The sequence below is a fragment of the Saccopteryx leptura genome, chromosome 1 (assembly GCF_036850995.1).
Source record: "Saccopteryx leptura isolate mSacLep1 chromosome 1, mSacLep1_pri_phased_curated, whole genome shotgun sequence".
NCBI classification, from domain to species: Eukaryota; Metazoa; Chordata; class Mammalia; order Chiroptera; family Emballonuridae; genus Saccopteryx; species Saccopteryx leptura.
In genome coordinates, this window is record NC_089503.1 from 372612689 (window position 1) to 372756867 (window position 144179).

A 144179-nucleotide genomic window follows, 5' to 3' on the forward strand; every position below is an offset into this window, starting at 1 on the left:
CAAGAGTATTTAAGGGCATACAAAATGCACGATATTGGAAATTTTAGGATAAACACTGGTCAGAACCAAATATAATCATGTTATATGCATGCCTGAGTATGTGTGTTTCGGTTTTATGTGTGTGTGTATCAGAAGGCACACATAAATATTGTGTAAATCGTGAATCATTAATAACAAAAAGATAAGGAAAGAAAATACTAAAAATTTCAAGGAGAAATAGGGGTCGTAGGAGATAGGCAGTTATAAAGAAAGTTAAGTAGCCCTGGTCTTGACCATGGAGGAAAAGACAGGGCCTAGAGAAATCCTACCATACTACACTTAAGAGCCTATTGCATTCTCAAGTCCCTGAGAGAAAACCACTTTTTTTTTGTCTGTGTCAGAGATTCCTATCACTTTTTAATTGCCTGTGACTCTCATCGCTTTCCCAAATAGCCAAGTAATACTGTCACATCTTCCTGAATGCTGACCTCTCCTGGCCATTTCTGGAATTACAACTCTTCTCACTAGCACACATATAACACTGAGGCAGTTGTCAACCTGTTCTTTTCACTATTACAAGATGAACTGAAATGACCAGAGGTGCTTGAGAGGCTAACACTGATTGGGAACCACTACCAACAATCTTAAATCCTCTTGATATCAGTGTTGCCAGTATCCAAATCCAAGTTCACAATGGGTGGGCACTCTTTTTTTGAGTGAGAGAGAAAGACAGGAAGGGAAAGAGATGAGAAGCATCAACTCACAGTTGCAACACTTAGTTGTTTATTGATTGCTTTTCGTAGATGCCTTGACCAGGGGACTCCAACAGAGCCAGTGACCCCTTGCTTAAGCCAGCAATCTTGGGCTCAAGCCAGCGACCTTTGAGCTTAAGCCAGCAACCACAGGGTCACATCTATGATCCCACACTCGAGCCAGAGAGCTCAGGTTTTGAACCTGGGTCCTCAGTGTCCCAGGTCAACACTCTATCCACTGTGCCATCACCAGTCAGGCATGGGTGGGCACTCTTTTTTTTTTTTTTTAAGAGATGGAGTTTTGTTTTTTTTTTAATTTTTGTTTTTATTTTATTTATTAATTTTAGAAAGGAGAGAGAGAGAGAGAAGAGAGAGAGACAGAGAGAGAGAGAAGGGGGGAGGAGCAGGAAGCATCAACTCCTTATGTGCCTTGACCAGGCAAGCCCAGGGTTTCGAACCGGCAACTTCAGCATTTCCAGGTCAACGCTTTATCCACTGCGCCACCACAGGTCAGGCATGGGTGGGCACTCTTAAGAGCTCTCTCCCCACCCAACCCTAGACACTGCGGATTTCTCAGTTGTGGACACTTTTCTGATTCAGGCAGTTCTTGCAGACTGGGTTTCCATCACAAATTTGAATTTTATCATCTCTGTTCCCTGTTTTCACACCTTTCTAATCACACCTGTGTCCTCCCTCTGCCTAACTGAACAGCATGACTCACCTTAATAATTATGAGTCTCCACATGAGACGGTAAAACTACTGAATTTGGCAGCAATATTAATGATAAGAGAAGGAAAACGGGGCCCTTGGATGTCTGAAATTCCATCCGTTGCTTTGGGGAACTTTCATTGTTAGAGACTCTGTTCTCACTTCTGGAAGGAAGCTCCAGAGGTCTCCTGCTATGGTTGAAAACAGAGCCTTCATTTGGGGCAGTTCCTGTGGCCAGTCACTACATTACTAAGCAATTCCATGGTCATACATTATTGGAGCCACTGGTGACCAGCTTAGGTCCCCTGCTAGCAATGCAACCAGCCTAGTACCATCATGGGATAAGGACATCTGTCAGTCATTGAAGCAAAATTTTCTCTTCATGCTAAGAGTTGATTGCTGGTTAGGATAGAGAAACCAAAGCTATAACAATGAAGATTATTCAACTGGTAAAATGTATTTGATGTAATTTATATTATGGTTGTAGCCTGATAAAAAAAAATTTTTTAGATGGATTACTTTATAGGTGATACTGGTTTTTGATAATAGCCATAGGATTTTCTAAAAGCAATCCCCTTAGAAAACACACACTCTATTTTGAGTCTTTCTGAGCATATGCGTAGCAAGTCTTTCTGAATTTAAACTATCATGTAGCCCATTAAATTACATAACTTTGATCCAGAAATGAGAAAGAGGAGGAGAAAGAAGTAGAGAAGAACTGAGCAGTTTCCACAATGAAGCGGGGGCCATTCCAGCAAAAGCCTGTGAAGCGGAGCACTTCAGTCTGCAGGCCCCGGTCCGAAGCCCTGTCCCAGGCCGTGGTTCCCATTCTCACTGAATCTTTGTGTCTTATCTACAGCATGTCTGCTCTCAATTAAGTCTACTTTGTCTTTGTTTTTCCTTGAGCACATTTTCTTCGCTTTTGCAAGGAGTCTGAGAACGTTGAGGACCCATTTCACAAAAATATGCGATGAAGATAAGTGTAATTCTAATCAAACAGAATGTATTTAGGGACCTAAACTTGGTCTTGACTCTGCGAAAGATACAATAGAAGAAGTATATAGCATTAGTTAGAATTCATTGGATGCAAAGGACATGTTCTATGCAGCTAAAACTGATGCAATTGGTAAGAACAGTTCTGTTCCCCCCACCCCCGTAACAAAAGTTCTGGAGGCGAGGCTGTTCCCGGGTTGATGCAGTCACTCAATAGAATCAGAGATCCGTGCTCCTTAGCTTTCCACTCTGCCACCCTGAGATTACCGGCTTTCATCCTCGGCTTTTCTTCTTTGGGCGGCAAGATAGATATCAAAGTTCCCAGCAAGCACAGCGAGATGGAAAACGGGGGAATTTATTTTCATACACTTTTTTTTTTAATCAGGGAGCTAAATATCTCCCAGAAACAAGCCTGCTTCCATTCCAGTCTCACTGGCCAGAGTTGGGCTCACTCCCCATGTCCTGGCTGCCAGAGACGTGGCCAAGACAGGGTTTAGGTATTTTCAGCCAAGAAAGCACAGAGGAGCTTGCATGGTGCAGGTAGCTGGGACATGAGCAATCAACACAAGCTGTCACATAGTAATAGGCACATTCCACAAAGAGCTTATAATTAACTATTAATACCATCATTTGGTATGGCGATTGACAGTTCACAAAGCACCTTCTCATGAATTACTTCACTTGATCTTCACATTACCTTGCAAAATAGATGAAATCACTCCATATTTTTAATGAGGAAAGTGAACCTCAGTAGGGAAAAGACTGGTGAGACCGTACAAATTAAGCTTCCTTCAACATTATGAGTCTCGTAGTATACAAACTTAAAAAATCACGGCCATCAGTTAGAATTGGAATGGAAACTTCAAAACCAGAAACTGAGTCAGGGAAACTAAAGCACAACATAGATCACTAGCGAAACTTAACTCACAGTCTAGGAAGACAGGAAATCAGCAAATAAGGAAAAATTAGCAGCAATAAATGGATAGATTCTAAGACAGGGGCCATGAATGCAAAATTAACTGAGAATTTTAATTCTCCAGTGTTAATTGAGCACCTACTTACACTCTCTTTAGAGTCAGACTATGGAGAAAATCGATGTGAGTAGACTACCTTCTAAGAGCAGATTCAGGTAACACCAACTACCAAACGCTCTAGCAGAGCAGAAGCTCAATGTCCTGTGAACACTTGGGGAAAGATCCAGCGATAGACAGATTTTAGGGAGGAGGCAGCGTCTTCCCTTACTCTGGGAGAAAAGGGATCCATCAAGGAAACGTGTCGCCTGACCAGGCGGTGGCGCAGTGGATAGAGCATCGGATTGGGATGCAGAGGACCCGGGTTCGAGACTCCAAGCTCGCCAGCTTGAGGGCGGACTCATCTGGTTTGAGCAAAGCTCACCAGCTTGGACCCAAGGTCACTGGCTTGAGCAAGGGGGGACCCAAGGTCACTGGCTTGAGCAAGGGGTTACTCGGTCTGCTGTAGCCCCACGGTCAAGGTACATATGAGAAAGCAATCAATGAACAACTAAGATGTTGCAGCAAAAAACTAATGATTGATGCTTCTCATCTCTCTCCCTTCCTGTCTGTCTGTCCCTATCTGTCCCTCTTTCTGACTCTCTCTCTGTCCCTGTAAAAAAAAAAAAAAAAAAAAAGGAAACGTGTCAGAGGTGGAGGCACCGTGTTAGCAGAGATAATAGGGACGGGCGTATGGAAGAATGGAGCGGATAAGCTGACAGACTGTTTGGCGAGGTAGGAACGGAAGGAAGATAGAGGAGGGAGAATGACGTCGTGTGTGTGTGTGTGTGTGTGTGTGTGTGTGTGTGTGTGTGTGTGTGTGTGAAAGAGAGAGAGAGAGATCATAAACATCCATTAATAATTTCCTTGAAATTAAGTGACCTTTGGTCAATGGGAGCAACGCCACGAAACAAAAACACACAAAAGAGGCAGCCAAACAGGAATGGGGCGTTTAAATACCCTTGAGGCGACCCCACCCCCCTCCTGAGAGCAGACTCCGTGGAGTTGGACCCGCTGGGCTGCGGCCCGCTCCGCCCTGCAGGCCTCCGTCCATCTGCTTAAACCGTGAGCCCTTCCCTTGCATCCCCTGTCTGAACGGTGCCTCTTAGGAAATACAAGTCCAGAACAGGCTCCAAGTGTCACGCGCCAGTCGTCTTGGCGTATTGGGAAGTGTCTGGCCAAACCCCAGACTCGCTCAGTTCTGTCGGTCTTGCTGCTTCGCTGGTTTGCCCAGGAAGGCAGGAGGTGAAGGAGGCAGAACCCCCAAAGACAGAGAGCTAGCCAACGCGCTTTTCCAAAACAATCCCTTTTGGTTTCCAACTCCAGGTAACAGTAAGGAATAATCATGTTTTACCTGCCCTAGTGTTGAGGGGCCTACGACCAGGAGGTTTCTCTTGCACTTGGAAGTTCTGGGCAGTAGAACTTCTAACCTTTCTCAGGGGAGGTGGGCACAGAAAAAGCCGTCAGAGGGGAAGCTTCAAGGACATCCCCTGGGCCCCGCCCACCCGACCGAGGCCCCTCACTCCCTCCGTTATGACCGAGATGAATGGCCCGGCTGGCACACCATGACAGCTCTCCCCTTCCAATTTTGAGCACTGAGGAGAGGCTTCCCTTAGTTAACAGAACGATAAGTATTATTGCTAAAAGGCACCGGACCAGCAATCCTGGGAGCCAATTCGAAGTTAACATGAAGATAGGTACACAGGTGGAAGCAACCCAAACGTTTGTCAGTAGAGGGGGTGTTCTATAATCATAGTTTTGAAATGCCATGGAGAATTTTTCTAATGGGGTAACCTGGCCTGTGGTGGCGCAATGGACCTGGACTACTGAGGTCGCCGGTTTGAAACCCCGGGCTTGCCCGGTGAAGGTACATACAATAAGCAATCAGTGAACAAGTAAGGTAAAGCAACTGAGTTAATACTTCCCATTCCTTCCCACCCACTCCTCTCTCTGTAAAATCCATTAAAAATAAAGAAATAAATAAAAATGGGGTAGATCCATGCATACTGACCCAACACACAGTAAATTTTTATAAAAGGCTATTTATTCAAAGAACCACACATACAGAATGGTCTGTTTATATAAAAAACAATATAAAAACATATAAATCATATACATATAATGTTTTATATTGAATATATCTGGAGACAGGGATGAAGAAGGATTTTTCAACTTTTTAATAAACATTTCTATATTCTTTGCATTTTATATAGTGTGTCCATCACCTGTGTGACTTGAGAGAAAGGTTTTGCTCCTGTACGTAAGTGGTGACCCAGCAGGACTGGCCCAGAGAGCCAGGTCTGGGAGTTGCTTATCTGACAATAGGTAGAACAGCCTGAAGTGGAGGACGAGGGAGAGATGGAAGAGAAGCCGCAGAGAATTTCCCAGGGTAACTATGAGACGGGGTGAGTTCTGGCCCCAGGGCAGTGCAGACACTGTCGACATTTTGTCCTGCTCTACACGGTCAGCTTATTACAGGCCGCTGAGGGCTCAGTGATTGCTTCACAGCAATTAGCCTGTGGAACTTTCAGGAAGTTACCTCTAAGTGTCGGTTTTCTCATCTGTTAGAAAAGGCCTAGAGGGGCCTGACCAGGCGGTGGCGCAGTGGATAGAGCATCGGACTGGGATGTGGAGGACCCAGGTTCAAGACTCCAAGGTCTCCAGCTTGAGCGTGGGCTCATCTGGTTTGAGCAAAAAAAAAGCTCACCAGCTTGGACCCAAGGTCACTGGCTCGAACAAGGGGTTACTCGGTCTGCTGTAGCCCCACGGTCAAGGCATATATGAGAAAACAGTCAATGAACAACTAAGGTGTCGCAACAAAAAACTGATGATTGATGCTTCTCATCATCTCCATTCCTGCCTGTCTGTCCCTATCTATCCCTTTCTCTGATTCTCTCTCTGTCCCTGTTAAAAAAAAAAAAAAAAGGTGTTATGTATAGAAATAGATCATAGTACACAAACTACCAAAACTGACTCAAGAAGAAATAGAAAAAAAAAAAAAAGAAAGAAAAGGAGAGGGGAGAGGACCAACCGCGGGAAGATGTCACATACCCGGTATGGTGGAACGTGAGGGAGCAGTGCTCCTCTGTTTCAGCTCCTTGGCGCCCCCTGTTGTTCTTGTCCCCAATCCACAGCTCCCTGCATAAGCAACTAGATCTTGCTGTATTCTAAGGCTGGTCCGAGTATCCTAGGCCTTCTTCACTGTTTCAGTCAGTTCCCTGTATCTTCTGGACTATCCTTCTGCTAGAGGACGTGACCCCAGTTGACCCTCGAACCGGACCCAGGCAATGGAGGCCCTCCGCCCTCTCCCGTGTCCTTGAAACGGATGTCCTGCCCACTGTCCCCACAGCTGAAGCTGCTTCAAGGGCTCAGCCTTCAGAGAGTCTGATGTCACTGAGACCATCAAACAGTCCACGTGACTGAACCCGGTGAAGGCCTCTCTAAAATTCTAGTGGGCAGGTGTGCAGAACTAACTTGTCTTGTGGCTGCCCAGGAAAAGCCTCGTGGCACAGTTCCCTGGCTTAGTAAATCGGCTACCTTCCCATCGGAAGTGGTCTGCCTCTTCCTTCCATCTCTGCCTGCCCTCCCTCTACGGGGGCCAATTCCAGGTCTCACCTGCGAAGCTCCCGATCTCTAACCAACACTGTGTAACCTTCAGGCAAATAGAGCAGATCCAGATCTGTGGTCCCGTGAACTATGCTGTGCACGTGGCATTTCAGCAAATATATATTTCAAGGCACACAGTCCTCCGAGTCTCGTTGAGTATCTCACGCAACACTGATGGGCGATTGCCTATCAAGGTGAAATGGTTGTTGCCATGTGTGCGGCTGATGGAGAATAACAGCAGCCTCCTCGGGAGCTAATAAAAGGCCATCTGGAGGCACCCTTCAACACCGACGTTACATTTCATTGTTTTAATGCACTAGAGATGGCATGGGAAATTAGGTTTTGTGAATGCTCGCAAAGTGGCATGTCTGTTGCCTTTCCTTGGGACTTTGTCATTTATATTTATGATATTGTTTTTAAACTGACAAGGTGACTCAAATCAAATCCATTTGCAGAGCCTGCTTTGGGTATGTGCTTCTGTAAATTTCTATATATCACAAATCCACACCTTGGCAACGGACTAAATAAATATCATACCTTATGTGCTAGCGTCCTCAGGTCGCTTTAGTTATCAAGGTAAAAGAGACAATCATTTTTGGGGTTTTTTTACTTGTCTTAACTGAGTGAAAAATCTTGTTCACTGTCTCATTGGATAACCCACATATTTTTCCCATCTCCCTAAGGGAAGTGAAACTAATAGTCTTCAGTGTTTACTCTGACACACACATTCAAATAAAAACATTCAAGGTTATTAAAGTATTAAGACATCTGAGCCTCCGCAGAACAAATAGATAAGCCGCCCAGAATCCAACATCTGGTAAGAGACCGAAACTGAACTTGATCCTCGATCAGTCTCATGCTCAAGTCCTTGCTCTTCCCACCGTTGAGCATGGTTCTCTGAGATGGAAAAGAGAGGCTACGTCCTGGGTACACAACCACAAAAGCCCGGAGCAGAAGCTTGATCAAGTGGACAGGAAGCAGGAAAGGGAAATATATTTCCAAATTGGAGTCAGCGTCTTAGAAACAGAAAGCCTTATACCCATCAACACCCATAATCAGGTTACTTCTGTACCATGTGCACCTCTGCTCTACCATTTAGTGGACGCCTCGTGAAGATTTAAAGTAAAAAAACACACATGCGTCCACACACAAATACACATCTGTTAAAAAATACTCAAATTATTGAATGCAGATAAAGAACTGCCCAGCAGGCCCGGCCGGTTGGCTCAGTGGTAGAGCGTCAGCCTGGCGTGCAGAAGTCCTGGGTTCGATTCCCGGCCAGGGCACACAGGAGAAGTGCCCATCTGCTTCTCCGCCCCCCCCCCTTCCTATCTGTCTCTCTCTTCCCCTCCCGCAGCCAAGGTTCCATTGGAGCAAAGATGGCCCGGGCGCTGGGGATGGCTCCTTGGCCTCTGCCCCAGGTGCTGGAGTGGCTCTGGTCGCGGCAGAGCGACACCCCGGAGGGGCAGAGCATCACCCCCTGGTGGGAAGAGCGTCGCCCCCTGGTGGGCGTGCCGGGTGGATCCTGGTCGGGCGCATGCGGGAGTTTGTCTGTCTCTCCCCGTTTCTAGCTTCAGAAAAATACAAAAAAAAAAAAAAAAAAAAAAAGAACTGCCCAGTGTCTTCTGGTTCCTTGTGGAGAGCACAGTCCCGGTTGACGTTCTCTTTGGGAAGTGTCCTCTGGTACCTATGTTGGGCTCTCGTTCCTGAACCAGATTTGGGCTCAGTAAAGCCCTAATGGGGCAAATGAAAGCATAAGCTGCACACCGGTGATTTAAATAACTTTGCTGCCAATTTCACACTGTTCAGAAAAAAAAAAAAACACTTCTTTCTCTGCGCCTTAATTTTCCCTTGTTCTCTGTCCCCTTCCCCTGGTTCTATTATCCACATGTATCCATTTCACACCCTTAGCTCTTTTATAATCTCTCTCAGGGCAAAATGTATGTGTGTAAAAAAAACCTAGTAAGAATTGTCAACACCTCTCCAAGAGTTATTTGCAGTCTACTCTCAGTTCTAACTGGGATTGAGGGTGCTGTCTACTGTTAAAGGAATTTCCAGCAGAAATGTATATTTTAAGACAGCATTTTTGAAATCATACTAAGTGGGTCATTTCTCCTCTCAGTCTGTAAATTTATTGTCCAACTGAATATAGACTTTGATGAGTCAGAAAATTTGACTGAATAAAAAACTTTTTTATCAAGTAAATCGTGGTCGTCCAATTAGCCACATTCTCATAATAATGATGGAGGAAAGACATTTCACAAAACCATTTTCACTCCTCTGAAGAATGAGTCACACCCACCAACTGGCTAACACCTGGATATTCAAAGAACCCGTGGCTGGATTCTTAGCAAATGGAAATCTAGAATAATCTCCAATGTCTTCTATAGTAAGGGCTGGCATTTTAGAGAACAGAAAGGTCACTTAGAATTTTGAAACCAACAGCAAAACAACAAAAAGTCTCTTTCTCTCCTGGTTCTTTGCTAGATGATCATAATAAATCCTCCCATCTGTCATATTTTGGGGGGAGGCATGTCTCTTTGTTTGGGTGAGCCAGTAAAGCAAGTGCTTGAACTCTCTCACCTAAAAAGGCAGTGAACACAGCTTGCCTTAATTATTTGGCCTATTGCAGACACCTTCTCTGAATCATTTTATATGAATGATCTGCCAATTCAAGTACAGCAGGTCTTCAAATAACATCCTTTCATTCAATGTTATTTCGTTATAACACTGATGAGAAAAGCAAACCAATTCCTGGCCACGGCTACTGTCCGTGTGAAGTTTGCACGCTGTCCTGTGTCTTTTCTCCAGAGAGTCTGATTTCCTCCTACATCCCAGAGATGCGTGCGTTTGGTGAAGTGGCGTGTCCGAATTGTCCCATCTGACTGCGTGTGAGGGTGTGGGTGGGTGGCCCTGCGATGGAAGGGTGTCCTGTTCAGGATGCCCAGCCTGGTGCCCTGAGCTGCCAAGTTAGGGTCTGCCACCCAGGCCCTGAACTGCAAAAGCAGGTGGGAAAGTATTTTGTTTTATATTAATCTTTCTTAAATGTATGTATAGCTCATATTTATTTCAATGTTTAATATTAGAAGTGTTTTGGGTCTGACCTGTGGTGGCACAGTGGATAAAGTGTTGACCTGGAACACTGAGGTCGCCAGTTCGAAACCCCATGCTTGCCTGCTCAAGGCACATAGGGGAGTTGATGCTTCCTACCCGCCCTCCTCTAAAAAATGAATAAGTAAAATCTTTGTAGAAAATCTTTGTTTTGGGTCTCTATTGAGAAGTTTGGCGTTAAGTTAGTGACCAGAAATATACCACAATAACTTATTCTTTATATCAATTAGCCTGTGGCAAAATTGGTTTCATTATACATTGTTTCACTTAAAGTTACAGTTTTCAAGATTTTTTCTGCTGATGTTAAGTGAGGTCTTACTGTGTACATAAGGCTCATATCTAAAAAGTTTGTTTCTCCCCCAAACTATGGAATGGTTTTCCAGTGATCCAGTTAAGAGATTCCTCTGTAACCAGTAACACACTTAGTAGAACAACCCTGGTTTTGAGCGTGGGGTTTACAAAATGAATTGAAAGTAAGAGGCCTACTCTGAACTAAACTGCATCTTTGGTAAGCAATGTGAGAGTGGGCCGTCAGCCACAGTCTGAGAAATACCTCCCTAATTGCGGAAGCCGTGGCCAGCCTTAGGCAAAAAGGAAATGGCAAAACTTCTCCGTGTCCCCTACTTCACTGGCCTCTAAGAAAGCTATTATCCATCACAAAGGCCTTCGTTATAGGAACCACGTGAGAGAAAAAAAATCTTACAGCTCAGACTTTTCAAAAAGGAGATAATATAATTTCTACTTTAATCACATACAAAAATATCTTCTACCTGAAATCAGCAAGCTCCCTGGAGGAAATCAATTTTTTAAAAAGGATTCACAAGGAGATGTTCATAAATGATAACATCCAGTATCCTAGAGTTCAACCTTCTCGTGAATTTCATGCTTCAACCTCATCAGCTGCTCCCGTTTCCCTGATGCTGTCTCCTCACAGCTCTGTTAGGTACCCTCAGCCCTCTCCCTGTTTAAGCTCCCTCACTGCTTCGGGCTCCACATGCTGTCTCCTCTTTGTGGCTTTCATTCCTCCCATAGGAAAAACTTAGCAACTTCATGTGCTCTCACAGCACTATGCAGAGACCTCCTTTACAAAACGCTACAGTCTCCTTACAAGTTCATCTTCTGCAAAATGGCTACCAGCTTCTTGAGAAGAACCATGTCATAGGCATATATTACTTTTATTTCCAAGGGCTCTCAGTGAGGTTAGCATAACTACTATAGAAAACATTTATTGGTGTCCTCATGTATGCACACAGTTCAAAGCAAGTTATATGCAATTTGGTTTGTTGTTGTTTTTTTCAGTGAGAGGAGGGGAGATAGTGAGGCAGATTCCTGCATGTGCCTGGACTGGGATCCACCTAGCAATCCCATCTGGAGCCAACGCTCAAGTACCAAGCTATTTTTAGTGCCTGAAGCTGATGATGCACTCCAACAGAGCTATCCTCAGCACCCAGGGTCAACACTGAACAAGTTGAGCCACTGGCTGCAGGAGAGGATGGAGAGAAGGGGAACAGAGGAGAAGAAGATGGTCACTTCCCCTGTGTTCCCTGACTGGGGATCAAACCCAGGATGTCCATACGCTGGGCCAACGCTCTATCCACTGAGCCACAGACCAGGGCCTGCATTATTTCATTTAATCTTTAAAATTAGCATTTTATGCAGACTCTGTCCTCGCCCTCTTTTAAGATAGAAAGCTGCAGCATACAGCAAGCAGAGCTGTGGCAGTGCCCGCCTGGCATGGCAACGGCTCTCCGGGAGTGGGCAGCACACATCGGCACAAGCAGCAATGCACCTCTCTGTAGTGCCTTTAGAGTAACTTTAAATGTTCGACTTAACATTAGGCTTTTAGCAGATATGTTTACACCTTTAAAGAATATTTTTACAGGTCTTGGTGCCTCACACCAAAAACATGTTAGGAGCAAAGGGGGCCATCTGTCTAGTGTCCTTCAAATATTACTGTCTAGATAAGCACCCACTCTGGCAGAAAATTGTCATCAACATTGGTCTGATGACCGCATGGTCTAATGAGAATGACAAAACTAAGGAAGACTATAGTTCTGGCTGACGTGTAGTAGGGACAGTCTAGAAAAGTGTACGATGTCATCACTGTTACTCTTCTACCCCCTGAGAAGCTTCAGTCTAAGCCTCCCGACCCCTGGAAGAACGGAACAGGGAACTGTCCTTTTGCTATAGACATCTGTAACACTGACTGGCTAGGGCAGGCCCTGCGAAAACAATAAAATCTTGCATGTTTTTCCAAAAGTAATAGCATATTAGAATTTAACAAATGACATCCAACCCACAAAAATTCTATATTACATCATTTCATAGCATTTATCTAAATTAATATTTTGTCCATGATCTCAGAATCAAATGATTAGAATAATCCTGGAAGAAGTCAGAGTCTGCCTTTCTCTTTTAAAGGCCTCCCGGGGACCATGTGCATCCTGTTGTGTGTAAATTACTTTTATCATGCTGAACTTCGTGGTCAGTGGTAAGAGAAGGTCACTATAACAATAAGAGGTTTGAGTGCAGAGGGAGGAAATAGGCCATGAAGAATTAGTAACTTACCATGAGTCAGTGTGAATTACAGCTGGGCTTCCTGAATAAAATTCAATAATAATCTCGTATCCAAGGTCATATTCTAGATTCATTGCTAATGAACTAACCATTTTAACACAAATGCAGCACGGTTTGTGAACAACGATCACCATTGGATTTTACTGGCTATAGATCACAATCACAAAGGACATTAGGGGCGTCTAAGCAGATTATTAAAGAGAGGCACTTCTCCTGAGCGTGTTTATAGCACCTATGGTCTCTAGGGTGGGCATCGGTTCAATGTTTCAAGCATATAGAATAATCCTGGACTTAGAGAGACACCTACAGGTACAACAGAAAAAACGAAAATGAGAATCTGAGAACTAGAAAATCATACATTATAACAATATTTAATCAGGAAAATCAAATAATTTTTCTTTAAAAGTATTTTTAAATGCTGAGCATTTTCCATCATGATAAGCATAAATTAGACAATACCTTAGTAACAAATACATATAGAACTATGTAGATTTCTAAAAATTTTATCTCCCACCTTTAGGCTACTTACAAAATCAACTTTGCCTAATGGCCTTAACAATGATCCATAATTCTTTAAAAATGAGGCAGAATTTACCTATTAGTAGAAATAATATTAGCTGTTATCATTGTTAAGCCTAATCCGGAGGGACCCGAAACATCGAAGACACGAACAAAGTCCGTTGATTACACACCAAAGCTTTATTGTCTAGCTTGGCCAAGCGGCAGCAACTCCTACAGAAATCTGAAGGAGAGCGCGCCGGCCCTTTGTTCTACCTAGTTTTGTAAGTGGGAAGTACAGAAGCAAAAATTGTAATTAGGAGCCCCTTACCACTACTGGTTATAGTCATATGTCCTTTAACATGATAGGACCATGTTCAATTTGCAAGCCATACATCCTTTTGAAGAAAACAAAATTTACAAGTCAACAACACAATGGCAGAAAGATATCTTTTTACATATTAAAAGGCATTCCCGTATTATCTAGTGTTCATCTGCTATCTCTCCGTCCTGAGTCACACGTGTTAACTACACGCATTTATATAGTTTCTGTGGGGACAAATGTCCGCAAATGGTTCATTGCTATAAGAAAAGGTTTATTTTAGCTTTTCTCTTCCTGCACCTGGCTAGCCATTCACACCTTTCCCCACAGGTGTGGTGGAATGTCTGGGGATCCATGTTTTCCTCCCCTTTGCATTTACAATACAATCACACAGTACAGAGACTATTCTCACAATTTCTCTGCACACCTTAACCCAAATTAATAAAATGTTCTCCAAGCCTCTTAAAATATTAATATTAATTCTGTAGCTTTTGGTACTTTACAACACCTGCGGGTGAAGTGGCTCAGTGGCTCCTCAATCATCATCATTATTTTTTTTTTTTACTGAGTAGCTACCAAATTGTAACTAGTATATTTAATTATTCATTATTTCAATAAGTTTTTTTCTTCACTTAAAATATAATATTCCTGCCTGACCAGGAGGTGGCACAGTTAATGGAGCATCAGACTGGGATGCAGAGGACCCAGGTTCGAGACCCCGAGGTCACCAGCTTGAGCGCGGGCTCATCTGGTTTGAGCAAAGCTCACCAGCTTGCACCCAAGGTCGCTGGCTCGAGCAAGGGGTCACTCAGTCTGCTGAAGCCCCCCGGTCAAGGCACATATGAGAAAGCAGTCAATGAACAACTAAGGTGCCGCAACGAAAAACTGATGATTGATGCTTCTGATCTCTCTCCCTTCCTGTCTGTCTGTCCCTCTCTATCCCTCTCTCTGACTCTCGCTCTGTCTCTGTAAAAATAATAATAATAAAACAAAATATATATATTAATATTCCTGGTAAAATGAACAGTCTACATCAGCAGACATTTATGCCTTAACCTAAGCGGTTTTATTAGGCCCCTTTCTCATTTGTTACTGCTTGACAAAGGTGTTTGAGTATGAAGCAGACAGAAGTGTAAGTACAAGTGGAGGGTGATGCTGGCAGATGGCATAATTTTGTGTGGACAGATCTAGAGTTCTTTAGTCCGCCCTCATCTCTCCTCTCCCCTCCCTGACCTGGAGACCAGAGGAAGGACTCGTGTGTCTCCTTTGGCTTGGTCACTGTCTCTCCCCCAGCCCTGTAGGATCTGCTCAGAGAGTCCCTCCGCAAGCCCCTCCTCCACTTCCTACACTGCTATTACAATCTTTGCTTAGCACGTAAATTTCCAGTAAGGTGCAGGGAAAGGACTCGAATGCCTTCAGAGAACCTTAAAGATGTTATTCCAGGGTACTTGCAAAGCCAGTAAAGCTTCCAAAGCCCTAGTACGGACAAAAAGATCATTAGGAAACAAATCCCGTAATTTTGCCTTTTCCTGCTTTTGACATTATTCCTGTGTATCCAGTCATAAAATCACTGCACATCAAATGAGGTCCACTAACCGTCACCACCACCAAGACCAGGGCGGCTGGGAGACTCTCGCCTTCCTCAAGCATGTCTGGGTCGAGGAGAGGGTGTTGCTGCGCCCTTCCCCATCGGGGGCCTCGCTTTCATTCCACCCACCTTAGGTCCCCACACTGAGTACACCGCCATGATCGCCCAGGTCACGCCCTACAACTACCCAGTGCCCGGCCAAGATGAGGGAACACGTGGGTCATGCCCAGCCGCCCCCAGGGCCAAAGCTTGGAGCGGCTGGAAAAACTGTGAACACCTCCACTGATGGGGAGGACGTCCCCGCTCCTGTGGCCCCCAATAAAAATGTAAAAACAGGCCCTGGCCGGTTGGCTCAGCAGTAGAGCGTCGGCCTGGCGTGCGGGGGACCCGGGTTCGATTTCCCAGCCAGGGCACATGGGAGAAGCGCCCATTTGCTTCTCCACCCCCCACCCCCTCCTTCCTCTCTGTCTCTCTCTTCCCCTCCCGCAGCCGAGGCTCCATTGGAGCAAAGATGGCCCAGGCGCTGGGGATGGCTCCTTGGCCTCTGCCCCAGGCGCTAGAGTGGCTCTGGTCGCGACAGAGCGACGCCCCGGAGGGGCAGAGCATTGCCCCCTGGTGGGCAGAGCGTCGCCCCTGGCATGCCGGGTGGATCCCGGTCGGGTGCATGCGGGAGTCTGTCTGACTGTCTCTCCCCGTTTCCAGCTTCAGAAAAATACAAAAAATAAATAAATAAATAAAAATTAAAAAAAAAATGTAAAAACAAAAAAAGTCCACAGAACAACCAAAATAGGTGAGAGAGCATAGCAGATTCCACAGAGCAAATATTGTACCTAAAAATCAAAAGCCTGTTTTTTTTAAGATAAAGCCAGATTCTGTCATTTCCATCCCCCAAAATAAGATCGCATCCTCCCCATCTTTGCCATCGCTGAGCAGCACCTGAGCAGGTAAGCGGAACACATAGAATTTCTGTTACATTACTATAACAGTCTCTTAACTTTTATCCCCAGTCTTGCCTCCATTCAAAGGCATCTTCCACACAGCGCCTGTGCTAACAACACAAATCTCATCAGATTATTTCTGTGGTAAAATCCTTATATGGGGCCCTGGCCGGTTGGCTCAGTGGTAGAGCATCGGCCTGGTGTGCGGGAGTCCCGAGTTCAATTCCCGGCCAGGGCACACAGGAGAAGCACCCATCTGCTTCTCCACCCCCCCTCTCCTTCCTCTCTGTCTCTCTCTTCCCCTCCCACAGCCAAGGCTCCATTGGAGCAAAGATGGCCCGGGCACTGAGGATGGCTCCACGGCCTCTGCCTCAAGTGCTAGAATGGCTCTGGTCGCAACAGAGCGACGCCCTGGATGGGCAGAGCATCGCCCCCTGGTGGGCGTGCCAGATGGATCCTGGTTGGGCTCATGCAGGAGTCTGACTGCCTCCCCGTTTCCAGCTTCAGAAAAATACAAAATACAAACAAACAAACAAAAATCTTTATATGGTTCTCTGGCTTCATCTACAGGATCAAGTCCAAATCTCTTCACTGCACAAGGCTCTATAGTGATCTGGCCCATCTACCTTCCCAGTTTTATGCCTTACCATTCATTCTTTTTAAGTAATAATAGTAGTAATATAATAACAATAATATAAACAATTAACATTCATAAAAGATGTACGTGTCGACTGTCCTAAATACTCTTTATTGTGGTAAAATGTAGGTAACATGAAATTTACCTCACGAACCATCTTTAATGTTCTGTAGTTTGAGCACAGTCACATTGCTGTGCACCCGTCACCACCGTCCATCATCTCTGGGACTTCCTCATCTTCCCTGAAACTCTACAACCCATTCAACACCGAGTCCTCAGTCCCTCCTCGCCCCAGGCTCTGGCCACCACCTTTCTACTTGTCTCTACAAAGTTAACTATTCTAGGTACCTCGTAAAATTGAAACCACATATTTGTCCTTTGTAACTGAAATCACATCTGTCCCTTTGTGACTGGCGTATTCCACTGCAATGTCTGTAAGGCCGTGCATGTGTTGGAATGTCCTTCCATTTTAAGGCTAAATAGTATTCTTATTTTAAGTATACACCACCTTTTATTTGTCCATTCATCTGTCAATGGAGAGGGAGTATTCATAAATCCCCACTCTCCCAGGTCCTGAGCCCCGCCCAGCAATAAGGTCACGTGTCCTGCCCAGGAAGAGAGCAGTCAGACGGGAAGTAACTCTGCCGCCTCCCTCCTGCTCCAACCCTGGGTCTGACTTAACACTCTGACCGCTAAGCCCAACAGAACTTGGCTGAGAACCATAACCACAATATATGTCCCTACATAAATAAGCTCCCAGTATCTTTTCCAAGATAGATGTAACTATTTTATTCATATACAGATTTTATTTTCTGGTGCACAAGTCAGTATAACACTAAACTAAAAAAAGAACTAGTCAGATTTTTTAAGGTAAAATTTAATTCTTAAAATAGAAAGTAAATAGATTTATAAGGAAGAGTTCAAAAAATCATAATTTTATTATTTTTCTTTCTTCTTCTCCAAGTGAGAGGAGGGGAGAGAGACAGACTCTCGCATGCACCCCAACTGGGATCCACCCAGTGACCCCCATCTGGGGCCAATGCTCTGCCCATCTGGGGCCATGCTCGCAAAGGAGCCATCCTCAGCGCCCAGAGCCAATGTGCTGGAACCAATCCAGCCATGGCTGTGAGATGGGGTGGGGGCGGGGGGAGAGAAGGAGGGAGGGGTGGAGAAGCAGATGGGCACCTCTCCTGTGTGCCCTGGCCAGGAATTTAACCCGGGACTTCCACACGCTGGGCCGACGCTCTACAGCTGAGCCAATCAGCCAGGGCCATGGTTTTTTAACAAGCGAACTTGACTTGAAGGAACTGCTGAGCTAAAGCCAGCCCGAGGGTCATGATTTTTTAAACGAATACCTTTCTCTAGAGTTTCTGGTAAAGTAATGAGCATGTGTTATTGAGAGCTTTTGAGGACAATTTTTTTAAAGTGAAACTATACATACACACTATAGCATGACAACATTCTTATAAGTCAGGTATTTTAAAGTAAAGCCTTCAGGAAAGCATACACCAGGTGCTGAATTTACTGGGAAATATCTTCCTTGATCATCACTGAGAGACTATTTTAGAAAAAAGCTCAAACAAAAACAAGATGTTACATAGACTGTTGCTTCCTTTCCAAGCACTTCTCAATATCATCAAGCACTTGAACAGCAGCCTTTGGAATTCGAGTCCCAGGTCCAAAGACATTGGAAACACCAACTTCAAACAGAAATTCATAATCCTGTTGGAAAAAAAATGTTTAATTAATACAAACAATATTTTTAATTTCAAGGAAACAAAACAAAAGACCAATATTTGCCTTTTTTTCCTTCTTTGTCCCCAATGCCCCAAACTTTCTTATCTGGTCCACAACTGGCATTTGGGGATGAAAAACTCGTCCCTGACTGGGACCAACAGCCACCAGCACCACCTTTCCACTCCGTCACTGAAAGAACAGAACACATTCGGCCACTTTCCAAACTCCCCGAGGCGGCGTCTGTGGTGAGAGCTACCGGGCCACTGCTTGGGAACACTGGAGCCCCAAATCACAATCTCCTCCCACCTAAGCTCCCACTACTTGTCATTATTTGTGTTAAATTTAGTGTCACAGTATAGCTTTGAGTTTACAAGGCTATTTATTTTCTCCAAGGCATTTGTCTGCAGCTAGTGAATGGTGGTACTTTGAATTGGGCTTCATGATGGAATTATCGCTAGTTTTCATGCTATAAAATGCTCCTGGCCATAAGACACACCTGGGGTTTTAAGGAGGAAAATAAGAAAAAAGATATTCTGAAACAAATGGTGTGTTAAAATATTTAATAAAATACCATATTTTTTTGCTCCAATAAGATGCACAAGCATTTTCACCTCCACTTTTGAGAGGAAAAAAGTGTGTCTTGAGCGAAAAATGTAGGTTTTTATAAATGAAGATTAGCTCACTTTTGAAAAATTCTCTTATTATAGATGGACCTTGAGAATATTATGTTAAACAAAGTAAGTAAACCAGAAAAAGCTAAGAACTATATAATCTCACGTCATGTGGGATATAAAACTGAGACTCAGGGACACAGACAAAAGTGAAGTGGTTATCAACAGGGGGAGGCAGGGAGGACTACCGGGGGCCAAATACATGGGGGGCAAGCGGTTTAACTCGGGGTGCTGGGTACACACACAATAGATTGTTCATGTGCCATGGAAATGTACACCTGAAGCCTGTGTTTCCTCTGGACCAATCTCACCCCATTAATTTTAATTTCTAAATTAAAAAAAAAAATTCTATTGTTGATGCTGCTGTTCATTAGTTTATTTTTAACAAAGTCAAAATTTGAGTAAAAACATTCCCAGGACATAAATACTCGTCCAAGCTTTAGGCTGGTTCAATGTTGGAATGTTTAGAGCTAGAATATCAAGATTAGGGCACACTCTAGAGCCCTGACCCTCAATTGCTGAGCAATTGTTATTCCAGGGCATTCTGGCTTGCCTGCGTCAGCTGCAGCACCCTTTTCTATTCTCATGAGCCATTTTCTTGTTGAGTCAGGTATAACTGACATATAACATTAGTTTCAGGTGCATAACATAATGATTTGACATTTATAAATACTATAAAATGATTACCGTGATAGTTCCAGCTAACACCCATCACCACACAGAATTACTCAATTGTGTGTGTGTCTTGAGAACTTCACTTTCAAATATGCAGACAGTACTATTTACAGTCACCCTGCCATATGTCACATCACCATGACCTACTTATTTTAGAACTGGAAGTTTGTACCTTTTGACTCCCTTCACCTATTTATTTCAGCACCCTCAACTGTGGCAATCACCAATCTGTCCTTCCACATAGAAGTGAGATCATAAGGTACTTGGCTTTCTCTGTCTGACGTATTTCAGTTAGCATAACATCCTCAAGAGTTGTCGCAATTCTTTGTGACTGAGTAATATTCCACTGTGTATTTATACCACATTGTCATGGAGGTGCATGTTTGCGTTTTCTTCAGATTAATGCCCAGAAGTGGACTTAATGAATCATATGGTAGTTCTATGTTTAATTTTTTGAGGAACCTCCATACTGTTTTCTATAGTGCCTGCACCAATTTATAGTCCCGCCAACAGTGCACAAAGATTCCCTGTTCTCTACATCTTGCCAACATTTGTCATTTCTTGTCTTTTTGATGGCAGTCATTCTAACGGGTGTGAGGTGACACATCCTTCTAGTTTTGAATTGCACTTCATTGATGATTAGTGATGGTGAGCATCTTTTCATATGCCTGTTGGCCACCTGTATATTTGCTTTGGAAACATGTCTGTTCAGATAATGGACCCATTTTTAAATCAGACTCTCTGGTTTTTGCAGAATCCTTTTTAATGGCAACAATTTTCATTCTCAAAAGTCATTATATCTGGATGATAAATTACACGGTCATGCTTATTATCCCCTATTTCTTTTCTGTCTCTATTATTTCCTTATAATATTCTTGTAATACTATAATTCTGCGATGGCACTTAACACATCTTTCTGAACTTTTCTCCATCTACTCTGTGAACTACTAAAGACAGAGATCATGTCTAATCATCTCTGTGTCTTTAGCATGTGGTACGTAAAGTCACTCAAAATGTCATTATTCTCGGGCAATGCTATAGATTTAAAAGTTCACAAGAAAACTTGATAAAACATGTAATTAACAATTATCTTCAAAGTGGGGATGGTCAAATCGATACGTTATCTTCTTCTATCCTTCCTAATAATGCTGGGTACCATTGTTCTGGCGTCTGAGTTATGGATTTAGAATGGAGGACTCTACTAAGAGAAGACTGTGAAACTGCAACTGGAGAAAGGGTCCTTGACTTATCCTAAACCTTTCGTGAGCCTGTAAAATGTATTTTAATGACAGGATAAAATGTCAGAAACAAGTGAATCTGAGGAAAGGGTATACCGGTGTTCTTTGTACTATTTTCATTTTGTACTTTATCTATTAGTTTGTAACTATTTCTAAATAAAAAGTTATTATTGGCCCTGGCCAGATGGCTCGGTTGGTTAGAGCATCTTCCCAAAGCAGAGGTTGCCAGTCTGATCCCGGTCAGGACACATACAGGAACAGCTCGATATTCCTGTCTCTCTCTCCCTTCTTTCCTCTCTCTAAAATTAATAGAATAAGCATTTAAAAAAATTTTTAAGTTATTGTAAAATGCCCTCCACTGAGCTCAGCCAGGCATATCCCATTGCCTGTGTCAGATGAAAGTAAGCACCATGAGGCTGTTAATGTTGCCTAGAATTCTTGGAAGCCACTGTTGTTAAAGGGTTAGAACAGGCGTCCCCAAACTACGGCCCGCAGGCCGCAATGCGGCCCCCTGAGGCCATTTATCCAGCCCCCACTGCACTTCTGGAAGGGGCACTTCTTTCATTGGTGGTCAGTGAGAGGACCACTGTATTTGGCAGCCCTCCAATGGTCTGAGGGACAGTGAACTGGCCCCCTGTGTAAAAAGTTTGGAGACCCCTGGGTTAGAAGATCCTGATGGTGGTTACACATTAACTTAACTAGGCTGCAAAAACTAAGCTCCACAATGGCCGTGGCTAAATGTTTGATTAACCACCATATTAGCAGAGCTATCTAATTTAAAATCTAAGCATCTTTCAATCAAGTAATAACATTTTATATATTTACTGCAAACAAATAAGAAAAATGCATGGGAGCCGACTGCTGTATCATAAAGGATACACATATTAACACTCAGGTGTGTCATGTCTGAAAATGATCCTTAGTCTTTAAACTCATGGGGAATAAAATACAGCAACACCTATAGATATTCCAAAGAATTGCAGTACCCAGAGAGCTAATACTACTGGTGTAAAATATATTTCTTGAAAATGTCAGCTTACTCGTGTTAACAGGCCTGTGTTTTTTCTCAACTCATAATTCAATTTCATACTTTCTGCTAGCTAATTATTTTGGTTCTAGAATTTTAACATCATGCCCAAGAGCTTAAATATTATAGTCTCTAAAACGGCAATGTGGATAGAATTATTCCATTGATAGATAGCAATAAAGAATAAAAGCTCTTTATATTCCCAAACAGTAAACTATATTTATGAAAAAATAGGTAAGTATGTTAACAAAAAGTTTTAAGTTTACTATCTCACCTTTAAGTGATGTTGTTAGAAAGAATAAATAATATATAGTTTGTTTGCTATTACCAATCTCATAACCTCATACATATGTATTTTCTCGTTTCATTATTAGTATGTAAAGTCACTATATTATACTCCTAGTTGTAATAGTGATAAAAAACTGTAGACCTGGACACAGATCACATTTCAATGAGAGATTCCTGCTATATTGGTGAGGACTCTGTAGCGTCTATAAATCATTTACTTAGAGCAATCTCATTCACAGTTCTTCTACCTCAATATTTTTTCCATTCTCAGTAAAAAACTTTACATAATTAAAAATTAGATTAGAAATAGACCCAATTTATGTCTTAACTAATTATTTTAAGTGATAGGTAAGGTAATATGTGGAAGGTATCCCCATTAGTAAATTAACTGTCATCACTAATTGTTACCCAGCATCCATTTCTCCTTTGCTAAGACGGTCCCATTTTTGTTCAAGAATCTACCTCTTCCCCAGTCAATAATTTTCAAGACAGGCTGATTCCATTCACATCTGAAATATGATATTTTTGGTTCGAAGAAAACTGTACCCCCATCAAATTATCTTTAGTAAAAAGGGGTTAATCAGACCATGTAACTGATACAGCCCTGAGTGAGGGCAGCATTTAGGGATGGGAACACGGAAGAAATAGACAAGGTAGCTACACTAAAACCAACGACAGGACTCACTTTACTCTGGTTGCACGGAGTGCGCACTACGTCTCTGGTGACAGATCAGCGTGTTTACCACTCTCCTCCGTTCCAGCTGTGAGATTTTATTACTTTACTCTGCTCCTCCATCACTGTTTACTGACTATAAAGTAAGTGGATCTCTATTTGGGTTACTAGTCTGCAAGGAGATAATTCTCTCATAGAAGCTCTATAAGTTATTAAATTAAATTACACATAATGAGTTAATAATATATAGCTTGCATAGAGAACAACATTGCCGACTTTTGGACTTTTTAGAACTTAGCAAAATCACCAGAAAATAATTTGGCTCAAAATCTACAACAGATTTCCCTTCAGGAAAGGGGTAAAGAACGACATATGAGCGACTGTCACTAAGGGTTCCCCTCCCAGCACGAGAACACGTTGATGACGGTACCTGCGGGGGGATCACGCCCCCACACATGACGAGGATGTCTGGCCGTCCGAGCGACTGCAGCTGCTTGATGAGCTCAGGAACCAGGGTCTTATGGCCGGCAGCGAGTGTGCTCACGCCCACGGCGTGCACGTCTGCGTCCACAGCCTGCTGGGCCACCTCCAGGGGAGTCTGAACAATTAGGGAGAGAGACCATCACTTACTCCCAAAAGTGTCTTAACAGTTATCTTCTTAATTGACCTTCCAAGTTTTACTCATTAAAAGTCTTGAAGTAAACAGAGCTTCGTATTGCATCATTCTCAAACCATAAACACTAACTCATCCTACTGAGGCGAGAAACACCAGCGCTGTATTTGCCTCTAGCACTAGAATTGATTGGATTTAAGTTACACCAAAATATATTATCTCTTCATTATGATTTAAAAAAAAATGTATCTGTTGTCTTCCGTATCAACATTTATTGAGTTGTGCAATGCAAGGCAACCTGTTAAAGTATCTATGAAGAAGTAAAAGATTAAATATAAAATGTAGTTTTAAAAGTGAATCTTAGATTTTCAAATAGACGGGAAGAGTGATGTTAGCGAGAGGGCAGGCTATGAAGCTCCCAGTTCTCCCAGGGAGACACTAAATTAACAGCACTATGTGGACCAAAATGATGAAGGACTCAGGCCCTGGCCGGTTGGCTCAGTGGTAGAGCGTTGGCCTGGCGTGCAGAAGTCCCGGGTTTGATTTCCGGCCAGGGCACACAGGAGAAGCGCCCATCTGCTTCTCCACCCCTCCCCCTCTCCTTCCTCTCTGTCTCTCTCTTCCCCTCCCGCAGCGGAGGCTCCATTGGAGCAAAGATGGCCGGGGCGCTGGGGATGGCTCCTTGGCCTCTGCCCCAGGTGCTAGAGTGGCTCTGGTCGCAGCAGAGTGACCCCCCTCCCCCGAGGGGCAGAGCTCCGCCCCCTGGTGGGCGTGCCGGGTGGATCCCGGTAGGGCGCATGCGGGAGTCTGTCTGACTGTCTCTCCCTGTTTCTAGCTTCGGAAAAATACAAAAAAAAAGAAAAAAAAGAAACAAAATGATGAAGGATTCAGTGGTAACCAGATTAGGATACAGCAATCCTAAGGGACATTTTCAAGTACTCAGTTATGGACTGAGCTACCCCAGACCACATCTACTTTCCGTCACAGTTATCCCACAGTCAGGGAGCACGGCCGAGTCCCTGGCACAGACTAAGATGATGCAGGGCACGCTCTTACACCAAGCGCGCTGCACAGACAGGGTCCAAATGCGCCAAAAGCTGGTGAAAGGGACAGGGCCCTAGCAGCCAAAAGCCAGAAACATGACTAGACAGAACCCCAGTGACTCAAAAGCTAGTAAGGTATTTGGACAGGGACAATACCCTCCTTTCCCCATCCCTGTAACAACCGCGGGCTCGAGGTCCCGGCCGGCTGGCTCAGTGATGGAGCATCAGCTTGCCCTGTGGATGTCCGGGATCGATTCCCAGTCAGGGCACACAGGAGAAGCACCCATCTGCTTCTCTGCCCCTCTCCCTCCTTCTTCTTTCTCTCTCCCTCTCTCTCTTCCCCTCCTGCAGTCATGGCTCAGTTGATTTGAGCACATGGCCAGGCACTGAGGGTGGCTCCGTGAAGCCTCCGCCTCAGGTGTTAAAAATAGCTCTGTTGCGAGCATGGGCCCAGATGGGCAGAGCATCGGCCTCAGACAGGGGTTGCCAAGTGGATCCCAGTCGGGAGCATGAGAGAATCTATCTCTGCCTCCCCTCCTATCACTGATTTAAAAACAAACAAACAAACAAACAAAAAAGAAACATGAGCTATGACATATTTTTTGAAATTCCCAATTTTCAGTACCTGAAAAAGAGGACCAATGTCCACATCAAAACCAAGATCAGCAAACCCGGTAGCTATAACTTTTGCTCCTCTGTCGTGTCCATCTTGCCCCATTTTTGCAACAAGAAGACGAGGTCTGCGACCTTCACGTTCCATGAATTGATGAACCCTAAGCAACATTTTAAAATATAAGTTAAATATTAATTGTTCAAAGGTAGGATACAAAACCTGTAATTTATTCACAGTAAATCTTTCAAGTTTATTTTAAAACACCCAATCTGTTTACTTTGTTAACATCCCTATTTTACATTGAGAACTCCAGGAGAGCCTGGGTGTGTTCCCCATCTCTGCCTTGAAGGAGTCTGAAAGACGGCTAAGCCTGTAGCCCACCACACTGAGAGCATCACAGCGGAGCAGGGTGAGAAAATGACTACTTTCTACCTTCCTAAGCCCGTCTCCAGAGTACAGGATGTGGAAATATTTAGATATAAACTTAAAAAGTGCCTTTCAGAGTTATACATATATGTGACTCACCAGCTGTTTTGAACTGTCCAAATACCTTTCACAAGGGTCAACTCCCCGAAGCTGACTGTGATGTGGTGTCTTATAATAACATGTAATCAGAATACTTGTTCACTTAAATCAATAAATTTATACCCCACAAGAAATAGCACTATATTAGCCCTGGCCGGTTGGCTCAGCGGTAGAGCGTCGGCCTAGCGTGCGGAGGACCCAGGTTCGATTCCCGGCCAGGGCACATAGGAGAAGTGCCCATTTGCTTCTCCACCCCTCCGCCGCGCTTTCCTCTCTGTCTCTCTCTTCCCCTCCCGCAGCCAAGGCTCCATTGGAGCAAAGATGGCCCGGGCGCTGGGCATGGCTCTGGGCATGGCTCTGTGGCCTCTGCCTCAGGCACTAGAGTGGCTCTGGTCGCAATATGGCGACGCCCAGGATGGGCAGAGCATCGCCCCCTGGGGGGCAGAGCACCGCCCCTGGTGGGCGTGCCGGGTGGATCCCGGTCGGGCGCATGCGGGAGTCTGTCTGACTGTCTCTCCCTGTTTCCAGCTTCAGAAAAATGAAAAAAAAAAAAAAAGAAATAGCACTATATTTATTTCTGACAAAAGAAAAATAAGTATTCCATTTTAATGACTTTTACTTTAGCTGTTTTGGTATTTATCTCATTTATAAGTAGTGACATAAAAGAATTAATTTATCTATCACAAAGATTGAGAAAGCCAGTTATCAAGAAGCTATTTCTTTGTGTGTGTGTGTATGTGACAGAGATAGAGAGAAGGACAGATAAGGACAGACAGAAAGGAAGAGAGAGAGATAAAAAGCATCAATTCATCACTGAACTTTAGTTGCTCATTGATTGCTTTTTCATGTGTGCCTTGACTGGGGGGCTACAGCAAACCAAGTGACCCTTGCTCAAACCAGTAACCTTGGGCTCAAGCTGGTGAACCTTGCTCAAATCAGATGAGCCCGCGCTCAAGCTGGTGACCTCAGGGTTTCAAACCTGGGTCCTCTGCATCCCAATCTGACTCTCTATCCACTGTGCCATGGCCTGGTGAGGTAAGAAGCTATTTCTTATACTTGAGAAGTATGATCAATTTATATTTCTAAATCGTATTTGACAGTGTATCACTGTCAGTTCAGTGAGGACTGAGTTTAATAAATGCATAAAAGTGGCAACCAAATATTTACTTTCAAATAGAAAAATTAAGATTTTATAATTATCTGAGCAATTAGACAATGAAAATATAAAAGTGTACTTTAGTGAGGAGAATGAAATTCAACACCTGGAGGACATGAAGCAGTATCAGTGTTAGTTAAACAAACATTTGTTTGAAACGAGAAGCTACTAAAGCTGACTATGGTGAAAGTTCACGATGTTATTTTAGTAAAGTTAGGAACTCATACACTGCTCACTAAAATTAGGGGATCAGGGAACATGCAGATATTCCAGTGCGTTCAGCCATTTGTACAGTGCATTTTCACCAATGAAATAAAAGTTGGTTTTGTACCTCATTTGCATAATCAAACAACTTTCTTTGATTTGCTGTCTGCTTTTCTGATGTTCTGGTTTAATAAAAAAATAAATCTTGCAAAACTGACACAATTTGAGCTTGCTATTGTAACAAAGTCTAACCTATTTGGGTACTCTCTCTTCCATGAGACAAACTTTTATATAGACTTAGACCATGTAAAAAATAAAATTAAAATAAACCAACTGGCCCTGGCCGGTTGGCTCAGTGGTAGAGCTTCGGCCTGGTGTACAGGGGTCCCGGGTTCGATTCCTGGCCAGGGCACACAGGAGAGGCGCCCATCTGCTTCTCCACCCCTCCCCCTCTCCTTCCTCTCTGTCTCTCTCTTCCCCTCCTGCAGCCGAGGCTCCATTGGAGCAGAGATGGCCCAGGCGGGCGCTGGGGATGGCTCCTTGGCCTCTGCCCCAGGCGCTAGAGTGGCTCTGGTCACGACAGAGCGACACCCGGAGGGGCAGAGCATCGCCCCTGGTGGGCGTGCCGGGTGGATCCCGGTCGGGCGCATGCGGGAGTCTGTCTGACTGTCTCTCCCCGTTTCCAGCCTCAGAAAAATACAAAAAAAATTAAAAAATAAAAAATAAACCAACTGTTTTTTTTATCACTTCATATTCACTTTGAAATATTCCCTAATTTTTGTGAGCAGTATGTTTAGACTAACAGGAACCAATTTAAATAATATACAAGAGGTTTGTGAAAAATTAAGCCTGCAGTAGATTCACAGGGATTGCTTTAACGGAAAAGATGGTACGCTGGTTTCAGCAATCTCATATATTACCTCTTGACGGCAAACGCTATCTCTTTACTCTCTCCAAATTCCTGGCGGTAGGCTCCACTCACCATGCGATCATTGGCTTTATGTTCACCAAATACCTTTTTCATGGCATCTGTGATTTCCCCAACTGTACATCTAAAATATTACAAGGATGATTAGTTAATATCATTATTTGAGGTAAAAATATTTAGTTACCTTAATAGTCAATGTAAATAGACATAGTTTATTCCTAAGTAAAAACCAGATTGTCAAAAATCTAAAGAATTTTTTTACTGCATCATGAAAGTATCTTTCCTTAGAATGCTTAGAAAAAATGATCTTAGATGCCTTTATATATAGTAAACTCTTTTCAACATTAGTCAACCAAAAAAGTAACTGACCTAAAACTTATAAACAGATCATCTAAAGGCTACTGGATAATTTATCACAATAATATGAATGTGCAAAGAGCAAGATTCCCCATGACATTTTCTTTAAAAAGTCAATCTTGGCCCTGGCCCATTGGCTCAGTGGATAGAGCATCGGCCCAGTGTGTGGAGGTCCTGGGTTCAATTCCCAGTCAGCACACACAAGAGAAATGACCATCTGCTTCTCTCCCCCACCCTTTCCCCCTTCTCTTCCTCTCCCCCTCCTGCAGCCAGAGGCTTGACTGGTTTAAGCATCGGCCTGGGAGCTGAGGATGGCTTTGTTGATTCGAGCATCGGCCCCAGACAGGGCTTGTCAGGTGGATCCCGATTGGGACATATAAGAGAGTCTGTCTCACTGTCTACCTTCCTCCCACTTAAAAAAAACAATTCAATCTTTTAGCATATCCCATCCATTTGTTTATTAATTCATTCAATATGCACAAGTACCTAATATGAGCCAAGTACTAGTAAGGACTAGAAATACACTGATACAAAGACCGAAATAAAAATAAAAAAGTACCTGGTCATATGTGCTTATCATCTCATCAATACACAAGCAAATAAATAATAAGATAATTTCATATGGTAATAAGACACTACAATATTACAAAGACACTAAAATAGGCAAAATGGAATGGGGTGACTGGGAAAGCAATTTTAAAGCTACTGAGGATATGAGGACATAACTTTTGAAATAGGACCTAAATGATGAGGAAGAGGTCATAGGGGAAGTGTATTTGAAAAGGGAAATGCTACATGCAAGGGCTCTGAGAAGCAGAAAACACATTTTCTATTCTAAAAACAAAGAACACTGAGGATCCAGCAACGTGACGAAAGTAGGATAAGGTCATAGAGACAGGCAAGAGTCATACCCAGAATGACCTTGCAAACCTAGGAAAGATAGGTTTAATAATGGGAGACCATTGGCCCTGGCCGGTTGGCTCAGCGGGAGAGTATCGGCCCAGTGTGTGGAAGTCCCAGGTTCGATTCCCAGCCAGGGCACACAGGAGAAGTGCCCATCTGCTTCTCCACCCTCTCCTCTCTCCTTTCTCTCTGTCTCTCTCTCTCCCTCCTGTAGCCAAGGCTCCATTGGAGCAAAGTTGGCCCCGGTGCTGAGGATGGCTCCATGGCCTCCACCTCAGGCGCTAGAATGACTCCCACTGTAGCAGAGCAACATCCCAGAGGGGCCCAGCATCGCCCCCTGGTGGACAATGCCGGGTGGATCCCAGTTGGGCGCATGCGAGAGTCCGTCTGTCTGCCTCCTCCCCTAACCCACCCCCACTTCTCACTTCAGAAAAATACAATCAATCAATAAATGTAATAGGATTTTAAGCAGAGAAGTCATCTTACTTCTTTTAAGATATTAAAACTGGAAGAAGAAAAAAATACCAACCCACATACTCTTTACCTCTTGAACCAGTGACTTTCAACCAGTGTGCCACAAGAATTTTTAAAACATGCAATACCAGACTATTCAGTCAGGGGCAATGACCTCTCTTTCCTTAGATTATCAAATACAAAAATGACAACAGCCAACACAACAATAGCTATCTAGTGTAAATGAATCAAAATTATATCTATTTTTCATCAGATCAGCAAAAAATATATTTTTTGGTGTGTTGCAGAATTTTAGTAGTTTATGTGTGCCATGAGATGAAAAAATTGAAAACTGCTGCCTTAAGCACTTAAAACAACATGTTAAAAAAAAAAAAGTTAATTATCTTTTCTTTTTCATTATTAAGTGAGAGGTGGAGAGGCAGAGAGAGACAGACTCCCTCATGTGCCCTGACCAGGATCCACCCAGCAAGCTCCCTAAGGGGTGATGCTCTGCCTATCTGGGAGGTTGCTCCATTGCTCAGCAACCTAGCTCTTCTTAGCACCTGAGGCAAAAGCCATGGAGCCATCCCCAGCACCTGGGGTCAACTCGCTCCAATTGAGCTGTGGCTGCAGGAGGAGGAGAGAGAGAGAGAGGGAGAGAGAAGTGAGAAGGGGAAGGTGGAGAAGCAGATGGTCGCGTCTCCTGTGTGCCCTAACTGGAAACCGAACCCAGCATGTCCACACTCCAAGGCAATGCTCTATCACTGAGCCAACCCGCCAGAACCAGAAGTTCATTATCTTAAGCAATAAATTATAAAAGCAAAAGTGATCTATTTAATGACATGATCACATATTGAGAGAAAAGTTTCTGAGTCACTCGCTCTTCTCCATGTCCTGCGAGGCACAGCGCTGAGTGCCTTTTGTTTGGGTCCATCTTTTCAAAGATGTCTGAATGAACAGCCTGGAAGCAGACACATAGTCAGCCCCTGGATGAGCAGCAAGTTTTCTCACTGTCCAGCACATCCGTGTCTCCCTGCAAGTGAAAGTCCATCACACTTCCCCTTGCAAATCAGTGACATGCATTCATTCCAACAGTGTCCAATGTCCTGAGTCACAGGAAAAAAACACAAGTATTCATACTCTCTATTCAAAATTTATGAATGTTTTAAATACATAGATGTTTAAGAAAAACAAGAATTAATTTTGGTCTCCAACATTTTCTATTACGCTCACATGGTTTATGGGATCAATCTTTCACTTTAGTACACTGTGAAAAGCCGACTGGTCAACCTTACTCTTTGGGACTCTCAGCAGTTAATGTCCTCACCTGGCACGAGCGGCATCCACTGCCAGAGCCAGAATGTTCCCGTCTCCACTGGCAGCACATTCAGTCAGGGCGGCAAGACACCGCTCGGCCAAAGCAGGGTCCCTGCTAGACTTCACCTTGTGGGAAAGGTCAGGGAAAGGGAGGATTTCAGTGAGCAGAGAATAACAGAGATCAGGAGATTAGACCTGCTATACAGGTTAGGCAAAAATAGGCTTACAGTTGGGAGTATGCAAAACAATTCATTCTCGTATTATTATTTATTAATCCCTGTATTCTATTCCATATGAACTGTAAACCTACTTTTGCCCTACCCTATTTTTCCATAATCTTAACCTCAAAAAAAAAGATAATTATGCAATCAATCTTACTGGACAAAGTCTGATTCTAGAAGAAATTTGAACTGGGGTGGGGGGGAGTTATAACTTAACCAATCAGAGGGAAAAAGAACAGAGAAAAGCCATTAAGGAATTCCAAGTTATCTGTCTTAGACATAGCAGTAATTACAACAGCCAGAGATTAGAGACCACGGTAGCTTCCTACAATAGAAATATATAAATCACAACAGAAAAAATTAATGTTTTATCTAGTTTAGAATTTTGTATATTTTGGGTCTCAGTGAGAACGTAGAAATAAAAAGGAAAACAGTACTTTAGTTTCAATCAAAATAAATACAGTTCGTTATAAATTGTAGCTTACCAAAGCACTACCAAATATATTTTAATTAAAGAAAAAGAAGAAAAATAGTATCAGGAACCATGGTCTGGAAGAAATAAATTACAGTGAGAAGTCCAGAGTTCAGCTGAATCTGAACTTTATTTTATTTTTAATTTGAAGTTACATAATCATCTATGCCTTAGTTCTAATCTGTAAATAGCAGGCAGTACTATTATGATGTGGGTTTTAATACTAACATATAAGTTTCTCAGAGATAGATACCATGATATAAAATATGAGTTTTTGGTGTCAAAAGACTTAGATTTGAGTCTTGGCTGTTCACTTATCTATTCAAGTTTCTCAATATCCCTTATCTTTAAACTACTAGGAAACAATACCCACCTCCTGAGGTTATTGTTAGGATTAAGCAGGACAATGTAAGGGCTTAGCCAGTGCCCAGAACACAGAAAGCACTCAACACATTATAGGCATTCTTACCTTCTTAAGTTTCTCAATCTGCTTGTGACGCACCGACGTATTATCAATGGACATCACGTCCACAGGTTCTTCTTTTTCCAGCTGGTACTTATTTACTCCAACAATTACTTCGGAACCTGTGAATTTCCCAGAGATAAATAATATGTAGATTCTATTCACAAATAAATCCATAACAGGGATAATCTGATCATCATGCACTTCCCTTTAAGTTTTTATTTTTAAGTGGCCTTCTTAATTTTTTTTTAAGTGAGAGGAGGGGACACAGAGAGACAGACTCTCGCATGCGCCCCAACAGGGATCCACCCAGTAACCCCTGTCTGGGACTGGTGCTTGAATCAACTGAGCTATCCTCAGCACCAGAGGCCAACACTTGGGCCACCCGAACCACTGGCTGCAGGAGGGAGAGAAGGGGGAAAGGGAGGGAGAGTGAAGCAGACGGTTACTTCTCCTGTGTGCCCTGGCTGGGACTGAACCCAGGACATCCACATGCTGGGCTGACGCTCTATTCACTAAGCAAACCGGCCGGAGCCACCTTCTTAATTATTAATGAAAAACCTCAATATAGATGAGCAAGTCCCAATATGGGATCAGGTGGGAGGGGAAACAACAGGTATATATCAGGAATTCAGTAAAGGATTAATTTTATTATTATCCCAAACAATATACTTTCCCAGAGTTTCTAATAAACCCTCTTCTAACACTTTTACAAAATCAAACCAGTCATATCAGCTACCATCTAAGATTTATAAGGTAGAGAAATAACATCCAATACGTTTTCTAGTATTTTCTTGAATTCTCTTTTGGCAAATAGCATTAAAACAAAAAATATTTTTCAGTTTATAAATGATAAACCAGAATTACAAAGACAATTCCTTAACATGACAAAGAATGTATTTTGCCTCAAACTACCAGATTATTAGTCTATCAAAAGCCATCCTGTCACCCCTACTCCAGGTTGTAGCCCTTCTTATTTCCGTCAGAGAACTTGTATCACAAATTATAATTATTTTTTTACTTGTTTATCTGTTAATTTTCTCTTCCTTGCTAAAATGTAACCTCTGTCGGTACAGAGACCATGTCTGTCCTGTTTACAGTGTGTGCCCAGACACAGCAGTGTCTCAAATACTAAAACTGAAAAGTGCTCATTGACTGAAAGTGAATGGAAACTCCAAGGAGGAGCACAGTGACCAATAATGACGCCACTGCCCCATGCTGAGGGTACCTGCACGCAGTGGGCACACCCTCTCATACTGTGCACTCTGCACACATGCTTGTCCACGTGCATCCATGGATGCACAGATACAAACACAGGCACACAGACTGACGGACGAATTCATGAGAAACGTGTGACCCGAGTCCCCATCTTGACATTAGTTTTGTTTTATTAACTAGAGATGTTATCCTCAAACAGATGTTGCTATTTCCCTTTAAGCACTGGACTCCACATACAGACTGAGCTGCTCTCCCTCACCGGAGTCTATTCGGGCTTGTCTCCGGGCAGCGCACTCTTCGATCCGGAGTTTGGGTATTCCCTCTGCTACAGCTTTGGCCATTCCACCCATTTCTTCAATTTCATTAATGAGCTAATAAGAAAAAGAGATTAATAAAATGAGAAGAGAAGACAAAAATAGTTTTTAAAACTATTCAAATGTATGTTACATAATTACTGATATTCCATTGTTTTAGTGGTAAACTTAATGATTCATAAGGAAAGAATTAACATCGAGAGCAATTAGTTAGAAATTCTGCAGAGTATATTACTGTATTTATATTTGAAAGTTCTAAGAGAGTAGATCTTCAAAGATCTCTTCACAGAAAAATTTGGAACCAGGTGAGGTGATACATGTTAACTAAACTTATTCTGGTGATCATTTCACAATATATACATGTATCAAATCATTACGCTGTACACCTAGAATTAATGCAATGTTATATGGAAATTATATCTTAATTTAAAGAAAAAGAAATTCTGTATTTAAAATGGCTTCAACAACAAGACTATACGTTCAGGGATCATTTCTATAATTTGTTAAAGTGACTTCAACAAGTAAATTCTGGAAAATAAAACCTCTCTCTTAGGTCTTGGGAGAAAACTAAAGATAACATCAATTCTCAAATCTTTATTTTTAATTACATAAATAAAGTTTTCATAGTTACTTAAAGACTTTAAAGATATTTCAAGATGCAATTTTATTTTTGAATTGAGCAGCTGAGCAATGCTCTAACTCCATCTTTATTGACACTGGGAACCATCTAATCCTTAAATCACAGCCTAATATATAAATGAAATGAAACATGAGTGGTAGAAGAGTAGAGGACTTAGCAGAAAGGAGCAAGGTCAAACGTGCTCTCTTCTGAGGAATTCCGGAGGAATTTGTACTGGATCAGACAGAAGCCAAGGGGAAGACAGGAAGCTGAAAAGAGGGGGACTTGAGAATTGGCAGCTACCCCTCTCGCATTCTGTCAGGAGAAACAGTTCCCTGTCCGAATCTGAACTAGAGAGGCAATGCACTATCAGACACCAAGTACAGAAAGAGGCCAGGATAAGATGTCTTACTAAAATAAAAACCTTCATTCTGAATAATAAGAATAAAGACAAAAGGCAGGAAACAGACAATACAGGACATAAAAGAAAACTTAAAAAAAAGAAAGAGACTATGCATTAATAAAACAAAGTTGTATGACATACAAGAGGGGAAAACTAGAAAATAAAAAATGAGCTCTATGACCCTGGCCAGTTGGCTCAGTGGTAGAGCACTGGCCTGGCGTGTGGAAGTCCTGGGTTTGATTCCTAGCCAGGGCGCACAAAAGAAGCACCCATCTACTTCTCCCCCTCCCCTTTCTATTTCTCTCTTCCCATCCCTCAGCCAAGGCTCCATTGGAGCAAAGTTGGCCCCAGCACTGAGGATGGCTCCATGGCCTCCACTTCAGGTGCTAGAATGGCTCCAGTTGCAATGGAGCAACAGCCCAGATGGGCAGAGCATCACCCCCTAGTGGGCATGTCAGGTGGATCCAGGTCAGGTACATGTGGGAGTCTGTCTCTGCCTCCCTGCTTCTCACTTCAGAAAAATACAAAAAAAAAAAAGAGCTCTTGCAAATTAAAAATATGAGATATAAGTTTCAAAGTATTTAAGTAGAAACGTAAAGTTGACAACTCTCGAACAAAACAGAAGAAAAACTCAAAGATGCCCTGACCAGGCGGTGGCACAGTGGATGGAGGGTCGGACTGGGACGTGGAGGACTCATCTGTTTTAAGCAAAGTTCACCAGCTTGAGCCCAAGGTCACTGGCTTAAGCAAGGGGTCACTCACTCTGCTGTAGCCCCCCAGTCAAGGAACATATGAAAAAGCAATCAATGAACTAAGGTGCCGCAATGAAGAATTAATGCTTCTCATCTCTCTCCCTTTCTGTCTGTCTGTCCTTATCTGTCCCTCTCTCTGTCTCTGTCTCTATCACACACACAAAAAACCTCAAAGATCGATTACAGAACAGATAAGAGCATCAGAGTATCACCTAGGAAGGTATTTAACTGATAACAAGGATTTAAGAAAGAGAAACCACAGAAACATGGCAAGGAGGAAATTAAATAATACAAGACCACCTCCCAGAGCTATAAGGTCATGAACAAAAGGGCCAGATGAAAGAGGTCCACCAAAATCCCAGTCCAGTGGAGGAACTATGCAGACAGAAGACACATCAACACAAGCTTTCAGAAAGAAAGATCCTGAATGGGAATGGCATTCGATTTCTAAACGGAAATATTGAAAGCTAGAATAAAAAACTTAAAAGTGGAGATGACGTCAGAGTAATGGCGGGGTAGGAAGCGATACCGATAAATCTCCCCCAAAACTCAACAAGATCTTCAATCAGAAACAGAAAAACCTATACTTGGAGCTTCCAGATGCTTCGCAATACACCCAAAGGTATGATTGAGTGAAAAATTGGCTAAATATATAACCAAACCCCGAAGGAAATAGGGAGTAAGAAATGCTCCGCCTTCCTCACTAACCTAAACAGGGCGGCTTTCTCTGGTAACTGTGAATATAGAAACTGAGGCGGGCAAAGGGGGTGAATACATCCAGGCCGCGAAACAAACGGCCGAACCAGGCTGTGGCACGGAGATCCAAGCCGAGGAAAATCTGATCCTGTGGCAACCCGGGCAATACAAGCTAACACTCGCGCCAAACCCAAACAAAGAAAGACAAGCGGCGCGGCCATTTTACCCGGTCTCCTGGCTGGTGCGCAGTTAGTGGGCGAGAGATTTCTTCCTAGGCCCCGGGAGTCAGTGCCCGTGTTGCCTCACGGAGAGGCAGGGTCAGAGGCCTTTCTGTGGGCCGAGGGCAGAGTCTCTGGGCAGCCCCAGCGCCCTGGGAAAGCCACACATGGGAGGGAGTGAGAACTAATTCCAACGGTGGAGATTTTCCGTGCTGCTGGGGGTTTCACTCAGAGGGAAAGCGGCCGGCCTCATATCCGGGTTTGCGCGCGCAGATAAGGAGTGAGCGATTCCTCCGAGTGCCTCGGCAGTGCGCGCCCGTGTTATCGCACAGAGGAGCAGAGTCAGGGGCCTTTGTGTGGGCCAAAGCGGAAGCTCGGGCCGCCCCAGCGCCTTGCAAAAGCCGCGCACGGGGACGGAGCGAGACTCAATACCAACGCTGCAACTTTTCCCTGCGGTTGGGGGTTTCACTCAGAGCGTGAGACTGCTGGCCGGATATCCTGGTCTGCGCGCGCAGCCAGTGAGTGAGAGTTTCCTCCAAGCACCCCGGAAGTGGGCACCCGCTTGTGTTACCGGACAGAGTGGCAGAGCCAGAGGTCTTTGAATGGCCGGAAAGCCCGCCTGATTATGCTAGCAGCTCTGACTGACTGAGCCTTACCCAGAGCCCTGTGCTGAGTGGAAATAGAGTGGGGAGTTGCCAGCTCTTTGAGCCTCTTACTATCCAGGCAGAGGCAGCAGCAACCCCATAACTGGATTATCAGGCTACTAATTGAGGAAGGAAAGACTAGGAGAAAGGCTCTAGGAACACGGACTCTCTCACTGTCGGAGCCTATAAATGCTAATAGCCTAGACTGCCAACGAGACTAAAGCACAATACATGACATTGCCATAGAGACTTATCAACTGCAAACCTCCACCTGAGCGTGGCAAAGGGGCAAAACCCGGGGTACAGAGTCACCGACCAGGAAGAGGGAGAGAAAAGAAAAAGCAAGAAGATAACCTCTCAAAATCAAGAATAATCTGCAGACTTTATAACCTATCCCATTTTATTATATTTGTTCGTTTGTTTCTCTTATCTTCATTCTTGATACTTTTTTTTTCCTCCTCCAATTTGGCCGATTAACTCTCTACCGGTCTTACTCTCTCCTCTCCTTGAACTACACTACCCATAAGTGTTACATCTCCCATTATCTTTTCTCTTCTCTTCCTTTCTCTCTATGAGGGTTGCACTCCAAAACCCTTAACTCTCTCTCTCTCTCTCCTTTCTTTTTTCTTCTTTTAGTGGTTCCCTCTTTTTTTTTTTCTCTCTCTCTCTTTCTTTTCTCCCTCTATATTAGTTTCTTCCTTTCTCCTTTACATCTCCTCTCACTCAAACCTCAATAACAAACAAATTATCTTATCTGGGACTCAAACTTATGTTTGTGGCATTCTGGGGGGTTTTTACTTCACCTTTTTAACTTACTAGCAGTGCTCCCATCCCTGGCTCTCCATATTATCTAGTTCTTGTTCCACTAAATACAATAGTAATTTTTTAATTTGTCCACCCATTTTTCCGTTTTCCTCTTAATCCTCTCATCATAACTCTTAGACAACCAACACCTAAAAGCAAATCATTTTATTCTTGACCCAAATTTTTTCCTTATTTGCTTTTTGTGGGTCCATACGCTCTTTTTTTTTTCTTTCTTTCTTCTTTTTTCTTTTTTTTTTTTTTTTTTTGTTTGCCCCTTTATTACTTTTCCCCAATTCAGGCCCTCCATCACAGGCATTGTTTGTTATAATTCACAGTCCACCACAAGATTTTGTCAAGAAAGAGGGGAGAGGAGAGGAGAGGAAAAAAGGAGGGGGGGAATAATTTCCTTTTTTTTTTTTTTTTTTAATTTTTATTTTATTTTTCTTTATTTCATTATTAATTTTTTTTAAAAAAAACAACTTTTTTTGATTTTTTTTTTATTATTTTTTTAAACTTTTTATTCTTTATTAAATCTCATTAATACTATCAACAAAACCACCCTCAGATGCCATTAAGGAAGAGAAAATCGAATATCATGGATACAAAAGAAAGAGAGGTAACACAGCTAGATGAGGAAAAATCTATGGAGAAAAAATTTAATATATTGGAAACCTTGGAGCTAAATGACAGAGAATTCAAGATAGAAATCCTAAAAATCCTCCGAGATATACAAGAAAACACAGAAAGGCAATTTAGGGAGCTCAGAAAACAACTCAATGAACACAAAGAATATATGTCCAAGGAAATTGAAACTATAAAAACAAATCAAACAGAGATGAAAAACTCAATTCACGAGCTGAAAAACGAAGTAACAAGCTTAGCTAATAGAACAGGTCAGATAGAAGAGAGGATTAGTGAAATAGAAGACAAGCAACTTGAGGCACAACAGAGAGAAGAAGAAAGAGACTCAAAAATTAAAAAAAATGAGATAGCCCTACAAGAATTATCTGACTCCATCAAAAAGAATAACATAAGAATAATAGGTATATCAGAGGGAGAAGAGAGAGAAAATGGAATGGAGAACATACTCAAACAAATAATAGATGAGAACTTCCCAAGCCTGTGGAAAGAACTAAAGCCTCAAGTTCAAGAAGCAAACAGAACTCCAAGTTTTCTTAACCCCAACAAACCTACTCCAAGGCATATCATAATGAAATTGACACAAACCAACAGCAAAGAAAAAATTCTCAAGGCAGCCAGGGAAAAGAAGAATACAACATATAAAGGAAGGCCCATTAGATTATCATCAGATTTCTCAGCAGAAACTCTACAAGCTAGAAGAGAATGGACCCCAATATTTAAATTCCTGAAAGAGAGGAACTTTCAGCCACGAATACTATACCCATCAAAGCTATCCTTCAAATATGAAGGAGAAATAAAAACATTCACAGATACAGAAAAGATGAGGGAATTTATCATCAGAAAACCCCCACTCCAGGAATTACTAAAGGGGGTTCTCCAATCAGATACAAAGAACAAAAAAAAACAGAGCCACAAGTAAAAGCTCCAAGAAGAACACAATAAAACCAAATTTAAACTGTGACAACAACAAAAAGAAAGAGGGGGAGAAGATGGAGATTAACAGTAGCAAAGGACGATGGAGTGCAAAAGTACTCACAAAATAGTTTGCTACAATGAACAGGGTAGGGACCCTTTTCATTATTCAAAGGTAACCACCATTGAAAAAACCACCACAGAAGTACATGAGATAAAAAAGATAGCAACAGTGGAAAGATGTATGGAATACAACCAAATAAAAACAAAAGATAGAAAAACAAAAGAGAAGGATCAAACAAGACACAAAACTAACAGAAAGCAAGATATAAAATGGCAATAGGGAACCCACAAGTATCAATAATTACACTAAATGTAAACGGATTAAACTCACCAATAAAAAGGCACAGAGTAGCAGAATGGATTAAAAAAGAAAATCCAACTGTATGCTGCCTACAGGAAACTCATCTAAGTAACAAGGATAAAAACAAATTCAAAGTGAAAGGCTGGAAAACAATACTCCAAGCAAATAACATCCAAAAAAAAGCAGGTGTAGCAATACTCATATCGGATAATGCTGACTACAAGACAGGAAAAGTACTCAGAGACAAAAATGGCCATTTCATAATGGCTAAGGGGACACTGAATCAAGAAGACATAACAATTCTTAATATATATGCACCAAACCAAGGAGCACCAAAATATATAAGACAGCTACTTATTGATCTTAAAACAAAAACTGACAAAAACACAATCATACTTGGAGACCTCAATACACCGCTGACGGCTCTAGATCGGTCATCCAAACAGAGAATCAACAAAGACATAGTGGCCTTAAACAAAACACTAGAGCACCTGGATATGATAGACATCTACAGGACATTTCATCCCAAAGTGACTGAGTATACATTTTTCTCCAGTGTACATGGATCATTCTCAAGAATTGACCATATGTTGGGCCACAAAAACAACATCAGCAAATTCAGAAAAATTGAAGTTGTACCAAGCATATTTTCTGATCATAAAGCCTTGAAACTAGAATTCAACTGCAAAAAAGAGGAAAAAAATCCCACAAAAATGTGGAAACTAAACAACATACTTTTAAAAAATGAATGGGTCAAAGAAGAAATAAGTGCAGAGATCAAAAGATATATACAGACTAATGAAAATGACAATACGACATATCAGAATCTATGGGATGCAGCAAAAGCAGTGATAAGAGGGAAGTTCATATCACTTCAGGCATATATGAACAAACAAGAGAGAGCCCAAGTGAACCACTTAACTTCCCACCTTAAGGAACTAGAAAAAGAAGAACAAAGACAACCCAAAACCAGCCGAAGAAAGGAGATAATAAAAATCAGAGCAGAAATAAATGAATTAGAGAACAGAAAAACTATAGAAAAAATTAATAGAACAAGGACCTGGTTCTTTGAAAAGATCAACAAAATTGACAAACCCTTGGCAAGACTTACCAAGGAAAAAAGAGAAAGAACTCATATAAACAAAATCCAAAATGAAAGAGGAGAAATCACCACGGACACCGTAGATATACAAAGAATTATTGTAGAATACTATGAAAAACTTTATGCCACTAAATTCAACAACCTAGAAGAAATGGATAAATTCCTAGAAAAATACAACCTTCCTAGACTGAGTCAAGAAGAAGCAGAAAGCCTAAACAGACCTATCAGTAGAGAAGAAATAGAAAAAACCATTAAAAACCTCCCCAAAAATAAAAGTCCAGGCCCTGACGGCTATACCAGCGAATTTTATCAAACATTCAAAGAAGACTTGGTTCCTATTCTACTCAAAGTCTTCCAAAAAATTGAAGAAGAAGCAATACTTCCAAACACATTTTACGAAGCCAACATAACCCTCATACCAAAACCAGGCAAGGATGGCACAAAAAAAGAAAACTACAGACCAATATCTCTAATGAATACAGATGCTAAAATACTAAACAAAATACTAGCAAATCGAATACAACAACATATTAAAAAAATAATACATCATGATCAAGTGGGATTCATCCCAGAATCTCAAGGATGGTTCAACATACGTAAAACGGTTAATGTAATACACCATATCAACAAAACAAAGAACAAAAACCACATGATCTTATCAATAGACGCAGAAAAGGCTTTCGATAAAATACAACACAATTTTATGTTTAAGACTCTCAACAAAATGGGTATAGAAGGAAAATATCTCAACATGATAAAGGCCATATATGATAAACCATCAGCTAACATCATATTAAATGGCACTAAACTGAAGGCTTTCCCCCTTAAATCAGGAACAAGACAGGGTTGTCCACTCTCTCCACTCTTATTTAATGTGGTACTAGAGGTTCTAGCCAGAGCAATCAGACAAGACAAAGAAATAAAAGGCATCCATATCGGAAAAGAAGAAGTAAAGGTATCACTTTTTGCAGATGATATGATCCTATACATCGAAAACCCCAAAGAATCCACAAAAAGACTACTAGAAACAATAAGCCAATACAGTAAGGTCGCAGGATACAAAATTAACATACAGAAGTCAATAGCCTTTCTATATGCCAACAATGAAACAACTGAGAAGGAACTCAAAAGAACAATCCCCTTCACGATTGCAACAAAAAAAATAAAATACTTAGGAATAAACATAACAAAGAATGTAAAGGACTTATATAATGAAAACTATAAACCATTGTTAAGGGAAATCGAAAAAGATATAATGAGATGGAAGAATATACCTTGTTATTGGCTAGGAAGAATAAATATAATCAAGATGGCTATATTACCCAAAGCAATATACAAATTTAATGCAATTCCCATCAAACTTCCAATGACATTTTTTAAAGAAATAGAGCAAAAAATCATCAGATTTATATGGAACTATAAAAAACCCCGAATAGCCAAAGCAATCCTAAAGAAAAACAATGAAGCTGGGGGCATTACAATACCTGACTTCAAACTCTATTATAGGGCCACGACAATCAAAACAGCATGGTATTGGCAGAAAAATAGACACTCAGACCAATGGAACAGAATAGAAAGTCCAGAAATAAAACCACATATATATAGTCAAATAATTTTTGATAAAGGGGCCAACAACACACAATGGAGAAAAGAAAGCCTCTTCAATAAATGGTGCTGGGAAAACTGGAAAGCCACATGCAAAAGAATGAAACTGGACTACAGTCTCTCCCCCTGTACAAAAATTAACTCAAAATGGATCAAAGATCTAAACATAAGACCTGAAACAATTAAGTACATAGAAGAAGACATAGGTACTCAACTCATGGACCTGGGTTTTAAAGAGCATTTTATGAATTTGACTCCAATGGCAAGAGAAGTGAAGGCAAAAATTAATGAATGGGACTACATCAGACTAAGAAGTTTTTGCTCAGCAAGAGAAACTGATAACAAAATAAACAGAAAGCCAACTAAATGGGAAATGATTTTTTCAAACGACAGCTCAGATAAGGGCCTAATATCCAAAATATACAAAGAACTGATAAAACTCAACAACAAACAAACAAACAATCCAATAAAAAAATGGGAAGAGGATATGAATAGACACTTCTCCCAGGAAGAAATACAAATGGCCAACAGATATATGAAAAGATGCTCATCTTCTTTAGCTATTAGAGAAATGCAAATCAAAACGGCAATGAGATACCACCTCACACCTGTTCGATTAGCTGTTATTAGCAAGTCAGGTAACAGCAAATGTTGGAGAGGCTGTGGAGAAAAAGGAACCCTCATACACTGTTGGTGGGAATGTAAAGTAGTACAACCATTATGGAAGAAAGTATGGTGGTTCCTCAAAAAACTGAAAATAGAACTACCTTATGACCCAGCAATCCCTCTACTGGGTATATATCCCAAAAACTCAGAAACATTGATACATAAAGACACATGCAGTCCCATGTTTATTGCAGCATTGTTCACAGTGGCCAGGACATGGAAACAACCAAAAAGCCCATCAATAGATGACTGGATAAAGAAGATGTGGCACATATACACTATGGAATACTACTCAGCCATAAGAAATGATGACATCGGAACATTTACAGCAAAATGGTGGGATCTTGATAACATGATACGAAGCGAAATAAGTAAATCAGAAAAAAACAGGAACTGTATTATTCCATACGTAGGTGGGACATAATAGTGAAACTAAGAGACATTTACAAGAGTGTGGTGGTTACGGGGGGGGGAGGGGGGAATGGGAGAGGGATAGTGGGTGGGGAGGGGCACAAAGAAAACAAGATAGAAGGTGACAGAGGACAATCTGACTTTGGGTGGTGGGTATGCAACATAATTGAACGACAAGATAACCTGGACTTGTTATCTTTGAATATATGTATCCTGACTTATTGATGTCACCCCATTAAAAAAATAAAATTATATAAAAAAAATTAAAAAAAAAACAAACTTAAAAGTGGATCAATGCTTACAAATTTGCTTACAAACTCCCAAATGAAAATAATTTCAACCTAGTCAAACCATCAATCAAATATGAGAGTAGAATAAATGCTTTTTCAAACATCCAAACTTTCAGATAATTCACTTCTTGTGTACCATTTTTAGTTTACCATGAGATGTGATTTAATAACCAGGAATAAATCAGCAGAGACAGACACAGGATTTAGCACAGCAGAGGGGAGGGAACTGCCAGGACACTGGCAAGGGGACGTGAAGGACAGCAGCGGTCTGGAGAGAAACCAGTCTAAACCCAGTAACACCGAGGACGTCTGGAAAAACTGATATGGAGATATAATTACATTGGTAGTGTGGGACGAGGGAAAACGGTATGAATCAGCTAAAACACTAAACCACCAGACTAGCAAAGCAACAGATAATATCTAAAATTGATAGAATTAAAAGAAACAGTATAGACACATACAGTTGACACTTGAACAGCGTGGGGATTAGAGGGATGCCAACGCCAGCGCAGTTGAAAATCCACTGCGTGTAACTGATGACTTCCGCAAAACTTAACTATTGTCATCCCTCGGTATCCGCGGGGGGTGGGGAGAGTCATTCCAGGACCACGCACAGACACCAACATCCTCAGGTGTTTAAGTTCCTCATATAAAATGACACTGAACAATGCATACAGTTGACCCTCTGCATTCTCAGATTCCTAACTGGGGATGCAAACCCTGGGAGTATGGAAGGCCGACTGCATATTTACTTTAAAAAACCCACGTAAGAGTGGACCACTGTGGTTCAAGCCTGCGCTATTCAAGGGACAACTCTAATTCTAAAATACGGAGATAAAAACAGAAGATGTAGCTAACTCAATGAAGCAGGACAAAAGCAAGGGGAAGACAGGACTACTGGGTTTGTTTCGTCACCAGATTTTCAGTATCAGTTACCTTTTTTAACCCTTTGGATAAAATACTCTAATATAAATACATAGGTATTTTTAAATCAAGTTTGTTTCAAATACTAGAAAATTAAATCTAAGATTCCCCTTTTCCATCATTTCATTAATTGTGATATAAATCTGTAAATGATTTGATTTATAAATTAAAACATCTATAAATCTTTATAAACCTGTAATTCTTTTTTTTTTTTTTTTTTTTTTTTTGTATTTTTCTGAAGTTGAAAACGGAGAGGCAGTCAGACAGACTCCCACAGGCGCCCAACCGGGATCCACCCGGCATGCCCACCAGGGGGCGATGCTCTGCCCATCTGGGGTGTTGCTCTGTTGCAACCAGAGCCATTCTAGCGCCCGAGGCAGAGGTCATAGAGCCATCCTCAGCGCCCAGGCCAACTTTGCTCCAATGGAGTCCAGGCCAACTTTGCTGCGGGAGGGGAAGAGAGAGACAGAGAGGGAGGAGAGGGGGAGGAGTGGAAAAGCAGATGGGCGCTTCTCCTGTGTGCCCTGGCCAGGAATCGAACCTGGGACTCCTGCACACCAGGCCAACACTCTACCACTGAGCCAAATGGCCAGGGCTAAACCTGTAATTCTTGAAAGAAGTTTCAAAGGGAAGAGACTCACCTTCAAAGCAGCATCATAAACATCACTTGTGAGAGATTCCATCATATATGAACCTCCCCAAGGATCAGCCACTTTGGGAATCCCAGATTCTTCTTGAATGATGATTTGTGTGTTCCTGGCAATTCGAGCACTTTTCACAGTGGGCAAACCCAAGGCTTCATCGAAAGAGTTTGTGTGTAGAGACTGAGTCCCTCCGAAGACAGCTGCCATCGCTTCTACTGTGGTGCGAATGATGTTATTGTAAGGGTCCTAAGATATTTGATGGGGGAAACAAGACAACAGTTGACTATATATATATATAACAGCTATAAAAGGTGTTATGATTGAACAGTGCCTGCTGCATACTTTTCTGCCAATATCCACATTAGCTTCAGAATACCAAATAATATCCCTGAAATAGTATTTGTTTTTACTTCTGTTTTCCGTACTCTTCTGTAAATGTATCATAAATGTATATACCTTGTCTACTTAGTTTATAAGCAGGTATGTAATTCACTGTCTCCTAATTATTTTGTATACTTTGAAGTTTCTACCACAAGATGTACACAAAACAGGCACTCAGTAAATGAGTTATTGTGTTCCTAACTGTGATTTGGGAAAGTCATTGAACCTTTCTGAACTTCCATTTTCTTAGCTGTAAAAATGAGGAGGTTAAGACATAAAAAATGATTAAAGTTTCTTCCAATCCAGAAATCTGTATTTCCCAGTTTATAAGGACATAAAGTTATATTAATATGGTATATATTACTTTTATTCAGTTACAAATGTATAAAAGCAATCTAACTTTGAAGTTATCAATTATTTTTAAGTTAATTAAAAATTATTTAATATATAAAGAAAATACTTATAAAAAAATCATCATAAAATTTTAATAGAATGAAATGAAATTAAAATAAATTACCCAAGTGACAATAGGTTTTTAAATGGTCTGTTTGCATGAATGCTTATTTAAATATTTAACTATAATAAAATATATATATAACCAACTTAATTAAGCAGTCTTATATTATGAATTTTAACTATTAAAATTAGTTAAAATAATAGTTATTAAATTATGATTTGTACTTCTTCCTCACCACCTACATGGTGACGGAGACTTGACTTGGGGTGGTGAGAAGACAGTGCAGTGTATAGATGAAGTGTTGTAGAATTGTGCACCTGAAACCAGTATAATTTTGTTACCCAATGTCACCCGAATGAATTCAACTAAAAAAAACAAAAAAAGTAAAACATGTAAACTAGATTTAAATAATTTTATATTGTTAACCACTAGAGGGAGCCAATTTTACTTATTATAATATGTGTAAAAACGAACAAGTATAAATCATGCTTCAGAATAATTATGATTTTCAAATATTAGCATATAGGTTCTTTTCTTTTTTTAAGTGAGAGGAGGAGAGATAGACTCCCACATATGCCCCAACCAGGATCCACCTAGGAACCTCCATCTGAGACCGATGTCCGAATCAACCGAGCTATCCTCAGTGCCTGAGGCAAACACTTGGACCAACCTAGCTATCCTCAGTGCCCAGGCCAACGCTCAGACCAATCAACCCATCGGCTACAAGAGGGGAAGAGAGAGAGAAAGGGAAGAGAAGCAGAGTAGCTTCTCATGTGTGCCCTAACCAAAGATCGAACCCAGGATGTTCTCATGCCGGGCCAACGCTCTATCTACTGCACCAACCAGCCAGGAAATATATCTATTCCCTGAGCATATAATGTTGCTTACAAATTCGACATTGTGAATTATATACATACCTGCTCAGTAAGTGACCATCCTGATGTCTGACAATGTGCTCTTAGAAGAAGGGATTTCGAGTTTTTAGGCTGAAAGATTTTCTCTATTAAGTGAGCCCAGAGTCTTCTCCCCGCTCTCATTTTTGCTATTTCCATATAGAAGTTCATCCCAATTCCCCAGAAAAAAGACAACCTAAAATAGCAAAGTCCAGATTTTGATCATGTTTAACAATATAAAATGAAAAATAAAATTGTATTACACACTAAAAACAATGTCAGATTTTAACTTCAAATAAATTATAATCAAGCATATATACTTCAGTAATATTAAGCTAATACGTATATAGAAAGTTTTATGCATATAGATAAGCTGTGATTATTTGCTTCAAGTAAGAAATAATTCACCTTATAATTGTCTTTTGTTTTTAAGAAAAAAGGTTCCCAGTCTGACCAGGCTGTGGCGCAGTGGATAGAGCGTCGGACTGGGATGCGGAAGAACCCAGGTTCAAGACCCCAAGCTCACCAGCTTGAGCGCGGGCTCATCTGGTTTGAGCAAAGCTCACCAGCTTGGACCAAGGTCGCTGGCTTGAGCAAGGGATTACTCAATCTGCTGAAGGCCACGGTCAAGGCACATATGAGAAAGCAATCAATGAACAACTAAGGTATTGCAATGCGCAACGAAAAACTGATGATTGATGCTTCTCATCTCTCTTCGTTCCTGTCTGTCTGTCCCTGTCTATCCCTCTCTCTGTCTGAAAAAAAAAATGAAAAGAAAAAAGGTCCTCTGTGTCCTTAAAGAATTATTCACTACAGATATAGATATGTAGATATAAATATAGATATAGATGATACAGATGTAGATAGATATAGATAGATAGATACAGATATCCTTTTAAATAATACCCAAAGGTTGGAAACATTTTCTCAATCCATTGAGATTTTGTTTTCCAGAAATTGTTGTCAGTTTGGCTCAAATAAACTCATAAAAATTCTAAAACAAAAAAATACACAAAAGCAAGTGCCACATACTAAGGTAATAAAACTACAAACTTACTTTGTTTGAATAGCAATTAAGTTTTTGTAAGACAATGTATTTGGTCTAGGCATACGTTTCCCAACTGTATCTAACCCATTACCCTTCTTTATCTTACATCTTACACACATTTAGGTCACTTGCCCGACTTTAAAGGCACAAAGTTTGAGAATCCCCATATAAAACAAGGTAAACCTTAAGACACTAAAATATAATAAAAGTTCTTGACATGCACTTGGACGTTCTATTTTCTGGCTTTGGTTTTGTTTACATTTTTTTTTGTTTTGTTTACATTTTTATTTGTTGAGTTTACTGGGGTAACACGGGTTAATAAATTATTTAGGTGTCAGGTGTACAGACTACATCGTCTGTACACTGTATTGTGCTCCCCACCCCAAGTCAAGTCTCCTCCCATCGCCATTCATCCCCTTCACCCTCCTCTGCCTCCCTCCACCCCCTTCCCTCTGGTGGTCACCATGCTGTTGTTTGTGTCTATGAGGGTTTTTTTGTTTTGGCTTTTTTTTTTTTTAATTTTTTTTTAATTTTTTTATTTTATTTATTCATTTTAGAGAGGAGAGAGAGAGAGAGAGAGAGAAGAGAGAGACAGGGGGGAGGAGCTGGAAGCATCAACTCCCATTAGTGCCTTGACCAGGCAAGCCCAGGGTTTTGAACCAGCAACCTCAGCATTTCCAGGTCGACGCTTTATCCACTGCGCCACCACAGGTCAGGCCTGTTTTGTTTTTGTTTTTGGCTTAATCCTTTCACCTTTTTCACCCAGCTGCAAGTTCTTTTCTTTCTTTTTCCTTTTTTAAACTTATTGGGGTGACACTGGTTAACATTATACAGGTTTCAGGTGCCCAATTCTACAACACATCATCTGTTCACTGTACTGAGTGTTCACGGCCCCCAGTCAAACTCTGTCCCTCAGCATTTCTCCTCCTGTGCCCACCTCACCCTCCCAACTCCCCACCAGCAGTCACCGCCCGGCTGTCCATGTCTGAGCTTTTCCTTCTTTTCTCCTGTTTGCTCAATCCCTCCGCACACTCGCCCAGCCCGCCCCCGACAGCTGTCAGCCTGTTTTCTATCTCTGAGTCTGTCTCTATTTTGCGTGTTAGTTCATTTGTTCATTAGATTCCACATATGAGAGAAATTATATGGTACCTTTCTTTCTCTGGCTGGCTTATTTCACTTTAGCATAATGTTCTCTAGGTCCATCCATGCTGTTACAAAAGGAAAGATTTCCTTCTTTTTTATGGCTGAGTATATGCCATTGTGTAAATGTATAGTGGCTTTTTCTTTTCTTAATTGAATTTATTAGGATGACACTTGTTAACATAACATACAGGATTCAGGGGCCCAATTCTACAACCACGTTGTGCTACTTCTAAATCTTGGCTATTGTAACTAATGCTGCAATGAACACAAGGGTGCACATGTTCTTTCAAATTAGTGTTTCAGGTTTCTTTGGATATATTCCCAAAAGTGGAAGTGCTAGGTCATAGACAATTAGTTCCTTCCATTTTAAGTTTTTTTAAGATAGCTCCATACTGCTTTCCACAGTGGCTGCACCAATCTGCAATCCCACAACAGTGCATAAGGGTTCCCTTTCTCCACATCCTTGCCAACACCTGTTGATTTATTGATGACAGCTATTCTGACTGGTGTGAGGTGATATCTTATTGTGGTTTTAATTTGAATTTCTCTGATGATTAGTGATGTTGAGCACCTTTTCATGTCTACTGGCCACCTGTATGTCCTTGGAAAAGTGTCTATTCAGGTCCTTTGCCCATTTTTTAATTGGACTGTTTGTTTGTTTTTTGGTGTTGGGTTTTATAAGTTCTTTATAAATTTTGTATATTAATTCCTTAGCAAATGTATTCTCCCATTCAGTGAACTGTCCTTTCATTTTGTTGATGGTTTCCTTTGCTGCACATAAGCTTTTTGTTTGATGTAGTCCCATTTGTTTATATTTTTTCTTTCATTTCCCTTGCCCGAGGACATATATCAGAAAAAAATATTGCTACAAGAAATGTCTAAGATTTTAGTGCCTATGTTTTCTTCTAGGATTTTTATGATTTCAAGTATAATATTTAAGTCTTTAATCCAATTTGAGTTTATTCTTGTGTATGGTATAAGAAGGTGGTCCAGTGTCATTTTTTTTTTGCATGTATCTGTCCAATTTTCCCCATACCATTTATTGAAAAGACTATCTTTACCCCAATGTACATTTTTACCTACTTTGTCAAATATTAATTGACTATAAAGGCATGGGTTTATTTCTGGGCTCTCTGTTCTGTTTCATTGATCTATATGTCTGTTTCTTGCCAGTATCATGCTGTTTTGATTACTAAGGCTTTGTAGTATAGTTTGATATTAGGTAGTGTTATTCCTCTGGAAGTTCTTAACACAGCAGCTCTCAAATATTTTGGTCTTCAGGCTCTCTTTCACTCTTAAAAAATACTAAAGAAAAACTTTTTATTTGGGTATAATTGATTTAGAAATAACAAATCTATAATATGTTAACATAATTTATAAAATAATACTTTTCTAAAACTACAATAAATAATTTCTAAAATTATTCTTATTGGAATTTCTAGTTGCAATAAGTAATTGTTTTATATTTTTGCAAATTTCTTTCATGTATAGCTAAAGGAAATAGCTGGAGACACATACCTGCTTCTGCATTCAATCTGTTACATCACATATCATGTAGTCTGAAAATACCACTGCACACTCAAGAGAATGAAAGTGAAATGGCAAAGTCTTAATATAATCATGAAAACTGTTTTGACCTTTAAGACCCAGAAAATGGTTTCAGTGACTCCTAGGCATCCTTGAGCTGCACTTCAAGACCTGCTGTCATAATCCCTGGTATAAAGAGCATTCACTAGTCCACTGGTCAGCAAACCGCGGCTTGCGAGCCACATGCGGCTCTTTGTCCCCTTGAGTGTGGCTCGTCCACAAAATATCATGTGCGGGCGCAAAGGCCAGCTTAGGAGAACCCTAATTAAGTTAATAACAATGCCTACCTATAGTTTCAGTTTAAAAAATGTGGCTCTTAAAAGAAATTTCAATCATTGTACTGTTATTTGGCTCTGCTGCCTAACGAGTTTGCCGACCACTGCACTAGTCTGTAACTCCCTGAGGGCAGAAGCCATGTTTCTCACATGCTACGATCCTAATGCTTGGCCTAGAGTAAACCTTAGTAAGTCATTGCTCCTCAGAATGATTTTGACCTCCAAATTTAAATATTTCATAAACTTCATTTAAGTTTTTCTCACGTTTTTCATACAATTTTATTAACAAGCTATTTGAAACAAAAATGTTCTTAGGCGCTGGCCAGTGGCTCAGCAGGAGAACGTCAGCCCAGCATGTGGAAGTTCCAGGTTCAATACATGGTCAGGGTACACAGGAGAAGCAACCATCTGTTTCTCCACCCCTCCCCCTTCCTCTTCTCTCTCTCTCCCTCTCCTGCAGCCGTGGCTTGAATGGTTTGAGCAGGTTGGCCCTGGCTGCTAAGGATGGCTCCATGGCCTCGCTTAAGGCACTGAAATAGCTCAGTTGCCGAGCAACAGAGCAGCAGCCCCAGGTGGGCAGAGCACCCCTTGTAGAGGGCTTGCCTGTTGGATCCCAGTCAGGACACAGGCAGGAGTCTGTCTCTCTGCCTCCCTGCCTCTTACTTAAAAAAAAAAAATGTTTTTAATAGCACTGTGCATTCCAAAACATTTATAAGTACAACAGATGAAAAAATAAAATGTAATAGGTGATTTCTGTATTTTAAAATAAAAAATATTTTAAAGTAAAAGCAAATCTGTCTTAAATATTACATTCACATTTCAGTATTCATCAAAACGTGCAAATTAGTTGTGTCCTCTGAATATCAGAAGACCAGGTCCCTCCTATTTACCAAGAAGTACAGTCAAATTCAATTAATTTTTAAATATAAACAGTATTGGCTTATGCCCTCATTAACACTCAAATAGACATAATAGAATCTAGTATAACACTTAAATATACAAGTTCATTTTATCAGTATATGTTGCTGTGCACTCATAAACTTGTCCTATGCGCTTTCCCAGTGTTGCGGGAACAGCCACATTGGATTTACTGACCTTGGTGCAAATTCATCAATTGTCAGGCCAGCCTGGAGCCCGGTCCGGCAGTACTCCAGCCCGTCGGCGATGGTGTAGGCCAGCTCCAAGATGGCGTCTGCTCCTGCTTCCTGCATGTGGTATCCACTGATTGAAATGGAATTAAATTTTGGCATGTGCTATATAAAATAAATTATTAAAAATCACAATAGGGAATAAAAATATAAATAGGTTCTATTAAACCTATTTTCTAAAAGACAATATTATTTTTAAATGATGTTCAACTCAGGAATAGTAAATAGTTTATATTAACTAAAAGTATTTGATGCTTATTTTGTTACATTTAATTCACTTCCCAATTTAAATGACTGATGCAATGAATGATCATAAGAACTGTCCCTGTTTTATGTTTTTAGTGAAAAGGAATTTGCACCAACCAACCTTTAGCACCAAAAGTTTAAACTTCAAAATTAGCTGGCTGAGTTCGGGAATGGAAGCTTTGCCCTGAGAACTGAATGAAGACATCTTTCATTCAAAACCAATGACTTTGTCCTCCTAACTTTGGGCTACTCTGCTGAAGATGTATAAATTTAATTATTATGTACTTGTTATTAATTCTCTTATTTGAATTAAGTCATTGAACACGAATAAGTAGTTAATGCAGGAAAAAATTGAAAAATGACTCAATCCTAAGTACTATATATCAAAACAAAACAGGATAAAACTCATGGCTTAAAAATCAAAGATTTCAGTTTGATATACTGAGATTTTTAGTGCTAAACGTATCTCAGACAGATATCTACCATAACCACTAAGAAAAGAGCATTTCCACGATTCCCCTTAGGTAGAGTACATATCACACATATTCTAAAGAGCCAAAAAATTACTATCTTTCCCAAGAATTAACCAAACATAAAATAATAAAAACTAAATGACAGAAATTCAGTGCAGTGGTTAAGAACATGGGTGCTGAAATCATGGCCAGTTAAGGGACAGTTCAAATTCCATGGCTAGTCCTTTAACTAGCCATGAGACTGACTGTAGGCAAGTTTCTCAGCCTTATTATTCCTGGGCTTCCTAAAGTATAAAATACAGATAATACTGAACCTTCTTCGTGGAGTTGTTGTAGCATTAAATTAAATGATTCAGCTAAACCACTCAGTATTACGTCAGTATACAGTAAGCACACACAAAAACATCAGTGGCTCTAGCACATGGTATGGGTTATCTTGGCAACTATTTTATGTATAACTAACCAAAAGTTCTTTAAAAAATGGTTCCCTCACAAAAGCAGTAAGGGGATTGAATTACATGGAACTGAGATACTACTTGAGGATATCTGGAGTTTACAAATAAGAAGGAAACAAACAGGTGCTTCTCCACCAAGAGGAGTTTAGTAGAATTTCTTTAAAAATAATAAAAATACTAGAATATTGAAATGTTATTCAGCTTTGAAAAGGAAAGTCTGACACATGCTACGACATGGACGTACCTTGAGGACATTACGCTAAGTGAAATACACCTGTCAAATACTATATGATTCCATCTATAGGAGGTGCTTACAGTAGTCCAGTCATAAAGCTAGAAAGTAGAAGGGTGGTTGTGGAGAAGGTCAGAAAGGTGAAAATGGAAAGTTATTATTTAACTGGCACAGAGTTTCAGTTTTGCAAGGTTAATAGTTCCGCAGATGAATGGTGGTGATGGTTGCACAGTCACGTGAGTGTACTTCATTCCGCTGACTGCACACTTAAAAATACTTAAGGTGGTAAATTTTATGCTATGTGTATTTTTACAACTAAAAAATTTAAGGAGTAATACAAAAATTTACAAAGTACTTTAATGCAGCATTATTTGATCCATATCTGAAACTGGCACTTTCATCACTTATATGAAGTACTATATACAGCACTTCTGAACTCGTAGATGACATTAGGATCTTTTTACAAGGTGAATGTCTTAAGTAGGTGACAGCACAGACTGCTGCATTGTCCACTCTTCTGCAGTACCTGAACCATACATCCAGAGTGTCAATGTGCAAGAGCTACATTTCCCATCGGCTCCCACCACTGCGTGTGCCCAGTGAGATACACAAGGAGAAGTTCGGTTTGTTATCAGAGGAGCTGGGCACTCTCCTCACACAGACACACCTGGCCCACTTGCTTCCTTAACCACGAGCTGGCACGCTGACAGAGAAGCCAGGTGGGAGGAGCCTGGAACCCTGATGACCGCTGGATCCTGACAGCCCACCCTACCACTCTTCTACATGACAGAACTGCCTCCTGGTTAGCTTACACTCTGCTACTTGTGTGTCTGTGTCTGTCCCGTGCTGCTGAGCGCAATCCTCCTCAGCATACGTTCCTGAAACTGAAGACGGTGATAGAAATGTACAGTTCTATATGATACACTTCACATGGGCAGAATGGACTTGATGACAATAAATACAATTGCAAAGTGTGAAGGCTAAATATCAAGAGGAGAGTGAGCAATGCTTACAAAGTTCTGAGATAACAGCAATTATATGAGGTGAAGAGATCAAGATTTGATGGTGGAGGAGAGATTTGCCCTTTGCTATAAAACAACAGTCTAATTTGAAAGTTCAGAAGGACAGAATTCCATCAAAAAGCAAAGTGTGACTAAAGGGTGGAAATGTACATGAATTACTCAGAGGAAAGTGAAGAAACTTTGGGTTTCCTGTGGAGGGACTGCTTCTAATACAAGAACACTCTAAGCCCCTTCTTTTCCCACCATTCTGACTGGGAAAGGTGAACCCAGGTCAGGGTGAAATATTAGGAACCTCATTGTGGCTGCGGATATAAGTGATACCTTCTAATACAATTATTAGCCGAAATAAAGCTGATATTTGATCCCCATCTGTCTGACAGCAGTGTCTATTCACAGCTGAATCTGAACTCTAGAGAGAAAGGAAGAAGTAAAAATTATGACTGCACTCAGATTAGAACAATTATCAGAGAATAAAAATTTTATTCAGTAGAGAAAATATAGTAAATGTCTAGTGTTCAGATTCCTACAGGTAATGTCAGACCATAAAATTAGTACACTAAACACAAAACAAAACAAAAAACCCTTACTTTGTACTATAACTATTACTCAGACTCACTTATCAAATTCAAATTCGGTTATGGTATTGTATAAAACTTCCTACAAAGAACCACTGCAATACCTATAACAACCAAGAAGGATACCTTTGCTGTATACTGGAAGATGTCAGCGATAATTTTCATGGATGGTTCAGGAGGAAAGATGTAAGTGTTTCTGACCATGAACTCCTTGAGTATATCATTCTGGATTGTCCCAGTAAGTTTCTCTTTAGGTACACCTTGCTCTTCTCCAGTTACTATAAAAGTTGCAAGAACTGGAATAACTGCTCCATTCATGGTCATGGAAACTGACATTTTTTCTAAAGGAATCCCATCAAAAAGAATTTTGGTATCTTCTACAGTGTCAATTGCAACTCCAGCCATTCCAACGTCACCACGAACTCGAGGGTTGTCAGAATCATAGCCACGGTGTGTTGCCAGATCAAAGGCAACTGATAATCCCTGTTGACCAGCTAAATAGATAAAAAAAAAAATGTAGGATTAAAGAGTGTGGCATATAAGTAAGCTGATTTGCCTATCACTACTAAGTGCTAATTCCTCTTACAGTATACTTCTAAAACAAACATTTTTATGCTCCTAAATGTCAAAACAAATTTAAATAGATATTTTATTTCCTAAGAGTTGTTCCCATGTCCTAAAATGCACGACTTCCAGACCTCATGGTAAGAATGAAACAAAACAGCCTGACCAGGTGGTGGTGCAGTGAATAGAGCATCGGACTGGGATGCAGAAGGACCCAGGTTCGAGACCCCGAGGTTGCCAGCTTGAACGCAGGCTCATCTGGCTTGAGCCAAAAAAAGTTCACCAGCTTGGACCCAAGGTCGCTGGGTTGAGCAAGGGGTTACTCAGTCTGCTGAAGGCCCGCGGTCAAGGCACATATGAGAAAGCAATCAATGAACAACTAAGGAGTCCCAACGAAAAACTGATGATTGATGCTTCTCATCTCTCTCCGTTCCTGTCTGTCTGTCCCTATCTATCCCTTTCTCTGACTCTCTCTCTGTCCCTGTAAAAAAAAATAATAAATAAAAATTAAAAAAAAAAAAAAAGAATGAAACAAAACATTACCTCACTTACTTCATGTCCATCTGAGGACTTTTTTTTTCCAATCATACCAGTTTTTAATAAAAATACTTTTAAGATTTACATAAAGATCTGGCTGTTTATACATAGTTAACAGTATTTAGTACTTGTATGCTTGCTTATTTATTTTTGCTTTTATTTAATATAGTCATTACAAGATGTCTTGGCTAGTCAAAAATTCTGGGAAACAGGCCCTGGCCGGTTGGCTCAGCGGTACAGCGTCGGCCTAGCGTGCGGAGGACCCGGGTTCGATTCCCGGCCAGGGCACATAGGAGAAGCGCCCATTTGCTTCTCCACCCCTCCGCCGCGCTTTCCTCTCTGTCTCTCTCTTCCCCTCCCGCAGCCGAGGCTCCATTGGAGCAAAGATAGCCCGGGCGCTGGGGATGGCTCTGTGGCCTCTGCCTCAGGCGCTAGAGTGGCTCTGGTCGCAATATGGCGACCCCCAGGATGGGCAGAGCATCGTCCCCTGGTGGGCAGAGCATCGCCCCTGGTGGGCGTGCCGGGTGGATCCCGGTCGGGCGCATGCGGGAGTCTGTCTGACTGTCTCTCCCTGTTTCCAGCTTCAGAAAAATGAAAAAAAAAAAAAAAAGAAAAAAGAAAAAAAAAATTCTGGGAAACAGCTATGAAAATCATGCAAAAAACTAAAAAATTCTACACGAAGTAAGTTCAGTCCTCTGTGGCCAATACAAATTTAAAGACCCTCAAGTTTAGCAAACAGTATGATTTTATTATAGATCAGAAAGAAGAAACAGTAAATATGATTTTCAGAGAATGAATGACAGATTGCACTGCCTATATTTGTACCACAGTATTGTTTATTACTTTCTTTAGGCATCACTTAAACCATTTTCCCCTCCTATTCCTACCCTAAAATGTTTATTAAAAGCTTTTCAAAGGCAAAGCCAGTATCTCTTTTCTGCTTACTTCACTTTACCTAATTCCTTTTACACAATATGCATGTAAGTCGTTTGCTTTCAAAAATTTAATATTTTATTCTGGCTCACTTGTCTGTTGCCCATGGAAGTTGAAAACCTTTCATTTTTTCAGAGTATAATCTAAACTACATAATTAAAAAATCACTATTATCTTTGTAGAAATTAATCAGCCTCTCCTCAAAAAAAGCCAAGATTAGAAAGTATAAAACGCCCCGGCCGGGTTGTTCAGTTATCAACACCAATGCAGGTTTGATCCCCAGTCAGGGCAGATACAAGAATCAACCAATGAATGCATGAATGAGTGGAACAGCAAATCAATGTTTCTCTTTCTTTCTCTCTCTCTCTCCCCACCTTCCTCTCTCTCTAAAATCCGCCAATAAATTAAAATTATTCAAAAAAGAAAGTGTATGTTTGCTCATAAATATTGTATCTCACATTAAAAGCTCACCCTTAATGTTGTCCTTATAGAACCTATTGCTCTCTTCCACGGTGCTAAAGCCAGCGTACTGGCGGATGGTCCAGGGCCTGAAGGTGTACATGGTGGGATACGGTCCACGTGTGAATGGCTTCACCCCTGGCAGTTCCTCAGGTAAGTCCCTGGTGTCCCTGCTGGAATATAGGGGCTTGATGGAGATCCCTTCGGGGGTGTGCCATATTAGGTCTTCTGGATTCTTGCCTTTCAGCTGCTTTTTAGCCAGGGCAGCCCATTCTGGGTGAAGGGGTGGTTGCTGGTGCAGAAGTCGCTGCCATAAAAGCCCGGAGCCCGATGACTCTTTTAGCTGCTTCAGGTGATGAGGTGAAAGCAAAAAAAGCCGAGTCTTAGCCCTCAACATGATGGAGCACGGAAAACACCCGACAGAAACAAAAACTGACCTAGGAAAAAAAGCACAATGCATACGTACTTATGAGAGAAGCAAAATGGGAGCCACTGGTGAGGAAGAGACTGTATCAGTATGATTTCCTCTCATCTCCTTTTCTGCTTCCTGTCCCTGATGTTTTATAACTTCGATCCCTCTTCTCCACAACTGCTTTTATTGTTCCAGTCTTCCTCCTCAATATCCTCTTAGCAGGTTTTATTGATCAATCTTAGCCCCCTCTAATCCATTCTACACACTGACATCAATGCCAATCTGATGTCGCACTTAAGGTTTTTCTTTCTCCTTTTTTTAAGTGAGAAGAGGGGAGATAGTGAGACAGACTTCCACACGCACCCTGACCGGATCCACTCAGCAAACCCATCTGGGGCCAATGCTCAAACCAATCGAGCCACTAGCTGCAAGAGCAGAAGAGAGAGATAAGGAGGAGACGGAGGGGAAGAGAAGCAGAGGGTCACTTCTCAGGTGTGCCCTGACCGGGGATCAAACCCAAGCTGTCCGCACACCAGGCCAACGTTCTACCCACTGAGCTAACCAGCCAGGACCACTCTTAAGATTTTCCAGACTCTACAGCATATATATCGTATATAGCCTCTTAATTTTTTTTCATTCAAAAGGTTTTCATTTAACACTTACTTCATGAGAGGCATTGTGTTGGCTATCAGACAAAAATGTTGTAAGGAAGGCACAAGGGCATTCCAGCCCTTCATGACCTGCTCACCTCTCGGATTCATCTCTGCCCTTGTCACATTTTGTGTTCTCTAAATACTGGATTACCCACAGTTGTCAAAGTTCTCTGACTTAATTTTTGTCTTCCACTTACCTACAGTGTTCTTTGGCTAAGTCAGGCTAGGGCATCATCTCAGGTATGTAAGGCTTTCTATGTACCAGGCATTGCTCTAAGAACGTTATACATAGAGTAGCAATGTTAATTTTCACAACAGCAAGTTGTAGGTACTACTATTATCCCATTTACAGACAAGAAAACTGAGGCACAAAAGAGCCAGCATTTAAACCTGGGCAGTCTCATTTCAAAGTCCTTGAATTTCATTAATACCATTACTTCTCCATGTATAAAACACTCCCATGTATAAGACGCACCTTAATTTTGGGGCCCGAAATTTGAAAAAAAAAATATTACATAAAGTTATTGAACTCAAGTTTTATTCATTATATAATTCATTCAACTCCTCATCACTGTCAAAACTCCCATCCATTAGCTTGTCCTCATTGGTCCTTCATTATTGCCTCGTCCTCAGTTCCATCTATGGCATTTGAAATACCATGACTGTATAAGACGCACCCAGCTTTTACACCCCAAATTTTTCGGCAGAGGGTGCGTCTTATACATGGAGAAATACAGCTTCTCCTTGAATGCACAAGCTGGGCTAAATGGCCTCTTCAGCAATCTACCAAATTCTGTTTCCCTATTTATACATCCATCGTGTCCCATATGACAACATGTTAGAACATATTTTATGCTTATATTAAAATACATTTATGTAGGATACAATTTATGTTTATGTAAAATCACATATACATCTCTCTATATATGTATTTATGTCTTCTCTGATAGTCTATATACTGTACTACTCTAACATTAGAGCTATATATATACCCTATAACTAGCACAGAGTATTACAATAAGTATCTAAGTTCCATTGAGTACAATTTCATCATTTTATATATGTAGAAATTAAGGTCCAGAGAAATAAAGAAATCAAATACCTTGATCAAAATTGCACACAGCAAAGCAGTAAACTGTTCATCTGCATTACTACCTGTTAGAGCCTAGTATTTTAAAAGATTTTGGGATGCAAATCTTTTTTTTTTTTTTTTTTTTTTTTGTATTTTTTCTGAAGCTGGAAACAGGGAGAGACACTCAGACTCCCGCATGCGCCCGACCGGGATCCACCCAGCACGCCCACCAGGGGGCGACGCTCTGCCCACCAGGGGGCGATGCTCTGCCCTTCCGGGGCGTCGCTCTGCCGCAACCAGAGCCACTCTAGCGCCTGGGGCAGAGGCCACAGAGCCATCCCCAGCGCCTGGGCCATCTTTGCTCCAATGGAGCCTTGGCTGCGGGAGGAAGCAAATGGGCGCTTCTCCTATGTGCCCTGGCCGGGAATCGAACCCGGGTCCCCCGCACACCAGGCAGACGCTCTACCGCTGAGCCAACCGGCCAGGGCGGGATGCAAATCTTATTAAATCTTATTAACATAGTCATCGTGCCATATTGTTTCACAGTGGATGATAAGTCAAGAAGTAATATGAGATTAAAATTCTATTTTCCATACCATTTCTTACCTATCAATTTAAAAAAGCTCAAAATAAGAATACCTAACTTTTGTTAGGGGGTTGTGAAACAAAAGGCATAAACCACTGGTGGGAGTATTAACTGCTTTAAACACTTTAGAAGACAAATACGTACATGAAGTCTCAGAAACGATATGCCATTCCACTGAAAACATCACTTCTGGGAAAGTTACTGCAAAAATACGTGTTCCCTATAGTTTTACTTATAATAAAGAAAAGTTAGAAACATCAACACCCTGGCTCAGTGGTGGAGCATCGGCCTGGTGTGTGGATGTCCCGGTTTCAATTCCCATTCAGGGCACTCAGGAGAAGCGCCCATCTGCTTCTCCACCCCTCCCCCTCTCCTTTCTCTCTCTCTCTCTCTTCCCCTCCTGCAGCTAAGGCTCCACTGGAGCAAAGTTGGCCTGGGTGCTGAGGATGGCTCCATGGCCTCCGCCTTAGACGCTACAATGGCTCTGGCTGCAATGGAGCAACAGCCCAGATGGGCAGAGCATCACCTCCTAGTGGGCAGGCCCGGTGGGTCCCGGTCTGCACATGTGGGAGTCTGTCTGTCTCCCTGCTTCTCACTTCAGAAAAAGAAAAAAAAAAAGTAAATACAATATGCTCAAATAGGTAAAAAATTCATGGAATAAAGTCTAAAGTAAATACAACAAAAACAATTCCTATTATTTTTTAAAAGCTACTATGATTTTTATTCTACTAAATCCCCAGGGTCCTTGTCATTCATCATCTTGCAAGACATACACTACATGTACTAGCTTCAAAAGTGGATGACAAAAATAATTAAATTATAATTGAAAAGATATAAAAGGTAATTTGAAAACTGTCTGAGACTAGACTGCAGACAGGAAACATCACATTTATTTCGCACAAAATACTCATGGGCCTTTCCTAAACCTGGACAAACGATTGGAAAGGCCCTATCTAAATGACTTCCTGAAAATCACATGACAAATTGGTACAGGTTGGAAACAGACATCGTTCTTAGATAAAAACACAACTACTGCTGACGGCAACAGGACTTCCAAATTTTCTCAGAAAATCCATCAAGAGAGATTTCAAGCATTCAAAGAAGTAACATGAAAAGCAAATAACTTTCCAGTTTGGGCTGTTTACATGTAGCTCCACATTAATACTTCAAGAACTAGCCCCGGCCAGTGTTCAGCCAGTGTGGGTTGGAGATGACCAAACAGCGTACAAATTAAATATTGCAGTAGCATGAATAAGTCATTCAACACAGAACATACTGGGCGAAAATCATCAAGTGATCTAAATCTTGACACACATACACTGCCCAGGATTTCGAGCTTCTGACAAACTGCTCCCCCATCTAACTGAAATAAGTTAGTTAATTTACAGTTTTATATCAGTTTAGACCTCTTTCCTGTTCCACCTCTCACCGCTCCCTGCACCTGTAGACAGTAAGTCGTTTAGAGTACCACCACCTCTAACAAAAAAACCCTCACAGTACCATGTGGAACCACGCACCCTTCTGGGACCGTCCAAGAAGTGACCTCTGCCTGCAGAAACCTCGGGGTGCTCGGGTGGCCAGGGGAAATGGCGGCACGGCCCCCGGGGCGTTAAAAACACCTTCTTCCCAGCGGTACCTCCGAACTCCCAAAGGGCTCAGTGAAAGTGAGGGGTCGGTGGAGAAGCTAAACCTCAGGCTAGGGGAAGAGGAGAGCGGGATCCCGTCACAGCAGGACGGTGGAGGAGGACGTTGCGGGGTGGGAAGGACAGAGGCTCAGAGGACAGGGGTAAGGAGAGAGGACATCAGAATGGAGGGATTGGAAAGGCTGACGTGCCCCCCACGGCGCACAGTCCTACTCACTGGCCGGTTTATCTCCGACCTCGGCTTTGCAAGAGCGCGGCTCAACCTCGGAACCCTCCGCCCTACCAGTCAGAAGTCCCCATAGCTGGGCCCCCACCAAGCAAAAGCAGAAGCCAGCCGGAGTCGGGGGGCGTGTATCGACTCCGCCCTCCTTCCAGCCAATCCCATCGCGCTCTCGCGGGCGCGCTTTGACGTCATGAGCGCGGCTGGCGCCTGCCTCCCACTACAGGCGTTTCCGGTCCCTACCAGACCGCTTCCGGGCTTCTTTGGCTTTTGATTGTTTGGGCGCGAATTGCTCTGCGCGCGGCTTCTGAAAGGTTCCTGAGGTTGGTGAGTAGGGAGAGCGCTGACCCTGCCAGTGGGGCCAGGCGGGAATAGGTTTTGTGACTCACGTCTTTGTGGCAAACTCTGCGGTTTGCATTTGAGAAGGGGGAGGTGACTTTTCCAAAGGGAGGGAAATCCGAACAGGGCAGCCCTGCGGGGCCAGAGATGGAATTGATTCGCGAGAAGGGGGTGAAGCCACGCATGGCTCTTCTCTCCTTTCCCCGACCCTTCCTCACTCCCGTCCTCCATTCTTAATCTCGCCCCCAGCCAGTCGTGGGACGAAGTGCAGCCTTAGAGGTTGGTGTCTCTGGCCTTGAGATCTCTGCAGTCTGCGGCGTCGCCCTCCGTTGGCGTCACTTGCCAGGAGGTAAACATTGTATATTTGTGTTCTGCTAGACGTGGTGCTGCTCACTTCTTCCACCCACCCAAAGGTGTGGATTGAAACTTGGTTTCCACTAGTTTCAAGGCGGTAAGGACACAAGACAACCTAGGATGCCTCCCTGTTTCCTACACGATAAAGCATACAACTCTAATTCTTTAAATTGATTTTAGAGAGGAAGGAAGAAGAGGAGGGGGTCGAGGAGAGAGAGAAGCATCCGTTTGTTGTTCCACTTAGTCCTGCATTCACTGGTCGCTTCCCCGTTGTATGTACCCGGGGCTGGTATCGAACCCGCAACCTTGGCATTCCAGTTATTTCTGTCCATTCCTCACATGCGTGGTAAAAGTGTTGCTGAACTTTTCCTGTCCCTGAACACACCAGTCTCTTTCAAGTTGTCCTGCCACTAAGATTTTGCTGATTTCTGTCGAAGACTTTATCCTCCTTCCTTCTGGCTCAGAATTTCACAATTCAAATATTCTTTGCTGTGGATATTGTATATTTACTCTCACACACCATTTTGAGATGGCCATTCACTCATTTGTTTCATACATTTGTCACAATGTATATAATTATGTATATTAACTGTTTTTGTATCTGTCTCTACCCACTATCACTAGACTGATTTCTTGGGGATCTAAAATTTCTCCTTTTTGTATGAGCTGCAACTAGCTCAGTAGTGATAGGAAATTATGGCTTTTATTTATTGAGTTTTTACTATGTCCCAGATGTTTTTTTAGGTACTTTATATATTCCTTACTAAGTTTTAGCTTTACAAAAGCCCTTGATGTTAGTACTTTAATTAACCTATTTTACCAGTGGGTGAGTACTGTAAATGTATTTGGCCAAGGCTATACAGCTAGTTAAATGGCAGAGCCAGGATTTGAAACCCGGGCAGTTTCTCCTCACCCCTGGCTCACTCTTGGCAGTGGTTCTCACTCTTTGGCGATTTCACTGCTGAGGACATCTGATAATGTCTAGAGACAATTTTGGTTGTCACAACCAGGGAAGGGGCTACTTACTCTAAGACAGGGGTGCTACTAAGCATCCTACAGTGCACAGGACAGCAACTACAACAAAGAATTACCTGTTTCAAATGTTAATAGGGCCTGACTGGGCGGTGGCACAGTGGAAAGAGCGTCGGACTGGGATGCGGAAGACCCAGGTTCAAGACCCCGAGGTTGCCGGCTTGAGCAAGGACTCATCTGGTTTGAGCAAAAGCTCACCAGCTTGAGCCCAAGGTCGCTGACTCGAGCAAGGGGTTACTCAGTCTGCTGAAGGCCCGCGGTCAAGGCACGTATGAGAAGACAGTCAATGAACAATTAAGGTGTTGCAACGAAAAACTGATGATTGATGCTTCTCATCTCTCCGTTCCTGTCTGTCTATCCCTGTCTGTCCGTCTCTCTGACTCTCTGTCTCTGTTAAAAAAAAAAAATGTTAATAGGGCCAAGGTGGAGAAACTTTTTGCATTATGGCTTACTGCTTCAAGTAGGTATAGATAAAAACGGTGTTTCTCAAACTGTGATAAAAGACCAATATTTGGTTTGGGGTTTTTTTGCTTTTTAATTTTTGGAGGGAGGGGTTGTATTTTTCTGAAGTTGGAAACGTGGAGGCAGTCAGACAGACTCCCGCATGCGCCCAACCGGGATCCACCCAGCATGCCCACCAGGGGGCGATGCTCTGCCCATCTGGGGCGTCGCTCTGTTGCAACCAGAGCCATTGTAGCGCCTGAGGCAGAGGCCATGGAGCCATCCTCAGCGCCCGGGCCAATTTTGCTCCAATAGAGCCTTGGCTGCGGGAGGGGAAGAGAGAGACAGAGAGGAAGGAGAGGGGGAGGGATGGAGAAGCAGATGGGCGCTTCTCCTGTGTGCCCTGGCTGGGAATCGAACCCGGGACTCCTGCACACCAGGCCGACGCTCTACCACTGAACCAATGGCCAGGGCCTGCTTTTTAATTTTTAATCAGTCACAACTAACACTTTTGTAAAATTAAAAATGAATTACTAGTCAAATCATAAAATGAATCACACCAGAAGTTAACTGAAATGTGAACTCTAGATTTGGGTGGTGTGATGTATTGAAGTAGGTTCGTTGATTATAGCAATGTGCCACTGTGATGTGGGGTGTTGGCAGTGGGGAGGATAGTGGTGGAAGGAGGCACAGGGTATACTAGAACTCGATCCTTTCTGCTCACTTTGCTGTAAACCTGAAAATGCTCTAAAAAAGAAAGTCTGCTTATTAGAAAAAAATAATTCTACACAAATGAAGGGTCTAGCTAATGTATGGACGTTCCAGATTCAATCCCTGGTCAGGGAAACAGGAGAAGTGACCATGTGCCTGTCTCCCTTTCCCTCTCCCTGTTCTCTCTCTCTTCCCTTCCCACAGCCAATGGCTCAATTGGTTCAAGCATCGCCCCAGGTGCTGAAGATAGCTTGGTTGGTCTGACAGCCTCAGGTGCTAAAAATAGCTTCATTGATAAATGAGCATAGACCCCAGATGCGTCACGGGGGAGTCTATCTCATCATCTCCCGTCCTCTCACTTATAAAGAAAGAAAAATGAAAACTTTTAAAAAGCCAATTATTTTATTATCAGATTCAATATACATTAAACTGTTGTCAAGTTACTACAAAAGTTTCTAAATGAATACTTGCAATTTCTGAATCCAACTTGGAGTAGTAGTGAATTTTGTTATTGAAGAAATATCAGAAAAAAGTGATTAAAAACTAAACTATAAATGACGGCTGAAAGCTAGAGACCATCAGGACCTACAGACTTAAGAGAACAATGAAGTGACTGATCAGGAAGGCTTTGAGAAGTAGGTGGCCCCTGGTCAGGGAGGATGGGCAGAGACTCAGGAGAGAGTCGCTCTGGTAGAGGACACAGTGTGTTCATTACTCAGAGTGTGCTCAGGAAGTCATCAAATCTAGCCAGAGAGGGGGATTCAAAAGGAGCTGTAGGAGAGAAGAATGGAAGCTAGGCAGGGCTAGACCGCTAAGGACGGGAATGGCATGGCAAAGAATTTGGATATTATAAGGCAGGTATCGGGAAGGATTTCTTTTTTTTTAAGTCACTTATTGGGTTCCAGAATTTGAGACTGGAAACAACTTGCTAGGACTGACTCTTACCTCTTCTGCGCTGTGCAGCCGCAGCATATTGGCTCAGGTCCATGCAGCAGCCTGGCAGGTTGATGCGCACTCTTGGTGGGGAGTGTGGCTGGCCTGGGGCTTCAGTTCCTCTCCGTGCTGGCCTTCCTCATAGCATGGTCCTTGGGCTCAGAGAGAAAATACTCCAAGCAAAAGGAAGGTGCAGCTGCCGGTCTCTTCATGTTTAGGCCAGTAGACTGGTACAGAATCATTTCCACCCTGTTCTGCTCAAACAGCGGCAGAGTCTGCCAGGATTTAAGACAGGGGACATGGACTTCACGTGTCAATGATAGGAGTGAAAAGGAATCTGTACCGTTTTTAAGCTGCCAAGTGGAGTGAGGACTACAGATGGCCCTCATTTGCTTCCTGACCTGGGTACTCTTTCTCAGTGAACAACCTGCACTGCTGTCTGGCAGCCCTCCCAGGAGAGGTCCACAGGTGAAACGTTCACATGGTTGGTTTTTAGTGGGGGAGGTATAAAGCAGGGATGTCAGTTGAGAGACTCGGGCATTTCAGGAATGGAACATAGCCGACTGGCTGTAGAGTAAGGTACCACATTTTTCAAGACCGAGGTAAAGTCCCTTTTAGCTTCCGCTACTTTTTATAACTGATCTCGCATGTAGTCCACAAGTGAATTCTGTGGTCTTGGAACCAATTCTTTCCCACTATTTCTGTCAGTCTTACTGGGGGAGGGGGGGTGATAAATTTATCCAGAGTACCCCTTGTATTGTCTGTCTAAATCTACATATGTATTTAAACTGTATTAATATAATTAAGTCTGAAGTTTAAAAATAGAATGGTGACTGATTTATCTATATATCTAACTTATGTATATGCCTAAAAATACATATAATGTATATATCACATATGTATGTATGTATGTATGTATGTATTTACATCTCTAGGTATACTGTACCTAACTTCTGGCTATCTACTCCTTATGGCCAAATGCAAGAATAAATATCCTATTCCTCTGTTCCTATTAGCAGAAATGAGTTTGGTGATAAAGGGATAAAGATAGAGAAAAGGAGTTGTAAATTTTGTCATTGACATCCCCAACCCAACTCTATGCCTGTTTCTTAATTTGGGAGAGGACAGAGGAATCAGTATGCTTCTGTGCTCTTGTTAACATGCACATACCCCTGAGTTATAGCTTAAATCTTTATGAGTGAATTTACCACGTGAATCTGACCAACATAGATTCATGGTATAATTCTAAAAATTATCTCCTTCCATCTTTGGGATAAGTTGAATGATGAATCCACTAGGCTTAAATAAGAAGACCTGAGTGATATCAGTGAGATAATATACTGCTCACAAAAATTAGAAGATATTTCAAAATGAATATGAAGCGATAAAATATCCCCTAATTTTTGTGAACAGGGTAGATATTGTTTATCTGTGACCAGAGTAAGATAATTGAACAATTTATGTTTCTATTTCTTGGATATAAACAAGGAGATAATGTTATTGTATGGGGGAGTATAAAGTTAGAGATACAAAAGCATCTTAAAATGATTTTTAAAAGCCATTCAAATGGAAGAACTTCCTAGAAGTGAAATTGAATTAGACATCCCTACTCAAATAAGAACAAATGTTATTTCTTTTTAAATGTTTAAAAGGAACATTTATAGGTATCCTTTTGAACAAAATATGCAAGTCTTAAGCATCTTTTTTGTGTCCTTTTCATCCTTACAGATTTTTTTGAAGAATTGTCCTGTTTAGATCAAGATGTCTAGTAAAGCAAATGCTTCTAAGAAGAGGTCTCAACAGTTAAAAAGAAAACCAAAAAGAAAAATTGATGAGGAGGAAGTGGAGTTATCAGAGAAAGAGGTAATGAAAATATCTAGTTTACCATCCAGAACTCTATTAGACATACCATCTGTTTCCTATAAAGGGGTGTCTGAAGACTAAAGGTCACTATTACTGCAAATTATAGGAATTCATATTGTTATGTGGGAGCTGTTACAGCATGGTTTGTAAAAGGTCTCAGATAACTTTTACTTCAATTCTGAAGATGTTGATCAGATAATTCTTTGGGGAGGAGCGGGTCATAGGACATTTGGTGAGGTGTTTAAATGGAAAGGCTAGGAATAAAGTGTACAAATTCTATGGCATTCCTATGTTAAAAGACAAAAATCTGTCAGATGGTGGACAAGATTTTTATTAAGATAGAGAAGAATTAGTTTGGTGGGAATTAGCTTTTTCCTACCATGATTTTACCCATCTCTTCTAAAAAAATTAATGACTAAATAATCAATTTTTTCTGTGTTTTACCCTGTAGTAAGCAGGGCCTCTGTTTTGCAGGTAAAGTATGTAACACTATTTCACTGGCAAAATGAATAATGATTCCTTTTATTTTTTTTCCTTAAGTGAGAAGCAGGGAGGCAGAGAGACAGACTCTCACATGTGCCCCACCTGGATCCACCCAGCAAGTCCCCTATGGGGTGATACTCTGCCCATCTGAGGCCATTACTCTGTTGCTCAGCAACCAAGCTATTTTTATCACCTGAGGCAAGGCCATGTAGCCATCCTCAGTGCCTGGGGCCAACTTGCTCCAGCTGAGCCATGGCTGCGGGAGGAAAAGAGAGAGGGGTGAGGGGTGGAGAAGCAGATGGTCGCTTTTCCTGTGTGCCCTGACCAGAAATTGACCAGGACATCCACATGCTGGCCAGTGCTCTACCACAAAGCCAGTCAGCCAGGGTCGAATAATGATTTTTTTAAAACATTATTTGATACCAAATGAAACTCTATTATACATTATCACCACTGTCTAGAAATTGCTTTAGTATATTTTGTGCCTGTGACAAATATACACCTTTTTTCTGTAGAAATGGCAATATAGGCCCTGGCCGGTTGACTCAGCGGTAGAGCATCGGCCTGGCGTGCAGGGGACCCAGGTTCGATTCCCGGCCAGGGCACATAGGAGAAGCGCCCATTTGCTTCTCCATCCCCCCCCCTTCCTCTCTGTCTCTCTCTTCCCCTCCCGCAGCCAAGGCTCCACTGGAGCAAGGATGGCCCGGGCGCTGGGGATGGCTCCTTGGCCTCTGCCCCAGGCGCTAGAGTGGCTCTGGTCTCGGCAGAGCAACGCCCCCTGGTGGGCAGAACATCGCCCCTGGTGGGCATGCTGGGTGGATCCTGGTCGGGCGCATGCGGGAGTCTGACTGTCTCTCCCCGTTTCCAGCTTCTTTAAAAAAAAAAAAAGAAAGAAAAAGAATTAAAAGAAATGGCAATATACTTTTTCTGCCTAGCCAGAAGGTATATGAATATTCTTCAACACACATGACAAACCTTTTGTGAAAGCAATATATTTTTACCTAATGTTTAATTCTTTGTGTATGTACCCGTGTTCTCCCCACCAGGTTAGAAACACAGTGAAAAGAAATAAAAATCATCTGTCTAATGAAGGTATTTCTTTTCTATATCTTGTTTAACCTATCTTTCTCAAGCTACCTATTTTTTTTTTTTCATGAGAAAATTATAGCATCTTATGTATGAGTTCTGCAAAATATACTAATAAACAGCAGCATTCTCATTTCTGCAAGAACAGGTAGTATTGGTTAGTCAATTATTTTGGTCAACTGAAATTTTATTTACCATCTCTAGCAAAATATCATGTAGGTTTCTATAAGAGCTAGAGAAGAAGTACCCCACAGTCTGAATTATTACTGATCCGCGATACATAGAAACACCCGGTTTCTCTTCAGGACAAACAGGCCGCTGTTCTGCTAGCGCTGCATGAATGAGTTTGGTCCACTGGTTTTATTCAGAGTGAATTCGTTGGGAGTATTCACCTTTACTTAACTATCGCCTTTTCCTGGAAGAATCCCCTGCCTTTCCTCACCCAAGACCAGGTTACATCATCTGGTTTTATACTTCCAGAGTGCACAGTATTTCTGCTTTTGTAACACTTTGCATTCTTATAGTTATTTGTTTAATCTCTCTTCTCTCCAAAACAAATCTTCACGTGAGCCGATCGTAGATCCTCTCTGTTCACTCTGTTATCCCGTGTAAGTGGGACGGGCCACAGTCTGCTGACCCCTGACTGTCTGCTTCGGGTTGGTTAGTCTCTTGGTCCAGTTGCCATCCAAAATTTAATAGAAATGGTTTTTCTAGTCTTTTCTCTTTTTAATCATTTTTTACTTTTCAGTTACAGTTGAAAAATAAATATTGTGTTATATTTATTTTTAAATACTATATTAGTTGAAGGTGTACAACCCAGTGATTAACAGACTTTAATTCAAGTCATTTCTGAGAACCATACATTTATGTTGAATCCTACTAATTGCAGCTTGCCTCTTCATTTAAAATTATCAGGTTCGTTTACATCTGCAGTATCAGTTAATATTAGTTTAGTTAAACTAGTTTACTTTATTTAACACTAGATGCCATATTCATATTCGGCGCCTGGCATGTTATGGGGGTGCAATAAAAAGGAACTTAAACAGTTTCTAAAGCTTTATAATATTTTGATTCTCATACTTCCATTCGCTTTTTTAGAGAAATTTATATTTCAATCACTTTTTAGTAAAAACACAGAAATTCTCAGTTGACCTGAGTCTCTCTGTCACCAGAGACAGGACAGACGGAGCAGACTCGCCTTAGACGGGTGAAGACGGCGTCCGGCAGGGGAAAAGCCTGGCGGCCTCTCTCCTCCGGGAGCAGAAAGCAGCTGCAAACTGTGATGGAAACGGCAATAATGTGAGTATGAAATGTTTCCACTTACTCTGGATCTCTACTTACGTTTCCTATAGACAGTCTTCTTTTAAGTGTTATTATGTACTTTATGGTGATTGGCTTCTTTTTCTCTTTCAGAAGATATAGTTAATGTCTTTTAATGGCATTAGCTTTAGCAAAAAGTCTTTATTAACTTCAGAAACTTAGAATTCCATCAGGAAATAAAAATGAAGCCATGTGGCCTGATCCGTACACTTTTTTTTTTTTTTTTTTTGGCACAGACAGAGAAAGCAGATAAGGACAGACAGACAGGAAGGGAGAGAGATGAGAACCACCAGTTCTTCGTTGAGGCTCCTTAGTCTCCTTAGTTGTTCATTAATTGCTTTCTCATATGTGCCTTCACTGGGGGCTACAGCAGAGCAAGTGGCCCCTTGCTCAAGCCAGCAACATTTGGGCTCAAGCCATGGACCAGGAGGTCATGTCTATGATCCCACGCTCAAGCCAGAGACCCTGCACTCAAGTTGCTGAACCCACGCTTAAGCCAGTGACCTCAGGTTTCAAGCCTGGGTCCCTTGTGTCCCAGTCCAACACTCTATCCACTGTGCCACCACCTGGTCGGGCTGGTCTGTACACTTTAACATGTGCTGTCAATAGGATGCTTTAGGAAGAAGCCGAGTCGAAATGGACACGTTAGATGGAAGTTACTATGTCAGAAGGGATACAAAGAAAATCAGGATTCTGCCATCAAGGAGCTGAAATCCATCAGAAGAGTCTGAATTATAAATAAAATACATTATAATATGATTAAAAGAATTTTGATTATACCTCTGCTTAAAAGCAGAGTAAAAGAAGTGATGGATTGTGCCTGGCTAGTAAGGAGAGGCACTTGAGAGAAATTGTAAAGAAAAAGTAAACAGATTCTATTAGTTGTGTTACAAACTAATATTTATTTGATCCCTTTTTCTAGAGCAATTTTGAGTAACAAAGGTAGAAAATATGAAGAAATTCAGTATCATCTCAACTGTCTGAAGAAAAGGTAATATAGTTATGTGATGGAAATGGTTAAAACATATCTACTAAAAGTTGAATCTGTCTTTGTTGCCAGAATAGACATTTGTGGAATATAAGTTTTTTATTTGGAGTTTTTGTTCATTTGTTTGTTTGTTTGTTTTGTATTTTTCCTAAGTGACAAACTGGGGGAGGCAGGCATCAGACAGACTCCCACATGCACCTGACCAGGATCCACATGGCATGCCCACCAGGGGGGCGATGCTTGGCCCATCTGGGGTGTTGCTCCACTGCGAACGGAGCCATTCTAGCACCTGAGGCAGAGGCCACAGAGCCATCCCCAGCGCCCGGGCCAACTTTGTTCCAGTTGAGCCTTGACTGCGGGAGGGGAAGAGAGAGACAGAGAGGAAGGAGAGGGGGAGGGGTGGAGAAGCAGATGGGCGCTTCTCCTGTGTACCCTGGCCAGGATTCGAACCCAGGACTTCCACACACCGGGCCAGCGCTCTTCCCGAGCCAACCGGCCAGGGCCTCATTTGGGGTTTTTGTTGTTATTTTAAAAAGAGGAACAATTTGGTAATGTAATTCTATCCTAACTATGCAACTCTGAGTTCTTTAAGAGAATTTATAAAGGAAGAATCTGAAAGTGACAAAATACCTGCTTCCATAATTCACTTTTCTGCATTGAGATTTGAAAAATATTTTGATATCTTAAACTCCCTTCAACTTCATTTGAACAATCTGAAGTTAACAGTTCACCACTCTTATTTATCCTGTAGGATAGTTAGCCTATCACTGTGTTTTTCTTTGACTTCATATTGCATTCCATTATTTGCACAGGCAACAAGTGTCATTTTCCGGGATATTACTGTTCATCTGCGGCAAGTCACAAATGGTGGTTTCTTCCCATGAGTTCTTATAAAGCCATGCCACTGTCAACAGTTTTCAGGGACTACTTTTCCTAGTATTTGCACGTGTTTTTTTTTCATACTGTAGAAGGATATTAGTTACTAGTGTGCTTAGAGATGTTATGACCCAGTACCTCAGGCTTGGGAAGACTGGACACATTCTGCATACTTGAAGTGTAGTTCTCAAGGATAGTCACCAAGTGGAAAGGGTGGGGCGGATTGGGCCGGGGTGGGAGTTTGTGGAAAGAGGGGGCAGAGAAGAAAAAAAGACTGCTAGAAGCAGGCCTGCAAATGGCTTATCGGAACGACGGCCCAATGTGGAAGGAGTGCACTGGAAAAGCTAATGCATAAATAATACTTAATAAAGGTGCGGCTCCTTATGCTCATTTTAGTGTAGGATAAGTAATCGTGTTTGACGTGTGAATGAGAATATTACAGTGCCTAATATCTGCTCTTCACTGTGATCACCCTGGGTCATCAGAAAAGACTGAATTCTCTTCAGCATACAGCTGTGTCCCCAGTGTTAGCAGCCACGGAGATTTATTTCAAAGGCTGCCTATTTTCGCTTCATTTTTGCTCACAGCTCACTTTCTTTCATTCCCCAAATAACAATACTCACGATACTTTCCCTTTTACTAACATAGCAGTGTGTACAGCCTCAGCAAATTGATATTAACTGGATCTCTAAATAACTTTTCCTATAGGAACATTTTTCAAAGTATTTGGAACACATTCTTAAAGATGCTGTGTGAATAAAAGTGATATTTAGTGAATTATGTTTTGGTACATTAGCATATTAAAAGTCCTGCAGTAAATTAATTTATTGCATTTTTTTAGCCTAGCATCTCCCAAATTGGTATTGACCACAGGAACTCGTTTATTTCATATTTTATTAGTCTCATCTCTGCTTCTGTCTGCATTTTGGCTTCATTCTTTTAGACACGTTGTACTCAATAGATTAGAATCCTAGTCCCTACATCTCTCATCCTTGTGAAGAAAGAGGGGAAAGGAAATGCTTATCCTCTTAGCCTAAGTTAGAAAAGTCTGGGAGATGGCCTCTGATTGGCCCAGCTGAGGTGACACACCTGTCTTTGGGATGGTCTTGTGGCAACACTGTTAGGATGGATACAGTCTGTGTCATATGGTAGCCTCGTGATCAGACAAACAGGGTTGCTGGTTAGGTGCTATTGCTGTTATAGGTTGTATTCATGCTGTACTTTTCGTTTAATTAGATTTTCAAAGAATCTTGAAATTCTGACCACTATTTAGAATATTTGGAACAGTGGAATACCCTTCCACAGAACTGACTTAATAAACTTTTAGAAGAAACTGTTCATAAATAAGAAATCAAAAACTTGCCTGACCAAGTGGTGGCACAAAAATAATACTAATGTTACTCAAAAATAACTAATAATTGGAGTTTTTTTGTTTTGTTTTGGTGACAGAGAGACAGATAGGAACAGACAGACAGGAAAGGAGAGAGATGAGAAGCATCAATTCTTCATTGTGGCACCACAGTTGTTCACTGATTGCTTTCTTATATGTGCCTTGACCGGGGGGGGGCTTACAGCTGAGCCAGTGACCCCTTGCTCAAGCCAGCAACCATAGGGTCATGTCTATGGTCTCACACTCAAGCTGGTGAGCCTGCGCTCAAGCTGATGACCTTGGGGTTTCAAACCTGTGTCCTTTGCGTCCCAGTCCAACGCTGTTATCCACTGCACCACTGCCTGGTCAGGCTAATAATTGTTTTTTTATTCTATCCTTAAGATTGCTACAACGGTGTGAAACCCTAAAAGTCCCTCCCCGGGAGCTGAAAGACTTAACTGACGTGTCAAGTCTCCTGCAGACGGAAAGGGAGCGTCACAGAGCTAATGAGGAAGGCCTGGCGTTACTGCAGGTGTGAGATTTGAACAGGGAGTCAGTAATTGGGACAGGAAAAGACCAAAAAGTTTTTTTAATTATGATATTCTCCTGGTAATAAATACTAGATCTTGAACCAGATTTTTTCATTATTTTTTTTTAATCTAAGCAAAAACTTTACCTAAACTTTGGGCATCTCAAGTTAAAAGTATTTCTATATATTAGATATTAAGTAGTTGTTTTTCTTTTTTACTAGACTTTTTACTTGAACTATCTTAGTATCTTTGATTATCAAATTATAGGAACTCACCACTAAGTGCTCCAGAACTTGTAAACATTAGTTTTTCCATCCTGTATGTGGTACTTTATTGTTAGGAACACAGTCATCGTCACTGTTATCATCATAGCTAACCTGTAATGAGGGCTCTCTCTGTTCTAGACTCTGTTCTACGCTCCTATAGTTATATCCCTTAGTATTCACAATGACTTCAGAGAGATCCACATTATCCTCATTCTGCAAATGAAAAAGAGACATACAGACATTTCTGGGCGAACCTTAGGCAAACTGCATAAAGTAGTAGTGCAAACCTAGCCAATCCGACATCAGAGCATGGTCCTTAACCATGACTCTGTAGAAGCTAATGGGAGATAACATTAGCTGACATCAATGTCAGCCTTTTAATTAGCTGATAGTCGAACAGTTAAGAAAAGCATCTTATTGGGAGATCATCAGTCATGTAAATATCTAACCACTTTACTATACATGTATAACTACTATAATATTTCATGTCACCTGTAATGTAAAAATATTTTAAATGGTACAGGCAAACTAGAAAGAGAGAAACAGCCTTAAGGAGTATTAAATAATCATAAACGAAAGCATAATGGACCGTATATCCCTTAGTCATTTTAAAGTGTTTGTAGACGGGGTACTTAAGTCTCCGTTAGCAATTCAGTAAGTACAAGGTGGTAGGAGTTTATGCAAGGAATGCATTCCCAAAGATTTCTAATATTTCAAAATTCACAAATAATTGTTTCCATATAATTTAGATAACGTTGAAAGGACTAGTTTCTGAGCAACAAATCTATATATTGTAATTTTTTTTTAATTTTATTCATTTTTAGAGAGGAGAGAGAGAGAGGGAGAGAGAGGAGAGACAGAGAGAGAGAGAGAAGGGGGGAGGAGCTGGAAGCATCAACTCCCCTATGCGCCTTGACCAGGCAAGCCCAGGGTTTTGAACCAGCGACCTCAGCATTTCCAGGTCGACGCTTTATCCACTGCGCCACCACAGGTCAGGCCCTATATATTGTAAATTAATAGGGTGGTCTATTTTAGTGATTGCGTGACTCTTCATGGGGTGAGGTTCTTGATAGGTCGCCAAAGGAAGGATGAACAGACGGGCTGAGAACCTGGCGGCGTCAGGCCCGACCAGAGAAAAGCCTCGGCCTACACAGGACTGAGTTGGGCTGTTATTTCTCGCTGCACAGGGAAACTTGCGGGGGTTGAACACTGGAAGGGTTAAACAGCGGAGGGTTATTGGCTAATGGCCAAGCAACAGAACATTCTGTAAGTGAAGGAGAGGTGACTAGCTGGCAGAATGTCGGCAGTCAGGTGGAGGTGAGACATCAATCAGGACTGTCGGGTGGAGAGCTCCGGAACTCCCCTGACTGCCAGCTAAACGTCAGCCTGGCTGCTTGAGGCTTTTACTTTTAGGAAGGGACCCTGGGGCTGAACCTAACAATCATGTTTCATCTTCTCCCAGTGTCTTTTACATTTCAGCTTTATTGAGATATAACTGACAAATAAAATGGTAAGATATCTGAATGTGGTGACTTCATATATGTATGCACTGAGTGTGAAAAGATTCCCCATCTAAGTTCTGCTCTTAGCTAATTACACAATATGGTGTTTTCACTTATAATCACCATGTTTCCCATTAGCTCATTAGACCTTATTATAACTAAAAGTCTGTTTTCTTAATATCCCTTCCCTATTTCTGCCACCTCCCAGACCCTGGTAATCACTTTCCTACTCTGTTTCTATGAGTTTGACTTTTCTTAACGTTATTTTAAAGTATAATAATGGTGCCCTGGCCATGAAGCTCAGTTAGTTAGAGCATGGTCCCCATACGTCAAGGTTACAGGTTCAATCCCCAGTCAGGGCACATACAAGAATCAACCAGTGAATGCACATATAAGTGGAACAGCAAATGAATGTTTCTTTCTCTCATCAATAAATAAAACTTTAAAAATGATAAAAGCTGACATTTGCAGCCCTGGCCAGGTAGAGCGTCATGTCTATACACAAGGGTTGCAGGTTCAATCCCAGCCAATGAAAGCATAAATAAGTGAAACAACAAATAGCTGTTTCTCTCTCTCTTTCTCCTTCCCTTTCTCCCCTTTCCCTCTCTCTCTAAAATCAATAAATTTTAAAAATTAAAGTATAATAATGGTGAGTGTTAGCTTAACATTTAACATTACTATAAATTACTTAAAAATGATCAGAGATAGTAAATGATCAATATTACAAAAGTGTGACTTTTGTAATATTGGGAGACATTTCTGTTTTAAAGCTAAAGTTGGACCTCCATGTGCCAAAAGCATAAATACCATTAAATGGGGGGGAAAAAACTTTTTCTATACTTCTGACACCCGTCAAATATGTGAATTTTCCAAACGAAGCAACTCTCCATTTCTCTGCTTGTCCTACATTTTAATTCAATTCTGACGCTATCTGCAGTTAGTACAGACCCCTGAGTTCCACAAAACTGCCCTCCCCCCCATTTCAGACCCCAGATCCTAGCTGCAAGCCTAAGCCTCCTGTACCTCTGACTAACCAAGTATAAATCAGGGTTCCTGGCCCTGGCCAGTTGGCTCAGTGGTAGAGCATCAGCCCAGCGCTTGGCTCTGAGAGAACTAGGTACCCTATGATTACAACTGTGTGACAATCTGGAAAAGGCAAAATGAGATACTAAGAGGATCAGATGTTGCCGGGGGGGGGGGGGAAGGAGCAGGCAGGACATGGCAGGGTTAGGCCATCACTCCCTGGGCTCTGCTGGATTTACGTGGGTCTTCCAGAATCTGATGCTGTGGGGGGGGGGGTGAGCAGACAGGACATGGGAGGGTTAGGCCATCACTCCCTGGGCTCCGCTGGATTTACGTGGGTCTTCCAGAATCTGATGCTGCGGGGGGGGGGGGAGGGGGGGGGGATGAGCAGACAGGACATGGGAGGGTTAGGCCATCAGTCCCTGGGCTCCGCTGGATTTACGTGGGTCTTCCAGAATCTGATGCTGTGGGGGGGGGGGGGTGAGCAGACAGGACATGGGAGGGTTAGGCCATCAGTCCCTGGGCTCCGCTGGATTTACGTGGGTCTTCCAGAATCTGATGCTGTGGGGGGGGGGGGTGAGCAGACAGGACATGGGAGGGTTAGGCCATCACTCCCTGGGCTCTGCTGGATTTACGTGGGTCTTCCAGAATCTGATGCTGTGGGGGGGGGGGGGGGTGAGCAGACAGGACATGGGAGGGTTAGGCCATCACTCCCTGGGCTCTGCTGGATTTACGTGGGTCTTCCAGAATCTGATGCTGTGGGGGGGGGGGGGGTGAGCAGACAGGACATGGGAGGGTTAGGCCATCACTCCCTGGGCTCTGCTGGATTTACACGGGTCTTCCAGAATCTGATGCTAGCATCTTTGGTGAGTTTTTGAGGAAACATTCTGGTACATGGGCTATATCTTTTTATTTCAGGGAATTGTTTCCTTATAATGTATTATTTCAATGATAGATTTGTTTTTTTGAAAGAAAAACAAAAATGTATTTACCAGTTTCTTCTAGTAGTGTTTTAATACATGAGATGTTTTTAAAGTATGTATATGTATATTAACTATCTTTGTGGGTTTTACATTATAAAATATTTAACTTGAAACTTTCTCTTTCTGACTCAGGAGGAAGTGGATAAAATAGCAGAGACCACAGAGTCAGTGACTGGGAGTATTCAGAGCCTAAAGGACAGAATTCACCTTCTGACCAGGGAGGTGGGGGAAGCGGAGGAGAAGGCGAAGCAGGTGCTGTGGAGGCCGCGTTGCTGTCGCTGCGCCCTGGGGGTGGCGGTAGTGCTCACATTTTAGCAAGACAACTTTGGAGTGTAATAACAGATTGGTCTTTTGAAATGATCTGTACCTTTCTTTGTCTACTTTAGATGTTTCAAACAGATAGTGGGGTACTCTCCCTTCCAGAACTTTCTCAGAAGAGTCTGAAAGCACCCATACTTCAGGTAAGTACCGACTTAACTATATTAATTGTATCCTCAGTTGTGAATGGCATAGTATAATAAAAAATGGAATTTGTGGTGTCAACTTACACACATTTATTTCTCATTTGACACTATATTTTGAACATCCATCTTTGTCAATTTATGTAGATGTGTCTTGTTTTCCTCAGTAGCTGTATAATATTCCATTGTATGGATGTACATAATATAAACTGTGAATTACTGATGGAAATCATTTTTGCAGTTACAGATAATATGAGTATGCCCTTATACATATATTTTTACACATGTTTGTAGTAACTTTAAGATATATTTCTACAAATAAATTCTTAGAGTTGCTTTTGTTTATGCTTCTAACAATGGCTACTCTTCATAAATTAGTATTATGTCTTACTAGTAGTGGATTATACACTAACTTATCTCTCTTCAAAGGACTTTAATAGATTTTATAGTATAAATGTTTAAAGTGGTAGAAAATCTTTGTTTTTCTCAAAAAGTAATTTGAATTTTTTTTTTAATTAAGTGAGAGGTAGGGAGGCAGAGAGACAGACTCCTACATGTGCCACGACTGGGATCCACCCAGCAAGCCCACTAGGGGGTGATGCTCTGCCCATATGGAGCTGTTGCTCTGTTGTTTGGCAACCAAGCTGTTTTAGCGCCTGAGGTGAGGCCATGGTGCCATCCTCAGTTTCCATGACCAACTTACTCAAATGAGCCATGGCTGTGGGAGGGGAGATGAGTGGGGAGAGCTGGAGAAGCAGATGGTTGTTTTTCCTGCGTGCCCTGACTGGGAATCGAACCTGGGACTTCCACACACCAGGCCAATGTTCTACCACTGAGCCAACCAGCCAGGGCCTGAAATTTTTCTATCTATAATTCACCTGGGGTGTGAGGAGTGGAAATGGGCAGAGGGAAAACAAATAATACAGATTTGAAAGAAGAACAGCAGTGAATTGATGGTTATTGAAATTGAGTGATGGTTACAGATTTATTATACCATTCCAGAACATACATCTGATATTTTTCATAATAAGATTAAAAACTAATTCTATGGGTAAAGGTGGTCAAAAGGTACAAACTTCCAATTATAAAATAAGTCATGAGGATGTACAGTATGGTGACTAGTTTAGTAATAACGTATTTTTGAAAGTTAGAGAAAGATAAATCTTTTAAAGTTCTCATCACTAGAAAATAATTTTGTCACTGTGATGTTAAGGGATATACTGAATCACCTAAAACTAATGTTACATGTCAGTTTATGTCTATAAAAATATTTTTAACTAATTATTCTCTTTTACCCACAGGAAGAAATTTTGGCGCAAATTCCAAACCAGAATTCTCTTCTGAAAGACTTTGATGTTCTCCATAATTCATCTCAGACGAAGAACTTGCTCAATTTCATTGAAGAAGCCTATAAGAGACTGGATGCCTCTTAAAGAATGTTAGATTATTTGTTAAAAATTTAATATTTATAAATTTCTGAAACTGTTAACCTACAAAGAGACTGAGGCTTCTTCAGGATTTATTATTTCCTAATAGGGAATTTAAAATTAGCCTCTGTCGGTCTACCATTAGCATTTAATGTAGTCCTGAAAACTACTGTTAGCAGTTGCCAAATCTAAGAACTCACATTTATGTTGCTGTATTTCCGATTATTTGCCTGAAATCATAAAATAAGAACAACAGCCCTGGCCGGCTGGCTCAGTGGTACAGCGTAAGCCCAGCATGTGGATGTCCTGGGTTCGATTCCCAGCCAGAGCACAAAGGAGAAACAACCATCTGATTCTCCACCCTTCCCCATCTCCTTTCTATCTCTCTCTTCCCCTCCCACAGCCAAAGTTCCATTGGAGCAAAGTTGACCCAGGCACTGAGGATGGCTGCATGGCCTCTCTGCCTAAGGCACTAGAATGACCCCTGTTGCAACAGAGCAACAGCCCAGATGGGAAGAGCATCACCCCTTAGTGGGCATGCCCAGTCGGGCACATGTGGGAGTCTGTCTCTCTGCCTCCCCACTTCTCACTTCAGAAAAATACAAAAAAAAAAAAATAGGAAGAAGAACCATAATCGAATGATCTATCATGACTAAGTAGAGCTCATTTATTGGTTAGTGCAGAGGAAATTTGATACTGTACCTTTATATAAAGTATATGAGTGCCTCGTTCATAAAAACATCAGGTATTCTTTAGCTGATGACTTGCATCTGGAACTTGAGAAATCCCCAAATGTCTTTAATTCTTTACATAACTCTCTAGACCAGTGGTTCTCAACCTTTCTAATGCCGTGACCCCGCAATACAGTTCCTCATGTTGCGGTGACCCCAAACCAAAAAATAATTTTGGTGGCTACTTCATAACTGTAATTTTGCTACAGTTATGATTCGGAATGTAAATACCTGATATCATTATGTATTTTCCGATGGCTTTAGGCGACCCCGCCGGGGTCGCGACCCACAGGTTGAGAACCGCTGCTCTAGACTCTGGTGTGATGAAGATTTGCCATGTTGTCTTCAGCTTTAGAGGGAGCATGAACATTTTATATCTGGCTGGTTTAGTGAATAGATGTTCAATACTTATTTTCCCCTGTAATCAAATCATACTTTTATTTCATAAAATTATTAAAAAGGAACATAAGCACATTATTTCTTTAAACAAAAACCAAACCAAAAACTTTCTAAACCTTTCCCCATTGTAATAATATGTATATACATGTGACTAAATGATCACTAAAATATATCAGAAATTATTTCTAACCAGCTACCGTACGTTGTCTGGGTTGCTTTTATCTTTTTGTAAAATAAAATAACATGTAATTATCTCTCCATCTAACCTAGAATACTTTGTCAGTTAATTTAGAAAGTGCCAGTATTTCTGTCAGTATCCTCCAGGCAGAGACCACCCAGAACACAGCTTTCATTAAACAAGTTCAGTTTGATGCTCACAGCGGTGAGGGAGACCACACGCCATGGGCAGCCAACCCTGGGCAGCTCAGTAAAAGGTCAGAAGCAATACCTGCTGAGAAGTAATGGCCAAACAGGACATTAGTGGGTCAGAGGGACAGAAAGTCTTCAATAAAAGAAACTAGTGCAGTAATCTAAGAAAACATGTTTGTATATTCCGGGCTGCCTGCTACATGTCCAGCAAAGCAACTAAAAGATTTTACAAAATACCTTAAACGTTAAAAACTCTTCACTTGGAAACACAGCTTCATGGTTTTAGAGTGACTGATAGAGTCCCAACTCACTGATTTTTATCATTAATCATGACGTTTATAATAGCTTTGGTGGAAGGGGATGCTAAAAGTCTCCTCTTTCTCTAAGAACATCTGTTGAACAGATTAGTGAACATCAACTGGAAATTTTACATGCCATTGTTGCTGAGTGGTAGTTCTTCATGCATGAACTGGTCATACTACCATCTGGTGGCTTTGAAAAGTATGTGATGTAATTTTGAGAGATCTTCTGACAGGCAGCAGGCAATTCAAACATAGTTTCTTTAAAGCAGGGGTCCCCAAACTACAGCCCGCGGGCCACATGCAGCCCCCTGAGGCCATTTATCTGGCCCCTGCCACACTTCCAGAAAGGGCATGCATCTCTTTCATTGGTGGTCAGTGAGAGGAGCATAGTTCCCATTGAAATACTGATCAGTTTGTTGATTTAAATTTACTTGTTCTTTATTTTAAATATTGTATTTGTTCCCGTTTTGTTTTGGTTTTTTTTTACTTTAAAGTAAGATATGTGCAGTGTGCATAGGGATTTGTTCAGTTTTTTTTTATAGTCCGGCCCTCCAACGGTCTGAGGGACAGTGAACTGACCCCCTGTGTAAAAAGTTTGGGGACCCCTGCTTTACAGGCTGCATTTTGGCATACTCATAATGAATAGCGTAACAGTTCATTACAGACCCAAATAAAATGAGGCCTCAACTGCACATGGCCCCCGTAATCCAATGGCTGTCTTCCCATGTGGTGTCCACACCCACCTGAGTTCCCCCATGTGCAGGCTGTGCCAACTATGGTAGACCCCTGCAGGGAGGAGGGGGAAGTGCCGATGCCAGGAGCTTTAAATCCTAGAAATACATATTTGGGAATGGAAGATAATGTAGAAATGTAGTGTATGATACAGTATTTCAAAAAAAAAGTGCAGAAAAATAATAAATGGCCTTGAAAAAACTGCTAACCACACCAGAGAGGGGAATGGAGGAGCAGCGGTTAGTATTCTTACTTTATGCCAAAAACAATTCCAAACAAGGTTAAATATAAAAATAAAAACATATCAGTAACAAATAGATAAAAGTACCAATAGGAAAGTGACATTCTCAAAGATACATAAATGGCCAATAAGTTATTTGAAAGATGTTCGACCTTATAATAGTCACTTAAAGGCAGAATGCTGTCACCTATTGGATTGAAAAAGGCAAAAAAGTAAAGTTGCTGAACATACAGAAAAGTGCCCAATAATGCTGCCAAAGGAAGGGAGGTAAACTGGTGTGATGTGGAGGCGGGGGGGGGGGGGGGGGGGGCAGCCCGCATGGTGCACATACGTGGCTGAACTTTGTATACTGTCCGTCGTTTAAAATTCTTGCTCTATCTGAGCCCTTCTATTTCCCCCAAACCCCAGGTGGCCACACATTTAACAAACAGGCTTTGTTTAAATAGGACCTGCACTGGAACCTAAAATGAAAGGATTTACTTTCTTTTATTTGGTTGAATAGAATTTCCTGGCAGTTCTCTTATTTACCAAAAATAAATGCAGGTGCACCTGTCGAAATTAGGATTTGAATCACACAGTTTGGCTTAGTTTCCAAACATAAGTCTTAATCCTCTCATGTTTCATTCATTGTCAAGAAATATTCAGCTTTAAGGAAGAGGGGACGGGGAAGCAAAAGCAGAGAGAATTCAAATTTCCCATTCAGACGTTATGTTGAAAGTGAGCCCTTTTTGTGTTATAAATAGCTCTTTTTTTTTGTCTTTTTCTTATTTTTTCTTTTTAAATGTTTTAAATTTATTGTGGTGACATGGTTTCAAATGTTCTGCTTGAGAGTCACTGCCACCTGACCAGGCAGTAGCGCAGTGGATAGAGCATCGACCTGGGACACTAAGGACCCAGGCCAGCTTGAGCGCAGGCTCATCAGCTTGAGCGCAGCGTCACCAGCTTGAGCATGGCATCATGGTTGTTGGTATTCCGGGTTTCATGAAGAGGAGCCGCAAAGGAATGAGGCAGCAACAATACTGCAAGTGGAGGACCCCAATCTCTCCAGAATTGAGGTGCCTTAGAGAGATCAGTTATCCGATTTATTAAAGCAGAAACATGGTATCATGCATAAGAAACTAACAAGCAGAATACAGTGTACAATTTTATTATTTAGTTTTGAAAAACTGATTAGATTTCTCTTGCTCTTTCTGAGACATAACACCACACCATCTGCTGTCTGATTCCATCTGCAGAAAGCTCCAGCAGGGCCTAGCATCGCATCCTGAGGCCTTCCCTGAATGCGACTGCCTTCAGTCATGTATGCTTGGTCTCAGCCTTCACTTTCTCAGGATGAGAACAGAAAGTCACTCGGTGCTTTGGCTTTCCTCCAACACCCCATGGTTGCTGGCTGGAGCCCAAAGGTCACTGGCTTGAAGCCCAAGTTTGCTGGCTGGAGTCCAAGGTCGCTGGCTTGAGCAAGGGGTCACTAGTTCAGCTGGAGGCCCCCAGTCAAGGCACGTATGAGGAAGCAATCAACCAACAAGTAAAATGTCGCAACTACAAGTTGATGCTTCTCATCTCTCCCTTACTATCTATCTCTCTCTCTCACTAAAAAAATAATAATAAAAAAGACAGTCGCTGCCATCGCATGTAATCTTTCGCTACTAAACCACCACAGAACTACTTGCTCTTGCCTTTGGTGTTTGCGGTCATTAAGGTGGCCTCTGCTGTTATCAAGGCTATGAAATTGCAGTAGCAGCTATATCAAAAGATCAGTTATAGTTATTAAAATGGGGCAAAGAGGAAGGAGGGATGTTTTTCAAATTCCATAAAACTACTATTAACTACGTTTTATAAATAAAATTGTTCATTTTTTTAACTAATAGAAACAAATGTGCCTTAGATGATTTCACCATTTTATATTCCCCAAGGAGGTCCTTAAACTAATGTAGGTTTTCAAATAGAACAACAGGACTATATAATAATAACAGTGATTAAAAATGGCCGATATTTACTGATGTACGCTATATGCCAGGCACCATTCTAAGCCCATTACATGTCTACATACATTTACGCCTATGTTCAATCCTAATAACATTTATGGGGACTAAACCCCGTAACAATCACTATTATCCCCATCCTTCGGGTAATGAATCTGAGGCACAGGGAGACTGTCTTAAGATCCTCAAATAGTAAGTGATAGAACTAGAAAAAGAAAAAAAAAATATGACTTTGACTTCTCAGGAATTTGCTGATAAACTACAAATACAAGGGAACCGCTGAAGCTGATGAGTAAATCCTATTACAACGATGTACCAATCCATCTACTTTTTCAGGTATAATGATAATATGTATTATGGATTTTGTTCACCTGGGTTTATAGAAGAAAATCTCAAAAAAAAAAAAAAAAAATCTCCAGATTTCTCTTGTATGAGCAACCTCCTTCCCCCACCTCCATTTCTTTCTCCTTTTAATCTCAGAGTTCAAAGGTTAGCTTAGCTTAATGGACATATTTCAAATTATGAAATTAATTTGATATTAAAACAATGAAGTTTGCCTAAAAAAGTAGTAAGTTCTGCCTTATTGATTACTTTTCCTAATGGCACAAAGCAACTATTTCAATTAGTTCTGATGTTTTATAGAGAGCAAAGGAACTTTAGTTTTCTAAAATAATAGAAGCTTCTGTTTGGGATGCACCAGGGACGAGGAGGCAACCTAAATCTGGGAAGACATTTCTATTTCTCTCTGAATCCATAAATAATTAGACTCCCTAACTTAAAGGTCTTTATGGTATTGTATTTTATATCTAAAACAGATATTGTTCGACAAATAACAGCTTCTGTTCGTTTTTAAAATCAATTCTTCTCAAATAATATTTAGAAAAAGACGAGATTTATATAAGATCCTCAGGGACACGCCCAGGTATATGTTGCCATCAGTAACATCTTAAAGAAAAAAGAAAAGCAGCAACCAATATACCAAGATCAAAAACACTCTTATTTTGACATCCAGTAATTGTCATCTAATACAGTTTTTCCCCCCTGTCTCTTTCAACTACCGATTACTCATTGCATTATTTTAACATCAGCATCTTCAAGTAAAGAATGCCCTAAGCGACCCCTTCATTTGAATTTGGCTTTATGAGACACACAGTGGTAGTAAACAGCACCCTCCCAGGTGACCACATTCAGACTGAAGCACTTGATGCCTTTGGGATACTTGTACTGTTTCCTACCCAAAGACTGGGGACGGCACTGTGTGAGGAGATTCCCGTGTACACGCCTGCGCGGTGCTCCAGACAGCAGGCAGCCATTTGAGGGACGTGAGGAATCTCTGAAGGACTTTTCATTGAAAAGAATAAGAGTGAAAGAATTAAAAATCTCAGAAATACTCTCCATTTTACAAGCATCCGCTTTAGACACTACCCTCTTTCAGCCTTGGAAGCTTAGGAAAGGTGAGCAAAATCATTTTTTTTCAGAAAAGGTAAAAATATATAAAAGGCCATTATCTGTATTGTTTTATGGTGCCCCATTTGCCGGGGTTCTGTTTTGAGAGGGGGTGTTTGTTTGCTTGCTGGTTTTGTTTTTTATTCTCTTCCATGAGATCATGTAGATAGGTTTTGTATCTACAAAAAGTTCATCTCTAGGTCAAGATTAGTATTCCTCAACATTGACACTGTAAGATTAAATGTGACAGAAAGGAAATACTTGTGCTGTATTTGTGATAAATTTCACCTGACATCAGAAACTCCTCCCTTCCTACAGGTGTGAGTGCTTCCCTCTCTCCCTCTCTCTCTCCCTCTCTCTCTCTCTCCCTCCCTCTCTCTCTCTCCCTCCCTCCTTCCTCTTTCTACTAAGAACTAATCAGGGAAGCAGGCTTAAGGAATAAACTCACCACTTTGGGAGAAAGAGCCACACTACACAGTGAAAGGCCTCAGTTTCAGGCTAAACTCTCAACAGCAGGTAAGCATTAATTCATTAAAATAATAAATTTCAAATCAGCGATTATAATGCAAGACCAAGTGGGAAAACAGAAAGAGAAGAAATAAAATTCAACATTGTATAGGAAGAATAAATTTCATTAGGTTCAGAGGTAAAGATGTTTTTGTATTTTGGTGTTTGGGGGGTTCTCTTAAATATTATGGGGGGAAATAAGCATTGAAAAATAGAAACATTTTTGCATTATGATATTGGCACAACTAAAGAAACAGGAAGACAGGAAACTTTCTGAGCAGAAAATCTATCATCTAAAAATATAATTACTAGCGTTGGATTGCGGTGCTTTAAAAGAAACTTTCTCTCCTCATTAACAGATATTCACCATTGTACTGCAAATGGCGTTATTACACCATAAAAGCAGAAACCTTCTGTTTTATTTATTCATCAGAATTAAAAGTCTCCCAAGAGAGTATCAAGCTTTTATTGTCTCGTTAATATAAATAAAATATTTTAGGAGCTTACTGCATGTTGATGGACCCTACCCCAAAGAAACTTCAGTTTCTAAAAGTGATGTGAGCAGGGTTAATTTTCCTTCACAAAAACTTCAGTTAGTGAGTCTGTTGAGAACAGTTGGCTAAAGGATTAACCTTTCCATTCTAGAACACATTCATTACAGGGAATTTATAAGTAAGTGGTGAGGATATTCTGATCTGGTAGCTCTCGGAATTGTCATTATGACTTTCAAATAAAATTCAATAATGTGTAAAAAACCATTTTCTGCACCTAAAAGAACTTTTGTATTTCCTTTGTGGCCTTTAAAAATTATCTTTTCAATAAAAGAAGATCTTTATAAAATTCATCACTGTTTACTGAACAGTATCCTCCAATGTTGTTCATTAATTATAGTGTCTTCTCTCTGTGTGAACCCCTGAGAGAAATGTCTCTGATTTTAATATCATCAATGTTTGTTTCCCTGAGTGTGTGTGTGTGACAGAGACAGAGAGACAGATAGGGACAGACAGACAAGAAGGGAGAGAAATGAGAAGCATCAATTCTTCGTTGCATCACCTTAGTTGCTCATTGATTGCTTTCTCATATGTGCCTTGACCGGAGGCTCCAGCAGAGCAAGAGATCCCTTGCTTAAGCCAGTGACTTTGAGCTTAAGCCAGAGATCTTGCGCTTCCAGCCAGTGACCTCTGGGCTCAAGCCAGCGACTATGGGGTCATGTCCCTGGGTCATTTTTGAATTGAAATAGCTGATTAGTCTAGAAAGGTATATTAAAGCCAGAGGAAGGAGGTTTTGAATACTTAGAGAACTGGACTTCATTTAGCGATGGTACAAGTGAAAAGTTAAGCAAATGCTGTGTTAGAGATGTTAGGGATCATTTTATGGGAGACTGAACATGTAACTCATCATGTTTATTTCTGTGTTAGTTGCCGGAAAGCTTAGAATAAAACATGGGCTCTCACCCTCTGCAAGTAGTTGATTCTCATTGTTCATGGTCCTTATGTTCAATAAAGTCACAGGGAACAACACTGTCTTTGCAATTTTGAACATTTGCTTCTTGGGTAAATATAGGCAGGGTTAGGTTCCTACAAACCTCTGGTCACTACATTTTTATCGGCAGATCAATATATAACCTTGTTTGATGTATCTTTATTTTTAAAGACACATGAGTTATCCTGACTGGTAGTGGCACAGCGGATAGAGAATCAACCTGGGATACTGAGGTCCCAGATTGGAAACCCCCAGATTGCTGGCTTGAGCGTAGGCTCATCCAGCTTGAGCATGGGGTCACCAGCTTGAGCATAGTATCATCAACACAATCCCATGGTCACTGGCTTGAGCAAGGGGGTCACTGGCTCGGCTTGAACCCACCAGTCAAGGCATGTATGAGAAGCAATCAATGAACAACTAAAGTGACACAATTACAAGCTGATGCTTCTCATCTCTCTCCCTCCCTTCCTGTCTGTGTGTCTGTCTCTCTCTCCATCTCTCTCCGCCCCTCTCTCGCAAAATAAATAAATAATAAAAATAAAGGCACATGGTTTAATATATATTGCTGACTTATTATCATTGAACTCACAGTCAAGAGCATTATTACTCATGCCTAATAGAGGAGGCTTATTTAATACATGTATTTTCTCCATAAGACACATTATAGTCTTTTCACACTTAGGAATACTAACCAGTACTTAAGCGCTATGCTTGGGGACCATTTTAAACAGAAATTACCTACCAACAAAAAGCAAAAAAATTGAAAAAAAACACACCTTGGCACCAAATAGACCACATAAAGGACTTTTTTATTGTATGAGAGCTGGCACAAAAAGTCACCTTCTTCAACTTTAGCTGAAAATGTGAATTATCGGGAGTCTCAGATTTTTCACTGCTCTGCACATGTTCACAAATGGCTACAAAAGCACTGTCAGGATTGCTTTGGGGGCATACACACGCCATCGCAGGCAGTGAACTTACAAACGTGGAATCCACAGATGAAGAGGCTCGTCTCTGTGCGTTGGGCTCTTCTCGCCATGCTTTGCCTGCCTACCTCACTCTGGACTCCATGTTACTCTGGTACCTCTGTTTCCCCTCTTGCCTGGATTAGAATTTAAACTTAATTTTTCTTGCTCTATTTTACCTATGTCTGTAAGTGGTTTTAGATCCTTTGGGAACAAACCAGGAAATAAATAAGCAAATCGTCAACAAGTACTTAGAATTCCTCCTCTTCCCATTAGCTGCTCTTCCCATTAGCTGCTGTGCTGTGTATTAGGACATAAAAAGATCTCTAGACATCAAAACTAGTAACAGAAACGTGATCAACTTCCCTTTGAAATAACTTTATTTCACTCTCTCCCAAAAGATATTGCATTAGAGTAAATGAATGTATTTTACATGAGGCTTTACTAAGAAGTTAGTTTTGTTTAGAGGTCACATGACTGAACGAAATGAGCGGAGACCAGGGTAAAGCGGGAATGGCTACACTTCTCCTTTCTCTGTTCAACCTGAGCTCTGGAAACTTGGTCTTTGCAAAGTTTCTAATATGGCCCAGGCTGCGAGTACTAGGGTCCAGAAGCCTGAGTTCCTGATGCTGCCTTGTCCCTTAGTTCTCCTCCGACTCCTGGAGAGACTGGACACACCTCGCATTGTTGTAAGGTACCAAAAAGCTGAAAAATTAGTATTGATATTCTAGGAAGAAAGGTTAGGCTTTCCTGTCTCGTCCTTCCTGTGGGGAGGGGAGGGAGAAGAATGTAGAAGTTTCTGGCTTGCAAGAACAATGGGTCATTTAGTTTTAAATCTAAAATAAAGGTTAACTGAGAAACTTCTCTTTCAATGGGAGACAGAATTTGCATACCACCTTACATTGATTGTAGTTCCTTCCCCTTCCTAGAATCTTGAGGGTAAAATACCTCTAGACAAAGGAACCCTAAAAGATTTGTAAACATCTTTGATTGTGTTACCTTGAAAGTCTTAATGTTTTTGTGTATCCTCTAAACCAGGGGTCTCAAACTCACGGCCCATGCGGCCCACCGAACAATTTTGTGCGGCCCGCAGACTAATCCACGAAGTTCAGAATATTTTGGATAAAATTAAGTAAGCCTAGGGGCCTACTTGTATTTTTCATTTCTCTAGCATCCTAGCTAGATATTAGCTTAGTTAACAGCAGTTGTGATGCGAACTACAGTTTCTGGTCGTTTTGTGACACTGAGTAAACTGCATGTACGATTGTGCTTGTTGTACTGATTTTTTTTGTTGTTTTCAACTGCAGTGAGAAAAGTGTTGCGTAACAGTTGCCTTTTGTAGACCTAGTGCGGCCCACCGAACGGCTATGATCTTGCTCTGGGGCCCACATGCTGAGTTGAGTTTGAGACCCCTGCTCTAAACAAATGTTGTCAGCTTGTGCCATATGTCATGCTCTCCCCCGCCCGTGTGTGATCAAGGGTATATAAGCAGCCTGAAATATTTTGGGGGCACACGATTTGGGTCTGCTGCCCCGTGTAAGCTATATGCAGCGGCATATTTAATAAATCTCCTCCTTTAATAAAACTCTTCAAAATTCATCTGGACTGGGTGTCTCTACATAAACCCACGGAACTGAGGTACTGGTACTTGACAACAGCATGTCTTATTCATTGAACTGGAGCTCACACGGCTCAGTCATCAGAAAGTCTTCTGTTGCCTCTTAACGTTCAGACCCACATAAAACCTATGCTAAGAGCTTTACAGTGGATCTTAAGTAAGTCACAATCAGACACTCTGAAATCTTATAGCCGTACGGAGATGCCACACTGGAAAATTAACTAACTTTCTCTGTCTGTAAAATGGGTCGTAACCTATGCTAAGAGCACGGGGTTCTCGTGTCTAGCTGCCTAACCGCAAAGATTAGGTGGGAAAGCTCTGTTACACTGAATATAGAAAAAAATGACTTTTCTTTAATTTAGTCAAGACCTGATTGGAATGTTGGGGAAAGAGTTTTCTTGGGGAAAAGATCAGGGGAGATGGAGCTCCCAAATCTAGAAAATATAACTGTGTCAAAATAGATGAAGTTGCATACATTATAAGCAGGCTTTTGTTGCTGTAGTTCCTAAATTTTGTCTGTTACTACAATGACCCTCCACCTTTGCTCACATACGATTCTTCATCTCCAATCTACCGTATTTCCCCTTATATAAGACACACCTTAATTTGGGGGCCTGAATTTGAAAAACAATATATTACATAAAGATGTATTACATAAAGTTATTGAATTCAAGTTTTATTCATCATAAAATTTATACAACTCCTCATCACTGTCAAAAAGCAGAAAATGCAAGTAAAAAATCTACAACCACTGTGTAAGACGCACCCAGTTTTGGGTTTTTTTTAATTTTTTTTTTTATTTATTCATTTTTTTTTTTTTTTAGAGAGGGGAGAGAGAGGGAGAGAGAGAGGGAGAGAGAGGAGAGAGAGACAGAGAGAGAGAAGGGGGGAGGAGCTGGAAGCATCAACTCCCATATGTGCCTTGACCAGGCAAGCCCAGGGTTTTGAACTGGTGACCTCAGCATTTCCAGGTCGACACTTTATCCACTGCGCCACCATAGGTCAGGCAAGATGCACCCAGTTTTAAGACCCCGATTTTTTTTTTGAAATGGGGGGTGCGTCTTATACATGGGGAAATACGGTAGCTGTTTCTTTGTTTTGATTAATTTTAATGGGGTGACATTGGTAAATCAGGGTACATATGTTCAGAGAAAACATCTCTAGGTTATTTTGACATTTGATTATGCTGCATTCCCATCACCCAAAGTCCAATTGTCTTCTGTCATCTTCTAACTGATTTTCTTCGTGTCCCCCCCCCTCCCCCAACCCCCTCCCTCTCTTCCCCCCCCCCACCCTGTAATCCCCACACTCTTGTCCATGTCTCTGAGTCTCATTTTTATGTCCCACTTATGTATGGAATCATATAGCTCTTAGTTTTTTCTGATTTACTTATTTCGCTCAGTATAATGTTATCAAGCTGTTTCAAGTTGTTCCTCAGAACCACCCAATAGCTGAGCCACTCAAGTCTTTCATCTTTGTCCCACATTGTGAAGATTCTCACTCTGAGCATCCCAGCAGGCTTTTGACAACCATCTAGAACAGGGGTCCCCAAACTACGGCCCGCGGGCCACATGCGGCCCCCTGAGGCCATTTATCCGGCCCCCGCCGCACTTCTGGAAGGGCACCTCTTTCATTGGTGGTCAGTGAGAGGAGCATAGTTCCCGTTGAAATATTGGTCAGTTTGTTGATTTAAATTTACTTGTTCTTTATTTTAAATATTGTATTTGTTCCCGTTTTGTTTTTTTACTTTAAAATAAGATATGTGCAGTGTGCATAGGAATTTGTTCATAGTTTTTTTTATAGTCCGGCCCTCCAACGGTCTGAGGGACAGTGAACTGGCCCCCTGTGTAAAAAGTTTGGGGACCCCTGATCTAGAATGTCCCTGTTGGGCAGACAGAATATATTGTGCTCACTTTGTTAAAGATGGTGCTGCCCATGTGGAAGCCTGTCACCCAGGTGATAACATTAGGTGCCTTTCTTGCTTGGGATGGGTGTGATTATATTAATGTGTGTTGGGGGACAGGCTGTAAGCAGGCAGGATCCTTATAGCCTTAAAACTAAGCCTTTCCCACCCTTTTTGATGTAGGGTGGTGCACTCTCATGAGGAATCCCAGTATGCCTCAGATAAGTGACTTTGTATCAGAGACTTCCTTGTTTGTATATTAGATTAAAGGTTTTGATTTCTGCACTATAAAGTGGGGCAGATGGGAGCTTGCTCTCTCTCGGTTCCTGAGATTAGCATTAGAGGAGAGAGCAGAGAGGAGAGCAGAGAGAGGCCACATGGAGGAGAGGAAAGGCAGCCAAGGTGGCGGAGTGCTGAGGGAGAAGCCAGTTTGTGCAGAGTTTGTGTAGAGAGAAGGAGATGGGGAACAGAGGTGAATAAGGCTGGTGAGCTAGAAACCTTTGATTCTAGGAAACTCATTTAAATCAGTAGCTTTGTGAGCACTGAATGAGTGGGTTTTGGAGTCCAGTGTGTGTTTTTACTTGCCCGCCAGGTGCAAGATCGAATTAAAGCTAATGGCCCACCAGTTCTTGGCTCCATTGTTTCATTACCGTCTGTCCGAATCTAATGAGAACCTGCATGGGCCAGGCGGCTGTGATGGTGGCCGTGCCTACTGGCTCTACAGTCCCTTACTGTGTGTCAGCCCCTGTGGTAGGCCCTGGAAAAGACAGAGCAGCACAGAGCAGACTGGGCCCTTCCCTCAGGCATCCCACAGTCTACAAACATAAACACATAACCCACAGATACAGACAGCAGGGCAGCTTCTGCCAGAGGGGAAGGGGGAGTGGAGGTCGGGGGAGGAGGAAACTGAGGACAGAAAGAGACTGCTTGAGTGGAGGGAGCGTGATGCGGGGCGTAGATGGTGTTATTTTAGTTATACGCTTGAAGCCTGTATGGTTTGGCTAACCGTGTCATCCCAATAAATTAACTAGTTCCTGGCCAGTTAGCTCAGTTGGCTAAGCGTGTCTTCCCGAAACGACAAGGTTGGAGGCTCCACCCCTGGTCAGGACACACAGGGGAAGCAGCCAAAAGAATGCGTGGCTGAGCAGAAAGAACAACAACTGGGTGCTTCCCTTCCCCTCCGGTCTCTCTCCCTTCCTCTCTCTGTCTCTCTCCCTCCCCCTCCGGTCTCTCTCCCTTCCTCTCTCTGTCTCTCTCCCTTCCTCTCTCTGTCTCTCTCCCTTCCTCTCTCTGTCTCTCTCCCTCCCCCTCCGGTCTCTCTCCCTTCCTCTCTCTGTCTCTCTCCCTCCCCCTCCGGTCTCTCTCCCTTCCTCTCTCTGTCTCTCTCCCTTCCTCTCTCTGTCTCTCTCCCTCCCCCTCCGGTCTCTCTCCCTTCCTCTCTCTGTCTCTCTCCCTTCCTCTCTCTGTCTCTCTCCCTCCCCCTCCGGTCTCTCTCCCTTCCTCTCTCTGTCTCTCTCCCTCCCCCTCCGGTCTCTCTCCCTTCCTCTCTCTGTCTCTCTCCCTTCCCCCCTCCGGTCTCTCTCCCTTCCTCTCTCTGTCTCTCTCCCTTCCTCTCTCTGTCTCTCTCCCTCCCCCTCCGGTCTCTCTCCCTTCCTCTCTCTGCCTCTCTCCCTTCCTCTCTCTGTCTCTCTCCCTTCCCCCCTCCGGTCTCTCTCCCTTCCTCTCTCTGTCTCTCTCCCTTCCTCTCTCTGTCTCTCTGAAAAAGCAATGAAAGTTAAACCCGGGACGGATATCTCGGTTGGTTGGAACGTCGATTCCGGAGTATGAAGGTTGGCAGTTCAATTCCCTGGTCAGGGCACATACAGGGACAGCTCGATGATCCTGTCCGTCTCTCTCCCTGCCTCTCTCAATAACAATAATAATAAGAAGAATAACTAATTAATTTAAAAGGAAATAAAGGAAAGCACAAATAAATGTACATCTACAGCTGCTACTGTAACCCTGAAGGAGGGGTTCAGAGTACAATGAACGTGTGTAAAGGGAAGACTTCACCCGGTGGGGATGCTCATCTTCCCAAGATTGAGTCATTACACTTTCCATTTCCAGGTTTTCCCTGATTTACCCATCCCAGTGCCTCCGAGGGAGCAGTGACATTCAGAGTGACAGCCAGGGAACATAGGACATCAAGGATGTTACTGGGTGGATTCAAATATTAACAGGCAAAAGTTAAAAGTATAACTTCGTTTTCAATTAGGTGTGAAGTGCTAGAGCTCCCGGAGAAGATGTTGGTGCTCAACTGCACTAAGAAATTACTGACCCTGGAAACAATGCTGAAGAGCCACTTTCCTGAGTCCCTCAAGGTACTGACATTAAGAGTCTTACTGTATTTCCTTCTGGCAGTGACCTGTGAGAATCACGTCAGACTGGTGGCCGTTTCCCAGTGTGTTCTGGTGATCGACTCTGGAAGCATGTGTTCAACACATAGCTTCCCGGACCCCAGTTGCTGGAGACTGAGTCACTAGACTGTGGATACAGCCCAGACAACTACACTCACTCTAGATGACTCCTAGGAACGTTTAAGTAATGCTGGACTAGATTATTTCTAAGATAAACTCCAGTTATACATGTTTTTAAATGGCAGAAATGTACGGACCGGGTGGCATTCCTGCTAAGAACGCAACCTACGTACACAGTGGAACTGAAATTTTAAGGGTTGTTATAAAAAAAATTTTTTTTCTGTTTATTTCAAAACCTTTATTTTTGAAGTTTTTTTTTCAGCAAACCTTTGTGTTGGTTAGCAAACCTACGTGTTGAAGACTTCTAAGAGTCCATGAGGGCATGCTGATAACTCAGTTACTGTGGATGACAATCAAAGATTACAGCTAAATGTAAGATTAGAAATCTTCCAGCTCTCAGAGAGAAACATGTTGCCTGCACCAAGATGGTCTTTGGGGGCTGAGTTCTGGGACCACAATGGTGTGAGCGGCATGCTAATAACCTAGAAGAGATACAATGAATCGAGTTTCTAAAGCTAGAGACCAGGGACTGTATTCTCGACAAACACCTTGGATGATTCTTATTTACACCACGGTTTGAACAAAAATAATCTAAAGGAAGTCCTAGTGCACTGTACTGGGCTGGTTAACTCTGTTCATCTCATCCTGTGATGGTACTTCAACTATGTGTGGTAGGGAAAATCAGATTGATAACTGGGGAGCATGCAGCTAAAAAAGTACCAACCAGACAGTCTGACTAAATTTTCCCATTTTGAATGCCGGCCCTGAGCTGAATAAAATGGAATGACATGACTGGCTACATTTCTTTGACAACGTTTGGCTAACTCTTTTACCAGAGAAACTAAAAAGGTTTCAGTGACCTTCACAAGGTCATGAAAGGTGTTATAACCATCAAAACAAGATGATGGACCCTTAAATTATAATTATTGGGCCCTGGCCGGTTGGCTCAGTGGTAGAGCGTCAGCCTGGCGTGCAGAAGTCCCGGGTTCAATTCCTGGCCAGGACACACAGGAGAAGCGCCCATCTGCTTCTCCACCCCTCCCCCTCTCTTTCCTCTCTGTCTCTCTCTTCCCCTCCCGCAGCCGAGGCTCCACTGGAGCAAAGATGGCCCGGGCTCTGGGGATGGCTCCTTGGCCTCTGCCCCAGGTTCTGGAGTGGCTCTGGTCGCAACAGAGCCACGGCCCGGAGGGGCAGAGCATCGCCCCCTGGTGGGCAGAGCATCGCCCCCTGGTGGGCGTGCCGGGTGGATCCCGGTCGGGTGCATGCGGGAGTCTGTCTGACTGTCTCTCCCCATTTCCAGCTTCAGAAAAATACAAAAAAAAAAAAAAATTATAATTATTGTATTTGCATAGTACTTTAGCATACGGTTTTTATCCTTCCAACAACTTCATAAGATGTTTATTAACCCATTTTATACATGAATAAACTGACGCTCCAGGAAGGTAACACAGCAACCAAAGCAGAATCAAATCTTAGTTCCTTCGATTTCATGTCTATTGCTTTTCCCACAGCAGCCCAGCTACCCGGTACCTAGGTGTACATGTTGATTTTTTTTCCTTTTTTTCTCCTCATATAGTGCCTGACCTGCAGCTTTGCCCATAATAACCAGTCAATAAACTGTTGTTGATTGGTCACTGGACACTTCATCAATTACTTAGTAATTGCTTATGTGTTCAAATCTTTTAATTTTTCCATTGATTTGAGAGAGAGAAAAAGAGAGAGAGAGAAAAAAAAACAGGAAGGGAGAGACACAAGAAGCATCAACTTGTAGTTGCATTATTCTAGTTGTTCATTGATTGCTTCTCATATGTGCCTTAACCGGGGGGCTCAGGCCAAACCACTGACCCCTTGCTCAAGCCAGCAACCATTGGTTCATAGTGATGATCCACACTCAAGTTGGCAAGCCTGCACTCAATCCGACGACCTCAGGGTTTTGAATCTGGGTCCTCTGGGTCCCAGGTCAATGCTCTACCCACTGCAGAACCACCAGTCAGGCTAGCATACATCATTTTTAAAAATAGCTTTCATATCATCTCATTTGAGCTTCATAGAAACTAACATTAGGTACCTCTGTAATATTAATACTTCTGAATAGGCAAATATTTATCATTTTAGAGATGATATTACATCACTTTTCCATCTCTAAGTGCTAGAGCTCCAATATAGCTCTAGGTTTTTAGACTCCAAATTGAGTGTACTTTGAAATATTTGTCCCTCATAACCCCATTTGAAATAAGAATGAAAGGAATGAAGCATGTCGGCATAAATCAATGCCTTCCTTGCATGATCTTCTCTCTTTTTTTTTTTTTTTTTGACATTGTATTTTATTTATTTATTTATCTTTTTACAGGGATGGAGAGAGAGTCAATGAGAGGGATAGACAGACAGGAATGGAGAGAGATGAGAAGCATCAATCATCAGTTTTTCGTTGCGACACCTTAGTTGTTCATTGATTGCTTTCTCATATGTGCCTTGACCGTGGGGCTACATTAGACCGAGTGACCCCTTACTCGAGCCAGCGACCTTAGGTCCAAGCTGGTGAGCTTTTTTATTTTATTTTTATTTTTTGGCTCAAGCCAGATGAGCCCGCGCTCAAGCTGGCGACCTCAGGGTCTCGAACCTGGGTCTTCTGCATCCCAGTCCGACGCTCTATCCACTGTGCCACCGCCTGGTCAGGCTGATCTTCTCTTTAACAGCTGCTTAGCATGACACCCTCAGTCTCTCCTTTTCCTTACACTGAGTCTCTTCATCCCTGGATCTCCTTATCCTGCTTCAACTAGTGCACTGTTATGGCATGCCTGCCTTTGGTTCTTTAACAATACTTTCAAAATTTCCCTTTGCCATTTAGAGAATGAAATAGATAAAGATAGTTTTGTCACTCACTCTTCTTCTATGCATTTTATAATCTCAGATTAGTGTTAAAGTAATTAAATATCTCATCTGACCAGTGGTGCACAGTGGTTAGAGTGTCGGCCCGGAATGCTGAGGTCCGCAGTTTGAAACCCTGAGATCGTCAGCTTGCATGCAGGATCACCAACACGATCCCAAGGTTGCTGGCTTGGCCCAAGGTCACTGGCTTGAGCCTAAGGTCACTGGCTCAGCTTAGTGCCCCAGTCAAGGCTTGTATGAGAAGCAATCCAAGAACAACTCAAGTGCTGCAACTATGAATTGATGCTTCTCATTTCTCTCTCTCTCTCTCTCTCTCTCTCTCTGAAAATCAATCCAAAAAAATGCATTAAAAAAATTAACTCTCTCTCAAAATTCCTTTTCTCCGCCCATTCGTCCAGCACCTTTACTGTCACCTAGCCACTTCCTACCTCCTCTCTATTCTCCCCCTTTGAATAAATGACTTTTAGAAGGCTTTGCTTGTTTTCAATGTGAAATCTCTCAGTTGGTTAGTTGCAAATCATTGACAAAAAGGTATGCTGGGGGGGGGGGGTTCTTTTCTTTCAGAATCTGAATATTGGAAAGAGTTTTTTCTTTTACCCTTCTGAACCTTCCAATCACATGTAAGCTCCCTTCCTGAATAAGGATGTTTGGCTTCCTCGGATGAAACCATTTTGATAAGCGTACTACTCTGTCGTATGTGGAAGGTCAGCAGCACCAGCATATAATGATTAACAGAACAAGTCAGGTCAAACAATGATTAGCAGAACAAGCCACTAACCTTCCAGTTTACGTTAGTTCTTGGGTTTTCTCTAAGTGTGATCCATGTCAGATATTAGTATCAGCCAGACTAAACTCGGAAAAATACATTCTATGGAAGGTCTCAGATTGGATAAAAAGATAGTTGGAAAAGGTTGTAGGCATTGAGGTGAGTGATTTGAATTGAGTAATGAAGGAGGTAAAATGTAGGTACTAATGCCTCTTTTATTTAATTCTTTTCATTGAAGTATAGCATATACTAGAAAGTGTACATGACATACTCATGCAGCTCAGTGAATTTTCACAAAGTGATCACCTTCCCTCCAAGAAAGAACGTTACTTCAGAGGCTGCTCCTCCCCAACCAGCGTTCCTTTCCAAACACTACCTTGCCCTGCTCCCTCAAAGAAAACACTAGCCTGACTTCTAAAGCCATGATTCAGTTTTGTATGATTTTGAATATAATATACATTGTATCACAGAAGTATCTCTTTGTATCTAACTTCTTTTGCTCAACATTGTGTTGCTATTTTATAATCCAGAGTATAAATATGCCACAGTTGACTTATTTCTTCCACTTTGGTTAGACATTTAGATTGTTTCCTGTTTTTATCTATTACAAAAAAATGCTGCTGTGAACATTCGCCTAGGGCTTAGCTCTCCTCATTACCAGCACAGCTTTCTCTACTCTAGAAGCACACCGATAGCCTGCCTAGGCAGTGGTGCAGTGGATAGAGCGTCGGACTGGGATGAGGAAGACCCAGGTTTGAGACCCCAAGGTTGCCAGCTTGAGCGTGGTCTCATCTGGTTTGAGGAAAAGCTCACCAGCTTGGACCCAAGGTCGCTGGCTCAAGCAAGGAGTTAATCAGTCTGCTGAAGGCCCACGGTCAAGGCACATATGAGAAAGCAATCAATGAACAACTAAGGTGTCGAAACGAAAAACTGATGATTGATGCTTCTCATCTCTCTCCGTTCCTGTCTGTCTGTCCCTATCTATCTATCCCTCTCTCTGACTCTCTCTCTGTCTCTGTAAAAAAAAAAAATTAGAAGCACACCGATAAAATATGAAAGTTGTTTTGTAAGACAGACATCTTTAATTCTTAATAGAGAAAATATTTGAAAGGCCACAGAGAATTCTAAAGTACTTTAGTATTGTTTAGTCAAAAAGCATTTGATCGGCTATGTCAGGCTCTACAGATATACCGTAATAATGAATGAGACATACTTACAACCCTCCGAGAATACTTATAGAGCCTTGGTTGGTATTATCATAACTGAAATGCAGGTGTTTGGGGCTTATTTGGGCGGGGGAGGGGGGGTAATTCACCATCAAGTGATGTTTCATTCTAATTCAGGGTTGAAGGAGTAGCTGAAATTCACAGGTTATTTGTGGACAGTATAATCAACTTCAAAAGCAGGTGAGCATCGAAATTGTCTGTGGAACTTCTGAAAGATGCTTGAGCCATAAATCCATACAAGAGATTCCGATTCACTCAGTATTTATTGCTGACCTATGTGCCTTGTACCCATCTATTGATTCAGTGTACTCTCACAGCTGTACTGTACAAAACTGAGTGTAAGCAGACTTTTCTTAGGCTTTCATAGACTTTCTTTTTTTAAATCTGTTTTCATGTACACTGGTGGAATAACAAGAGAGAAGTTTGTATGCGTGTGTGGTGTATATATTTATAATTTCCCCTCTGGTGGCCATAATTCTACGGTAGAACAAGAGGTAAGGCATGTGATACGCAGCTGAGACAGCAGGCGATGCCCCTGGCTGGTCTCTCCGGGTTCTCTGCTCAGGTTTATGGCGCAGTGATGAACATCAATCGTGGGAACCCCTTTCAAAAGGAAGTGGTACTGGATTCGTGGCCAGACTTCAAAGCTGTTATCACTCGGCGGCAGAAAGAGGTACAGTTTTTTCATTATTATTATTATTATTATTATTATTATTATTATTATTATTGATTTTTAGAGAGAGGGAGGAAGAGAGAGAGAGAGATAGGAAAGCATCAATTTGTTGTTCCACTCATTCATGCCGTCATTGGTTGATTCTAGTATGTGCCCTGACTGGGCATCGAACCTGCAACCTCAATGTGTCAGGAGGATGTTTCTGCCAACTGAGCTACCCAGCCAGGGCCGAGGTGCAGTTTTGAAAGGAAAAAAAAGAGAGAGAGAGAGAGAGAGAGAGAAAGTTGGCATCAACTATTTAGAAAGAAAGGATTAGATAAAGGGGATATTATAACCATCATAGCCATATACTTTAGCTTACAAAGCTGCATATTTCATGATCAGCTTCTAGTTTGTCTTTAGAGAATCATACGGAAAACCTCTAGTCTAAATGCATTCAATAAACTTCATCTGTAGTGTTTGATGACCTCTAGAAGCATAAAGCATACATTCTCGAACATACCAGTTTTTCAACTGGGTTGATGATTCCTTAGGATGGATGACCTTGGTCATGACGACAAATATGGAAGAACATTGAAAAAGACAGGATCTGCCTGCTCTGCCTCTGAGACCAGAGAGAGAGGCTCAGTTAACGGAAGATGTGCTGCCTGACCCCATTAGGAAAGTTCCGAGGGTTCTATTTAATTCTTCTAAGTGGGTCCACTGAGTTACACCCTTTACATTTTTATAAATAAACAAACCCCTAGAAACCTATGAAATAAATGTCTTAACTCCTCCCTAACACTAAATGAAATAAACAGGTCAAGGCTCCAAAACCTCTGCACTCTCCCTCACAGCAGTGCATCGGCCACATTCCCTCCTGGCCATTGTTCATAGGTGACCAGTTTTGCAAATGGAAATTGTCTAGACCTGCGCAGCTAATGGTACCGGCTAAGATGTCTAGGATTTCGGTTACATAGAGCACCGTTTTTCAACTTCTGGTTTGTGGGCCGATGCCAGTTGCCAGAAATTTTGTGCTGGTTAGCGAAGAGTTAACCACCCTGCTGTTGTGTGAAAATTATAGACGCAGTGACCTTAGTCAAATTCACTGATGCTCAGGGTGATTTCTACCTTAGTGATCCCTGAAACAATTCTCCAATGTTCACTGGTCCCCAAATGTAAAAAGGTTGAAAACCACTGCTCTAGAAAATACGTTTATGTGTGTATGACTGTGTCTTCTGACCTAGGCTGAGATAGATAACCTGGACCATTATACGAACGCCTATGCTGTGTTCTACAAGGATGTCGGAACTTACCAACGGCTGTTGGAAGAATCTGACGTTATCAACTGGGACCAAGTTTTTCAAATACAAGGTGAGGTCAAGTGCAAGACACTAGGTTGTCATTAAATCCTTTTTGTCATTTATATCAGATAGCTATGACATATATTTCACATATATGATATATATACATGGTTGCACAAATATATATCCATACATTTTATATATTTACAATTTATGTATTACAGAATATTACTCCTGATGAGGCTTGGCTTTGAGGGTAGGTAGAGGCCATTTAAATGGGACTACTTTTAAGTGATTTTTTTTTACAGAGACAGAGAGAGGGATAGATAGGGACAGACAGACAGAAATGGAGAGAGATAAGAAGCATCAATCATTAGTTTTTCGTTGTGCATTGTGACACCTTAGTTGTTCATTGATTGCTTTCTCATCTGTGCCTTGACTGTGGGCCTTCAGCAGACCGAGTAACCCCCTGCTCGAGCCAGCGACCTTGGGTTCAAGCTGGTGAGCTTTTTGCTCAAACCAGATGAGCCCACGCTCAAGCTGGCAACCTCAGGGTCTCGAACCTGGGTCCTCCACATCTCAGTCCGACGCTCTACCACTGTGCCACTGCCTGGTCAGGCTAAGTGATTTTTTTCTTTAATGTTACTATAATATGGATAATAATGAATATTGGTCTATTTTTCCTTACTACTTTTAACCCTTTGCTATTACAGTCTTCTAAAATAATTCTAGTTTAAGTATAAGTATAAGCCAAGATGTAAGCTTTTCTTTTCTCTAAAGCAAATAATTCTAGGAAGAAATAATCAGCTGATTTGCATAGTATATCCTGAAATGATTTTATAAAGAAAGAATCCAGTTGGCTCAGTGGTAGAGCGTCGGCCTGGCGTGCAGAAGTCCTGGGTTCGATTCCCAGCCAGGGCACACAGGAGAAGTGCCCATCTGCTTCTCCACCCCTCCCCCTCTCCTTCCTCTCTGTCTCTCTCTTCCCCTCCCGCAGCCGAGGCTCCATTGGAGCAGAGATGGCCCGGGCGCTGGGGATGGCTCCTTGGCCTCTGCCCCAGGCGCTAGAGTGGCTCTGGTCGCAACAGAGTGACGCCCTGGATGGGTAGAGCATTGCCCCCTGGTGGGCAGAGCGTTGCCCCCTGGTGGGTGTGCCGGGTGGATCCGGGCGCATGCGGGAGTCTGTCTGACTGTCTCTCCCCATTTCCAGCTTCAGAAAAATACAAGAAAAAAGAATATACGTGAACTCCAAGGAGATAGCTGTATGGCCATCAATGCTAGTGGAAGAACTTTAGGCCAAGTTAGGGGCAGATTGAGAGTTTCTGGGCCCTGGCCGGGTTGCTCAGTGGATAGAGCATCTTCCTAGCACGTTCATACCATTCCAGGTAGACACCTTCCTTGACCATCTGACACGAAGGCAGGAATTCCCATGTTAGAAATATAAAGTTGGGTGATTTTTTTCAGCCACTGACAACTGAAGCCCTCTCACAAGGACAACCTTGTGTCCATCTACAGACAATGACCAATGCATATTCATAACCTAAAGCCTTGGGGTGTTGCATAAAACCCACTTGCAAATGCTCAGAAAGACCTTACAGAGGACGCTCTAAACTGTCCCTGCCCATCACAGAATTACCCCTTTTATCTGGTGAGCAGTGAGACATGGCGCTACCACTTGCTCGGCCAGCTCAGGAAAGTCTTCTCACCAGTATCACTCTAACGTGGAGATGAGTACACCTCTTCCTTGATGTGCAAAACCGTGGCAGTAACTGGATGGATATTGGTGCGGCATGTCTACTGTCTTCAAGTCACCTGAGTCCATCATTACGGACAAAACATCCCCGTAAATGTCAATATTCTTTTTTCAAAAGGCTAAGCTGATAGCCATGAGCCAGGTATAGTCATTGAAGTGGACTCATTCACCCTTCCTGAAGGCCTGGTGGTGACAGATGTGAATTAGTAGCACCTAACAGAGCTGCAGTGGTAAAGGCGCCCCTCACTGAGCACAGAAGTCAGTGCCGGTATTCCCTGTGTTTTCTGACATCGCCTCTCGGCAATAGGCCTCTGTGGTAATAACTATAATCTGCTTTGGATATTGAATATTGACTAGGGATATTATAAGAGGTCATCAGTATCTTTATTATTCTTAATCAGCCTGACCTGTGGTGGCGCAGTGGATAAAGCATCGACCTGGAAATGCTGAGGTTGCCGGTTTGAAACCCTGGGCTTGCCTGGTCAAAGTACATATGGGAGTTGATGCTTCCAGCTCCTCCCCCCTTCTCTCTCTCTGTCTCTCTCTCCTCTCTAAAAATGAATAAATAAAATTAAAAAATTAAAAAAAAAAATCAGAGCACCTAGAATGGTGCTGTTTTTACAACATTCCCAAATCCTATCCAAAAGCCTATCTACTGCGATATGAGTTCAATCTTTGCCACAGTGCGGGCTCTAGTCAGAGCTACTAGTCGGGCTACCTGCATAGATCAAGCATTAGTTTAGTGGAGCTACTTCAGTGCTGGGTGTTCAGAACAACAGCACATCCTGAACAGAAATCTCTTTGCCATTTTTAATCTAAGAGCCATTCATAAACAATATTTAAATCAGGGTTAATCTATTAACCTACTCAGAGGAGCCAAACTGTTGTGTTTGTCATGTGAGGGCAAGAAATGAAAAGGTATACAAGCCCTAGATTGTTGGTTCAGTGGTAGAGTGTTAGCCCAGCATGTGGATGTCCCAGGTTTGATTCCCAGTCAGGGCACACAGGAGAAGCGATCATCTGCTTTTCTATCCCTCTGCCTCCCCCTTCTCTCTTATATTCTCTCTTTTCCTTCTACAGCTATGCCTCAATTGGAGAGCATCAGCCCCAGGTGCTGAGGATGGCTCCTTGGAGCCTTTACCCCAGGCACTAAAAATAGTTCAGTTGCCAAGCAATGGCCCAGATGGGCAGAGCACTGCCCAGTAGGGGACTTGCTGGGTGGACCCCAGTTGGGGCACATGTAGGAGTCTGTCTCTCTGTCTCCCCTCCCCTCACTACCCAGGCAGGCCAGGTGTTTTTGCTCACTGTCTGTTAAACGAACTAGAGAGAGCTTGTCTACATGAGCACTAACCTGAAAGTTTCAGGAGCCTGCCCCATAACTGTGGTACAATAAATGTCCTGAATCTGGCTTATCCAATTAGCAATTCTTCCTGTTCTAAGGAGGTAGGGTGGACAAAGGCATAACAGTAAGTGGAAGTTCCTTTCTTCTGTGAGAAAGAAAATCATTTGTTAAAAGTGGTAACATACGCAATGAACAGAAGAACATGGTCAACAACACGGTGGAGAGATAATCGGCAAAATGCATACTATGGAAATGCTACCCAGCAAACAACTAGATTCTTTAACAAATAAATTGAAAGGATTTTTTAAAGGGGAGGTGGGAATTAAAAGAAACCCTGTAGATCAATAGATTTACAAGACAAAAAATGGATAAAATCAAACTATAGAGCTTAATGATGCACACTTACATAATAACATTTTAAAGAAAACAAGTAAGTGGTTATTATAAAAATTATGATAGTGGTTATTTTTAAAGGAGAGAGAAGGAATTGTGATTGGGAAAGTGTCTAAATAAAAGGTGGCTAATAACTTTCTATTTTGAGGCTTTAGTAGTATATAGTTAAAATATATAATCATTGATTAAGATATGCATTTGTTTTATGCAGTTTTCTATATCTGTTACATCTTATAATTTAAAAGATTTTTTAGGCCCTGGCTAGATGGCTCAGTGGATAAAGTGTTGACCCAGCACGCCAGAGGTCACGGGTTCGATCCCCAGTCGGGGCACGTATGAAAAGCAATCAATGATTGCATGACTAAACGAAACAACTAAGTGAAATGACAAGTTGATGCTTTCTCTCTCTCTTCTCTTCTCTTCTCTCTCTCTCTCTCTCTTAAAACAAGGAAAAAGAAAAGTTTTAAAAAAAAGTTTTTTAAAGAAATGTTAAACTGACTTTTAGGAAGAATTGGTTCAGTCTAACTGAGAGAGAGAAATTCTGTTTGAACTATCACCCATACCTTTGGTATGCACTGCCTATTTTTTCCCCATAGACATTACTTAGATCTAATTCAGTATTATAATATGGGATGCCAGCCACAAACTCTATCATTTTTTTTTCATTTTTTTTTTCTCGTCTTTTTTTTGTTTGTTTTTGTTTTTGTTTTTGTTTTTGTTTTTGTTTTGCATTTTTCTGAAGCTGGAAACGGGGAGAGACAGTCAGACAGACTCCCGCATGCGCCCAACCGGGATCCCGGCACGCCCACCAGGGGTGACGATCTGCCCACCAGGGGGCGATGCTCTGCCCCTCCGGGGCATCGCTCTGCTGCGACCAGAGCCACTCTAGCGCCTGGGGCAGAGGCCAAGGAGCCATTCCCAGCACCCGGGCCATCTTTGCTCCAATGGAGCCTTGGCTGCGGGAGGGGAAGAGAGAGACAGGGAGGAAGGAGGAGGGGGTGGAGAAGCAAATGGGCGCTTCTCCTATGTGCCCTGGCCGGGAATCGAACCCGGGTCCCCCACACGCCAGGCCGATGCTCCACCGCTGAGCCCACCGGCCAGGGCCAACTCTATCATTTTAATAGCATTTACTTAAAGACCTATTTATATTTTCTTAAACGTAACTCCCTGAGGGTAGAGCCTAGGCTCAGCTATCAGACTGAGTGCAACATGGCTTCACACGCACATATTCTACACGTGGGGGTAACTTACCGAGAGGAAGAAACAGCCAGTAGCTAAGGAAGGAAGCAGGAAAGTCCATTTCCAGAGGCCTCCATCCATCAGGACCCAGACGGGGACCTGGAGAAGCAGAGCAGGTCAGTCCTGAGCCCTCAGAAGCTAAGCGGCAATGCTGCAAGCTGTCAGAACAGAGCCACGCTGTTCCTACGTCCCACTGGGCAGCAAGTGCAGGACAGGGCTTTATATACAAGCACGGAACAAAGATGTATAGATAATACAGTCTAGCTCTGATAAATGAGTGGGATCTGGCTGAGTTACACTCGGGATGAATCTCACCAACACTAAATTTATACCTCGATAGTTCTGTAAAGAGCGTTAAGCAAGAGGTTGAAACAGAGTTTTTTAAAGACAGAATTCCATGCCAAATAAATCTAAGCTTTTACACACTTCCAGCTGCACGGTAGCTCACCAACTTTAGAGCTATAAAATGTCTCTTACCTAGCCACGTCTGAGAAGTCAGAAAAATCTAAATTCCCACAAAAAATTCCCAGTTCCTAGGATAGTCTCAACAGGATCATGATTGAAAATCCCCTCAAAATTTCAGAATCAGCTAGGGAGTAGTTCTAATAATCCGTATGTAAACACACAGCAGTTAGGATAATACACAGGCTTGACCAGGCAGTGGCGCAGTGGATAGAGTGCCAGACTGGGATGTGGAGGACCCAGGTTCGAGATCCCAAGGTCATCAGCTTGAGCGCGGGCTCATCTGGTTTGAGCAAGGCTCACCAGCTTGAGCCCAAGGTCGCTGGCTCGAGCAAGGGGTCACTCAGTCTGCTGTAGCCCCACAGTCAAGGCGCATATGAGAAAGCAATCAATGAAAAACTATGGAACCGCAATGAAGAATTGATGTTTCTTATCTCTCTCCCTTCCTGCCTGTCCCTCTCTCTGACTCTCTCCATCTCTGCCACACACACACACACACACACACACACACACACACACACACACAAAAAGGATAATGCACGGTGGCAAGCTGGTGGTATTAAAGATAGGAAGTTCAAAAACACTACAACAAATGTCCTTCTTTGCCTTTTCAAATAAAATGACCCCATTCTTATGTCTCTCCATACCCAGGGCTGCAGAGTAATTTATATGATGTTTCCAAAGCTGTTGCCAACTCAAAGCAGCTAGATGTAAAGCTAAGTTCCTTCAAGGCGACTCGTTTAGCTCCTGTTTCAACTCCGCCAGACACCAGCTTCCTGTATGTAAATCAAGTTCCTGCCTTTGGGATAGGACTTACTGCTATAGGAGCACACAGAGCGGTACCTGGGGTACTTAGTACCATTAAGGGATATGTAGGTACCTTGTCTGGGCTATTACATCTGAATTTGAGTGTGTGTGTGTGTGTGTGTGTGTGTGAATGTATGTGAGTATGTGTGTTTGTGTGTGTGTGTGAATTTGAGTGTGTGTTTGTGTTGTGTGTGTGTGTGTGTGTGTGTACACATGCGCATGTGTGTTTTCTCTTTTCCTTTCTGCTGTGCTTGTCTGCTCATAATTTCCTGCAAAATCAAATCAGTGGCTTGTCCATAGTAATAAATGAACTCAGGAGTCCTGCATTTTCACAGTGTACACAGAAAAATCAGTCTTTGGTATCCTCCCTCCCCAAACAATTCTAAGTAACCTCTTGTCTGAGCCCAAGACTGTCATTTCAGGGAGAAGGGTGTGTAACTGACTCACGTGGGGTTGTTACAGACCAGGCACTAAAACGTTTTAAATATATGACCACTTGAATCCTTTCTCCAACCCTGTAAAGCAGTACTAGTATCATTCCCTTTTTGAACAAAGTAACATGCACAAGTAAATTGCAAAGCCAGGAAATAAATCCCACCAGGTCTGATTCCAGAATCCGCTCCTTCCAAACATTTGCTGACTCCTATCTGCATTCTTCTCTTCTTGCTATAGAGTTCCTGTTTTGTCACCTACTAGTGTTAGGTCAGCCACAGGAGGGACGCACAGGCCTGATGAGTTTTATAAGAAGTTTATTTGTGCGTCTGCAAAACAGATGGGCTGAGACCCTCGCGGCATCAGCGGAGAGCTGCGGGAAGTGGTGTCTGATACAGGGGCTACTGCAGGCATTTGCTGGCATGGGGTTGGTGCACCTGGACATGCTCAGAGTAGCATCTCCTGGTTTGTAGCCTTGGTCACAGACTGTCTCCCTTTCCCAACCCCTCAGGCCCCTCCCAAAGGCCTTGTCCCAAGGGCTTCTCCCAGAACCATCCCAAGTTGGGGGGGGGGTTGCTTAAGGGGGGGGGAGGTCAGGTGAGGGAGATGCATACTGAGAAGCTGCCTGCCCCCACCTCCCGTGGGAGGTTGGGGGAGGGGATTTTGAGTTTACAGGGGCCCTGGATTGAAAGGTGCCCTGGACCCAAACCTAACAACTAGTTCCTTCCCCTCTGCTTAGTCTTTCTGAGCTTCACTCAGTTTCTTCTTCTTGAAAATTAATCTATAATATCCTCTTAGCTATTTTTCACAAGCAAATGAAACATGGTATTTGAAAAATACCCACCTGTGAAGGTTAGTTTTCTTTACATCTATGGAATATGTTGAACCAAACCTAAAGAAAAATGAATACTTTCAACTACATAAAGCAAATGGACTTTATTTTTATTTTATATTTTTCAGTTATAAAGATTTACAAACACATACAAACGCTTGGGAGAATAATATAATGAACCTTCCCATCAACATATGGGTTGTTTCAGTCACACCCCTATCCACTCTTCCCATACCCTGGATTCTTCTGAAGGAAATTTACCAAACATTACCCCATTATTCTTAAACACTCTAATATATACTGCTCACAAAATTTAGGGGATATTTCAAAATGAACATGAAGCGATAAAATATCCCCTAATTATTGTGAGCAGTGTAGATCTCCAAAAGATAAGAATTCTTAAAAATGTACTAATACCAGTTCTGTGGGCAGGGGTCCCTGAGACCACCCAGAGGCTCAGTGAGTGGCTAGGAAGACTCACGGGACTCAATGCATAGGGTCATGGCTGTGATTTTGTTACAGTGAAAGGATACAAATCAAAATCAGCAAAAGGAAAAGGGTGCACTGGCTAAGCCCAGAGGAAACAAGGCACAAGCTTCCCAGAGCCCTGTCCCCACGGAGGCACAGGACGCAGTTCATCTCCCCAGCAACGAGTTGTAACAACCTGAGCTAGGACTTTTCTAGGAGGCCCCCTCTGCCGAGCAGATGCCGGTTTCCTAGACTCCCAGAAGGAGCGCAGGTGTTCAGCAGGAACCACGCCGGTTGGACAAACAGGCATAGTGAGCCACTCATCTTCGTTCCGGGAATGGCAGGACCCCTCCAGAAATTCAAATTGCCAGACACCAGCCAAGGGGTAACCTGGACAGCAGGCTGTTGTAAAGATAATGGCTTCAAGCCTGCTGTGTTAACTCTTTTCTGCACAACCCCTTAAAATATTAACAATATTCCTTAGCCCGACCTGGTAGTGGCACAGTGGAGAAAGCGTCGACCTGGGATGCTGAGGACCCAGGTTTGAAATACTGAAGTTGTTGGTTTGACCAAGGGGTCACTGGCTTGGCTTGAGTGTCCTCCCAAGGCACGTAGAGAAGCAATCAATGAACAATAAAGTGACACAACTACGAGTTGATGCTTCTTATCTCTCTCCCTTCCTGTCTGTCTGTCCCTGTCTTTTTCTCTCCTTGAACAAAACAATATTTCCATAAAGTAAAATAACCAGTTAGTAGTCACAGTTCCCAAATTATCATAATATTTTAGCAATTTATTTGTTTTGAATAAACATCTACATAAAGTTCATATATTGCAACTGGTTAATATCTCTTTTAGGTTTCTTTTGACTTATAGGTTCCCGTTCCATCTTTTAAATTTCTCACATGGCTTTCTGTTAGAGCAGCTAGGTTTGCCCGTTAAGAGTTTTCCGCAGTGTTCGGAGCCATGTCCCTGGGGTGTTATTTTAAAATGTCCTCTATCCCCAGCCAGGCCATTTAAAATCAGTTTTCGACTTGAATTGCTCCCTTCTGCATAGGAAGTTAGACAATTTGTCTTTAACAAAGTCGTTACCCAAATATGTACATGCTTTATTTTGGGATATGCTGCCCTTCAGATACAAGGTCAGAGCCTCTAGTATACCTACTGAAACACTTGGTTTGCTTTAGCAATGTTTCTATTTGCAATGAAATGTCTGTCTGAGGCTTCTTTGCCATGTTTATAGTTCATTTTCAAAAATTAAATTAAAAATTCTAGGCCCTGGCCGGTTGGCTCAGCGGTAGAGCGTCAGCCTGGCGTGCGGGGGACCCGGGTTCGATTCCCGGCCAGGGCACACAGGAGAAACGCCCATTTGCTTCTCCACCCCGCCCCCTCCTTCCTCTCTGTCTCTCTCTTCCCATCCCCCCATCCCGCAGCCAAGGCTCCATTGGAGCAAAGATGGCCCGGGCACTGGGGATGGCTCCTTGGCCGCTGCCCCAGGCGCTAGAGTGGCTCTGGTCATGGCAGAGCGATGCCCCGGAGGGGCAGAGCATCGCCCCCTGGTGGGCAGAGCGTGGCCCCTGGTGGGCGTGCCGGGTGGATCCCGGTCAGGCGCATGCGGGAGTCTGTCGGACTGTCTCTCCCCGTTTCCAGCTTCAGAAAAAAAGAAAAAAAAAATTCTAGTATGCCAGTTATTGCCTGTGTTTTTTTTTTTTTACCCCTGCTTCATGGTTCGGTGATTGTCCCAGTACCGGGTCCACAGGATGCCTGGAACAGAAGCTAACACTACAGAACCACTAATGAAAAGAAAACACGCACCTGTGCTTCATAAAGGTCACAGCTAGAATGACACTACCGGTCTCTTACCAGTCACTCGGGGTGGTCTTCCCACATGGATAACTGAAAAGAACTAGAGTAAATTCTGAAGCACAGCCAGCCCCCCAGGGTTTCAAACAAGCAACCCACCTCAGCTCTTAGAAATGGCACCAACTCTTATCTTTATTTTAATTTTAACGCCATGGATGTCAGACCTTCTCCCACAACTTTTAGGAGAAGGTCTGGAAGAACTAGCGGTTTTTTTTTTAGCATCTGCGTATGCCTGAAATGCTAAGCAATTTGTATTTATTTTCTGGGCACGGATGCATAAAGATAGACATTCTATCCAAACACATCTTTTCTTTTTTAAACCAAGAGAAGGTTAGGGGTTCCAGAACCTGGTCTGTACAAGGCTTCAGGGCAGGTGTCCATAAAATCAGGACTTAGAAGAAGTCTGTGAATTGTTTTACTTGCCTTAATCTAGACTGAGGACAAGAGGAAATGGGCATAAAATCGGAAGGAAAGACTTAAACTTGAAATGAGTATTTTTTTTCCTGTCAGAAATGAAATCCTGGGAGATGTTTGTAAATGGGGAGAAATGGAATCAGTCATAGAAAACGTCTTCGTATCCCTGGCGTGGTTTCTCAATCAGTCTAAAAAGATAAGTCAGTGTCGGCAGTCATGGGATCCTGAGTTCATATTCCTTCTGTCGTTTCTTCTAGAAGGTGCTCTCCCCCGCGGCTCACTTACCTGAGCGTGGCTGATGCCGACCTACTCAACCGCACGTGGGCGCGGGGCGGCAACGCGCAGTGTCTCCGGTACATCGCCAGCCTCATCTCCTGCTTCCCCAGCGTGTGTGTCCGCGATGAGAAGGGACACCCAGTCTCTTGGTCGATCACAGACCAGTTTGCCACCATGTGCCATAACTACACCCTGCCAGAGCACCGCAGGAAGGGTTACAGCCGGCTGGTGGTCCTCACACTGGCCAGGAAGTTGCAAAGCCGGGGGTTCCCCACTCAGGGCAACGTCCTTGATGACAACACGGCCTCCATCAGCCTCCTGAAGAACATCCATGCTGAGTTCTTGCCTTGTCGGTTCCACCGGCTCATTCTCACCCCCGTGGCTCTCTCTGACCAGGTTCACCTGTAGCCCAGTGGCGCTCCGGGAATTGACTTCCTTTCCCTGAAGACACACATACCCCTTAACTGCCAGCGAAGAGAAAATTAAATCTGGGATCAGGCCTTGGCTGGGTAGCTCAGTTGGTTAGAGCGTCATCCCGATACACCAAGGTTGTGGGTTCGATCTCTAGTCAGGGCGCATACAAGAATCCACCAATGAATCCATAAAGAAGTAGCACAAGTCAGGCTCGCTCTCTCTCTCTCTCGCTGGCTCTCTCTCTCGTTTTCCCTCTTGCTCTAAAATTAAAAAATAAAAATAATTTTAAAAAACTGGGGTCAGAAGAATCTTGGTTGTTGAAAAGGCCTGGAGAAAACATGCAAGATCAGCGCGAGAAGCCGTAACTCTCCCTGTCCCAGGCCTCTACAGTCGGAGGTCGCTGTGGTCGGAAGAGAAGGAGTTGTCCTCCGTCAGCATCCACTGCTGGAAAAAGGTTCTGAAGCCAGCAGGTCTCAGCATCGCAGCGGAAATGACAGCTTGAGGACAAATGATTTGACACAGGGGCTTACTGCTTTATGTTCAGTGCTTGGGCTTCGGCTCCGTAGTCTCACAACCACACCAGACCCCCTAGCACCGTGTGTACCACGAACTGGCGCCCACACTGCCGTGTCTCCCCAAACTCGGTGCCACCACCTCTGACCCAAGTTCTCTGTAGACCAGGGGTCCCCAAACTACGGCCCCCTGAGGCCATTTATCCGGCCCCGCCGTACTTCCGGAAGGGGCATCTCTTTCATTGGTGGTCAGTGAGAGGAGCACATTGACCATCTCATTAGCCAAAAGCAGGCCCATAGTTCCCATTGAAATACTGGTCAGTTTGTTGATTTAAATTTACTTGTTCTTTATTTTAAATATTGTATTTGTTCCCGTTTTGTTTTTTTACTTTAAAATAAGATATGTGCAGTGTGCACAGGGATTTGTTCATAGTTTTGTTTTTTTTTTAATAGTCCGGCCCTCCAACGGTCTGAGGGCAAGTGAACTGGCCCCCTGTGTAAAAAGTTTGGGGACCCCTGCTGTAGACTCTCCTGATCCTGTTTTTGTTTTTTGTCTTTAATTACCGGCTCTTCATGTCTGCCTAGGACTCGGGGCTCTGGTTCTTCCCTGAGGATATTCGAACGCAGTGGCGTTCTCATTTTGATGTAAGGATGGCTGGGCTTCTTCACTCAGTGAGTCCTGCATATGGCCTGAGAATGAAATTTCTAACAAATTCCCACTGCTTAGTTGCCCTGGCTGGAGGAATGAAGATACGGGCGTTTTAAGTTCCTGAAATAGATGGTGTCCGCATAGGACTGGACCTTCCCTATCACCTATGTCAGCCTCCTGGGCTCTAATTTGCTTCCTCATAAGAAACTACGGTTGCATTTGTAGATGGGAGCATGGATGTACAGATGCACTTACAAACCTATATATACACACACACATATATTGTTAGGTTTGGGTTCAGGGCGCCTTTAAATCCAGAGCCCCTTTTAAGCTCAAATTCCCCTCACCCAACTTCCCACTAGGGCAACTTCTTCATTAAATATCTCCATCACCCAACCTCCCCCTCCTCTTAAGCAACACCCTCCACCCTGGGAAGGTTCTGAGAAATGTCCTTGGGATAAGGCCATCGGGAGGGAACTGAGGGTTGGGAAAGGGAGACAGTCTGTAACCAAGGCCACAAACCAGGATATGCTAATCTGGGCATGTCGAGGTGCAGGCAACTCCATGCCAGCAAATACCTGCAGCAACCCTGACATCTAATGCTCCCTCCCGCAGCTCGGGGCTGACACCCTTTGCTGGTCTCAGCCTGCTTGCATCCAGGTGCTTTCAAAATAAACTTTCCTTTTGGAGCACGCTGGCCTCCTGTTTTTGGTTCGGCCCATGGTTTCTGCCTTTCATTCATAAATATTCTTCTTTCACATTTCCTCCATGTATATGAATTCAGAATTTTGATAAGATTAATAAACTTTAATTCTCCCAGGACATATGAAGATTTTGAGGACCCAGGAAAATATATTGAAATATAGAAAAGAAAGGGGTTTTTAAAGTAATCGGTAACTTTAAAGGCTCTTAGCATAAGTAAACTCATTTAACTTCTCTTCTATCTTAAACTCTAAATAACCTCAGAACTTACCTAGGTCTAAAACTCCCTACCCCCAGCCTTGAAGTTAGTTTCGCCAAATTGCAGGGGAGTCAGGGGTGGGTCGTAAATCCTAGGATGTTTAGAAATGTTTTGTTAGGCGTGTGAAACATTTATCACTACTGTGTTATCATCTTCACAGCTTATAGTCTTAGTAGGTAGAAATATTATTTTCTTTAAATTGATCCTATAGATAGACATTGTAACTAGACAGTAAAAGTTAATGAGCTTGTTAGTGAGATTAATGAGTATGTTTTATTGCTTTTGTACCATGCTTCACTGAGCTCCCCCTCCATTCCACCCCAACCAGCATGTGATTTTGTCTTTAAAAGCTGGCCCCAAACTGTGTTCAGGGCCGCATGATCTGACTGACTTAGGCCTCCGTGTGGTCGCCGGCTTTTAATAAAAGACTGCTTTAAATTTGTACTTTAGTGTGGAGAATGTCTGTATACTCTCACTGGATTCGCTATATGAATTCAAGATTACATAGATAGATAATAATCTGTGCTGGAGTCTGAGCCACGATGTTGTCATTTTGATTTCAATCTTTTTTTTTTTCTTCACTACATCATGTATCTTTTTCATCAAGAAAATTTAAATGTTTAAATAATTAAATCAGTATATTTATTAGTCTTTTATCCTTGTCAGTATTATTTTTTAATGTGGGTTCCAGTTGTTTGGGCACATGCATCTTCCAAGGAGAGAGATGCATGTCCCCTGGCCGGGTTCTCCATGCGCCCTGGAAGCAGACCCAAGTCTGCTGGAGTCATCTGGTCTGGATAAAAGTGACTCAGCCTTAGAAAATGTTGGGGGTTTTTCTTATCCCATAGAGGTTCACAAAATTCCACCTACAAAGATAAAGGGACATCCAAACTTTCGGTGTTTATTCCGAGAAAAGTAAACACACTGGTTGAAGGAGAGCACCATCTTGATACAAAACAAGACTCCCTGGGAGTGAATATCTGCTTACGTCATCCTGAGCACCTGGTTTCCTAGAAACTTCTCTTTGGTGCCGGAGGGACGAGCACCAGGTAACCAGAGTCCATAAAGCTCTTGGGAGAATATCGTCTAGTTTCTGCCCCAGGGATGCTCATTATCTTTGGCATTAATTAAGCATTGATTGCTCCTACCTGATATATGGCAATATTATAGCTTTGTTTTCTTCCTAATAATAATATGCCTATTGTTTGTTTGACATTTACTTATGTGCTGATAATTGTGGCAAAGAGTAGAGATACTTTATCCCTGTGAAGGAGAAGGTATTATCTTATTGTGGGAATTCTGGCTGAGGTATTATGACTCACCAAAAGTTATGCAGGTTTTAAAAGTGGCTGAGTCATGATCAGAACCTGGGTTCGTTAGATCCGGATGCTGGTACTATTAGTCACTACGCTAATCAGCCTTTTAAGCAGCTTGGAACTCTTTGGAGGCAATTAGTCCTTTTTCTCACTGCTTCCTAAATTTTCCACTTTTACATCATCCCAACAATGTACTCTATACTTTGAAAGAGAATTTTTTTTTTACTAAATGGCACCTATAACTTTGTTTTTTCACTTTTATCTTCCAGATAACTATGTTAGATATACATAATTGCTCAAATTTCAACCCTGTTTCTGATGTGTGGAGCCAATTCAGAGTAAGGAGAAGGGCAAGGAGAAGAGAGAGAGCCTCAAGGAGTGGGAAGGGGCTAGACCAGCATAGGGTCTGATTTAATGCTGATTTAAGTAACCTTTTCAATATAATATGTAACCGGTGAAAAGTTTTAAGCACAGTAGTCATCTGTTTGGAAATCAGTTTGGGGAGACTACTGCAATAATCTAAGCAAGAGATGATACAAGTTGAGCTTGGATTTGATTGCTGGCAATGATGATGAGAAGTGAACCATTTACCAGAACTGTTTAGGAGGAAAAGCTGTCAGAATTTAGTGGCTGTAGAATATGTCGAGAGAAATGGCAAGGATGACTCCTAGGTTTTAATGTTGTGAACCTATGGCTGAGGGTATTTTTCACTGATAGGAAATGCTGGGAAAGTGCCAGGTCTGGGGCATTCAGACACAGAAGAAATTGTTCCATTTTGGGTTGTTGAGTTTTAAAACATACAAATGAGATCCAGTTGGATATTTGAATCTCAGAAAAGTTGTTCACAATAGAGATATAAATGCAGGGGCCCCGGGCATATAGATGGTAACCAAGCCGTGTACGTACCTGGCTGAAATCACCTAGGACTGGAACTTGAGTGCACACAGATTTAAGATTGACTGGAGGGGAAGGCTCTGGAGTAGGAGAAGGAGCAGCAGGAAGACAAGAAGAAAGCCAGAAGATTACTGTCATAGAAGAGAAGGGAGAAAAAATTCAAGATGGTGGGATGGTTCACAGTGTCAAATTACACTGAGGCCAAGAATATATAAGGAATGAAAATTTTCCAATGCACTATCAAATATATTTAAGACATGTACCGAAAAGAAGCTAGAAACAAGAACACACTGTACAATTTCATTTATATGAAGTTCAAAATCAAGCAAAAAGAATCTATAGCCTGAGACATCATAGTTACCCTTCAGAAGGACAGCAAGTAGGAGAATGCATGAGCAGTGGCTTCTGGTTTCTGGTAATAGTCTGATTCTTGACCCAGGTGGGTTGTGCAGGTGTGTTCACTTGTGAAAGATCACGAAGATATACAATTACGATTTATGCACTTTTCGGTATGGAATAGAAAATATCCATGAACAGAAAACAGGCCTGGAATCTGGAGTGGGGAAACTGGATTTTGATCCAACAATTCCATATCTCAAAGTGTTATCTATCCTACTGGTATAAAAGCAAGTGTGCTCACGGTAAAGACTGAAAAATGAACTAAATATTTGTAAGTAATTCACTGATTAAATATAGTACAACAGTTCAATGAAGCTGCGGGACACGAGAAAACCACAACTGTTGCCATGGAAAATATATATGTATGTGAGAATATTAAATGCAAAGCAACGCAAAACAATTACAGAAAAGATATGTGTCATCTATGCAAAAGTCAACTGTGACAGTAAGGAGGAAGCAAGCAGATAGGCAAATAGAAAGTTATGTATCATCTATTTAAAATTCAACTGTGAAGGAACAAGTAAGTAGAGGGGCAAATACTTCTGAAAGCAGGAGCCCTTGCTAAGAGGTAGTGCGTATTTCATGGCGCGGTCATGAAAGGAGTCAGTCTGAGTAACTTGCTCAGCTCTGGGTGGTTGCTGATCAGGGTTTGCAAGTGTCTGTCTTTTTTCTAGCAAAATTTGGCAACTCACTCTGCCTAAGACCCACTAAAGGAGAAGACGCAGGAACAACTGAGAACTCAACCTGCTCAAATTTTGGAAGCAAGAGCAGGCAGTGCAACATGGAGGGATTGGAGTCTCTTCATTTTGCCTTTTCAATCACGATTTGTTTGATTTGAATTTTGAGAAAGAACATGAAATCACTATGAATTAAATTTCCTTAAGCTGTCCATAGCGATATCTCAAGTTGTTTTTTTTTTACTCAACCAATATTTATTTATTTATTTATTTATTTTTAGACTTTGGGTGATGGGGTATCTATTATCCCTCACCTCAGTAAACACCAGGGGCAGGGAGACTAAAACAAAGTAAAACAGCAGATGGAATAGCAGATCCCTAACTGCAATTATTTCTTCCTTCTAGCCTGGGACATGTGCATTAAAATTATTTCAGTGGGGATAATGAAAATAATAAAGGTATAAAATATGGAAGGGGGTATTTAAATTTTTTTTATTGATTGATTTTAGAGAGAGGAAGGGATAGAGAAAAAGAGACAGAAAGATCAATCTGTTTCTGTACATGCCCGCCTGGCGATCGAACCAGTAACATCTGTGTATCAGGACGATACTTGAATCAACTGAGTTATCCAGCCAGGGCCCTGTTCCAATTTTGCTCACTTGTTAAGTGAACTTTTTCCCTCTAGAGTGAACATATGTTCACTTCCCCTTATTCCTGTCCTGGTGATTTAAAGAATTACAAATAAGAACACCTAACATCCAGGCATTCCTTGCGTTAAATTATGTGCACTTTGCTCTTCTACTAACAAATCGACGTATTTCCATGGCAAAATGTGATCTGGGTTTTAAACACCATTAAAAGAATTACTTATTATAAGACTGTCGACATTATTTAGTACAATGTAATTATTGCAATGAACACCAGAAGTCAGATTTTAGTTCTAGATTATTTCCCAAAGAGGGTGCTTGAGTTGTTTCTTGTTGTTTCATTAGAATTGTTGCTATATTTTGCATTTTTTTCCCCCAGCAGATTCTTGGACCTAGACAAGTTTAATCTAGGGACTACGAGGTAATAAATATGCAAGGATAGCAATACAAATTCTGTGAAAACAGGACAAAAGGAGAAATTAACCCCCACCAATATTAAAACATATTGCGTACTGCAAGGATTACATCATTTAAGTAGAGCAATGCTACATGATTAGGCAAGCAACGAGACAGGAAAAATGGTCCCAAGTAACAGCAAGTACCTAGGAGAGTTTAAAATAAAATCAAAACAGCATTTCAAATCCCTGGGGTAAAGATGGCATTTAAATAAATGGTAATGAGATAAATTGGTAACAAGGTGGAAAAGGTAAAATAAAATTGGATTCATACCTCATATATAACAGAATAACTTCCAAACTGATCCAAGGTACACAGACAGACAGACATACTTTAAAAAATCATACAAATACTAGAAGAAAACAGTTTAGTTCAGGGGTCGGGAAACTTTTTGGCTGAGAGAGCCATGAACGCCACATATTTTTTAATGTAATTCCATGAGAGCCATACAACGACCCATGTACATTACGCATTATCCAATAAAAATTTGGTGTTGTCCCAGAGGACAGCTGTGATTGGCTCCAGCCACCTGCAACCATGAACATGAGCGGTAGGAAATGATGGATTGTAATACATGAGAATGTTTTATATTTTTAACGTTATTATTTTTTTTATTAAAGATTTGTCTGCGAGCCAGATGCAGCCATCAAAAGAGCCACATCTGGCTCGCGAGCCATAGGTTCCTGACCCCTGGTTTAGTTCCTTTATAACCCGGACACCAGAAATACATTTCTAAATTCAGAAATTCCAAATTCAAAAGTAATAAAAGAAGAAATTTTAACTTCAATGAATTTTTTTAAGTGAGAGGAGAGGAGATGGTGAGACAGACTCCCGCATGCAGCCCAACCAGATCCACCCAGCATACCCACTCTGGGGCCGATGCTCAATCAACCAAGCTAGCCTCAGTGCCCAAGGTCAATGCTTAAACCAACTGAGCCACTGGCTGCCAGAGGGAAAGAGGGAGAGAAGGGGGAGTGGGAGGGGGAGAGAAGCAGATGTTCTCTTCTCCTGTGTGCCCTGACTGGGAATTGAACCAGGACATCAATACGCCGGGCCGATGCTCTATAAACTGAGCCAACTGGCCAGGGCCAAGTTTAATGAATTAAATATGCATCTATGTATGTATTCCTTTGTGTGAGTTTTCAATGGGAAAACACCACATCTTGAGACAAAATACAAATAACAAAGTAGGAAAAACCATTTGCAACTTATATCACAAATATATGATTATTTTCTGCAATATATAAAGAACCCTAAAAACTGAGAGAGAGAAAAAAATGATATTCAAACCCAATAGAAAAATGAGCAAGAGATATGGTTAGTTCACAGGAAAACAAAATGGCCGTTAAACATATGAAAAGATGCTTAACTTTACTTTAAAAATTGCCATTAAACTATTATGTGATACTGTTTCTCACCTATCAGACCGGCAAACCAAAAAAACATATTCAAGACATAAGTCTGAGGTAACTGTAGAAAACAGACATTGATGCCTGACCTGTGGTGGCGCAGTGGATAAAGCATCAACCTGGAAACAATGAGGTTGCCGGTTCAAAACCCTGGGCTTCAGGATGGGCAGAGCATCACCCCCTGGTGGGCAGAGCATCGCCCCATGGTGGGCGTGCCGGGTGGATCCCAGTCGGGCGCATGCGGGAGTCTGTCTGACTGTCTCTCCCTGTTTCCAGCTTCAGAAAAACGCAAAAAAAAAAAAAAAAAAAAAACCCTGGGCTTTCCTGGTCAAGGCACATATGGGAGTTGATGCTTCCTGCTCCTCCCCCCTTCTCTCTCTCTCTCTCTCTCTCTCTTCCCTCTCTATAATGAATAAATAAAATCTTAAAAAAAAAAAAAAAGAAAACAGACATTGAGAGTGGGAGTAGGAAATGCTACTACTCCAGAGAGGGGGAGATCTAATAAAATACATAGGCACTTATTCAAGCAATTATACTTTTAGGAATTTATCCTGACTATTCCTCCATAATTACAAAACAAGTGTTGGCACACATATTATTTGTAAGAACAAACTCTGGGAAACCATCTAACTTCCCATCCTAAAGAATCTAGTTGAATGAATTGTAATATAGCCACACAATGGAGCACTTATAGTAGTAAGGAAGTTCTCTATGGGATAAATTGGAATCATTCGCATGATTATTTTAAATGAAAAAAAAAAAGTGCCCTGGCCAGTTGGCTCAGTGGTAGAGCATCGGCCTGGTGTGTGGATGTTCCAGATTCAATTCCCAGTCAAGGCACACAGGAGAAGTGACCATCTGCTTTCCCACCCTTCCCCCTCTCATTTCTCTCTCTCTCTCTCTCTTCTCTGCCCCTCCTGCAGCCATGGCTCGATTAAAGCGAGTTGGCCCCGGGCACTGAGGAGGCCTCCATGGCCTCCACCTCAGGTGCTAAAAAAAATGGCTAAAAAAATGGCTCCAGTTACAATGGAGCAGATGGGCAAAGCATCACCCTCTGGTTTTCTTGCCAGGTGGCTTTTGGTCTGGGTGCATGTGGGAGTCTATCTCTGCCTCCCCTCCTATCATTAAATAAAAAAATAAATTAATTTTTAAAAAAAGCTAGTTGACAAGAGTTTGTAAGAAAGAATGAGAAAAATTGTGTCTATCAACATAAATCTATATTTTTGCAAAAAGAAACAGGAAAATTAAACCAGAATACAATTGTTTTAAACTTAAAAAAAGTATTTAATTACAATATTATATTAGTTTCAGGAGTACAACATAGTCATTTAGAAACTTATGTAACTTATAATCACCCTGATAAGCCTAGTACCTACCTGAAACCATACGTAGATATTACAATATTACTGACTTATATTCTTTATACATACTGTAACTTACATCCCTGTGACTATTTTTATAATTGGCAATTTGTTCTTCCTTTTACTTTTTTGGTCCATCCATCAAACCCCCTCCCATCTGGTGACCACCAGTTTGTTCTCTGTATCTATGAGTTTGTTTCTGTTTTGTTCTTTTATTTTGTTGTTTAGATTCCACATACAGGAGAAATCATATGGTAGTTGTCATTCTCTGTTTGACTTATTTTACTTGGCATAATACTACCCTTTAGGAGGTCCATCCATGTTGGCACAAATGGTAAGGTTTCATTTTTTATGGTTGAGTAATATTCCATTATATATATAAGTATCACATTTTCTTTAATTTTTTAAAATTTATTGATTTGAGAGAGAAAGAAAGAGAAACAATGATCTGTTGTTTCACTTAGCTGTGCATTCATTGGTTGCTTCTGGTATGTGCCCTGACTGGGGATTGAACCCAGAACTTTGGCATATTGGGACTACACTCTAAACAACTGAGCTACCCAGCCAGGCCTGTATTTTATTTATTTTTATTTATTATTTTTATTTTTTCCATTGATTTGAGAGAGAGGGAGAGAGAGAAGCATCAAATTGCTGTTCCACTTAGTCATGCCCTCACTGATTGCTCCTTATACATGCCTTGACTTGGGGTAGAACTTGCTACCATGATGTGCCAGAATGATGCTTTAGCCACTGAGCCATCCGGCCAGGGCCCACGTTGTCTTTATCCATTTGTCTGTCCATGGACATTTAGGTTGCTTCCAAATCTTGGCTCTTGGTAGAATTGTAAATTGGTGCAAATACTATGAAAAACAGTAGGAAAGTTCTTCAAAAAATTAAAAATAGAACTACCACATGACCCAGCAATTGCACTTCTGGGTATTTAACTGAAGAAATCCAAAACACTACAGTAATTTGAAAAGATACATTCACCCCTATGTTCACTGCAGCATTATTTACAATAGCCCAGATATGGAAGAAACTAATGTTTTTTAAGTGATCTTTAAGTAGTGCAGGTAGGGCAGGGTTAAGACTTCTCTGAATATATAGCCTATATCTAGTTTTGACTTTTGAACAATGCATGATGCTAGGGTTAAAAATGATAATATCTTGTCTCTAGCTCTGTCGACTGAAAAAGCCTACAAGTAACACCACCCAATGAACATTTTTAATACTCAGATCTTTGTTTTTAAGTACCTTTCAGGAAAAATAGGACTCTTGGGGAGAAGGCTGATTCTAGGTCTGTGGCAAGGGAGGAACATGTTGGTCAGTCAAGTAAGGAAATGCTCAAAGACTAAATGTGGTTATGTCAAAAGGAAACAGGCCCTGGCTGGGTAGCTCAGTTGTTTAGAGCATCATCCCAATTTGCCAAGGGTGCAGGTTTGATCCCTAGTCAGGGTACACGCAAAAATCAATCAATGAATGCACAAATAAGTGGAACAACACATACACATCTCTCTCCCTCTCTGTCTCCAGTCCTCTCCCTCTAAAATCAATAAAAATAAATAATAAGGAAACAGAACTGGTATGACAAACCTCCTACTTGCCAAATTTTGGTATCAACTATAACAGCATCAAATATAACAATATGCCAATAGATTACAATACATGGATTTTTTAAATCTTATTTTTATTCATTTTAATGCAGTGACATTGATAAATCAGGGTACATATGTTCCGAGAAAACATCTCCAGATTATTTTGACCTTTGATTATGCTGCATACCCCTCATTCAAAGTCAAATCGTCCTCCCTCACCTTCTATCTGGTTTTCTTTGTGCCCCTCCCCTCCCCCCACTCCCTCCCTCTCCTTCCTCGCCCCTTCCCCACCCCTCCACCCCACTCCCTGTTACCATCACATTCTTGTCCATGTCTCTGAGTCTCATTTTTATGTCCCATCTATGCATTGGTTCATATAGTTCTTAGGTTTTTTTTTTCTGATTTACTTATTTCACTCCGTATAATGTTATCAAGGTCCATCCATAAAATACATGGATTTTTTGTTTGTTTGTTTGTTTATTTTTTTTATTTTTATTTTTCTGAAGCTGGAAATGGAGAGAGACAGTCAGACAGACTCCCACATGCGCCCAACCGGGATCCACCCGGCATGCCCACCAGGGGGTGACGCTCTGCCTACCAGGGGGCAATGCTCTGCCCCTCCGGGGCGTCACTCTGTCGCGACCAGAGCCACTCTAACGTCTGGGGCAGAGGCCAAGGAGCCATCCCCAGCGCCCAGGCCATCTTTGCTCCAATGGAGCCTCGCTGTGGGAGGGGAAGAGAGAGACAGAGAGGAAGGAGAGGGGGAGGGGTGGAGAAGCAGATGGGTGCTTCTCCTGTGTGCCCTGGCCGGGAATCGAACCCAGGACTTCTGCATGCCAGGCCGACGCTCTACCACTGAGCCAACCGGCCAGGGCTCAACATGGATTTTTTAAAATCCTTGTTTCCACAACAATATGGGGGAAGGGAGGTAGGGTGGCCAGTGAATGTCCTTCTTAACATTAGAATACCTACTAAGGAATGCAGAATGAATGATAAAATTAAAGTTTTCCTGTTTTGTAATTGACAACAATCAGTTCACACTAAGATCATGAATAGATAATAAAGTCCATGAATGAATGACTGTTGGGAAACAAGATAATAACACAGTGTCAAATTTTCATTCCATAGTTTACTTATTAATTATAAAAGGTAAACGGTGCCTTTACAGTGCAGATGTGTAGGGGTCAGCCTCTTAACCAAGTGATCAATCAACCTCCGCAGGAGCAACAATGAAACACCTAACACTCTAAGCCTTCTGAGAGGATACAGTGCAAAGTGCAACACATCACCCATGTAGAATTTTTTCCAAAACTATCTAACCCGAACTTAATCATAAGGAAACAATCAGAAAAATCCAAATTTCGAACATTCTATCAGACAATTGGCCTGAAATCTTAAAAAAAAAAAATCAATCTCATGGAGGAAAAAGGAAAGATGAGTGCTTCATTCTAGATCCTAAGAGACTTAAGCAACTGCAAGACATGAACATTTATTGAATTCTGGATCTGGGAATAAAATCTAAAATACACATTTTGGGGACCTTTTCAAAAAGTTTCTAGTGAGAAGATATATACCACAGTACGCGTTTGTGTGTGTGTGTAGAGATATCAAGTACGATAAAATATTAATATTAGTGAATCTAGGTGAAGGGTACAGCATCTATTTATTATACTCTGCGTTCAACTATTTGTATGTTTGAATCAAAATAAAACTAGTGCACAGGCAGCTCAAACTGTGTACAAATGACAAATATAAGTCACCACAAATGTAAAATATTTTATTTAAAATGTTATTTTATTTTCCTGCGCTAGGGAGTTCTGCTTTCTGTTTCCATTGGTAACCTCATGACTAATAATTATTTTAATTTTTTTTGTTTTTTTAAAAAAAAAATTTTTTTTTTCTTTTTAAAAATTTAAGTTGGAACCAGGGAGGCAGTCAGACAGACTCCCGCATGCGCCCGACCAGGATCCACCCGGCACGCCCCCAGGGGACGATGCTCTGTCCATCTGGGACGTCGTTCTGCCACAATCAGAGCCATTCTAGCGCCTGAGGCAGAGGCCACAGAGCCATCCTCAGCACCTGGGCCAACTTTGCTCCAATGGAGCCTTGGCTGCGGGAGGGGAAGAGAGAGACAGAGAGGAAGGAGAGGGGGAGGGGTGGAGAAGCAGATGGATGCTTCTCCTGTGTGCCGGCCTGGCCAGGAATCGAACCCGGGACTCCCACACGCCAGGCGACGCTCTACCACTGAGCTAACCGGCCAGGGCCAATAATTATTAATAAGTATTGAAGTGCTATGTTTTACTCCAGTCAATAACCTTAAACCCGCCTGACCAGGTGGTGGCGCAGTGGATAGAGCATCGGACTGGGATGCGGAAGGACCCAGGTTCGAGACCCGAGTTCGCCAGCTTGAGCGTGAGCTCATTTGAGCAAAAAAAGCTCACCAGTTTGGACCCAAGGTCGCTGGCTCCAGCAAGGGGTTACTAGGTCTGCTGAAGGCCTGCGGTCAAGGCACATATGAGAAAGCAATCAATGAACAACTAAGAAGTCGTAACGCGCAACGAAAAACTAATAATTGATGCTTCTCATCTCCCTCCATTCCTGTCTGTCTGTCCCTGTCTATCTCTGCCTCTGTAAAAAAAAAACAAAACCTTAAACCCAGACATAGGAGACAATTTAGGTCAGCAATAGATTATGAAAACCCGAGAGGCAAAGAATGCAGAAGCAAAGAGGTCTCAAGGAAGAAAGAGGAAGCAGTCTCCAAAGAAAAAAAAACGAAAGATAAACATAGAAACAGAAATTTGAGTAATTCAACAATGGATTAACAGGTGTCAGGCACTGTTCCAGGTATATTCCAGTGATAGTTACATTGTAACGAACAAAATAACAATCCCTGCCTTGAGGAAATAGGTAGCATGCAGCAGGCACTGTTCTAGGGACTGTGCCTATATTAACTCCACCCCAACAACCTATGGCATTGGGTCTATGCTTACCCCCACGTTAGAGAAGAAAGGGTAAGTGTGCCGCCTAAAGTCACACAGCTAATAATGGCAGGGGGAGGGAGTAAATCCAGGGAGTTTGGCTCCACCACTCACACTCTTCAATTCTGCACTACATCACATAAGAAAGAAAGGAACTTGCCCAAAAATAAAAAAGGAGAATAATTTCAGAGAAAAGGTAAAATAGACACAAAGCGTGGTCAGAGGCAAGGATCGCTATCAGGTTATTAAACTAAAGGTGGGCCCCTGGGCTCGCCTGATCAAGGTACATACGACAAGCAATCAATGAACAAGTAAAATGAAGCAACTATGAGTTGATGCTTCTCACTCTCTCCCGCCTCCTCTCTGTAAAATCAATAAATAAAATCTAAAAAGTAAAAATGAACTAAAGAAGGGTTATCTTCCCTTCATTTCTTAATGAATTTATAGTATGGAAAATAAGAAAACAATGTGAGAGTATCTTTAATATACAAGTTGAGAAAGACGGGAGAGTCGAGAGAGAAACAATGGGATTACTAATGACCAATTCAACTTATTATACCATTGGGGCCAAACCTTGCCTTTGAGGAGTGAATTATGAAGTATGTGTAAGAGATAAGAAGGGATTATTACTAACAGTTTCTTTGAGTTCATGGGCATTCCAGATCAACTTGTTTGCAAACTTGCTAAACAAGAGACTCAGTCTTCTCCACCCACTGTTCCCTTTGCTGATACCACGCAGTGCATTATAACAGCCAGTCACTTGGGGAACGAAGCCTCTCTGCATGTCAAGTATTACTGAACCCCTCACCTGATCACATGTACACTGATTCATATAATAAGGTAATGGGAAGAAAAACTGCCTTGCCCCTTAAAAAAATTTAATTATCACCTAATCAAGATTGGGTGTTATGATCATTACCTTTATTTTTACTGACCCAAGTGATTATTTTATTTAACATTTGTAATAAATATTAAATCACCCATGTTGAGTCAAAGATAAAATTATCTCTAGACTGACATTATATGCGGCTGTTGAACTTCTGTTTATTCTCAGAATGGATGTCAGGTAAAGAACATTAATTAGTTCTTCGTTATCACTAAATGCTGACTCAATCACTAATGATGCCATTTCTTGCTTAATGAGCCGCTTACTCATACCCAGTGAGAGAGCCGGGTCTTGCATCCTGGTCTCTGGCAGGAGGGGATGACGATGAGTATACTTGAAAGCTCTGGATAAGGCAGACAGCTGACACTGAATTACAATTTTAAACCCTCATTAAAGCAGCTACTACTGAGAGTGCTACATGACTCATCCATTGCAGTCGGCCGGGCGGAAAAAGAAAAATTTCTCCCACCTTCGTAAGTTCTTCTGGCAGAAATAATAATCAAATTAATGTGAGACAGATGAACAAGAGGGGATGTCCAAATTCATTCCACGTGTGCACATGGTACTTGCTAGTACCCCACGCCATCCCCCAGGCCAAACGGAATGAATCGCAATCTCTTAGAGTGGGCCAGATACTACTTTGTTTTTAATACTCTCCAGAACCAACGTGCACATAAGAATATGCAACCCCAGGACACAATGGGCAGGTGAAGCTTATATTCTGTTCCGAGGTAAGGAGAGCTAGGCAGGGGTCCAGGATTCAGAGGAAAAGTAGGCACGTCCTAGGTAGATGAGAAAGAGCGAACGTGGTAAACAAATTCTTGCTGGGCCACCCAGAAACAATGGGGCACAGAGAGGAGTCCAACAAACAGGCTTTGCTAGATTTCTCCCTGTCTGCCACACAATTCATAAATGCTAGATGAATATGCTAAAGTGAAGAGCTAAAGCCAATAGCTCCCTTCTTTTAAGCAGGTATTCCTTTAGGTAGGTAAGGTTCCTTCTGAGTTTTTTGTTTCTTAAAAATAATCAGCTTGGGCCCTGGCCGGTTGGCTCAGTGGTAGAGCGTCGGCCTGGCATGCAGGAGTCCTGGGTTTGATTCCCAGCCAGGAGGGCACACAGAAGAAGCGCCCATCTGCTTTTCCACCCCTCCCCCTCTCCTCCTGCAGCCAAGGCTCCATTGGAGCAAAGATGGCCCGGGCGCTGGGGATGGCTCCTCGGCCTCTGCCCCAGGCGCTAGAGTGGCTCTGGTCGCAGAGCAACCCCCCCCCAGGGGCAGAGCGTCGCCCCCTGGTGGGCATGCCAGGTGGATCCCGGTCGGGCGCATGCGGGAGTCTGTCTGACTGCCTCCCCGTTTCCAACTTCAGAAAAATACAAAAAATTAAAAAAAAAAAAAATCAGCTTGGTAGCTTAGTTGGTTAGAGCACCGTCCCTATACACCACGGCTGTGGGTTCAATCCCTGGTCAGGGTACATACAAGAATCAGCCAATGAATGCACAAGTGGAATAACAAATCAATGTTTCTCTCCCCTTTCTTCTCTAAAATGAATTAAAAAATAATAATCAACATCCCCAAAAGGCCCAGTTTGGGGTAGTGAACTCTGGCCCCCCTCACAGTTAACTGGCAAACTTAGTATTCTTTGTCTTTTAACCCAACATATGTCCACAGCTTCCAACCAGAGTAACTATGCAAACCGACACAGATAGAAGTCCACTCGTTCCACAGAGCTTTTCTTAACTACCCTAGCTCTCACCCACTTTCTTCCCTTTACCAGAATTTTTTTTTCAAGGTGAAAGTAAGAGTAGGTTTAGTAAAGCTTGGGACAGTGAGGAAAAGGAAGGGCCCCGGAAGACTTCTTTTTACTAACTGCCTAATAAACATATATTCTTAATTTGTTTGCGAGCATCATAGCCTTATAGATAATCCACTTCAGTGGTCCTCCTACTTGGTGGCGTGTTAGAATCATCTGGGAAAGTATTAACAAACTTACTAGTACCCCAAGCTATCCCCCAGGCCAAACTGAATGAATCACAATCTCTTAAGACTGGGCCAGATACTACTTTGTTTTTAATACTCTCCAGGACCAATGTGCAATCAAGTCTAAAAGGTAACGAGGCAATTCAATCTCATTCAAACTGAAAATTTTGGCTGTTTCATGACTATTAGTTTTGTTCCCCCAACGTGACTATACATTTCTAGAAACAGAAATTCCTGCATTTACTTAGCAAGAATAAGTTATTTGTGGTGGATGGATATCTAGCAAACAATAAATCGACTCCTTTACTTAGTGATCCATTAATCCTTTTAGTCAAGATGACTTGAAAAAAAATACTCCTGCCAGCACTTCTCTTGGTCTGATTTATTAGTATCGGGAGAGGCCTGATGTAATGCCAGTGGCCAAGGCCAGGCAGGTTCACACTGGATTCCGGCAGACGGTAGAAGAACTGCGGCCGGAAAGTGTTGGGCTACTCCCATTTCTTAGATTCTCCCAGTGGCGGGCCAGCACACAGGCTGGGCATAACCACTTCTCACGGTAGCAGGCGATGGACCCTCACAGTGGCGGGCAAGTGATCCCCACCAAGGGCAAGCACCCACAGCCTTACAAAGGCTGTACACACGTGACTCAGCCACGTGCTCACACGCTAATCATGCAAAGTGCAAAAGAGCAAGCCTAACACAGCTGTTTTCCCTACAATGTACATTAAAGTTAACTTATTATTTCATATTTTTGGACAGGGCATTTGATGTATATGTTACTATACATAAAGAAGAAAACTTCAAGAGGACAAGCAAATTGGTTTGTCTCCCCCGCCCCTCCCTCAGATGTCCCTATCACCTAGATTAGTGGCTGACATTTAGCACACACTCAGTAATTACTGGTTAAGTAATTGAACAGGAAAGAACCTGAAGTCATAGGTTTAAAATAGGAACAGGCATTTAAACGTTAGAATTCTGGCTCTTGTTTATCAGTACTTGACCTTGAACAAATACTCAACCTCCTTGTTCTTCAAAGTTCTTAAGGAGACTATAGTACTTCTACTTCCTTAATTTTTTTTTTTAAAGAACAAATGAGTTTAAATATATAGAGTGCTTAGAACAATCCCTGACTACAACACTCAAAAACTGTACTGAGTTGTGACTTAACAGAAACCAGCCCAAGGTCAGGCATCTAATCAGCCAGATCTCACCCCCTTTTCTCACTCCTACCACATTGTTTTATTGTTGTTGTTGTTGTTCTATGATGAGACAGACATCAGAAAAGCCTCTTTTCCCAAATATCTCCTTCGCCATATGTTGGGCAGATAAAATATATTGTGCTCACTTTGTTAAATATGGCGCTGCCCACTTGGAAGCCCGTCACCCAGGTGATAATATTAATTGCCCTTCTTGCTTGGGATGGGCGTGATTATATTAATGTGTGTTGGAGGAGGGCTTTTGCGCCAAAAAGTTTTAAAAAGAAGAGAGATCACATTGTTATAGGAGAAGAGTGATTGCGTTCTAGGAGGGCAGAGAGCAGGGAGGAGAGCAGAGAAAGGCCACATAGAGGAGAGGAGAAGCAGCCAAGATAGTGGAGTGCTGAAGGAGAAGCCAGTTTGTGCAGTTTGTGCAGAGAGAAGGAGATGGGGAACAGAGATGAATAAGGCTGGTGAGCTAGGAACCTTTGATTCTAGGAAACTCGGATAAGTCAGTGGCTTTGTGAGCACTGAATGAGTAGGTTTTGTAGCCCAGTGTGTGTTTTTACTTGCCCACTGGGTGCAAGCTAGGATTAAAGCTAATGGCCCACCAGTTCTTGGCTCCATTATTTCATTACCGTCTGTTCGAATCAGATGCAAACTTGCACGGGCCAGGCGGCTGTGGCTGTGGCTACTGGCTTTACACCACATTACTTGGTGCTTCATATGTGGGCACAAATATCTACCATGGCAGTAATTTTTCTAAAGCAGACAGGAAAACTGAATATATTCTAATAAAACAAGCTCCTGTTAGCAAGAATGGATTGGAAATCAATCACAACCTAAGCTCCCCATTTCCTGACAGCTAGCTTTCCCCCTTAACGTCTGGCAAAGATTAGTGCCACAGAGGGCCCGGCTTACCCAGGATACATACATTTTTAACCTCTGGGGTTAAAGAAAAGGGGAGCAAGGGGGGAGGGGTTGAACGAGGAAATTTACAAAATGACATTCATTGCAAAATTTTAAATCCTGAAGTTCATTTAGTCTGACCAGGCGGTGGCGCAGTGGATAGCGCGTAGGGCTGGGATGCAGAGGACCCAGGTTCGAGACCCCAAGGTTGCCAGCTTGAGTGCGGGGCTCATTTGGTTTGAGCAAGGCTCCCCAGCTTGGACCCAAGGTCTCCGGCTAGAGGAAGGGATCACTCAGTCTGCTGTAGCGCCCCCCCCCTCAGGGCACATATGAGAAATCAATCAATGAACAACTACGGAAGAACTGATGTTTCTCATCTCTCTCTCTTCCTGTCTGTCTGACTCTCTATCTCTGCCACACACACACACAAAGTTCATTTAGCATTTTTTTGTGGTGCTTCCATTTGATCAGAGGCACTAAGCCCCTTCCCGGGATAAACGTTGATTATAGCCAAATGGAGACAGGTGAGAGGACTGACCAACCCAGCCTGCCGTTCCAAAGGAAGAACAGCAAATCAAAAGCCGTTTTTTCAAAGGCTTCAACTTGACCAATCTGATCATTTGATTCAATTGTCTTAGTAGCATCAATATGAATTCGGACTGGGCAGCAAACCCTTTTTCAGAAGAATGTGATAAAGGCTGGTAATTTTTTAAAAGTAAACTTCCTTGTTCCTTCACTTGGAGGAGCGTCCGGGGAAGGCACACTGTTGGGCAATTCCAAGCGCGCAGCAGGAGGGCGTCTGCGCCTCCGCTCTGGAGAGACGCGGACAGTGGAAACTAGGATCGAGGTGAGAAGCAAGAGGAGATACGACCAGAAGAAATACGACACACGCAGCAGGGTTACGGTCCCGGGCAAGAGGAGGAGGAGCAATCGGGGCGGGGCAGAGGGAGGGATGTCAGGTTTTTTGCCTTTAAACGGCTAAAAGCGGCGGGTGGGAGGTGAGAGGAGAGAGGAGGGAGGGAACGCGGTTCTGCCCCGAGGTGGCCGAGGGCCGCTGGCAGCCCCAGCTCTGGAGGGCGGGGCGCGGGGTCAGCGTGACCACACCTAGGGCTGCGCGTCCCGCGCTTTCCAGGGCTCAGCCGGAGTTGGCTGTTTGGACCCGGACAGGACCCAACAAATGAATGATCCTCCGACCAAGATGGGGGCCCTGGGTCTCCGTAGAGCTACGCACGCCGCAGACTTGCCCCGCGGCCTGGGGCGAGTGGGGTCCTTCCCGCGCGCCTCCCCGGCCGCCGCGGGCGCCCGGAGTCCCGCGGGGACGAGCGGAAGCCCGGGCGGCCCCCACGAGGACTGCGGAGCCGAGGAGAATCTGGACTCTCTGTCCTGGGTCAGAGAGAAAGTGCTCTTTCTTCTCCACCCAGAGAGAGGGTTGGGGACTTACGGGGACACCGCGCAGGAAGAGGCGGCGGGTGCGGAGGACTGTTCGCAGGCGGGCGGAGACGACCCGGAGGGCCCTTCTCCTCACTTACCCGGAGAAGAGCGGGTTTCTGGCAGCCGTGTAGACGCTCCCCCCGGGGCCCCGCCGCGGGACACCGCAGCCCCACCCAGATCCGTGCTCGTGCGGGTAGTGGATTTTCAGGCGACACAAGAAGTCCTGTGGACCGCGTGGAGGAAGGGCTGCATGACCGCGCGGACGGAGGAGCGCTCCACCACCGTGCTCACGTTTCGCACCAACAAGGAGTGAAGCCGGTTGTGGGGCGCAGGGACCCCTGGAGAACCCCGCACTCTCTCGGCAGAGAGAGAGGCACCCCAAGTCCACGCTGCGGATCTCTTCACGGCCCCAAGGACCTGATTCCCGCGGAGATTAAACGCGAAGGTGGAGCCCGAGGTAGGTCCAGGGCTGGTGAATAATGGATACTCTTCAAGAGAGGAAAATGCGTTTCCAGGAACCCCAATCTGCAATTAACCAGCAGCAAGGACTTTGAAGAAGCTGGAACGGAGCTTCGGGAAGCAGTTGATGGAACCCAGTACAGATCGAAGAGCTGTAAGCAACACAATACCTCTTTTGTGGCTTAAATATTGTGAGGCTCTGGGAGACCCACGTCATTCAGGAGAGGGAAGGAAAAGGTATTTTGAAACTAACAGAATGCGGGAATTTTGAAACAAGGAAATCTGTTGTTAATCCTCCTTTTGCAGTACCTCTCACTTGACCTGTTCTTTGTCACCTACTTTCTCTTTAAGACTTAACAGCGTAAATGAAGTCTGAGGTCATTTAAGTGTTAGGAAGAAAAAGGAGAAGCCAGGAAAAGAAGGTGTGGAAGGGAAAACGGAGCTCTGACAGTGAAATACTATTTTAAAGGGATTTGCCCCAAAGTGACTACTTTAGTTCAGTAAAAATACTTGTAATCTGAAATTTTTAATGTTTAAAATACTGCAGCTATATCATCTGGGCTAAAGGTAGAAATGTATAGTTTGCCATAAAATGACTATATATCATATTCTTGTCCATGGTTGTTTTATTAATAAGATATGTAGTCAAGACTATTGAAAATACATCTCTCCTGATGCTGTTGAAAAAATTTTTTTTCTGGTGCTATGGGAAGAACTCATTTATAAAAAGTTTCTTTATTTCTCTTTTTATTAAATACCATCTTTAGTAACCCTTTAGCAGCGTGGCCTGGTTTGGAAATCTGTGAGGAGCCAAGCACTGCCGCTGGAGAAGGACAGTTTGGCTAGCCCACTGAAGGGTGGTGTTTGGTTACTGCAAGAACGAACAAGACAAACGGGTCCTGGCTTTTGAGGCGGAAACTGTTCAACAGTGTCCCCGACCCCACACCTCCCACTTTGCCCTTGTTTTCAGTTTAGAGTTTGATGTGCCCTCAGAGATCCTCTGATCCACTTTTTGCCTCCTGGCAGACAAGTAAAGTACTTCTGTCCCCATTCTGTAGATGAGCCAGCCTGGGCCTAGAGGTCATGTGGCTTGTGTAAGTTACACAGCAAGGAATGCACCTGCTTACCAAATAACGCAGGTGCCTGTGTTCCAATAAAACTGTTTATGGACACTAAAATTTGACCTGCATATAATTTTCCAGTGTTAAGAAGTATTATTCTTATCATTTCTTTTCCTCTGTTTAAAAATGTAATCATCATTCTTAGCACACAGTGGATACGAAATAGGTGATGGGCATGATTTGATCTCTGGGCCATAGTTGACTGAACCTTTTGTGATTAAGACTAAAATTTAGCCTGACCAGGCGGTGGCATAGTGGATAGAGCGTTGGACTGGGATGTGGAAGACCCAGGTTCAAGACCCCAAGGTCGCCAGCTTGAGCGCAGGCTCATCTGGTTTGAGCAAAGCTCACCAGCTTGGACCCAAGGTTGCTCACTCGAGCAAGGGGTCACTCGGTCTGCTGTAGCCCCCTGTCAAGGCACAGATAAGAAAGCAATCAATGAACAACTAAGGTGCCGCAATGAAGAATTGGTGTTTCTCATCTCTCTCCCTTCCTGTCTGTCCCTATCTGTCCCTCTCTCTGACTCTCCCTGTCTCTGCCCCCCCCCCAAAAGAATAGAAGTCAAAGTGTAATCAATTAATCAGGGATGCAAAAGCAGAGTAGATATAGTCTCTCATCTAAAAGACAGCTGGAACTAAAAGACAGCTGGACTCTATTTGAAGACAACACAATTATCCTAGTGACATTGGAATAAAACCCCAACACAAAAAGGGCTCTCGCTCTTCGATGAGTAGCAGAGTCCCTGGCACATGGTCAGCCTGTTCACAGCAAAATTCAAACAGGGGACTGGAAATCTATATTAATATCTACTGAAATTGTGAAGTATTCAGGGGTAAACATGTTATAAATGTAAACCAGCGTGCACTGTTCCTTCTATGTAGGTGCTAACCTTCCTAAAATGATAAATATATATTTCAATAGTTCCAGATAAAACCAACTCACTAAGTTAGACAAAGTTATGATCATCTCTTGCCTAAAGGCTGGTAGTGGCCTTTAGAGGTTCTTCATTCTAGGGACCCAAAAGGTGACTGAGGGTGTCCTGGGTTTTCCGACTCACATTTATGAGAGGTACTAGATCACCTTGATGTCCCTGAGTCCCGAAAGGCTGAAGAGGCACCACTAACAGTTCTCAGGCCCAATGGACCCACACTTGAGAGAGGAACTCAGGACCTGAGCTCGCTCACCTGTGTTCAGAACTGCTTGGTGGGTAGAAAAGGTAATAAAAGCCCCCTAAAGTAAAGGATCTTGCTCTTTTTTCATACAACTCTGCCTGACCCCTCTATGAGGTTAACTTCTTGGCAGACAAATTTGACTGTGTCATCACATGCCCCTTGTGATAGCGCACTGACTACAGTCAACAAGAAGAGCCTCTTTGCCTGACCTGTGGTGGCGCAGTGGATGGAGCGTCGACCTGGAAATGCTGAGGTCGCCGGTTCAAAACCCTGGGCTTGCCTGGTCAAGGCACATATGGGAGTGATGCTTCCAGCTCCTCCCCCCTTCTCTCTCTCTCCTCTCTCTCCCTCTCTGTCTCTCTCTCCTCTCTAAAAATGAATAAATAAAATTAAAAAAATTTAAAAAAAAAAAAAAGAAGAGCCTCTTTAACATTGGTCAGAAACGGTAACATCATCTGGTTGCCTCCTTTATGGAGGCAAACTCTAGAATTCAGCTTTTCTTGGATTCAGAACTGCTCCACTTCTTACTGTGACTTTGGGCAGTGCTTGTTAAATACTATCAACCTCATAGGGTTCCCCCCCCCCAGGATTAAGTTAAATGAAATATACTTAGAACAATGCTTGGCATAAAGTGAATGCTCAAAGTTAGCTAGTAGTAGTGTTATTGTTATTTTTTAAATTTTTTAATTTTTTGTTTTTTTTTCCAAAGTGAGAAGCAGGGTAGGGGGGTCAGCAGACAGACTCCTATGTGTGCTCAACCATGATCCACCCGGCAAGCCCACCAGGGGGCGATGCTTGACCATCTGGGGCATTGCTCCGTTGCAACTGGAGCCATTCTAGTGCTTAAGACGGGAGGCCATGGAGCTGTCCTCAGCGCCTGGGCCATCTTTGCTCCAATGGAGCCTTGGCTGCAGGAGGGGAAGAGAGAGACAGAGAGGAAGGAGAGTGGGAAGGGTGGAGAAGCAGATGGGTGCTTCTCCTGTGTGCCCTGGACGGGAATTGAACCCAAGACTTCCACATGCCGGGCCGACACTACTGCTGAACCGACTGGCCAGGGCCGTTATTTTTAATTCACTTTCATCCTAAATACAATTTCGTCTTTTATTTAATAAAAAAGCAGCTGAAGGCATACAGCCCAAGAAATCCTATAGAACTCAAACTAGGGGTTTTTATTCACTCTCTTATCTATTGCCGAATGAAGACTTATTTCTAGCTTTTTCCAACACTGAGTGTATCAGTAAATATATTCCCTGAATTCCTTAGAAAAAATCCGCTCGTCTTGTAACAAAGATTGACCCTAAGGTGCAAAGATCTACCATGGACCATCATGCTTGAGTTGTTGAGAGGGTCCCAATGCACTGCTTTCTTAGTTCCTGCTGGTGGGCATGTGCTTTGAATACTTTTTTTTTTTTTTGGCAGAGACAGAGTCAGAGAGAGGGACAGATAGGAACATGCAGACAGGAAGGGAGAGAGATGAGAAACATCAATTCTTCATTGCAGTTCCTTAGTTGTTCGTTGATTGATTTCTCATATGTGCCTTGACGGGGGGGGGGGGGGGGGGGGCTATAGCAGACCAAGTTACCCCCTGCTTGAGCCAGCGACCTTGGGCTCAAGCTGGTGAGCCTTGCTCAAACCAGATGAGCCCGTGCTTAAGCTGGCGACCTCAGGGTCTCGAACCTGGGTCCTCCGCATCCCAGTCTGACACTCTATCCACTGCGCCGCCGCCTGGTCAGGCTGAATACTTTCTTTAGGACCTGTCAGGTTAGTTTATTTTCCCTCTGGGATTTTAACACTGGGTGCTATGTTGTAAGAGAAAATCAGAGTAGACACAATTAGTTTTCATTTTATCTCTTTTTTTTTTCTTTTAAACTATTTATTCAAGTCAGCTTAACCCCATTGGTTAGATAGGACAAGGGTCTCAATATCTGGACAGTTCTTACTAAATGCTATTCTTGCTTTTTTTTTTTTTTTTTTTTTTTTTACAGAGACAGAGAGAGAGGGACAGACAGACAGGAACAGAGAGATGAGAAGCATCAATCATTAGTTTTTTGTTGCGCTTTGTGACACCTTAGTTGTTCATTGATTGTTTTCTCATATGTGCCTTGACCGCGGGCCTTCAGCAGACGGAGTAACCCCTTCCTTGCTCAAGCCAGCAACCTTGGATCCAAGCTGATGAGCTTTTGCTCAAACCAGGTGAGCCGCGCTGGTGACCTCAGGGTCTCAAACCTGGGTCCTTCTGCATCCCAGTCTGACGCTCTATCCACTGTGCCACCGCCTGGTCAGGCTGTTCTTGCTTTTGTGTTTGCAGACCAGCTATAAACAGGACACACTGGACAGGAACCCAACCTGATGAGCGTAGCCAGCTGCAAAGAAGTCAACTTTTCATTAATCAGTGTAGATAAGCAATGGCTTAGCCTCCCTTTCAGGGAGACAGAGCTGTGAATTTGAATCTCATCCCTTTACTCGGTGCAAGGAAATAAAACCACGTAATGACAATCGTGTCTAAGAGCACCCCAAGCAGAGAACCCTCCAACGCTTTAATCCTATTATGTTGAGGTTATTCTTAACTCCTTTAAGTAAAAATGCATGTTAAAGCACTTACCAACCTCCCTGTTAAATGTCTGCAGTGTATTTACAGATTTCCTTTACACAGATGTCTCCCTGATATGAAAAGTTGTATGTTGAAGCTCCTGTTGAATTTGCTTCACAGATTTTCCTGATCCAGGAACCCTGGAGCCTGAGGACTCTCTTCCCATTCACACTGTCCTGCGAGTGAATCCCAAGTGGAATGTGGGCATCCTCGATACTCAGATGTCTCTGAGCATGGCTGGGTCTTGGCTCTCTGGCCTCACCTCCACCTCACCGAAAAATGTGATCATCTAAAGTTGTCTGCCTGACCTGTGGTGGCACAGTGGATAAAGCGTTGACCTGGAATGCTGAGGTCGCCGGTTCAAAACCCCAGGCTTGCCAGGTCAAGGCTTATACAAGAAGCAATTATGAGTTGATGCTTCCCACTCCTTCCCCAACCTTCTCTCTATCCTCTCTCCAAAATCAATTTAAAAATATTTTTAAAGATTATTTAGGTTTTAAAGTTGTCTTAGGTGGAAGAATCACAGCAAGGACTTCCAGAAGCCACATGGCCAATCAAGACCGTAAGACAAATAATCACATAACTGCCATGGATCAGGCAAGTGTCAACTTCTCTTAAAACTGTTGTCCACAACTTCCGTCACTGTTGAGACTCATTGCCTGTGACTTGCTACTCCCCCTCTTGTTGGTTCACCAGCACTTTGTGGCTTTTTGCTTTGAAAGAAAAAAGGAGAGAGAGCACTTTCTATTAAAATAAAGTTATAGTCACTGCAGAAAAAATTTGACAAAATATTATTTTGCTAGGAAAAAGAAAAATGGAATAAAGGAAACAAAAAGTCACCCATGACCCCACATCTCTTTCCACATTTGGTACGTTTCCCGTCTGGTTTTCTTCCATTCGTTCTGTTTTTATGTCTGTAAACATACCCTGTGCTGAGAACAAGCTGTATATACAATGTGTGGATTATCTTTATATAAACTAACGGAAGCCGATGCTACTCAGGGCGTGGTCTGTGAACCAGCAGCACAGGCATCTTCGGGAAAGTGTTTAGAAACGCCGGATGTCAGGCCTACCCCACATCTGCTGAGCCAGCTGTGCAGGTTGACAGGATGCCTGGGAGATTCACATTCAAGGCTGAAGCGTTGACGTGTGCACTGTGTCGTTCTGCACCCCACCTTGTCACTTACGAAACTAAAAAGTTGTCATTTTTCCTCTATTCCCCCTTAATTGTTAATGATGCCAGGGAAATAATACCTTGTAGAATTATGAAAACATTTAGAGATTACAAAAGATTAAAGTTCACTATATATTGGCTTGTGACTTGGCAAAGAAAGCTCTAAAAAGCTTTGTAATGTTCTTAAAAGCCTTATTCTAAAGTTTTCCTAATAAACCATCAATTGCTTGTTGCAATTAAAACTACAGCCATGGCCTGACCAGGCGGTGGCGCAATGGATAAAGCGTCGGACTGGGATGCGGAAGACCCAGCTTCGAGACCCCGAGGTCACCAGCTTGAGCGCGGGCTCATCTGGTTTGAGCAAGAAAGCTCACCAGCTTGGACCCAAGGTTGCTGGCTCGAGCAAGGGGTTACTCGGTCTGCTGAAGGCCCGCAGTCAAGGCACATATGAGAAAGCAATCAATGGACAACTAAGGTGTTGCAACGAAAAACTGATGATTGATGCTTCTCATCTCTCCATTTTTGTCTGTCTGTCCCTATCTATCCCTCTCTCTGACTCTGTTTCTGTAAAAAAAAAATTTTTTTAATGAAAATATGTGAGCCAAATATATCATAAAAAAAAAAAAACTACAGCCATGTGTGGCTTCAAGACAAATACACATACGTTCTGAGAAATAGGTTTTCACATTTTAGGCGTTTTCATTTTTGTGTGAACACAGTATGCTCACACAAACCTCGATAGTCTAGCCTACTACACACCTAGACTGTATAGTATAGCTTATTGCTTCCATGCAACACCCCTGTACAGCATGTCACTGTACTGAATACTGTGGACAGTTGTAACACAATGCTAAGTGTTTGTGTATGCAGCATAGAAAAGGTTCAGCAAAATACGGTATAAAAGATTGTGCACCTGCAAAGGGCACTTACCGTGAACGGTGGTTGCAGGACCGGAAGTTGCCTTACGTGAGTCAGAGAGTGAGAGGTGAGTGAGAGTGACAGCCCAGGACATTGCTGTCCTCCACTGTAGCCTTTATAAACAATGTACACTTGGAATACACTAAATTTATAAAACAACATGAGATGAAGTCAAGCCCAAAAGAATCAAGAGATGGGCTAAACACAAGATAGATGTATGAGGCTGTTGCTGTGGTAACATCCTATTCTATAGCAAACTTTTCATTATAACTAGAAAGAGTATGCTGTCAAATATTGATGAAAAGTATAGTATCATATAGTAAGTAACAGTCGTTTATAAGCACTATGAAGTATTATGTAGTGTCCATAATTGTATGTACTATATACTTTTATACAATTGGCAGGGCGAGAGGTTTGCTTACACGAGCATCATTACAGACACTGAGTAAAGCTTTGCATTGCGACTTCAGGATGGTTACGCAGTCACTGGGCGATAGGGATTTTTCTGCTCCCTCATAATCTTCGGGAACCACCATTTTATATGAGGTGCCTCTTGATCAAATATCTGTGGCACATGACTATTTCAGAAATGCGATTCTTTTATCATCTAAGAATGTGGAACAATATTTAAAATCCCTGAGGGGAAGGCAGGCAAGAGGTCTTGAATGAAAGCTCAGTTGGCAACAGTTCTGCCGGCCAGCCGGGACTTGTCAGCCACTTGTAATAGACTGCTAGGAGGTGGGGAAAGGTGGAAGCGGAATTCTAATGCACTGATTCAGATAAGAACACAAAGGTGGTGACTGGTGAGCATCTGCATGTCTTTATAACTCGAACCTGTACTTTTTTGTTAGAGATGTTTCCTCTTTTGTAAGGTCTCTAGATGAAGCAAAGAAACAGTTCAGTTTACTTTGGAAAGACATAAATTATAAGCAGTTCTTAGGCACCACGCAGCCAATAGGTAACAAACGTAAGACCTGGTTGGCTTCAAAGTGTTCCTGGAAAGGGGACCTGGTCTTCCGGGTCCTCTTCGGGCTGGCCGGTCCTGTGTGGGTTCTAGACGTGTAGGAAAGATTTCACAACAAGAATCCAGGGGATTTGGGAACGTATGTTTGTTAAAGCTGGGTACCGTGAAACAGGAAGGGCCCAGACTAGAAGAAGCCACAGGAGAGAGGCCAGGCGAGGCTGCTTTGGCTCTAGAAATGTTTTAGGAAGAAATGAGTCTAGGCGGGGCTGCTTTGGCTCGTTGGTGTTGTAAAGTGCTGCAATCTGTGGGTTACATAGAGACACCAGACAGGTTACAGAAGAGATTTGAGGAGTTTATTAATTAGCCGGCTAGCTAGCTACATGGGGCACGGTTCCAAATCATGCAGGCCCTCTTATCATTCTGAACCTTATTTTATACAAAATCAAGTACTGGTTGGGGTGGGTAAGGAGGGAGCATGGTACAATAGTCAATTACTAACAAGCTTACAACATCTATCTATAGGATCTATTAAAAGGAAAAAGCATTCTTACACATCAAGACCACGAGATAACACAGTAGTGGTAACTGTTTTACATACCCGGCAAAGACAGTCCCAGATCTGCTAGTGTCTACCCCTCGTCTCCGTCGCCACAACAAAATGGTTAGCTTAGGATAAGGAGAGAAGCCAAATGAAATTACCTTTGCTAAAAGTGTTGGGGCTAGCCTATTAGGAAATCTAAAATAATCCCCATTTGTTTAGTTTACAAGTTTTTATACATATAAAGGATTTCAAAAGGGATGATTATTAGAAAGCATATAAAATGTTACAGAACGCAGGTTTTTCAAGCAAGGGGAATAGGCTTGTGATCCCTTTGTCTAGAGCAGGGGTCCCCAAACTACGGCCCGTGGGCCACATGCGGCCCCCTGAGGCCATTTATCCGGCCCCCGCCGCACTTCCGGAAGGGGCACCTCTTTCATTGGTGGTCAGTGAGAGGAGCATAGTTCCCATTGAAATACTGGTCAGTTTCTTGATTTAAATTTACTTGTTCTTTATTTTAAATATTGTATTTGTTCCTGTTTTGGTTTTTTTACTTTAAAATAAGATATGTGCAGTGTGCATAGGGATTTGTTCATAGTTTTTTTTATAGTCCGGCCCTCCAATGGTCTGAGGGACAGTGAACTGGCCCCCTGTGTAAAAAGTTTGGGGACCCCTGGTCTAGAGGTATACATCACTCTCAGGACTCCAGGAGGGGAGGAAGAGTTAGAATCAGTGTAGGAATTTTTAATTAAGATATGTATACATTGTCTTCTAAAGGATCTTAAGGAAGGGGAAGAGGAAGTTTTCAGATAAGTTTTATCTTCTTTGTTGTCTAGCAAGTAGTGGCCTCAGTCCTTCCAGAGAACTATAGTTAAACTATGACTAGATGACCCAGTTGTCCTTGTAAGCCAGGAAGCTCCTGCATTCTCTAAAGAAAGGAGGGGATAAGAAGCCTGACTTTTCCTCTGTAAAATGGCATTGCTAACAATTTTTGCAATTCCTTGGCTCCTTATTACACTGGGAAGTCAGAGAAAACGGGGCCTTGGAAACAGGTTCAGGGGATTAGCCCAGGACGAGCTGCCGCTGCCCACAGCTCCCCTACTCGTAAGTTTTGTGGGACCCTTAAAGTTTAGGAGATGCACACCTGTGGCAGGGGTTGGGGGAAAAGAGGGAAAGGGAAAACACTTTGTTTTGAGGAATTTTAAAGAGTGGGAGTTTAAGGGAGGTCTTAGGGGAAAATCTCAATAGAGGATCCATCAAGTATCCATCAGCTTTTCCAGGTGTGCTCTTTCAGAGCCGTGGTCTCCACTGACTGGCCAGCGCCAGGAGGTCATTAGTTACGGCAGCTGTTCATGGTGTCACCCACCCGGTTTTGCTGCTTTTCTGGGCCTGGAGCTGAAATACAACTGAGACCTAGATGTTATCTCTAGGGAGGTGACCTTCTGGATCTGGCTGTTCATTGCCCGGCCAGTTTGTTCAGCTGTCTGTCTCAGTTTCTCCTTCCTACTGGCCAAGAAATTTTTCAAGCATCTTACTCTCCTGTCTCAAAAGCAAGAAACTAACTTTAAATTCTAACTCAGATTTCTAAGTATGAGTGCTTTTCGCAGACTGCAGCCTTCACAGAAAAGGACAGATATTCAGAGCTTGACCGAGGAAGGGCGTCCGTCAGCCTCACTGTGTTTGCAAAGAGGCCAAGGCGGGCGGGGCCATAGGAAGGCGTCATAGTGAGACTAAGATGACCCTC

General features: G+C 42.4%; 4 protein-coding genes and 1 pseudogene across 13 annotated transcripts; 4 read left to right on the forward strand and 1 right to left on the reverse strand.

Annotated features, from left to right (window-relative positions):
* Window positions 1-17625: 17625 nt before the first annotated feature.
* Window positions 17626-62688, reverse strand: MMUT (methylmalonyl-CoA mutase). 3 transcript variants are annotated; one of them, XM_066359228.1, is made up of 13 exons: window positions 62537-62688; window positions 57966-58390; window positions 55587-55954; window positions 52405-52562; window positions 47281-47452; window positions 45523-45771; window positions 33775-33886; window positions 32304-32419; window positions 31152-31267; window positions 28104-28235; window positions 25311-25458; window positions 23460-23627; window positions 17626-18442 (listed from the first exon to the last, which is right to left on the reverse strand). In XM_066359228.1, exons 2-13 carry the CDS (start codon window positions 58348-58350, stop codon window positions 18314-18316), a joined length of 2253 nt encoding a protein of 750 aa, XP_066215325.1. In that variant the 5' UTR covers window positions 58351-58390; window positions 62537-62688; the 3' UTR covers window positions 17626-18313. The 3 variants fall into 3 exon arrangements, with proteins under 3 accessions (XP_066215325.1, XP_066215326.1, XP_066215327.1); XM_066359229.1 differs by lacking the exon at window positions 62537-62688 and adding an exon at window positions 62194-62530; XM_066359230.1 differs by lacking the exon at window positions 62537-62688 and adding an exon at window positions 62177-62530.
* LOC136389833 (small nucleolar RNA SNORA28) lies at window positions 27380-27489 on the forward strand (annotated as a pseudogene).
* Window positions 62689-62781: 93 nt separating the features above from the next.
* On the forward strand, window positions 62782-81154 carry CENPQ (centromere protein Q). Of its 6 annotated transcripts, none has more exons than XM_066359236.1 (10): window positions 62782-62862; window positions 63128-63236; window positions 68078-68212; window positions 69742-69787; window positions 70954-71080; window positions 72024-72092; window positions 74737-74866; window positions 78771-78890; window positions 79025-79099; window positions 80401-81154. In XM_066359236.1, the coding sequence occupies exons 3-10, from the start codon at window positions 68111-68113 to the stop codon at window positions 80530-80532; spliced, it is 801 nt and encodes a 266-aa protein (XP_066215333.1). In that variant the 5' UTR covers window positions 62782-62862; window positions 63128-63236; window positions 68078-68110; the 3' UTR covers window positions 80533-81154. The 6 variants fall into 6 exon arrangements, with proteins under 6 accessions (XP_066215333.1, XP_066215336.1, XP_066215335.1 ...); XM_066359239.1 differs by having other exon boundaries at window positions 63128-63227; XM_066359238.1 differs by having other exon boundaries at window positions 62801-62862; window positions 63132-63236.
* Window positions 81155-87042: 5888 nt separating this feature from the next.
* GLYATL3 (glycine-N-acyltransferase like 3) lies at window positions 87043-113504 on the forward strand. 3 transcript variants are annotated; one of them, XM_066359231.1, is made up of 6 exons: window positions 87043-87244; window positions 95458-95563; window positions 101166-101273; window positions 102500-102626; window positions 108397-108523; window positions 112816-113504. In XM_066359231.1, exons 2-6 carry the CDS (start codon window positions 95486-95488, stop codon window positions 113240-113242), a joined length of 867 nt encoding a protein of 288 aa, XP_066215328.1. In that variant the 5' UTR covers window positions 87043-87244; window positions 95458-95485; the 3' UTR covers window positions 113243-113504. The 3 variants fall into 3 exon arrangements, with proteins under 3 accessions (XP_066215328.1, XP_066215331.1, XP_066215332.1); XM_066359234.1 differs by lacking the exon at window positions 87043-87244 and adding an exon at window positions 95008-95032; XM_066359235.1 differs by lacking the exon at window positions 87043-87244 and adding an exon at window positions 100718-100780 and having other exon boundaries at window positions 95477-95563.
* A 19078-nt stretch (window positions 113505-132582) lies between these two features.
* Window positions 132583-134708, forward strand: C1H6orf141 (chromosome 1 C6orf141 homolog). The gene is made up of 3 exons (XM_066360302.1): window positions 132583-132592; window positions 132812-132915; window positions 133201-134708. Exons 1-3 carry the CDS (start codon window positions 132583-132585, stop codon window positions 133810-133812), a joined length of 726 nt encoding a protein of 241 aa, XP_066216399.1. The 3' UTR covers window positions 133813-134708.
* The last annotated feature ends 9471 nt before the right edge of the window (window positions 134709-144179 follow it).

What these genes read in the sequence shown, in the direction of transcription:
- CENPQ (XM_066359236.1), top strand. Translation starts at nt 68,111, where the DNA reads ATGTCTAGTAAAGCAAATGCTTCTAAGAAGAGGTCTCAACAGTTAAAA. An exon ending in AAGGCCTGGCGTTACTGCAG is followed by an intron (nt 74,867 to 78,770) that starts GTGTGAGATTTG and finishes TTTCTGACTCAG; the next exon opens with GAGGAAGTGGATAAAATAGC. An exon ending in CGGAGGAGAAGGCGAAGCAG is followed by an intron (nt 78,891 to 79,024) that starts GTGCTGTGGAGG and finishes TGTCTACTTTAG; the next exon opens with ATGTTTCAAACAGATAGTGG.
- C1H6orf141 (XM_066360302.1), top strand. An exon ending in CAGTGGAAACTAGGATCGAG is followed by an intron (nt 132,916 to 133,200) that starts GTGAGAAGCAAG and finishes CGCGCTTTCCAG; the next exon opens with GGCTCAGCCGGAGTTGGCTG.
- GLYATL3 (XM_066359231.1), top strand. Translation starts at nt 95,486, where the DNA reads ATGTTGGTGCTCAACTGCACTAAGAAATTACTGACCCTGGAAACAATG. An exon ending in ACTTTCCTGAGTCCCTCAAG is followed by an intron (nt 95,564 to 101,165) that starts GTACTGACATTA and finishes TTCTCTGCTCAG; the next exon opens with GTTTATGGCGCAGTGATGAA. An exon ending in CCAAGTTTTTCAAATACAAG is followed by an intron (nt 102,627 to 108,396) that starts GTGAGGTCAAGT and finishes CTCCATACCCAG; the next exon opens with GGCTGCAGAGTAATTTATAT.
- MMUT (XM_066359228.1), bottom strand. Translation starts at nt 58,350, where the DNA reads ATGTTGAGGGCTAAGACTCGGCTTTTTTTGCTTTCACCTCATCACCTG. An exon ending in ACAAGCCCGAATAGACTCCG is followed by an intron (nt 32,420 to 33,774) that starts GTGAGGGAGAGC and finishes GGAAATTCACAG; the next exon opens with GTTCCGAAGTAATTGTTGGA. An exon ending in ACATTGGTCCTCTTTTTCAG is followed by an intron (nt 23,628 to 25,310) that starts GTACTGAAAATT and finishes CTAATTGTTCAG; the next exon opens with ACTCCCCTGGAGGTGGCCCA.